Source organism: Rhagoletis zephyria, unplaced genomic scaffold (genome assembly GCF_001687245.7).
Source record: "Rhagoletis zephyria isolate East Lansing unplaced genomic scaffold, Rhagoletis_zephyria_1.1 Rzeph_scaffold_01161, whole genome shotgun sequence".
NCBI classification, from domain to species: Eukaryota; Metazoa; Arthropoda; class Insecta; order Diptera; family Tephritidae; genus Rhagoletis; species Rhagoletis zephyria.
In genome coordinates, this window is record NW_016158245.1 from 5575 (window position 1) to 148310 (window position 142736).

Consider the following 142736-nt stretch of genomic DNA (forward strand, 5'->3'; position numbering starts at 1 on the left):
CCTACCGTATACCAAGGAATTTTTTTCGCATTGGATTACCATTTGCTCCGGTATCTGTAGATTTCTCTTAATGGTTTTGAGTTGAGATCAAATAAAGCCAATGAAAATTGCTTTCTTCAGTTTTTTGCCCAGAAAACACAGTACTTCCATGGTGGAGGCATTGTAGTACAACCACCTGCGCTTTGATTGCACTCTTCAACAAATCAAAGAAACTAACACTGAAGCTTGATCTCCAACGGAGAATTACTTTTGCCGACAAGTGCTAAATACTTTAGTAGTTAGTAGGCAATTGTGAAGTCCAATTTCGCAGTAAAAAAAAAGTAGAAATCACACTCTTTAAGTCACTCATCATGCCCCTACCGGCAAAAATGTGGACAAGGGCGCCATTCGGAGACGGCCTTTGGAGAAAGATTTTGCAGAAGATTTACGCGTTTGCGGTGGTAAATAGCTCTTACGATGGTACGATGAGCTGTATGAGTAACGCTTGTATCTCTTTTCGGATAAAGAAAAAAAAAACACTGTATATTGCTGCGAAAAAATTCCGTTTTCCGATATCCCCATTTAAATATGAAAAAAGCAGTACAGTTTTTCAATAAAATAAAGAAACTCTTGGTACTATGTGTACCCTGCTACAAAATGATACGGTCTAAGAAAACCCATGCAAATCTAAATTTGCAAAATACCTTTGATTTTGACAAGCTTTAATTATGTTTCACCTGTATGTAATCAAATCTTGTAATAAATTTTTAATCAACTTCCCGATGAGCTGGAGACTTGAAACTTCAACCAAGCTCAGATGACAATGCAATATAAAGGATGAATTAATCCGCTAGGTGGCGCACGTGCTGAGATATTTGGAAAAACCGCATTCATTCAATTTAGACAGCAGATTGCACGGAGGTCGATATATTTCCAAACCTTACACCTATGGCCCGGTTTTGTTTCAAATTTAGAAAGTGTATTACTTTTTATTAACAGCTAATAAAAGCTTGTCTTGAAATAAAAAAATTTTTAAACTATTAAAAACCTTTTAGGCAGCCAAAATACATATCGAGCCATAACCCTAAATTTTCTTTTCAATTCAGAAATGAATTTAGATTCTCTGAGAATACTTCGGCATCGAAAAGAAAATTTGGCGGTTAGGGTTCGATATGTTTATAAATCTTATGATTTTGCTCCGGTACAGGGCAACTTTTTTTTTGAGAAAAGTAAACATTTCATTTGACAGAAATAACTTTAACCACTTCACTACAAAGAATTGGGTCGGTGAAACTGCCACAAATCCAAAAGAACACTTACCTCCGTGAAATATCCGTTTCGCCGCCGGTACCTTGGCAGTTTCCTGCTACAAATCCGACGTCACACTTATCTATGTAACTAGTACGTGGTATGTGTGTGTGTGTATGAGGATTATTGAGCGCAGAAAAATCCTTGTAATGCAGTCAGTTCACAACAAAACGGTGGAAATAACGATGCATAACGCTCGGAGGCGTATTCACTTACAAAAAAAAAAAAATTATTGGTTTTCCTTTTAATTATGAATTTTCACAATAACAAAGCGCGAATAAAAAATGTGTAAAGAGTACCGGTAAAAAAAAAAAAAACACTTCAAAAAAGTTGTTTAAAATCGCTTTTATGCACAAATGCACTGCTGTAGCTGCTGAGTTTTCTATTTAACATTTGACAAACGTTACAAGGCGCCAATAATACAAATATACATATATAGCCCGAACCACGGCATACGTGTGCCAAAGTTTACATATTCGTTTAGAATCGAATGAAAAAAAAAATGATGGCTCTTTTCTCCAATACAATTTTTATTGAAAAAGTGGACTCGTTATCGAGTGCGGTAACCTCAAAATAAACTTCCGAATCGGGGTTTAATCGATCACGGATGCCGTGATGCGCTCATTTGCTGGAAGAACGTCACATTTCAGAAAATCAAAAACGTGTGTAAAGTGACTTAATTCACTTAAATTTTTTAGGCAGTTTTTTTTTATTCAACATAAATAAATAACTAAACAAATTACTTACATAAATATAATCATAAAATTCAATACAGACTTGAAACTATCTTTGAATTTTGTTTGTCCTCTCACTTTGTTCTAAGACTGATTTTTTTCTTGCAGTGCTGCATGCCGGTTTTGAACCAAAACTTCGACACATTTCGTGCCGTAAATCAAAACATTGATCAAACCGAACCACGCCCAAGTATGGTTTGGGTTGGTTAAAATGAAAAATCACCCACTAAAGTTTTTCTAGAAAAATTTTTGCCATTTTTATTTTATGGAAATTTTGTCAGTTATCGATTTGCATTGGTGAATCACGTAACTTGGCCTTAACCCTTAACTACTCGCATGGCTATAATCAAACAATTGCTGGCATGAGGCTTTGATACTTATTAAGAAATAATATATTCAAATTAGAGCTAGAAAGCTATCGATGGCATTATCGATTGTTCCTTAAAAAAAAAGTTGTTATGTTTAATTTTTGGATTTCTCTAATCAAAACTATCGGTAGTGTCAACATTTTCGATAATATGGCCAAGACCATCGAAAGTTTCCAAGCTCTCATTCAAAAAGTTTTTCTAAAAGTACACACGAAGAAAACAACACAACTTAAATTAAAATTTTTAGAAACTCAAAAAAAAAACCTAAAAAAATACTTGCGTGTAATTAAGGATTTAGACACTTGTTTACTTTTCTTGGCATGAGGTAACAGTTGAACCCTTTAAACTAACCCGCGTTTCTCACAGGTATGTACAAGCTGTGCTGTTATGCCGTTCTTCCAGCAAACTAGCAATATGCGCGAATATTTTGTTGTTTTTTTACATTCACATAATAATTAAATGCTGGTCCCACTTTAAATGCTTGCCAGTAGGTGTTGCAGTATCACGGATATTTTTTTTATTTATGCGATACATAAATGTCCCACTTTGTGTTTTTTATTGTTTTTTTTTTTTTGTTTTGTTTTTAAATACGCGTTAACACTAATAAATCTAATAACACGCTCATTTTCTTGATCGCGTTTGCAGTGCCATTTATAAAACTACTACTACTACATATGTATATGTATAAGCGGGCAGATAAGAAAAGCTTATCGTTTGGCAAATATGCGATTGAAGTGGCGAAACACGCTTGGATGCTGGAATCGGAATGAATGAAAGCTGAAACTGAACTTCAACGCAAATAGACCTCGTTCGTTGAAGCAGTCAGAGAGCCCACAACTGCAGCAAACATCCAACGGAAGCATAACTGTATAGTACACCGGCTCGCCGAAGGGGATAGTAGTAGCAACCAACGCAGCAACAGCAACAACTGCAGCGGCAGCGAATATGTATGCACATTCATATGTATGTATGTATTGTACGTATGTATGTATAACAAGTACCAACAAGCCCACAAAGTAGTCAAGAGGAATCGCAGTGGGATTGGTGCGTGCCTGCAATGGCGGCCGGGCGAAGCTTGGATCCATTAAACGCACACCAGCACACTTTGTATTGCTCGCGTACTGGGGTGTACATACATATGTACACATGGAACATGAGGGTGGTGAGTGAAGTCGGTGCCGCTGCTACTGCTGCTGGATGAATGGAAAGGAAGCGTTCGTTTACAGCGAATCAACATAAAATAACGACTGGAAATGCGTTGAGAGCGTTGCTGATGGCGCTGACGCAGGCGTTGGCGTTGTTGATGGGCGTTATTGGTAGCCATGTATATACACACATAAATGTACATATGTACATATATATGTAAGTAAGCCTTTTAGGTAAGTCTGAAGTAAAAGGCCCAACACACGCATTGATTTATCGGCCAACCAGTTGGCCAACCTACTTAACGAAATTCCCTAAATTCCCAGTTGGCCGATTTCATTTAAGTGATAGTTTTTGAACTGTGCACAACACAACAGCACTGGTAAACTTTTAACCTATACTAGGAATGCTTCTCATTTTTATGTATTTGTTATTGCTACCGCCCCCATTTTTACAAATTATTCGCATTTTCACTAGCGAAACGAACCGAAAAACACGCATTTTAAGTTGCCAACTTCTCTACACACAGAGCAACAAGTTTACCAACCTGCCTCAAAAATCAAAAATTTTTGATTTTCTCCAACCTGACGAACAACTTGACGGGAGGTTTGCCAACTTGCATACACACGGCTTATTTACCACCAACTTCCAGCGGTTGGCCAACTGGTTGGCCGATAAATCGATCCGTGTGTAAGACCTTTAATAGGCCGGCCGATTTCTTAAAAAGGACTTTACTTACTATTCCAGTAAAAATTTAACAATACATAATTATAGTGGAATTCGACCTTCTGTATATTCGCTGTATCCTGCGTAAGTGTAACTGGACGAGCGTGTGGTTGTTGTTGCATGTGTTTTTGATGTACCGCTAGCAACAACAAATCACATTCATCATTTTTGCGGTTGTGTTTGGCCGAGACTCTCCTCCAATTTGCGGTGTGCGTCTTGATGACGTTACACAAATGGAGAGACTTACAATCAGAGTGTCCAGATTTGGCGATTTTGCGCCAATTTGGCGATTTTTTTTTTTTTTTTGATATTTGCGCGTAAAAATTTAGGAAAACGCCATTGGCAGTTTTTGGAGATTTTTCCCTTTAAATAAATTTTTTCCAATTATGAAAATATACAAGATTTAGTTTTCCACGATAATTTTACAGAAGAGGCTAAGGTAAACTTGAACAGAAATCATTCATTAACTCAATCATTCAGACACTATAAGTGATTTTGAAGAAATTGTGAAAATACTTAGCCGATCTTGCCTTATTATAGGTTCTTATTAAATTTTTACCGCCGAGCATTTAAAAGCGGATTGTGCGATTAATCAAGTATTATGAGTTATAACAAATTTAGTAATTGCGTAGTCCTATTGCAAAATGTGTTGAAAAAAATATTTTTATAAAGTATCTATGCGTATTTTTGAAGAAAATTGTTTGAACATCACTATTATATAAGTGATTTGTGATATTTATTATTAACTTCTGAAGGTATTATATTAATTTTTGGTTTTAAAAACTATATTATAACAAGATCTAATTTTTAAAATAAAAGATTTGTTAAATCGATTTCATGAATTTTATTAAAAAAAAAAATTGGCGGTTTTTTTCGAAAATTGCGCTTTTTTTTAACAATCTGGACACCCTCCTCTCAATTTTCCGCCGCCTTCGAACGGCAAATGGGTTTTATAAGAATATTTTTCGTGGCCGCTATTGATGTTACCGGGGCCAGGGATCGGACCCAGGTCCTAAGGTGTCGTAAAGCGCACCTGTAACCACTCAGCCCCAGCCACCGCCGGTAAAAATTTTGCTAGTCAAAATTAGGAATTTTTTTCCACTTTCTACCAAACACTTTAACTTTCAGGCAGTCTACAATAAACCTGTTAAGAAATAGACAACAAATGGCACTCGCATGGTTTCCTACCGGGCATTCAAGAATGAAGGAGCTCGGACAGTTGGAAAGAGTTTAAACCCTGTCTGTAGCCTAGGCGCAGTTTAAGGGAATGCACCTTTTGCTGATTTTAATTTAAAAAATAAAATAAAATTTTCATAAAAAACTGAGTGAAATTTTAAAACCTAAAATATACTGGGTAATTTAAGCTGGAAAGGTTCTATCTTGAAGCCGGCTTATACAAAAAAATATCAAAAAAATCGAATCTAAAAAATGGTTTCTTATAAAAAAACTTTCCAAAACGGGACTGGTTAAAAACTAGTTGCAAAGTACTGCACTGGACGACGATTTCTACTGGAATTATAAAATCTATTATATTTTAAGACATCCACCAAAATATTTCGCAAAAATATTAAGATTTAAGTGAGCTGGACCGATTTGAAAATACCTCCAAAAATGGAGTTTTTTATGAATAAAAATAGTTTCTTAAAGAACTTTTAGAAAAAAGTCCTCTCAGATGACAAAACAGATTAAGCTTAAAAAATCTGAATGAAAATATTTAAAAATATTTTCAACGGAATCGCAAGAATAAGATTTTTAATGCTGTTTTTTAACATTTTTCAAACGTTGGTTTACGAAAAACATGAATAACTAGGCCAAAGCTATTCATTGGTGTCCCAATTTTTTTTTTAAACACCAACACATCTTAATTCAACTTTGAATGACATTCGTTCATCCTACTTTTCTATTTCATCCTTTGAATTAGTTTATAAATGATAAATAAAAAGGGTGAGAAAATAGCTTTCCAACGACATCTCCTCTATCTAAATCGGAAGAGTTAAGGTTCAGTTATTTAAGTTTTTCTTTTACCAATCTTTAAAAAAGTCAAAAAACTGCATCAAAAATCTCATCATTACGATTCCGTTCAAACTTTTTTAAAAAAAAAAAATCGTTAAGTAACTATTTTTATTCATAAAAAACTCTATTTTTGGAGGTATTTTCAAATCGGTCCAGCTCACTTAAATCGTAATATTTTTCCGAAATATTTTGGTGGACGTCTTAAAATATAATAGATTTTATAATTCCAGTAGAAATCGTCGTCCAGTGCAGTACTTTGCAACTAGTTTTTAACCAGTCCCGTTTTGGAAAGTTTTTTTATAAGAAACCATTTTTTAGATTAGATTTTTTTGATATTTTTTTAGTTTTCTTCTTTTCAGTTACAGATTCCATTTTTGTTATATATTTTATTTAAAAAAAAATATATTGTAAGCTGCACGCAACAGTTTAAATTCCATTCGAAAATTCACAACTGCCTCCACCGCGATTTGAACTCGCGACCAACGATGCTTGAGTTGCAGTTCTTCACGCTGAGCTACTTTCGTATTGTATGAGTAGTGAGCATTTGCACATTTACACCAAAAGTTTCAACTGTCGCGCTCTGCATCCGTTTTGCAATAGTTCAGAGATAGTTCTGATATATGTAGGACGGAACTAGCGCCTTGTCGGACTGTCTCTAAATTTTAAAATTTAATTTATTTAATTATAATTATGAGTTTTCACTGTTTGAAAATAAAATGTTTGCGTTTAGACGGTTCCACAAATATTGCTGAAAACCTCGTATAAGCTTGAATGGCGATGAAGAGGTGTCTTTGTTCTTAATCAATTATAAATTTGTTTTTCTCCTAATTTTTAAGAATTTGGTCCTTGTGCGTCAAGTGCTAGAAAATGTGTACACTGCCGGAACAAAGTATTGGCACAGCAAATGTTTCACAATATATGCAACAATTTTCATTCTGATATTTTTCCGATAATTTCGTATATAAATATGGTTCATTCTACAACAAAAAACATAAAAATAGAATTCCTAAATTTTATGCGAAACTCGCGAAAATTCAGAAAATTTTCATTGAAATTTTCAACTTTTTAATCAGAGTTTTAAGAATTTTTTTGAGTATGTAGATTTGTAGCCCAATCAATTTTGTTATAATAAAGTGCAAGTTTAAGTAGCTAGGAGTTACCGTTGATTTTCGGCATTTTTTTTCACGAAGTCTCTTCCATACAAGAATGAACCATATTTTTATACAAAATTGGCGGAAAAATATTAGAATTCAAATTGTTGCATATATTGTGAAAAATTTGCTGTGCCAATACTTTGTTCCGGCAGTGTATGTATGTATGTATTTAAGTGATTTAATAGTTTTTTCGAGAATCAGTACAACAAGAATTTAAGAATAAAATATTTTATTAACAGAAAACAATTGCTTACATTTATTTGGGTTATTGGCACTGAGGAGTTGCTGATAAAATTTAAAAAAAAAATTTACTACATGTCTCGCAGATATGTCTTGAGGAGAGATCCCTAAAGCAGTTACTCTTCATAAAATACTTAATTTTCACTTGAGGTTTCAGTATTCCCAAATTCTCCAGCGATATTATAATAATTATTTATATTGAGAATGCAAATGCTGCTTTGTGACACATTTACCAAAAATCGTTGGTAACTTCCTGAAAAGAATACGAATGTTTTTGAAACTAATTTGTGCCAAGAATGTTCAAAGCTCTACTCACTTTGATCAAAAAATTTCGAAATTTCAATCCGTAAATTCTCTCAAGGATTTGCCTGTTTGCGAAGGCTGCTCATCAATGGTCTTTGCGAATCGGCGCAAGTGTGTATTTGTAACATAGCCACGGCTTTGCTACAGGAGGCGAAATGTAATCCAAATTGAGGCTGCTTTCCTATGTTGGCATTTTAGCGATAGCGAAAGTTAGAATCCGGCTGATGTTCGGCAAAGTTGGCTTTTTGATTTCGAAAAGAACTTCATCAGCAAGAAACGCTATGTTTTCAGATCTAAATATTTTAGCACCCTTTCCAAATTGTTTTCCCATAATTTTCATCTTTCTTAGATAAGTAATTGCAAAAAGTACATGTTTTTTCTTCTAAGAGTTTCATGGAACTTTCGCAAATGTCAGCAGTACCAAAATTTTTTTCAACATGGTTAACAACCGAAAAAGGCTTTTCTTTTTTCGAACATCCAATCAGCCGAAGTTCAAACAACTCGCCTTTTGAGATAACATGATAGCCCAGAAAAAACCCCTTTTTCTCGAAAACGGCTAAAAACCGCGGGTTAAGTAAAATAAAATCAACTCATTACATCTTCATCTATCCATTTCCTTTGCCATTTTGATTGCCGAAAGTTAACAAATTTGTAAGAGCTTACATAAAATCATAAATGGAAATAAATCAGAAAATTTTTGAGGTTATGCAAATACGTCAGTTTTTTTTTTTTGCAAACAATAACTTTTTTGAATTGGGTCATAGTTCTCACTTATAGTTTTGTTTTTTCATTTAAAATTTTTCTTTAATTATTCAAACTTTCAAAAAAAAATAAAAATGCACTTGAAACTTGCAAAATAAAGCGGTTGTGCAAACATCAATCAATATCAATAACGTTTTGAAAGTGTAAATTTGGTTTATTGCTGTCTAACGGTGTTTTTTATTTTACAGAAACTAAGTGAAGTTTCTATTATTTTTTAGTATTCCCTGCAGAATGGCAACAAAAAATAATGTACAACTGCATTTACGAAATTGGACTTTCGCAGAGCCAGATAAATCTTTGACCTAATGTGCATGGTCTGAAAAAAATTAATACTTTGATAACCACTTTTGTAATTAGTTATAGTGGTAAATTAGCACTCATACGATACTCAGCTGTCTTGTAGGGTAGCTATCTAAAATTTGCACTTTATTATACTAAAATTTAAAAAACTGCGTGCTAGAAAAAATTCTAAACAATTATTAATTTTTTTTTTTTTTTTTTTGAAAGGCCCTCGAATGTCTCTATGGTTCCACGGATCCGATTAACCCAATTTTCAATCACTCTGCCGCATAGATCCAGTTGAATAAGAACATACGCTACCACCATACTTGGTGATGCCCCTTTCATCCTCGGAAATGACATGCCTGAGGCTGAGGAAGCGGGTGACGTCAGTGGACGCGATCCATAGTTTCCGGTATCAGTATCGTGAGGTTACAGATAGATGCATTTATAAACTATAATTGATGGATGCGTTCAAAATGCGCAACAACGGATAAACACCGAATTGGAACTTAGTTGCGCAAGCCAGGAATTTCCATCAATTATAGTTTATAAATAAAAGAGACCGATGCTTTGATGTTTTTTTCTGAACACAGCCTTTGGTGGCGGATTTTGCCGAGTATGGAATGACAAGCAATAGATTCTGCTAATAGCTTTAAGCAGTCTCCGAGCGGCAAATAGTTTTTAAGATAAGCTTTGAGATTTGCCATTTTTATTAGTTTTGGGTGTTGCTCAGATCAGAGATTGATCAAATGGTAGTAGGAGGAGTCAAAAAGTTAAACCCTTAAGCATTAAAACAAATAAAACCAATGCATACTTTAGAGTTTTAATATTAACGATCGGATACAATTAATATTTTTCTCTTTCATGTTTGTTAAACAAATCATTCAATTAATTAATTCATCGAAAACCTTTTGGTATCGATATAGACATAGGGACATTGCAATAGCAGAAAAATCAAACTAACATTAAAATGCGTAATTCAGTGCATTCTCGTAAGGTCTTCGACAATTTTAATAACATCGTCAACGTCTGCTTCCTTCTTTTCGCCGTTTAATGTAATCTGTAAAAAAAATTGTACCAGTTAGATAAAAAGCTCAATATCTAAGTTCTATTATCAATTTACCTCCAAACCCATAACTGTTTCTTTCATTTTATCTCTGCTTAAATCGAGAAAACTTTCAATTAAATCGCCATCGATAAAGTTTTCACACGGCTCCGTCTTCTGTGTTGTTTGATAGCTTCTATAATAGGAGTGATCTATTTTCCCCACAGATTTAATGGTATTCGTTAGACGTTCTTCAAGGCTATGTAGGAAATCGTAGAATTCTTGCGGTATTTGTGTAACAATGCCTATAGCGCCATTCACTGTACCATACAGCACACAGCCCTGATTGGGCGTAGTGCGTTCACCTACATTTTGCATCACTAACGAACCATGGCGGAATACATTAACAACATCGCCTAAATGGAAACGTGCAACTTCAGGTAATAACTGACGCTCCTCGTCCGTGGTGGCGGCACTAATTAAAAAAAAAAACATATAAAGTGTGTTGTTGTAATGGCTTTGTCTCAGAGTTACCTATCTTTTTGGCAAACAAAAAGATTGCCATAAGTTTCCGAGCCCAAAAATGTGTCATCATCCAAGATTTCTACAGCGCGCATCCACTTCGGATCGCAGTCACGTGATATCTCCACGAAAATACCCTCCATTTGCTTATGCTGCAGCAAAGTCATTGAGCGCATCAGATCGCCAACCAAAATGAAGTCACCTGTATTGATTAGTTATAAAACATATTCAGTTATTTTCATTCGATTCGTACACCTAATCAATGCCCTACCTTTGGCTTTTAAATACAAAACGGAAATATTGTTCTGAATATTACATTCCATACGCAATTCTTTTTCATTGGTCCATTCATAAAGGCGTACAAAACTGTTTATACCCGCCAACACTTTGCCATTGAACTCAACCAGTGAGTGACATGAGCCATCAATTTTTGTTTCGGCCACCTGTGTCAATTTTCCTTCGTTGTAGTGGAAAATAATAATGCGACCCACTTTAGGTTCAGGCTCATCTGCATAAATGAGCGCAGTAGATACCACATAATACGTATTCGGGTCATCACCTAACCTAGCGGACATTAAGGAAATTATGCTCTCTGAAGGCATAAATTGATGCGCATGCAGCACTTCGAACGTATTCTGATCAATTATCAATAAATTGTTTATATCCAATTCTTGGCCAACTTCGGCATTTGTAGTTGCCGTATTACCACCACCCGGTTTGGGTACTATGTTTGAAGCGTAGGTGATATTCTGTGCCTGCGTTGAAGCACTTGGCCTTGTTGGCTTTGGCCCACCTCGTCCTTGCACATCGACTCGCAATGTTGCCACGCCAAAAGTCTGCGAACTCTCCTGATAAGCAATGCGACGTGGACCCTCACCAAGTGGTACAGTACGAATATGCAACTTTTGAATCTCATCGATAGTGCCCAAAATCACCGAGTTTTTGGTGGCCAAAGCCAAACTGTCCGGGTACGATTGTGCATTCAAGGAGCACATATGATTTACTTCTTTCAAATTCACATTTGAAAACACCAATTTGTGGTTTGAGGAATAAATAACAGTTGGACGATCGGAGCAGGCAAACACATTGGTAGTCGCAAATGATTTAAAAGTACGCAATGTGGTGGGTTGTGTTCCCAATGTAACTTTCTTTTTCTCGCTTAAGCGGCCGTCCGCTTTGCTTAAAATAAAATAGAACATGGAACCATCACCCAATGCACATAGCAAATAATGTATGCTTTCGAAGGTGGTCATCAAAATAGAGCGTGGTATAATTTCTGCATGTAAGAAAGGTTTAAATACACAAAGAAAAAAATTAAGTTACAAATTATTACCGCCTCCCAACTTTTCGGTGTACATAGTTCCCAGTTTCGGCAGTGATAGAACCACAGCAGATATATCTGTCCATAAGCCAACTGCGACGAGATTAGCTTTGCTGTTGCCCTCCTCTAGTGGCGTAATGTCCAAACAAGCGACCTCATATTCCAATGCCCTGTGAGACTTTTCAGCTAAGCAGCAATTTTCGATTTCAATGTAATAGACATTGCATGCCGAGGCAACAACAATCTGTGATGCGTTGCATGACACAACACCAATACGTTTATCATCTGGCGGCTGCCATTCACCTACCAAACTTTTAGTACTACTTTTTACTAGACGTACCGTGAGTGGTGTTACTTGTATAATCTAGTTATAAAATAAATAATTACAAACTATAGCCCACGAGTGGTTAGGCCCATTTAAGAGCACTTTATTTACCTGATCGTAGTCAACATTGGCACAATGAAAAGTTTGCTGATCACTAATAAAGCCTGGTATTTCTGTTTCTTCAACTTCCTCACCAGTCAGCGTCAAAATTCGTGTGTGACCCACAAAGGCCAGCACCAATGTGTTTTCAAAAATACTATCGTCTATACCTACTTTAAGTGACCACATACCCTTTATACCTGGTAAATCAATACAGGCGTGCTCCTGAATGCCAATGCCGATTCTAAAAAATTTTATGTTATTAAGATCGTATTTGAATTGTGTGCAAAAAGTTAAATATACCTAATAATTCGAAGTGATCCATCTTTAAAACTACCAGAGCATGTTATAATTTGTCCTTGGCCCTGCCGATCTAAATCTACCACACCTAAATCAAGAATAGGCGCTAGGCTGGTGAAATTCTCCATCGGAATAACGTAAGAGCCATTTTCGTTCGCAGTTGTGCTCAAGCGCACTAACTGAGAGTCTCCGTGCTTCGAGCCAATGAAAAGAAATCCGTTGTCCAAATATGTTATACACTCCGGTATGGATATTTCACCTTAAAAAGGAATAACTTAAAACCTATTATGTACAATTATTCAATGTAAATTACCTAGCAACTCCACTTTTATTTCTTTAACGGAAACTCCGCCTTTACCATTGTCTACAGTCTCCAAGAATAACATAAACAGCTGGCCATACATATTGCCCAGCAAATAGCGTTGGCCCTTGCTATCTACTCGTGCGTAGCAGTTAATAGTACTTTGCTAATAAACAAAATAAACCATAGAATACGTGTCTAACTGTTGAATAAATTTCGACACTCACTTTAAATGTAGAAGGTGCTACAGCATGGTAGCTATTTCCATCGTGGTAAACAATAGATTCCCGACCAATTACAATGGCACCACCTAACAGTAAGCAGTGAAGAATTTGATTAATGACACAATAATACCATTAGATATTAATTATATTGCCCGATATATACCGTACCCAATGGTGTTGGCACTGGTATCAGCATTGTTGCTTCAGTCTCCACATTATCCTGCTTCCAGGCAATCTTCATAAACTCTTTGTCACGTAAATTGATTTCGTGCGTCTTAACATGACGTCCATCAACATCTTTGTGTATAACGATGATAGTTGGATTTATGCAACCATATAAAAATTCTACATCATAAACATTCAGCTCGTCCATGCTAAAATAAAAATATGTTATTCTATTCTTGGTCATGTTGAAGACATGTGGTACTTACCGTAAATTAGTCGCCTTCAATTCGCTTGTCTCCTTATCCAAAGGAATGATGGTGAACAGTCCCATGTATAAGCACATTCCGATAACGGGTGCTTTTGGATCAATTACGGCTATTACACCACCTTCGGTAGGTATGCTTACCTGATCCGCCACGTTGCCATGCGCTTTTGTTATGACACTGATTTGGTCACCAATCATTCGACATTCCAAAATCATAACATTATATCGCAACGTAAGTATAAAGAGCAAATCTTTTTTACTGTCCTATAAAATGTAACACAATTGAGTATATTAAAAAACCATTATTTCCAGAGTTGCACCTAACCTGAGGACGGAAATGCCGCATGACTGATATCTGGCCATTTATATTTACTTCCTTCAACGGACGCAAGCCTTCTGGTGTTACCAAATCTATTTCCAACTGACTGTTGCGAGCGATGATCAAATTTAAATCGGTTGGCGATGTAAAGTTGCCTAGAAAATATATAGTGAAAAAGCATTGATGAATAACCTAGGAGGAAGATGTTGTGTTGTTGTTATTGAAAAACATGCCGGCTTCCCGTTCGGGTAAGCACGCCTTGTAGATTCTGGGCGGGAGAAATGTTCTCAGCAATTAGATTAACTACGCATGTGGCTTCTCCGATTAATGTTAAAATAAGATTTAGTAAGTTTTCAACAAATTAGTATAGCATGCCTAGGACGCGGCATTACCCCGAAATTAGCATATATATTTCGGGACCCGTAGGTTCACTTACCGGTCACGCAACTAACGACCGCTGTCGGCTTCTGCGCCGTAACCACGTAATGATGTGACATTTTTGACGCTATATTTTGCTGCCGCCTCCAATTTGTTTTAAATAAAATTTATAATTTTTTCTCTTAACAGAACAAACAGTATCCAGCTCCTCTTCGCCTCTTGCTTTTTTTCTGTTTTGCAATTACCGATTACAACTCTGGCACCTAGATATTCAGCGCTACTGTGTTGCCACATGTTCCGCTGACATCAAAAACAATTCTGCTTGGATCATCTTTTCTAGAATTTAATGGGAATTTTAAATAAAATATTTATTTATTTATTTATTAGATATCATTAAAAATACTGCAAAACACAAATAAGATTAATAATTTTAAAAGTTATGAGATCTGCAATTCACAATCGAAATCAGTGTTGCAATATTTTTCCTAAATTGTTGCTTTTCCAAAAATTTAGTTACAAAAATCAACTCTGCCTGAAAAGTGCTCTTATTTATACCAAATAAACCCTTATTTTATTATATATATATTAAAGCTTTTGTTTATTATAGTTTTAGTTGTTATGCCTATATATTTTCCAATACACTGACGATTTCATGGCTGTTAAAATAAATAATCCTTTTTTTACTCATGCACTTATTTTGAGAAAGGCCATACTAATAGCTACGAAGTTGTGCAACAGTGCAGGTGGATCCATTCCAGTTTGATACTACGTGTTTGACAATTTCTCATATAATTTCTCGGTGTCTCGTCATTGAGGAGGATTTATTGTAAATTATAGATAATAAATAGATTTGCATATTATTTTCGAAAGTACTAATCGTTGGACAAGCATTTTGCAATAAAAATATTGTAGTTTTTGTTTGCTGAGGAGAGTAGTAACGTTGAGGCTCATCTTCCGTGTGGTGTGGTGCTCGAGAATTTGTGGTAGAAATATGGCTAAACTGACGGACGTGTACCGAGCAGAGGATGTAATCGACGTGGGATACAGGCAAATACCGGTGGTTGCAGGCTCCGGCGATGATTCTTCATTAATGGTGAGTTATTGCAGACGTTCTGCGGCTTTGACAAAATGATGTACTCTAAGCAGAAATAAAATGATGTATACGTAAAGTTAGGTTGGTTTATAGAAATACATATACGGACTGCTACTAATCTGAGTAGGGAAGGTGTGCAACAGCGAATGTTGGTTACTACAACATCTAAAACGAAATTGTATCGTGTTGTTTTATTTGGAGAAAGTGTTTCCATAGTACAAGCACGGACATAGTGAGCAGCTGATTGTGAACCATTGAACCTGTTGATACACCCAAGGGGTGAGGGGTGATAATGCGAGGTATTTTTTTTACTTCTGGAATGGAGAACATTCCTTTGATACGCCACAAATATTTGTGTGATCTTTAATTGTTCAATCGGTTGTACATAACTTTATGTTGCAGACGGGCTGCCAAAACAGGTTCAAAATGAAATATGTACATGGGTATTTATGCACATATATACATATGTATATGTATAGTTGCACTAGCTGCTAACACTAACCCACATGGTAGGGGCTCGAAATATTTTCTATGTACTTGTTTACTCAATGATGGTAATAGTTATCTCTCAAACCCCACTTCATCCCGATAGCGTCAAACTGAAAGATATGTACCTACATTAATAGTTTTCTCTTTTATTGTTATTACAACCATGAGTAACTTCATTTGTTGCATGTTAAACATATTGTACTTTCATTTGCTACTATTAATTTGTTTTTACGAGTTTATTAATATGATCTTGCAATAGTTAGCGATAAGTTTATTATAATAATATTGCAAAGATGCACAAACTTCGTAAAGCTGATTGTTCTATCACTGCTGGAAAGATCGAAATTCGGGTTACGGTAGGATTGCAAAGCAACTGGGAAGAGGAGTGGGCAATCTCGAAGTCTTACGAAGCCCTCTCACCGTGCATGGATTGCTTTGCAGAATACCCGTGTTCCGCAAGAATTTTTGCCAGATTCGTAAAATACTCCTTATATAGTTTAGAAATAAAAGTTATCGTTTGGAATCGCTTAAGAACACGCGGATATAGGAAAAAATCAGAATGAAGAGTCTAGTGTAGTCTCGTCTAAGAAAAACAGTTATTTGTAAATGGCAGAGTTATATGTATGTATATTAGATCGAGGTACAGAGTCAATTAGAAGTGAAGGAGTCAGTTGCTATTGTAACTTCCCAAAAATTTTCGGTGAATGCTTCCTAGTGACATAGAATAGCGACTAGGACTGGTACTATGGACATTTAACGGCCAACGAAAGCGATGTCTTAGCCAAAACACGTTGTCGCTTAGGCATTGTAGAAAAAGTAAAAAACAAATTCTTCATAAACCGTGTTAATGTTTCCACTACTAAGCATCGGAAAGGCTTTTAATCTCATCTCGAAGAAATGGTGGCGAAAATGAAGCAAATACCTTAGCTACCTTGGTTTTTATGCGGCTTTTATCAATATATTCGATATATATGAACATTTTTTTATTTAACTTAAATAGGTGCCGTGGCTTTAAAATAAAAAAAGGATTGTATAGGACCAACAAAGGCATGTTATTCGCTGTAATTTCAGTTTTTAATACTAATAGGATTTATGTATTACCTCCTTAATGTCAAAATAGTTGTCTATCTAATTCTAGGGCTCTTTGCTCGTTGTCTTTAATATCAACTGAAGAAAATCTATCAATCATTAAATTGATTGAATCGTAGTTTCAAAACATCCAATTCCTAACATTTACCACTCAATTTAGGTCAGGTCAATAGGGATTTTTTTTAGCTTTTTAAAAAAACGCATTCGCAATTTTTGATTCCTCGAATCTGGGGGAGATCAGAATCTTCCATGATATGAATGCAAAAACGCAAATTTTTATTGCGGATTTCGGCAAATTATCCCTCCGTTAACAGCATATGTTGATATAACGATTTGAAGAACTACATGATAAGTCAGAATCACGAAAAAATCCGAACTTTGACTGATCATATCTCCGAAGAAAAAAAAAAATCTCGAATGCGTGTTAGCTTATTTCGTGTAAAGAATCCATTAAAAACTTGAAGCGTATCGGAGACTTAAAAATTAATGCCTCATATAGGAAGTGTATAAATTATAATATTATCAACTTTTGCTATATCCAGAAGGATTCTACCTTCTTGCTGTGCCTATTCAACTGGCTAAATTTTTAAAGTAAATTTTTCGTTTTCTGTTTTTATAAAAAGCCGCATAAAAACGGAATGTAGACAAGGTACATTCTTCATTCTCATTACTGATCCATTATTCAAAATTATGTGTTTATTTAAGTGAACTGTGGTGTATATCGAATTGGAAAAGTACATAATTTTATGTTGATAAACAGACACCAAGTTAAATAATTTTCCTTCTTCTTTTTATTTCTATCCTCATCAGATGTTAATGGACTTAAGTAGCAAAGGGCTTTGTATAGATAGTCCACAAATACGTGGAAGAGAGCTTGAAATATTTACACGCAAGTACAAACTCTTATCACCGGAGGAACTGAGACAATCGCTTGAAATAGACAGTGTCACTTTCGTCTCCCTACTTAATCAGTGTGTGCCATGTGTGGGCTGTCGTCGCCGGGTTGAACGTTTATTCTATCAACTAACGCTGTCAGGCCATCCAACTCTAGATCCATTGGTATTAAAGGACACTTGTGTTCTTACTATTCGCGAAGAACGTGTGTGGGCTCCTCAAGCTTTGGGCACGTTACTCTATCGCCATCATGAGGTACTCAGTAATCTACTGGATAATAAACTGCGAAACAAAACCCGATGTGTGTTACATTCGTTGGATGCATTTCGCACGAGACCATTTTCGGAAGTTTGGCGGGAAGTATGGTTCTCAATGAAGTATAATTGTCGCGACGAATTGGCTACGATCGAAACTAAAGAACTGCACGAAGTACTCGAGAACTATTTGAAAAAACATAAGTTTTGCCAGGGTTGTCGAAATAAGGTACATATGTGTTTCGAATTGATAAAAGAATAATTACTAAAAAGTTCAATAATTGACCAGATCGAAAAGGCATACCAAATACTCGTAAACGAAACGACTTGCAAAGAAGGATTCGATGCGGCTTTATATGCTAGCATTAAAAGGCCGCAAACCGAAAAGCATATTCAAATTCTTACGAAAAAGGTTGACTTCCTCGACGCTCTGATAAGGCGCGCCGAGCCAGAAGTTAACGGCAGGTAAATTTATTTTTATTATTAGTAAATATACATATGTACTTAGGAGTAAAATGACAAAACTAGTTTGTAAATTACTTAACGTTTTACTGTTTTGTTTGTGCAGTTATTCAAAGCAGCGCGAGCGTCACGCTAAAACTCTTGAAATCGCGCAGGAGGAAGTACTAACCTGCGTCGGTATGATAATGTATGAGCGACTGCGTCGTATTTATGTCAGTCTACGGGAAGAGGAGCGAGCATGTCAGGTGTTGGCGGCTGTCGGTGTGCATGCGCTGAGCCGAAGCTTTGATATGGCTGTTGAACGTAAACAAGGTATTAGCAACTTGGAATTACTCTATCAGGAGATAAGTCGCGCTGAAAAAGCAAAGGAACTAAGACGTGAACAAAAGAAACTGAAAAAGAAGTTAAAGAAGATGGAGAAAAAGGAAAAGTTGTGTCGAAAATATGGCATAGCCAATGATAGTGCCGATTCTGATACAGCAGAGGCAGATGAGGAGGAAGAGGACGAACAAGAGGAAGATGTCGGCCTGGAAATGGTAGACAAAGCGGTCGATTTATCAGAGGAGCTAAACGAAGAGTTAAATAAATTGGTGGTTATAATGGATGATAATCTACGTGCTGAAACGAACGAAGAATCGATGTCAACAGACAAACGCCATCTTTCAACTGTTGTGGAGTCTAAGTCTGCAGCCCAAAAGAAACGCAAGCAAAAGAAACAAAAAAAGCACAAACAGACTCAGCAAAATGCAAGTGGCAGCAAAAAGAAACCACTTTCACAGGAGCAACATCAACGGGTGCCTACAGTAGAAGAATCGCCGTCGGCAATGTGTAATGCCTATGACAGTTGTTGTGTCATTGATGGAGAGGCTGCAGCTGCCAAATGTGATGTTTGTTTAACACCACAGGATCATTGTCCATGCGAAAATGATGTTCGCGATTCTGGTTATGGTAGTGAGCTATTAACACCAGATAATTCACCCATCACTAGTGCAGCCACTACACCAGAAGGCTCAGAAGTATCGTGTTCTGATGGTTTCTGTAACCATGAAAATGGACAAGATGTTGGGCTAGACGATGAACATAACAACAGCATGTACGATATAGGCAGTGGCTATATGTGGCGAGACAGCCTACTAAACCAGAAGTATGGTGACACGAACTGGCTGAGCTTGCAGCAAATGTTGGTATGTACAAATTTAAAAGCACTTTTTTATTAAATTTAACAACAGTGGTAGATATTTTAAAAATGTGTGAAGAGTTAAAAACCATGCAAAGTTATTAGATATTGCCACATGCGGGAAGGCGTTGCTAATGAACAATTGGCCATGAACAATATTGGAACAACTTTGTTGTTTTTTTCTTTTTTCTTGTGAGCAAAATAGACAGCTTAATATAAAAGAAATTCAACATTACACTAAAAAGTCAACAAAATCAAAGTTAAAGTATAATTCGATTTTATTATAGACTATGTAGAGCTCTCGATTTTGTTCGCACATTTTCAAACAGCCCGGGTATATGAGCAGCGAGTACTCGCACACTTGTTCAATGCTCATTACTCGAAAATTTTAGAGCATGAGCTCGAGCAATTCGAGTTTTTTCGAGTAATTTGAGCAATGTTTTTTTTTATTATATTGACATTTTTGGTAGCAACCAAGGTACATTGAACAGGTAGTATCAGTAGAGCAGCTGATTTGATTTATTTTCAAATTATTTGGTCTCGAAAATGTCAAATATTTTTAATTTTTTCTCACAAAAATTCTGAATTGTTAAAATCCATTTGCATGTGAAACCTTTTTCCATACAAAACAAGCGATTGAATAGCAGCTTTTGGAAAGTTCGCCCAACTCGGCAGCACGACCGCTGATTACTGGGCCTTGCAAAGGATGGATCAATGCTTCGAGAAGCAAACAAATTTACTAGGAAAGAAAGTTGCATCAATTTTTATTTTTTCAATTTCAATTTTTTATTTTTTATAATTTTTTGTATTTCACATGGCACGCTTTGATTTAGAAGAAAAAATTCAGAACAGTTTTTGACACTTTCGATACCAGAAGCAACAACAAAATATACGCAAATGTTGTTTTTGCTCTACTGATACTACCTGTTTAATGTGCCTTGGTAGCAACTTTTAAAATTTTTCAAATTATTGATATATAATGCAAAGATTGTTACATTGGTATTTAATAATATAATTTCTTTAACATGAATTAGAAAGCAGCTGCTGACAAATACAATTTACAAATTTTCTTTTGTTTATGAAATTGTTCAAAAACTCGAAAATTTTGAACAAACATTTGAACAGTTGAGCAATGAACGAGTTTCGAGCGAGTATCGAGCTACTCGCATTGCTCGATACCCGGGCTTAGGTGTCAAAAAATCAATTTTCACTTTTTGGTTGATTCGGATGGAAGATGAGATGCTTTTTCACGTGGTGAAAAGCAGAAAATCCTAAAGCTGATGCCAGATAAAACTTTGTAGCTTTGCGTGACATTTATAACTTTGCCAGCAAAGCGCCAGACGCAAAAGGTATGCCACAATGAACGCCAAGAAAGCAATTTTGTACCGCTGTTTTACTCGGTAAAAGTTGCTGTGGATTTTATATATTTTGCTTTAAAATTATCAGCAATGTAATTAAGTTTTATGTTTCTGCATGAAAACCCGAATTTGGACGAAACAAAATATAAATATTAAACCGGCTGATTGTCAAAGCGCGCAAAAAGATGGGAGTTGGCCATCTTTTCGCTTCGCGCTGCAGCTTCAACGATTTATGTGGCATGCTTTGTGCATTTTCATACAATTCATCTTATCTGTCAAAGCGAATCTGTCACGTAAAGCGAAGCAAAAGTTTTATGTGGCATCAGCTTAACTTGCTTAGAAGTGTACTAAAAATGTAGAGAAAGAAGAGTAAAAACGAGTAAACGAAACGAGTTGCTTACTTTTAACCAAGGCACATAAATACAGGTAGAAGCCAAAATGACGTTGCTCTCATGAGAACCAAACCTTTAAACCATCGTACAGTTCCATAAGTAAAGTAACTCTTCTTCTTACCGTTTTTTCTGGCAGGCTGTAGGTGTGTTTTTGGCAGGCTGTAGGTGTGTTTTTGGTTATTGTATTGGTGTTTTTGGTTCAGTGTGTTAGTGTATTTTGAATAAATTGTAATAGAAATAAATGAAATTGTAATAGAAATGAAAGAAATTGTAAAAGATAAGAGCACATGCCAAAAAACAGGTGATCTCAGCTGTAGGCATATTTTGGCAATCAGCTGATAGTGTTTTTACTTATGAAACTGTACGATGCTTTAAACTTCAACTTGTTTTTTTTTTTGTTTCCTATATTTCGTTACGCTTTGAATGTCATATCGTGGTTTTTTTTTGAATGTTCGTTAATAACAAATTTTAATTTGCATTTGAATTTTTGTAGTGTTGTGCGGTTTATACTTAGTGTATGTGTTAAAAATGCAACACCTGAAGCGTTGTTTTTTATGTGGTGTTAAATATAAGGCAGATACCACTAATTTTTTAACGTGCCTCAATGTCCTTCGCGTAAGGAACGTTGCGAAAGCAGCTGTGGGCAGAGCTGCAGTGAAATGCCTTGCTGTGCGTTAAACATTTTAAAGAAGAAGATTCCACAAATACACCGGGAGGTACAGGAAAGGCACGTTTGAAGCCAAGTGCTGTTCCTATGACCCTTATGCCGAAAAGTCCCTCCAACAACACTGCAACTCATAAAACAAAAACAGAAAACAACATACACGTTTTATCAAATTTTAACTAAAGAAAATAAATAAATAAGAATAAACTTCAAATAAACTTAAAAACGTCAACCAGTGAAATGTATTTTTTTATTTTTCCTTACACACGCTCATTTTTATTTTTACTCTCCCGAAAACTTTGACTTTTGTAGATTTGACGTCAAATTGGCTTCTACCTGTTTTATTGTACTATGACTTTTAACAGCTTTTTCACAGAAAACTAGTTTTCGCACGTAAGCTCCCTTTTCGTAGACCAGGTCACATATATATGCGAGCACTAAAATAGTAGTGTGCACTTACGGTTAACATATTTTTAAAGTACTAGGGCGTGTGTGAATCGGTAACAAAGTTCTATGGGGAAAGCTGTTGAATAATATTTTTACTATGGTGAGACAGTTTTCCCAATCTGCTGTGTGAAGTGAAATATTTTTTGACAGCAGTAAATTTTTGATAACCGCAGATTTATTTGGAATAAAATATTACAAATTGAAGTGAAATGAATATTTTAAGAAAGCATCTACCATCGTTGATTGCAATTCATCTATTTAAGCTTTTATTTAACGAAAAATTACACACAGAAACAAACTTTGCGATTGTCAAAATTTTCTATGCATTTGTCAAAAATTTCACTAGCCTCATTTTATTCACCTCATAGTTGTCAAAAATTTACTCGACGCGAACTTTGTTACCGATTCACACACGCTCCTAGAAAACCAAAATAGTTGCATTCATTATATTGAAAAACTGAAGGACAATTTCATAACTAAATGTGTGGTCAAAAGTGTTTTATTTACATAAACACTAAAAAAATTAATTCATGTAAGATGTGTTTTCATGAAAACTACTGCGAGCAGCAAAATATTAGAAAATAACAAAAAGTTTTAAATTTGTATTAAAATGTTAATATTAATACTAAAATTTAGCACAATTACTGTTGTTTTTAATCACTGCTACATAACGATTTCTCTTGGGAGTCTACGAGGCGTTGACATCTTTCCTGAGGTATTGACTGCCATGCGCGGCCCATAGTTCGTGGCTATTTTTTGGTTTTAGATCCCATACGGGTTTCTTAAGGTTGGTCTAAAGGTTTTCTATAGGATTGAGGTCAGGAGATTGAGCTGGCCACTCTATGACTTCAATTCCGTTGTCCCGAGACCACAATTTTGCTAGCTTACTTGAATGCTTCGGGTCATTATCACAATTAGGAACGAACTGTGAACACCCCAAATATCATTTTGAATTTTGCTATTATCATTTTGGGCGCAGCTGTTTATGCATAGATAAGCACAATATATGCATGATTCAATAATTAAAGGTTAGGTAGTACATAGTATGTATGTATTTGTGTCTTTATTCACAATTAAAAAGTCATATTTTAATTTAGTTTTTTTGTTTTTTTTTTTTTACAGGATAATGTCGACGAGTACGATGATGATGAAGAAAACGGTTACATTCCACAAGAAGTGGTTCTGGAGTATCAATGCCAACGCGAAAAGGTGGAGCAGCAACGTCTAAAATTGCGCGAAACTTTAAGGCAGAATTTTGCGCGCTTGTGTAAGCAGCATAAAAGTGGCAAATTGCCTGGCAGCAACACTGTCAAATGCAGCTCATCAGGACCAGCTTGCATCTAAATGCTGCAAAAGTGATTACGCGCTGAGCATAAAGCAGTCTGATAACTGCATAGCAGTCCTTAATAATGCATAATGTGTTGCAAATCAAGAATGCTTAAGTACATTTTTGAATAATTATTATTGTTTCTGCAAATATATATTGCAATTATTTAAAACTATACAAATACATTACGTTTTTCTTTATTGTGTTTAGCAATTACGACACTCCTCGTGAAAAGGCTCTAATGTTCGCAAATCACGCCAGGTTGGCGGCAAGCCGTTCGAAACGAATTTGCCACATCGTTTACATGCCTCCAAGAAAAGCTTACTGTAGCTGTGTAGCCATGTCTGAAATTATTCATAAAAGGCATACATATATTTGTATGTTTTTTTAAGTAAATTGTATTTACCATATAGCTTTTAATTGCCAAATCAGGCAAGGTAGGCGAGAAGAAGTGCAACATCGCAATGTGTGTATGTTCTTGCACTTTACGGAATACTTCATATCGTGATTCCGTCCACAAATCGTCTGGGTCCAGCGTTTCATCGAATCCCTTGACTGTTACCCACTCAATCAGAACACCCTTGCAAACGATGGCTGCCTTAAGCACACGACTAATTGTAACCTAAAGGTGGCGCTAATCTTTTATTTCCACCTTGTTTGGTTACCAACAAATACTTACAATTACAACAACGTTAGAACCGAATGGACGGCAAACTTGATAGCTTGTCAGCGGTAAATTTATTTCACTCAATAGCTTATCTGTGTGACTAAATAAATAAAGAAGAAAACGTTCATAAACTCCTAAGCTGACCTTGCCTATAGTTCCACCGCGAATAAACTTACTCCGGATCGGTATTGTTACATGACGTAAATGGTATGCGCCCACGCTTCTGCGAACAGTATGTGTATGACCTCCGGAGATTGTTTTGGTTGAGGTTGTTAAAAGCCAAAAAACTGTGGTCATGAACCTTATCGATCCACTTGTAGCTATTCACGAGTTGAGAATACAACGCTTGTCGATCCGGGGCAGTCTCTTGTGCGAGATAAGTAGTTTGGCCTAAACAGTAAGGTGTTTGTGGTGCTTGCAAGCCGTTAATTAAACTCTCGACTTCCCTATTTTCATGTACAATGAATGAGACAAATTGTAGCATTAGTCCTATGCATATTTTACCTTAATTGAGCATTCATGTTGTTAAAATTCTCCTGGAATTTGAGGAGAAACTTGGTCCGGTTATCCTCAGCCAATTCGGCACTGGTGCCATCTGCCAAGTGCTCGAAGCATTGTCGAACGCTAGAACGCAGAGACCTCACGGCCCCCAGCGTCGAGTTAATCTTCTCCATCCTATCCAGTTTCAGGCTTGGTATATTCTGAATCTTGGCGAATTTATTTAATGTCGGTAAAGCAAAAACTTGTTTATTTACTATATATTAGACGGTGCGAAAATATTATAGGGTAAAAATGTTTCCAAGCAAAAGAATGCACTACAAAAAATCAAAGTGCAACACAGTAGAGGCTAGTAATTTGCCGAATAGTCGGTACCCAATACTTAAAATAGATTTCGGTACCCAATACTTCCCTTTCGGTACCCGATACCGATTCTTTACATTAAGCCTTTGCCATAGTTCTTTATTAATTTATATGATATCGGCTAAAACACTTGAACTTATAGCAATTCTGATGATATGTTAACGTATATTTCAAACGCACTCTGTTTATTCCGGCTGGGAAATGGAATTATCCGGAATGTGTAAAAATCGCAGCCTTCTTAATAGTATTAACTCAGCACATCACTAGCAGAATCAAAATGAAATCATCGAAACTCTCATTACATATATCGATAATTTGCGTAATTCCCGAAGCCATGTTGCTGACTGTCTTATGAACGCTTTACAGCGCCATATCTTAAATTTGAAAAAAAAAAATCGACTCATGCTTTAAGAAACTTGTTATATTTCGATTTAGATTCGATCGGCTTATCGACAGTGCCGATTAACGCTTAATGCTACAAAATCGATATTACTTTATAGTATCGGTAGTTTTCCGCCTCTATGGCACAGAGTTGCAAAAACGTTCATCATACAAAAAGTTATTTGATTGATTCACAACGGTGTCGTAAGTGTCGCATTGTTGTTTGTCGTAAACTTTAAAAGCTTAAATAAATGTTTAGAAAACCTGAAACCACAACCAACTATTTTCTAGCACTGCGAAAATTCATAATATGACTTTGATAGGACCTTGCGAACTCCCTTAATATATTTTTTATGCGTTTAAAGTTTACGACACACAACAAAACGACACTTACGACACCGTTGTGAATACCCCAATTCAAAACTTCAAAAAATGATGTATATTTAACCAAAACGTATATCGTCGATGTTTTTGCAAAACCGCCCATCGACCAGTTGCAAAACCGCCTAAATCGCCATTGTGACAAAAATGAGATTTGGTAACCCTGAACTCCAGGCATCGAGATATATGCATAAGAATCGTAAAATCGTTATTAAAACAACAGATTTGTAAAATAATAGCTAGAGAAAATACCGCCTATCAGGGCAATGCCTTCAAAAATTAGACCGTTTTTTCAGTCTCCTGTAAAATTTGAGTGCCGTAAGATAGGCGGTTTTGCAATTGGTCGATGGGCGGTTTTACAAAAACATCGACAACATGTATGTAATTGTGTATGTAGACAATTTTTTAAAGGAAAGCAATGCAAAATACAACCATGCATTTATCTAGTTCTACAACCGTGCTTTTAGTTATATTAAATTTGATCTAGAATTGTAACCAAATCGTTACTTTGCACTGTTGACACTGGTTTAAAAGAGGCATAAAAATAGAACAGGGAATTTGTCAAGATTATCTATCAGTTAGTAAATGCTAATGTTACATTTTGAAACTGGATGGAAATCTTTAAAAACTTCAAGCCAGTGGAGTTGAACAATTTAAAAGCAGCTGTGTTTTAAAGTGTAATTTAAAATTGTCGTTAACAATTACAAATCCATTTTTATTAACACATATGCAATGTGGTTTCCCTTTGGCTTTGACATGTGTTGTCATATTTATTGTATGTAATTTATGTATATTTTTTATTTGGTTAAAAATTAGAATAAACAAAAAATGTACGTTTTTTTTTGCCGAATTGACGATTTTTCGAGGGTAAAATGACGATTCTTCCGCAACACTGCTTCATATAAATTTACGTTCTTTGATATTGTCCCTTCTTATAAATTTACCTTCTTTGACAATATTAAATACTTGTAAAATAAAAAAAAGTTCCCCATAACAATTTTTTAATTAACTAGGGTAAAAAAATACAAACTATGGCAGCACGACGCAAGAGGCCGTCAAGTTCAGCTGTTCGATGATAGTTGCCAAGGTGTATTTAAATACGCCTTGATAGTTGCCGAAAGATCAACATACATAAATACATACATACGTCAGTTGTTGCGAAGTAAACTATTAGTTGATTTTATTTTTCCATTGGCAATAAATTTTATTTATTGGACGTTATTGAATAATCATAATGGGCAATAAGTCGTCACTGCTGCTGCGTCCAGAGGAGATCGCGCAAATTCAGGAAGAGACGGGTTGTAAGTAAATACGAATTGATCAATGAATGCAAAATAATCAAATTGTCGAATAAATTCTTTGTTCTTTGATATAATTCAATCATTAGCAGATTTAATCCCGGTCTTCTTTTAGTGGTTAAGTTGTTTATTTTCTGTTTGAAAATAATGGAAAAATGTTCAATATGTACATAGTGTGTAGTTGCACTTATCACGTGATGTAAACAGTAAGTGCATCATATCTTGCTTAGGTGTTGTATTTTAATTTTTGCAATTTTGGAGCACGAATTTGACGTCACAGAGTCCAATGTATGTACATATGTACATTCAATCGTTAATACTTCATTTTTTTCATATATACATATTTTCTTTAAATATTTACGAAGTTGTGGATCAGTTATATATGTTAAGTGCAAGCAATTATCATGGTTGTGCGATAAACGTTAATAACATAGTTAATTTTCCTGTCCGTCTTAGTATGTATGTATGTATGTCTATATTTTGCAGATTAGTTATCTGTTTAAATTTCGTAATTTCAACATCGCATCGCATGATTAGATAAATATAATTGAACCTTATTAAATTTTCATCAGAGTAATTAAACCAGAAACGTTCTAACTTTCAGTTACGTCAAATCAAATAGAACGTTTGTATTCCCGTTTCACTTCATTGGATCGAGGCGATTGTGGAACATTATCTCGTGAGGATTTTTTGCGCATACCCGAACTAGCCATCAATCCACTTTGTGAGCGCATTGTACATGCCTTCTTTGAAGATAGCACTGATGATCGCGTAAATTTCCGGCAATTCATGAATGTGTTGTCACATTTTCGACCAATTAATTCGAAAAAGGAAAATGGCTTGAATAGCCGTGAAGAGAAGTTAAAATGTGATCAAATGGTCAAGCATGACGTGCTTAATATTAACTTTCAAACGTCATTCACTTTCAGTTGCATTCAAAATGTATGACCTAGATGATGACGGTGTCATAAGTCGGGATGAGCTGTTGAGTATTCTCCATATGATGGTCGGAGCAAATATCAGTCAGGACCAGTTATTAAGCATAGCCGAACGCACAATCCTGGAAGCTGACTTGTGTTGCCAAGGAAAAATTTCTTTTGAGGACTTTTGTAAAGCTTTAGAACGAACTGATGTTGAACAAAAAATGTCGATTCGTTTTCTTAATTAAATTTGTCTACGTTCTGAGTAGAGCTATTATCAAAAAATAGCTCCTGATGTGCATTAAAATATTAAGAAAGTTATATTCGCTCTCTGCAGCAAATGCGTTTATTGGAATTCTGTTGTGCATGAACTAGTAACGTATGTACTTGCACATGTAGTATGTGTGAACGCAGTTATAGGAATAAAGTAATAAGAACTCTTAAAAAGCAAATACTTCTAAAAATGCTAATATTTCAAGATTTGCATTTTATTTGGTCTGGGAGATGTATCTGAGAGTAAACAAAAACCACATATCGCACACCATCTTCAAAAGAGTCACAACTCAAAATTTGACATTTTTGAAATTATGCAGTAAAAATGTACACAGAGCTTTTATATACCTTGCAGCAAAAGCTGGAGCAAATTGTTGTTATTATTTGTTTAAAAAACCTAAGGTAAAGTCGCCCTTGCCTATATGATTAGCATGTGCAACGAAATAGGGTTTCGCATTTTCTGACGAACGTATTATTTTGAGTTGTGACTCTTTTGAAGACGGTGTGCTATATGTACATATGTACGTTTATACATATCTGTGGCCATAAACAATAACCGCCTAAGTCGAAAACCCGATTTCGAGAAAAAACGTTTTAAAAACCAGAATAATATTTTTTATCTTCGTCTATAACTTTTTAAATAGCCTGGCTGGCGAGATGGGCATTTCACATACACATGGAATAGTAGTTGCAGAATACCATAGCATACTTATATAACTCAATTCTTTCCTAAGTCGACTTAGGCGGTTGTTGCTTATAACGACAGATATAAGCTATCTGGTAAATACTACTAATACCAACCTTCGATTTCTGCCACTACCATCGATGATAAGAGTATGATTTAATTTGAATGTTATAATATATTTAAACATATGTTTTTATAGATACAATCGTAATTATTTATGTCGACAAATGCTGCAGCATTACTTATGTATTCCTAAAAACCGATTGATCAGCGCCTTAAACTTTGAGTAATACAACGATAAACGCATCCAAAGAATTACGATTCAAGTTGTTGAGGAGACTGCAAGCTTTTTAAGATGCTCCATAAAAAGCTGTAGCGATACATCGTCAGTCAGCACTGGAGCACCACCATCCTATATAGAATTTGAAATGAAACAAGGTTTTATAAAATCATACAAAGAAGAACAATATAATTTTTTTTTTACAAATTGTTTTTGTTTTGCATGTTAAATTATGGGAACGATTTATTCACATGGAATTGGCAATAAGGCTGATTAACAAGTGAACAAAAGCAATAAAAGTGTGTTAAAGCATAGTGAAGAAAGCAATAAACTACAATACACCAAAGAAAAATCCCAAAGCAATTTTATTATTATTATATGTAGATTCTTCTTAGACCTTCGACGGCCAAGGAGTAGCAAAAACTGTATTATAACATAAAAATCATACCGTAGACTGGCCGATTGGTGACTACATTTTCGGCATTTTTGCAAACATTCAATCCATCGGCAATGACAATTTAACAACAGAGACGAACGAACACACGTAAAAGAAAAATAATTAAATTAAATTAAAATTAAATGGAAACTTTAACGAATAAACACAATACGCGCAAGCTTAAGCGCAAATCAAAAGGAACGCATCGCAAATTAACTGTTGTTTATCGAACTATTATGTTCATATGCATGCACATACTGTGCATAATTGTGTAACACTCACCTGCCCATAGGCGTACATGTTGTTATGCGTCTGCGAAGGATTTACTTTGGAAAGTAAGAAACGAGCTTGCGATCCTCCATGCTCGGTATCAATGTAACGCGGCATGGGAAAACGTGTCTGTAAAATCTCCTGAGCATCATCCACTGGTGCTTGCAGCAGCTGCTTGAAGTTCTCATATTCCGCCATGTCTTGATACTTGAGGGCTCGCCATTGTGCGATTGTTTCACCGTGATAAATAAGAATCTGGAAGAATGTGTCCATCAGCAGAATACGGTCGGGCTGTATGGACGATGTGTCAAGCAACACTGGTTCTGGAGGACCATTAAAGGAGTAACTGTATAGAATTGGCTGTATCATAATTAGCGACTGGGTGAGGTCCTCGCGCATAAGCATGTGCCGATAGAATGTGGTCTCGTCCGGCGAGTTGTTGAAGACTTGCAAGAATTGCGAACGGCGCAGATGGTACATAAACTGCGGGAAAAGGCTGAAGTTTTGCGCCAAGCGGAAACTGTTCGGATCATCCTTGCTATATTCACCAAATTTCTGGCACTGGTTTTGCAAAAAAAAGCTCTTAAATTAGACATTCTACAAAATATATCGTTACCTTAATATAGAATGGCCCTATCTAAAAATTTTGTTTCTTTACGGAGTAATGAAAAAACTCCTTACAAAATCAAGTTTTTTTTTGTTGCGAATTTTTTTTTTAATGCTGTTTTTATTTAAGAATGTAAATAATTTCATGTTGTAGTAGATATTTTTAAAATCCTGGAGATGCTTAGAGAGTTATCGGCAGACTTTTGTGCAATACTCAATTTGAGAGAAAAAAAAATGAGTTGAGGCCTTTCTATATTAAGGAAACGATATGGAAATTAAGCTATGTGTTTAGTGTGTACCAAACGAATAAGCTGTCGGTCCACCCAACGCAATATATCTGGCCCTTCATCTGTTTCAGCGCGGTAGACAACCATGCGGGCCATAATAACTGCTGCCGCTTCTTGGTCAAAACCTGCACTTATGTACGGTAAATTAGTTGTCGCGTCTGCCCAGCTAAATTTATGTAGAATTCGTATACACATTTATATTACAATATGTAAACAAAAGTAAATGTTTATTACTTTCTTGCCAATGTCGTTACACGTATACGACGTTGTCCATTTGCGTGCTGATACTGAGTTATGAACTGAATACATCCCCGTCCTCCCTGTGGCATAGGGGCTGCATGCTGGTTAACCACTTCGAAAAAGAATGCCGTCGTGGAACTTGGATTCAGTGTACACATCTTCCATTGCACCGTATTGCCCATGCCGATCTCCACATCCGACACCGACGAGCTCTTCACATTCAGCGACACACACGAGCCGATTCCGCCCGAGATTTTTAGCTCGCGCGAGCACTTCACTTCCAGTGTGCCATTGAATGCCATTTTCAAATCCCCGCGTGCATCTCGTGCAAACACTCGTTGGAATGTTTGTTTGAAAAGTGACGAGTTGAACGAATCTCCTAATACCATATGACCGCCAGTAGAATTGCAGCATTGTTTCATCTCCATAAGACCGCATTGATCTAGAGCACATGAGTAAATATCGATGCAGTGGCCATTGGTAGCAGCTCTTAGAGCCAAGGCATCATAGTGCTTAATTGCCTTTTTCATAAAACGGGCATTATCCTTTTGAATGTCATGATGCGAACGAATTGGATGTTTTAGTTCATCGTCGACCACTTGGCCGGGACCCTGGGAGCAAGGTCCACCGACAAAGGTCAGGATGCGACCACCTGTATTGGGATAAGTGCATTCAAGAAGACCCACGGCAATCGCCAATGCAGCCCCAGTGGAACGCAAGTATCGCTTGCCCTGCGGTACTGGCCAAGGGTCGCGCTGCAATTCGCTTAATAAGTCGCCCAGAGCAATGTCACATTTGCTAATGGGCTGGAGGAACCGATTGGCTGCAGGTACAGCAGGCGCTGCAGTATTCGCGGCACCTGGTACTCGTTGTTGACCCGGCATTGGCTGTCCCGGTTGGCCAGGTACACTTGCAGGTCCACCAGTTTGCCTACCTATACCCAACATATCTTGCACTTGCTTTGCAGTTAGATCCTTGGTGCCGCGAAAGACATAGCTCTTAGAGCATCCTTCAGCACCCAATTCGTGCACTTGAATCATTTTGCCGAAAGTGATAAGCCCAACTAAGGCATTGGGAGGCAATAAACTTAACGACATTTGTAAAGAATCTTTTAGGGCATCTAATTCTTCTTCATCCATGCAAGTATCTACGAGAAATATGAAAACCGGCGGCATGCATGGAGCACGTGCAATCGTATATTCGATTGTGCTAAATCCAGGAATTAATTCAGCGGGTTGATGCTGCTCTGATATCGCTGCATATTGTGGAGGAAACTTTTTTGGAAAATAAATCAGTTAAATCAATAGTTTTTACGGTTGAATTATGAGCTCACCGGATTACGTTGGAAACAAAAGTTGCACACCCACAGTTTTGCACGGTAATCTACTTGACAGAGGGGATTAAGTATTGCCCGACAGTTAGCGCGTGTACACAAAACCGGCTCGTATTGTATAGGTGGCAGATCCGGACGTTCTTTCAGTGGCTGGTATAGGCAAGCAAGTGGCACAACCAGGCGACCAGCGTCGATGCGACTTGAAGGCCAAACATTCCAAGTAAGACGCACACCGTCGCGATCCTCATTCTGCTGAATGAACTCTTCGTAGGTCGTCATCACAGTTGAGGACGACTTATCCAGAAATCCTTTGTTCCTTTACACAAAAATCAAATTAGATTTCCTCCGACAACCTTTTTAAGTCCACGTCACAATCATGTCAAATTTTTGACAAGTCGCGTCTGTCTACTGCCACTGTCAGTTTGGCTAGATAAATCCAGATAACCGTTGGCTTTGTTTCTTTTCTTTTTAGCAGATAATTATTAGCAAGAAGAAGAATGGGAAAATTGAGAGAATTACGCTCACAGAAAGCGAAATAACGAAGAAGTAAAGAAACGCAAAACTAGCAGAAACTGCAGATCGGTGTATTTGACTATTGAAAATATTTAGCGCGAATTTTTGATTATTCATTTTGACAGCTCCTAGTTTGTGCTAGTAAAAATTTTACTAGCAGAAATTAGCAGGAGAGCCAAAAAAAGCGTAATAACAAGAGTGTTGTCAGTATCTGGTAGTTTTTTGGGTTGAGAAACGCTTTCAGCAGTGATAATTTGTGATAATTATCTGTTAAGGAACAAAGCTGTTATCTATGAAACTTATTAGGGGTCTTCATCAAAAGTGATAAACTCTTAATAAACTTGATAAGTGATAGATTTATCATTTTGATAAATGAATTGTCAAACTTTGTATGGAAATCTTTTTAACCAAAGTTTATCAATTTATCAAACGACGGCTGAGATTTTCATTACGGAACTAATAGCTATATAATTTAAAGTACATGGAATTTTTTTTAGAAAACTCGGTGGTGATATTAGCTTTGTTCCACACGCTTTCCGGGCTGCTCCAGTAATTAGAGCGTAAAAACAAGTTACTCTCTTACAAGTGTCAAAAATGTATCAACACGTGCCAAAAGTGCCCAGAGCGTGAGGAACGCAAAAAAACACATTTCGTGAATTTTTCCGGAATTAACATATCGGCACTAAACAATGATTTTACTTGTATTTATCTTAAATAGCTAAACAAATAACCAAATATCTTCATTTTGTGAAAATTCGGTGATAACGGGTGATTTTTTAAGAGCTTGATACCTTTTTTTTTAAAAAAAACGCATAAAATTTGCAAAATCTCATCGGTTCTTTATTTGAAACGTTAGATTGGTCCATGACATTTACTTTTTGAAGATAATTTCATTTAAATGTTGACCGCGGCTGCGTCTTAGGTGGTCCATTCGGAAAGTCCAATTTTGGGCAACTTTTTCGAGCATTTCGGCCGGAATAGCCCGAATTTCTTCGGAAANTTGTGTTTATAAAATTTGCTTTCGGATTTAATCAACAACAACAGCTATTATTTCAAATTGCCCTTTTGTGCCGGGAAAAAAGTTTCACGTGCAAAATTACAGAGAGTTGGCAGCGTTGTTAGCCGAGTTATGCTCCCCAATAATTTGAAGTTCCCTCCAGATGCCGCCTCGAATTGTCCACATTTGACTTTTCCACCAGAAGAGGACGGGCTTGCTTGTTTACAAAAATCTCGAACGAGTTCTCAAGAACGATCACCAAAGAACGATTTAATTTACGATTTAAACGATTTAAAGAACGATTGTAATGTAAATATGTGCAAAAGCTGCTTGCTTTCTTTTTCGTTTAATTAATTAATTGGAAATGGGAATTACAGTTACAAGAAATGGGATATTATATGGGACCAAATGCCAGTGTTTATCACCCTATACTTCCTTTAGTGCATTCCAGTGAACTCCGGTAGTGCATTCCAGTGGAAGTTTTATGATCTATCCCTGTTCTGACATTCATTCTTGTTTTTGTATTTTTTTTTTTTTTTGACATTTGACGTTTTGTGTTTTCTAAGATGGCGACGAAAAAAACGCGTCTTTTGTGAATGTAATCACAACAAATTAAAATTAACGCGATTAAATGTGAAAAAAATTGCATGAAAAGTGTATAAAATAGTAATTAAACAAGTGCTAAACACTTTGTGTGTGAAATTGTGTGCAAAAATTAAGTGAAAATGGCCACAAATATGTATCGGGTTGGAGGTAAAAATTTTCCATTTTCTCTCCTGCGTTTTGTACCTTGTTCGTGTCTTTCGGCGCTGGCGCTTTTTACCGCCGCCGCCGCCGCAATTGCTGCTGCTGTTGCTGTCGTTACTGGCGCATTTGCTGGTACCGCTGCCACTGCCGCTGTTGCGCGGTGGTGCACTCCGTGCGCTTTTGGACTATGCTGATATCGCTGTCATCGTGGCAGTCGCTTTCGCTGTCACGTCGCAGTGTTCGTTTCGTCTGCGACGTCCAAAACTGCATTTTATGCATTTATGGCTTGCACTTGTATTCTGTGTATAAGATTAAATAAGAAATGTGCAAGGAGGTGGCATACTAAAATCTTTAATGCTATGCTATGTTGAATTATCAGCTGGTATACCGAATCCGCTTAAGCTTAATACTTAATGCAAGAAATTACACATGTACATCTACTATGAACTTTTCCATTTCTGTAGTATAAATTTGTCTATCAAATGTTTAAAGATCATCGATTAAGGTAAACTTGCATATCTAAAATAAGCTTTGGATAGCAGGTGAAAATTTGCGACTTGAATTAAACGCGTTATGGACGTTTTTTTTTTCTAAATTCCATTTAATGTTGCAATGGGCACTTTTAGTCAAATGATATTCAAATAATCAATGCGTTGTGTGGTCCAGTCACTGCCAATCTTATTGCCTTATGTATGTGCTGCAGCATAGATAAATAGAGAAAGTTCATGATATACATATGTATGAATGTATGTACATGCGTTCGTTCATGCATTCGTTCGTACATACATATGTACATACGATATGTGCATATGTACGTACATTTCTTTACATATGAGTGTAGTAATGTATTTAATTGTAACGACATAAGCAAAATTCCGAAATATAAAACATTAATTAGTGTTATATCCGTGTTTTCCTCTCAAACTAAACGCATTGTCTATTTGATAAGACCAACAAATTATTTTGTTATAAAACAGGTTTCCATTTCTAGGCTCAACAATGCATTTATGAAAAAGAGTAAAAGAATTGCTATCATTAGCTCAAAGTTTAATCCAAGTGGAACAAGTTTATACCGCTGGTTTAACTTTAGAAATTTATTTATTTTACCAAAAATTTCCTAAAGCTTTGGATTTTTATGCGACAGTCTTCCAAAACGATCAGGACCCAATTGGTGAGCTTGTTAGTTAACGGTGCGCGCTGCTCTTGCTGCCATTATGCCATGTGGCATATATACATACGCATAAGAGTATATTCTGTATGCATGCATGTGTGGTCGAGTACTTGTGATTATAACCACTGCGGGAAGACTAATTTATATTTTCCACTTGTTTGTTGCTTAGTCTGCTTATGAAGCTTGCGTTCTTTTCATTTTTATGTCTGATGTTTCTTCTTTTATAATTTTACATTGCACAAATGTATGTACATTTTTGTGTATATGTGGCTACCTTCTCTGGGCATCTTATAAAGAACGATTGGAGAAAATTTAGTGCACATGTGCATGCATAGTTATCCAAATAACGTTTGCTGCAATCGACCACATCAATAACTTGTTGTTGTGGTAGCAGCTTTCGCTCAGAACAGTTAATCCACACATCCAATAGAGAGCCTATGTAACGAAAGGTGAGGGCTTTAGATAGATGTGCTCCTCAGTATTGCAGTTCAATCGCATCTTCATCTTCAGAAATCCTCTCTTTTGCGAAGTAATGTACAATAAAATTCAAATTAAACATACAAAAACGCCAGTTACAATATGGTTTATTAAGATCATAATTGCAATTTATACGTGTCCCCACACGAGAGTAACATAAATATTTCTTCAACAGCAGCAGCAAGTGCATTCTGATTCAAAGGACACACATGTGGTCTTATGTTATTACCTAACATTTGTTCGATTTATGCCATCAATTATATTTATTTTTCTTTTATATTTCAGACTATGTCTATGTAGAGACAAATCCAAATAGTCCGTTTTTAATACGACGCATAGAAGAGCTAAATAAAAACCAATCCGGCAATGTGGAGGCGAAAGTTATGTGCTTTTATAGAAGGCGCGATTTGCCAAATCCACTGGTGCAACTGGCCGATAAACATCAACGTAAGTTAATCAATTCTGTTAAATGTACATTCCTAACCTAATTATTGTCACATACTAAGTAGAGTACAGCATTCATAGAGAACATTTTCCCTATCTTCCTTAAACACTACTTTTTACATTTTATATTTATTTTAAAGAATACTAAACAAATGTTTGCTATTAAATATTATGCTATGAGCCCACAACTTGAACTTTCAATAATAGCACATGCTAATCTCGTTCTGCGAGGGTTTTTATCACATTATCATTTGCTATTATATTTAAAGCTGTTTAATTTTTTTACCGTCAAGACAATATAAAAATTTCCTATAATACGAAACAATCCATGCAAAATTTGCACATTTTCAATACGGCTGATGAAAATACAAACATGCATTTAAATAGGGCTCCTTATTTATTTATTTATTACGTATTTGAGTAATCAAATGGTAGGACGATCGAGCTATTTTATATGTACATATATATATTAGACCTCGTCTAATAAGACAACAAAAAAAAACAAACGCGCAATGCGGCCCGCATAAGACTCAAATTTTAGTATTTGGTATAGTAATGATCCTCTATGAATCTCCCTTCTCTAGGAAAATTGTTGTTTTTGTTGTTGTAGCGGCTCCTAAGCCCCGTTCGGGGCGGTTCATCCATCAACGTTGTCGTCAATTTCAGCTAGGGGGAGGCCCAGGAAGTGCGCAACTTCGACAGGGTCTGTCCATAAGGGCAGGGGCGTTAGCTGGGTGGGATTCTCGGAGCATGTGAAGAGGTGCCGAGAGTCATGTGACGACTCTCCACATGCCGGACATTGGACATCTTCATTAATTCTGCTCAGGTATGAGTTTAGCCTGCTGCAATAGCCAGAGCGAAGTTGGGCTATTGTGTGCGGTTGTGTGCCTAGAACGGCATTCACAGGGCGGGAGTCTACATAACTTGAGACTGATTCCCTGTGAATGCCGTTCAGAAAAATTGTAAGAGGTCCTGCGTCAAGCATTTAGTTTTCCCAAAGGAATTACCGTAAGAATATGACTTCTTTCCTTTTGTGGTCAATATAAGTTTCTAGGATCAATGAAAACGCTCGAATAAAGCTACAGAGGCATTTTATAGTTGCGATCCCGTACTAGTCCGAACTAGTCAGAATCGGTCAGATTTTACTGGAAATCGATCCCGTACTTGGTTCTCTGACTATTTAGAGGGCAAAAAAGAGAGTAAATACGGTGTCAGAAGTTACCAGTTTTAGTCCGAGAATGTTTTGCTGGTAAATTCTGGTAAATTGTGTTTGGCAACCAAATTGTAAACAAAAGAAAAGTGCACTCTGCTAATTCATGTTGAAAAGTATTTAATTACTTGTTTAAGTGAATTCTAATGAATTTGAAAGTATTTTTGGTTATTTACATGTGTGAGCTGAGTGTGTCTACATACAAAATAAGCAAAAATTTACAACCAAAATTTGGAGGTTATGTTGAAGTTGACAGAAGTTACCATTTTTTACTAGAAAGCGATCCCGTACTTTTCAATGTTATTCTCTAGCTCTGACCGAATTTTCATTTTTTGACAGTTTTACTAGTCCGAGTCCGAGGAATACGGGATTGCACCTTATGCTTGCTTAGTGAAACATGCACAATGTCATCGAAGCTTGGGTACTTGTTGTTGTTGTCATAGCGGCTGCAAAGCCCCGCTCGGGTCGGTTCATTCGTCAACGTTGTCGTCCATCGAATAACGTTTGATGGATTTCGCCGACCTAAACAGGGGTAGATCGCCGAAACAACAGCCCTTGGTCGGGCACAACCTGAGTCATTCCGTACGTTAACGAAATGTCGAATCTAAGCAGAGTGATCCCGTTGAGAAACTACTATTGCTATTAACGTTATCCTCTATTAAGCACTGTAGGCTAATAATTTCTGAACGAGCGGTAATCAACTATAAATGAAGGATCCGAATTTTAGTACACTCTTAATATGATATCAGTCAGCCAAGCAGCATTAACAACTGGAAATCAGGTTAAAGGATGCCGAGACTGGTAGGGAAGTGCACCCAAGTATACTAAATAAAACAAGGGGTGCATTCCAAAACGTCAAAATACAAAGCATCAGTCTCTTTCATGTCTGAACCTCAGCATATTGTAAGCCAAATGTGCGCAACCACGGTTAAATGCTAGTTTTCAATTAGGTAGCGCAAGTTTGACTTTGTTGTTGTAACAGCATACATATTCAACAAAGAATTTTTTTTTGCAATCCTGATCCCGCCCATAATAATAATAATAGATTGGCGCTTACACATATGTTAGTGTTTGGCCGAGCTTCTCCTCCGATTTGTGGCGTGCGCCTTGATGTTTTCACACAAAGTGGAGGTACCTACAGTTTAACGCCGACTCCGAACGGCGATTGTATTTTTATGTTTTTCATGGCAGAAATACACTCGGAGGTTTGCAATTGCCTGCCGAAAGGCGACCGATGTTAAGAAAAAACCTTTTTTCGAAAACTTTTTGCGATGTTGCTTTGACCAGGGTTTGAACCCAGGCGCTGTGGAGTGGAAGCGCGCACTGCTTACCACTACATCACAGATCCCGCCCATCCCGACATTAAATTTTTCGGTCCTGAACCTGCTTATCGCGACGTCTTTTAAGATTCATCCGTGCATCTCGATATCTATGACTAAATAAAATTCACATGGCTTTAAAATTAATTTTAAACAATACATGTACTTCAATATCCATTTCTCGATTATTTTACGTTCGTCATACTGAAAAATCTGGCATCTTCTCGGTATTCTGTTAAGGATGATTTTCTGAAATTTTGGAAGATCTTCCCGAAAGCGCCCATCCCGTCGATTTTAAAATTAATACCGTGGGTGCCGGGGGTCCTGGAGAGACAGTCTCTGGCCAGATGTGCATAAATTTGGCTTGTTCCAGTAACGTGGTCTCTACTGTTGTGGGAAAGTAAATTTTGCATATTTTTGGTTCCAGTTCCAGGAACATTATTGCTTACATAATGCGAATGAAGACATTGGGAAAGCGGCCTTTATTGGAAAACTTTTCATACATATGTGTACGTACATATGTACATAGGTATGTATGTAGAGCAAGCTTACCATACCTTCTGTTAATGTTATTCCTTATCTTGTAAAGATTCTGACTTGTATTGATTTCATTTGGACAATTTAGTGCCTTAGCCAATATTAATCTGTCCCAATTTTCTTTTTAATTATAAATATCGGTCTAACCAATAAATAAGCTAGCCAGAGTTTGAGTTGTTAAAAAAATTTTACGCGTCGCCTTGCTCACAAATATTTGTTCCTGCTATGGTTTGCCATTTTCTTTTCATTAAAATCTAATATGAAAGCTAATGAGAACGTCGAAGGTATTGCTTCACAGGGTTGTCACACTTTGAATGCAGGTACAGCGCCGACCATACGTCAGCACATATGTATGTATGCATGTATGTATGTACATAAATGTGGGACCCAACAAATATACAAATACATGGAAACACACCGCAACGGGTCGAGTATTTCACATTCGGAAATGCAATGGTATTGCACATACATACATACATATGTACATATATTTATGTGTATGATTTGCAACCAGAAACTAGTGGCATTGTCTACGCTAGCCAGCGTATTACCCATAGTGTATAACCGGCAACAGTTTCAGCAACGGCAAAAACAACAGGCGTACAATAAGGCCAGCAACAGCGCACTGAATATCCGCATCTGCATCGATGCCTAATACAAGACAGGAGGTCTCAGCTAACCAGCCAACCAACCAGTCACTCAGTCAGCCAGCCAACCGACAACAGCAGAGCAACGAATAACAAACAAAAGCAACAACAATATTCAGCAATAACGTCAGCAAGTAGCAGCAATAACAGTTGCAGAGGCTAAGGCTGCGACCGAGGCTGCTGCTGAGGCTGAGAGGGCTCCACCACTTACATTTATTCAAACATGCTACCTTGCACAGTATACTACAAAATATTTACATACATAAAAACATAACTGTCGAGTGGCTGCGCTGCGTAACTCTGTCTAAACTACCCGTTTTAGGCTGCTTTGTATGGTAGGTAGGTGTACTTCGATACCGTTAGGGATGGTGTTGGATTCTAATAGGGACTGGATGAGAAGAGCCTACATTTGGTGGCCAAATGGTGGGTGCGAATAAGCCTGAAAATATTCGTTGGAGTAGCATCATATATGAATACTTACACACTTAAATAAATATGTATGTATATACAGTTGTACATATGTATTGCGTCAATGCTAGGTGTACACTATCGGTCGGTCGATATTCAAGGTGGGTGGATGTGTACTATGAACGAACGAAATTCAGGCTAATGGCTGCTGTAGAAACCCATCTACATGTACTATTTTCCAAAAGTACGGCTACATGAATATCTCCATAAGTATTTACAAACACACAATTGTATGCGTGTGTTTGCGTAGCAAAATTCTGATTGCAATACAACAAAATTTACTAAACATCGACTAAACTTCGTCCAGTCCAACAACCTCAGATCATATGAATTTTCGGGACAAAACATACATACATACATATGTATGTATGTATGTATGCACATACCTATAAAACAGCTTTTAAAAGTAAGCTAAGCAGTGTGGGCCGCACGCAACACACCCAACTAGTACTCCACTTTCGCACACCGCATGCCATTATTTCGCGGATTTGGACACGACTTGCTATAGACATTTGAAAAATGGGATAATAGTACGTTTTAACATTACACTAATGGGAAGTACAGTACACAGATAAGGCAGGCAGCATAAACTGAAAATGCATCAAAAAGGAAAATAAATTTTAATAAGTTTGCTAACCGCAAAATTGGTTACATTCCAACTATTTAACACTTTTTTTATTTGTCATCTTTAAAACTAATCAAAATTTACTACCACAAACTTTGTACAAACTTTCCGACACATATATGTATGTACATACATAAGTACGTGCAACACACATACATAAGTATATACCTACATACAAACCCACGCATCCTTAACCTATCGGCCGTAGTACCTGCATACGTATACATTTCTTTTCAATCGTTTGACTGCGCAAAAAAAGCGTCACACGAGGCCTGTTCGAGCAGCCGCATGCGGGGGTGGCAAATGCCACAAACGCGCACTGGTTGCCGCCTCAGTTGTACAGTGAACAGTGCTCGACTCTAAAGTTCGCGATGCCTTCGCGTTCATGGATTTTCATTTGTGCGTGTGCCAGTGTGTTTGCGCTTACTCCCAGTGCCATCGCCACCGTTTTCCATTTCCACTGCGCTAGCCAACAACTCCAGACATCTTTGCTGAGCGAAGCACCAAACCCCAACTCATTCTATAATCAGCTTTCCTATCCACCCCATTCAATTCAACGCCATTGCATCACATTGCGCTTCCTCTTTTTTCGGCTATCATTCGTAAATTTGTTTGTAGGTTCTGTTGGTGGTAATCCATTTCCGTTCCCCCTTTCCACCTTTTTGGTCGTTTTGTTTTTAAAGTAATGTACATACATATGTATGTATGTATGTATGTATGTATGTAGATTTGTACATTGTAATATACATTTGTAAGTAGCTACATACATATTTTGAAGGATGGATTTTTGTAGCAAATCTTTAGGAATTAAATTTTGCGTATTAGTAAAATAAAGATAATTAAAATAATAAATTACATAATATTAGAAAATTAAAGGGCGTGCTATTTGATATTATGCTTTCAGGTTCTTGGTCAGTTATGTCCAAATAATTTCGTTATGGCCATGCATACATATTTTTACATACATATGTATACATACATACATTAAATGTTTAATTTTTAAAGTACCAGACTATTTATAGCACCTTACACAAATGCAAACGTAGACGCCTGAATTCGCAAATAATACAGAAGTGCATATGTACATACAGTATTGGCCAATACAATGGGGCCCCCATTTCAAAGTGATGTTGTTTGCCACTCATGTTTATTCTTTCTTCTTTAGGAATTTTCAATCTAACAAAACTCATTCATATAAACCAAAGTTTACAACTTTTTAAAAAGACTACAAAATATGAAACTTTTTCTCAGAAGTGCTGGCATTTTTTTAAGTATACGGTTTCAGCCCATTCAATTTTAGTCTCATAATGGAGAAGTTTCAAGTGGCTAAAAATTACCGTTGAAAATTAAGATTTTTTTTCGCTGAGGTGTTGCGTGTTTCTTCCATATAAAAATAAATTATGTTTATTCGTTATATGGAAGCAAATACGACAAGAAAATTCTAAAAAATCAACGGTAATCTTAAGCGTTTTGAGACTATCTCAAAAAATTCTAGCACTTCTACGAAAAAAGTTCGAAATTTAGGAGAAAATTGGTTGCACTTTTTTGCGGTCTTTTAAAAAGTGTAAAACTTGGGTTTATATGATTATTGTTAGAGAATGAACTGTATTTTAATTGAAAATTCTTAAAAATAAAAAGTGAAACATACATAAGTGGCAAGCAATATCACTTTGAAATGGAATGGGGGTGCTATACATATGTACGTTGGTATGACCATACGCTCCAAATACATTACCTCATTACTTCATATAAAAAGTAGACTGTTTGTATATATGTATATGCACATGCAATGTTATGTACCTATGTATGAATGTACTTACATAACACTATGAATGTATATACCCTCTGCTTCACTTAAACAGGTGCACTTTTTATTTAACAGCCTTTCATTGTATTCTGTTAATCATATTTTGAAAATAGCTCGATTCTGAAGAAAAGTGGTTAATGAAATCACAAGAATAGGTACAGAAAGTGTAGCGTTGTTGTACTTATTAGAGATCCGGACGATAACATAAAATGGCGGCATGCGATATAGCGGAAACACGTTACTAAACGGTAAATTTGTTAATACGGCATCACGGAAAAAATGTCCAGGCTGGTAGACTGTCGCACGGTGTAATAAATTGTGGTGCCGAACTTAAGATATTTTAAAATATGAATGTCTTTGAAAGTTCATGAAGAAAGTATGCTTTCAACTGGCCAGTTAACATAACTACATATCTCGCTTGCGAGAAAAACAGTATACGCAAGCGAAATTTTCAAGCAGGGGAAGTCGGCCAGTTGCGTTGGTTACGAGGCATTTACGTATTTAGATGAATTGCCCAACTATAATTTCCAGCTCACGCTTGCGTGTGGTAGTGCCTTGGTTTGTTGGCAATTTTATTTTTCTATTTGGCACATGTGGCATTTTTTTATCCTCAATATGGCACCTCATAGCTATGCATAGTTGGCAGCCCTGATGAGCTCTGTTCATGTATTCTCCAATAAAAACATATCCAGTAACTTAAATTCCGAGAATCGCTTTGAATGTCCTGCAAGGAGTTACTACTTCTATGAAATTTAAATTAGAGCAATTAAATTAAATCTATGCAAAAATTTATTACTTGCTTGTGTAAAATGAAAGAAGTAGCATGTAAACAGCTGTTGTATTAACGCTACTTTCGCATCATGGTAATCGTTAGTTAATGATGGTAGAGCTGAGGAGGTTATTTAAATTATGATTAAACATTTAGCAGAGAGTATGTACTAGAGATGGGCACGGGACTACATTTGTAATCCCGATCCGGCCCACCCTGAAATTGGATTTTTATGTCCCGAACCCGCCTATCCCGACGTTTTTCAGAATTGTACCGCAGGTCCCGTTGGTCCCGATATCTATCTCTAAAGCAGGGTACAAACCGACAACAAATTGAAACGATCGGTTGAGATTTCAACGTGTGTGGCGTGGTTTGCAATCCGATCGAAGGTTGACAAAAATGTTCATATCTTTAAAATTAGTTTTAAATAATAATGAAAGATCTGGCATCTCCCGATTATTTTGTTTTGCTTTGCTGTTCGTTTTCGTCTCAATAAAACGTTAAGAGTGCAAATTTCAAACATCGTTTTTAAGGAAGATTTTGTGAATTTGCGGGGGTTGCGGTTGTATCGGGAATGTCGGGAAAGGATTTTGGTCCCGTTCCGCCCGCCATATTTTTACAGATCCCCCCGATACCGCCCATCCCGGTCAATTTTAAATCAGTATTGTGGGTCCCGCCGGTCCCGCTATCCCGCGCCCATCTCTAATATGTACCAACTAGGGCATTCAATACCGAAGCATTTTAACAATCCCGGGATTTCGATATGCAAATATTTGTTATCCCGGACTCCAGGATTTTTCGGGATTTTGACTTTATATAAATTTTTGCATTTTGCAGTAGGCTCGCCGTTCTCAGCAATACAACTTAGTAATAGCGTCCGTAATTTAATTTTAGAATATCCCAGTAGATAATTTTGGGAGTTAAAAGCTCTTCCGAAAGGCCTTCCTGAAAGTCAAGAGGCCTTCCACTCTACATTCCTTTGTCCTTTCTTTTTTGTATGGAGTGGCACAAATTGAAGGGCTTCTTTCGCTACCCATGGAAGGCCCTCCAAAGGGCTTTTATAGGACATACTTCAGAAGGGCTTTTGGGGGAGTTGTTTTAAAGTTGCTTCTTTAATTTATAAAAATCGTACACCTTTGAAGTATTTTTGCTTGCGGTTTATATCAAACATGTGTTATTGCAACTTAAAATGTTTGTTGAAATTCATTTGTTATACTAAATAATATAAATTTATGCATTCGCGTGAAATGTACATGGATAAGCCCAACTAGAAGGCATGTAAGAAAGCACTTTTTTCAGCCCTTCTTGGGTAGGCCTCTTAGAATGACTTTACTTAACAAGGCCTACCTAAATTATCTTCTGGGATTTGCATAGTGTTCTTAAATACATATTTATATTAATTGTAAAAAATACTCTTGCGCAAAATGTGAAGTTATTTAGGCAGGTTCTGAAATTCACTTCCGATTGTAAGTGACTGACAGGCATTTTCACCAGATTCATTTAAGTGAAAATTACTTTGATTTTCGAATTTTTGGTTTCACCAATTCATTATAATTTGTTTTTAATATTGATTTAAGTGACCTATGCCCTTCGCTTAAATAAAAATTAAATCAGAATAACCACACTCAGAGGTGTTACGCGTGAAATCACCTGATCATTGTGTATCTGCTGCTTACTTGTATACCAGCCCTGCTTTTACAACACAGCGTGCCAAAGCTTTCAAAAGCTCTCAGTACAAATGAAAGCTTTCGCTGGCCTAGTCTGTTTTACAACCACAGTTTACTCACTTAAATAAATAGCTTATTGATACTGAAAATAATTTAAGTGAGAATTAAACAAAAAATTAAATTAAAGTTAATTTCCACTTAAATGAGTTTGGTGAAACTGGCTGTAAGTCTGTTTTCATGTCAAATGTATGTATTGGACTCTAGAATTTGCCTGCTTATGTAATTAGTAAAAATCTCGGGACCCCAGAGCTGTAATCCCGGCATTTCGGGATAGGGATTCTGGATTCCGGGATTGAATGCCCTAGTACCAACTATCACATAGAAAACATATGTAGAACAGCAGTCGCTTTTTAAACATCAAAAAACGCTAAATAGGAATTGAAGGACACAGCATTTTACAGGCGAGCTATTTTGAGTAAAATTACAAATATGAATACTGGTAGCTGTTGCTCTGCATCGTATGAAGGAAATACTGCATTTTCTTATTTGATTTGCTTCTCTATCCGTTTACATTATACCAGTAGCATGTCAGTTCAGTAAGCCATTCCAGTTACTGGCATAACGTAAACAGGCACTGACATGAACTCATTCCAGTGAAAAGTGCATGCCAGTAACTGGAATGTCGTTCTAGTTTTCATCCCGGTGCTGGCATGAAAGTATAACTGACATAGTATAGATGGAAAATCCACTGGCATGTCAGTGCTTTCGGAACTTCATAGAGTGAACTGATTTACGAAAATAAGTACTAGCAGTTACTGGATTTTAGAATTACTCATAAAAAAGATTTAATGTATTATATAATAATAATAGATTGGCGCTTACACATATGCTAGTGTTTGGCCGAGCTTCTCCTCCGATTTGTGGCGTGCGCCTTGATGTTGTCACACAAAGCGGACTGACCTACAGTTTTACGCCGACTCCGAACGGCGATTGTATTTTTATGAGAAGCTGTTTTTCATGGCAGAAATACACTCGAAATACTTGCCATTGCCTACCGAGGGACGACCGCTGTTAAGAAAAAACCTTTTTTCTATATTTTTTTGCAATGTTGCTTTGACCAGGGTTTGAACCCAGGCATTGTGGAGTGGAAGCGCGCACTGCTTACCACTACACCACAGCGGCCGACGAAATATAAAATGGAAAAAGCATCTGAAGACCTGCAACTTCGCCTCTGGTGTGAGCAAGCTTTGGCCAACCGTGAGGTCGTTGTCCAATCCGACGAAGCGCGACGACAGAGTCGAGATAGACTTTGGTGACCACGCTTCGTCGGACCCGGAGAGATGCGGGAGCTATTTTAGCCGGCAGTTCATTCTGCATCCTCCGGTGGATAAAGCCAAACGTCGATTGACCAGAAGGCTGCACAAAATGCCAAAACCTAGTGCGCCTCTTGTTTTGCCCAGCGGTGAGGCAAGGGTAGCCATCGGGAAGGCGAAAGCCTCCAAAGCCATTGGACCCGACGGAATATGCATGTTGATGCTGAAAAATTTGGGTCCTGCGGGAGTAGCATACCTAACGGAGCTCCTCAACCTGTCTATGGCCACTCTCGTCATTCCAGACATCTGGAAAATGGGGAGAGTGGTCCCACTGCTCAAGCCGGGGAAACCAGCCAACAAAGGAGAGTATTATCGCCCGATAGACACTCGAGGCCCTGCTGCTCCCGTACTTCACGAACCACCTGACCCCAGCGAAGCATCAACATTGGTTCCGTAAAGTGCATAGTACAACAACAGCACTTAACGCCATAAACACTCAGATAACTCGTGGCATAAACCGAAACCGCCCCTGTGAGAGAACAATTCTAGTAGCGTTGGACCTGTCCAAGGCGTTCGACACTGTCATTCATTCAACGCTACTAGAAGATATTGAGGTCTCCTCACTCCCACAGGGACTCAAACGGTGGTCGGCGAATTACCCGAGTGGTCGACACTCGTCAGTAATCTTCAGAGACAAAACTAGCAAGCCACGTAAAATTAAACAGGGGGTACTACAGGGTGGTGTCCTGTCACCGCTACTGTTTAATTATTACATATCAAAGCTTCCTCAGCCACCAGAGGGTGTTAATATAGTCTCGTATGCTGACGATTGTTCGATCATGGCGTCTGGGAATGGAATTGATGACTTGTGCTCAAAAGTAAACGGTTACCTCTCCGAACTTTCTCGCTTCTTCACTGCAAGGAGCCTTGCCCTATCCCCTGCGAAATCCTCGGCAACCCTTTTCACCACCTGGACGAAGGAGGTCAGACTGCCCCTGGGTATTCACGTAACAATACCGACGGTGAATAACCCGAAAATCCTCGGAGTTACCTTCGACAGTCTGCTCTCCTTCTCGGCGCATACAACCGCAATTGCCAACAAAGTACAGAGCCGCAACAATTTCCTCAAGTCGCTGGCCGGCAGCACTTGGGGCAAAGATAAAGAAACGTTGTTGATAACATACAAGGCAATCGGCCGGCCGGTTCTAAACTACGCAGCGCCCGTATGGTCGCCGGGGACTAGCAGGACGCAGTGGATGAAGCTGCAGACCTGCCAAAACACGGCATTACGAACTGCGACAGGATGCCTCCTGATGACGCCTCAGCACCACCTCCATGACGAGGCCCAGATGCTCCCTGTAAAGGACCATAACATAATGCTCTGCAAGCAGTTCCTCGCTGGGAGCCACAGACGTGGCCATCCCAGCGGGCAACTGCTCGCGGAAGAGCCCTCGCCACGGCACGTCAGGAGGCATCTTTACGAACTGACAGACGAAGTCCAGAGGTATATCAAACAACCTCTGGGCCCGTCAACTTACCGACAGGCCCTGAACGGCATTCACGGGGAATCAGTCTCAAGTTATGTAGACTCCCGCCCTGTGAATGCCGTTCTTGGCACACAACCGCCGGAAGTGGACGGGACAGAACTTTGTCTGCCTCGGGAGACCTGCACTACAATAGCCCAACTTCGCTCTGGCTATTGCAGCAGGCTCAACAGCTACCTGAGCAGAATCAACGAGGATGTGCCCAACCAATGCCCGGCATGTGGAGAGTCGCCACATGACTCCCGGCACCTCTTTACATGCCCTGAGAACCCCACTCAGCTAACGCCCCTGTCCCCATGGACAGCCCATTTGGAAGTAGCACACTTCCTGGGCCTCCCCCTAGCTGAAATAGACGACAACGTTTATGAATGAACCGCCCCGAACGGGGCTTAGTAGCCGCTACAACAACAACAACAACGAAATATAAAATAAGCTTCAGCAATGTTTTATCAGCCGTTTATGTAAATATAAAATTCGTATCGATTTCAAATCGCTGCGAAACAACAACGGCTGATTTTTACTATATCATATTTTGACAACCTATTTTGACACAACTCTATCTTCTTTTTTCATACCTTTACCGATTATATTATGTGCCAAAAACGGACAGATAGCCTATTTAGCAGCACATGTACACAACTGAAGACCTATTCTGATCTAAATCAATTGATATACCGTTTTTCAGTTCCATTTGACAATGCGTTTTCACTTATTTGACGACAAATGCCCTTTAATTTGACATAGTGAAAACCAGCCTTACTACGTTTATCTTTAATTCATGGTCAGTGTGATATTCATTTCACAGGCTTCTACATAACTGGAATAATGTAAACAGTCGTCATTCTAGTCCAGCGCTGCACATTTTCGACTGATTTTATTCAAAAATGCCCGGAAAAGCAAATTTTTTACCCAATTGAATATTTTTTTTTTTTTTCTAAATACTTGGCCCGGATTTTAGAAAAGATGGTCTATCCCAGATTAAAAAAAAAAAAAAACATATTTTTATCTGGGTGAAAAATGTTTGTTGGTATAATTCTTTATTTTTGTTCTTTGTAAGCAGCCGCCAGATTTGACGAATTTAATAAAATAATTCTTTCGGTTTTTATGGAAGTAAATTTTTAAGATAAAAAAACGATGGATGTGCAGCGTTTCCTCTCTGAGAAAAATGATTTCATTTGCTCTTTACATTCCAGCAGCCATAGAAAATGTAAAACCAAAATGAGAAATAAATTTGAAATTCTAGGACTCTTCTATTTTTTAAAACTAAAGACCTCTTAAAAATATGCTTCAGATTGTACTAAATTTCAGATATAGAATCAATAGTGAAAAAATATTAATGAAACTAGATTCAAGTGATCTATTCTATTAATACTATTGTGGCTAAGTTGAGATTATTGAATCAGTCATTTATTTTTAAATGAAGTCAAAATAAAGTCAACTCTAAAGTTAGTTTCAGCTTTTTTGACAGATATCCCACACGATCTAGGGAGACCTTTTCAATATCTCAATTCTGTCGTCAATGGTGCATGGTGTCAAGTTAGCACTACATACCAAATTTTGTTCGAAAAAGGGTCAACTCAATTTTTCCATAAAACGAAAGCTACAAATTTTTTCTTTTCACAACAACATATTGGATATCCCAATTCTATCGACTAGGTGTATGTTGTAAAGTTAGCACTACATACCATATTTAAAAAAAAATGAGAGCTATACATTTTTTCTTTCCACATCAAATTTACAACAAAAACTTGTAGTTAATGTTAATGCCGTAGTTAACTTTTCCAATTTCGAAAAGTGTAGTGCTTACTTGACACACGTATTAAATAGTGTTGGGGTGGGCATACCACCTGCCTGCGTTTCTTCCGTTATAAAGCACGTTGCTGTGTCTCGGGCGGAGTGTGTGCTTTACGTAGAACTATACGCCGGAACTTTTCTCTCTCTAGGTGTGTAATAAATTGGAGGCTTAAGAAGCGCGCATACATCCGACGTTTCAGTGGCGCCAAACGTAAGGGCAACACTGTCCTTACGCTTCGGCTGATTGGAGACAGACTTAACTGTCATCCATAGTTTGCTAGCTTCGCTGGAGAGATTTAAGATCTTAAGTTCATTGATCCCTGGTGAGATCCCCAATACGAGCATCCCCTGGATTAGCTTGGCTGACGACGCCGTCATGTTCGTCTGTGAGTCCTATCGGCTGGTAGCGTAGTGAGCGGTGAGTGGTAGGTAGTAGTTGCCGCAACTCGACGTTTGTAGGAGAGAGCGTGACGAGGAAAGTAGAGGGGCACGGAGTTGCTCGTGCTCGGGCAACACGCTTTGTGCTCTCGTTCGCCTGTGTAAATTGAACCGCTGTTCATAGCTGACAACAACAATTGCATACACACAAATCGCCGTGTGTAAATGACACGAGCAACACCAAAAGGGAATGTGAAAAATCGCGTTGACAAAAGTTTCCGTGTATAAAAACAGTCGTATGAAGCGTTGATGATCCTGTGGATATTGCGCTCAGCTAAGCGGCTTGCAGGATGGTTGTGCAAGAGCGTTGAATTTGCGGTCGGTGTATTCCGTAAAACCGTCCCAGTTGGCCTTCCACTTGCTCATGAATGTACGGTTTTCGGATGTGATAAAATCTCTCGCCTGGTCTGTCGCGACTACAGTGCAGCACGTGGAGATGTGGGATATTGAGCCGGTATTGAACCGCTTTATAAAATATAAGGCCGACACCTCGGAAAACGTTAAACTCGTCCGGATTCTGAAGGCTCGAGCAGTTTGGTACCCTGGATCGCCTCGACTAAGATTTTATTGCGTCTCATAAACCAGACTATCTACGCGATCTTCGTTTGTAGCCCGTTGCAATTGAACTGCTATAACTTTATCGACTATGGCCTGGAGATAGTTACGCACGGCAAGACGGAGTAATTACTGGCGCGCTGCAAATGATGCTAGCTGTGCCTGCGGTGCTGGTCTTGGACTGGGCGGTCTTGCCGTAGTTGTTACCAATGGTGGTTGCGTTGTTCTTTGCGTCAGCGTTGGCTACAAGAAGACGCGAACATGCTTTTTAAGTGGCGGCAGTTATTGTAGTTGCTACAACGTACCGATGGTCCGTGGTTTTGCTCTGTGCCGGCACGGACCAGTAGCGTACGGAACAGACTGCTGTAGTGATGGGCCTTGGTCTTAGTTTGTAAACCGAGTCAATCCGGTAAGTGTAGAACCGAACAACATGGATTTTTTGCTTTATAAACTGTTTCGGCAGCAAATAGGTATAGATGTTCAATTATGTTGTTATTGAAAAGGAAAATTTAAAATTAAATTTTTAATTCCAAAATTTCCAGGACCGAGTGGGGCTTGCTAAAAATGAAATTCCCATTCTGTTATATAGAGTCCAAAACGATCGCCAATCACAATTGTACTTGCACATCTGCAATGAACTTCAACATGACTTTTTCTCCCGGTAAACACAGCTTTGTTTGCACATAAAATTTTATGGAGACATATGAAATTATTCTTAAATATTCAATACATAAAAAATTTGAATTGAAACCTTGAAAGCAAAAGATTTTGATTAGCAATATACATATGTATATTAACTCACTTAAAAATGCACAGGCTTTCATTGTAGCAAGCACTAGCAGATTAAAGAAATCGCACGAAGGGAGTCGCGCTGTCCGAAATCTCATTTAATATCATATGGCTCGAAGAGGTCTTTCCTAACTTTGACGGAGATAGTGGTGTTGCTAAACGTAATTTTGCACATCGGTATTAAGTTTCACAGGTATAATAAATTACGCGGCATAAAGGTTTTGCAATCGACAAATACTTACATGGTGTGGCATCGATTCGCTTCTCGCGGGTCTTTTCTAAGATTTGACATCTAGTGAATACCTTGGTCTATGATGAATTTATCAGGGTTAAAACTAAACGGGCTTATCCCGCGAAAGATGCCGGGCATTGTGTGTCCCATATTAATTTAGTTTAAATGCGATCACCGGATCATGAAGAAATTAACGATAATTTTAAATTTTTATATGAGAATTGCAGTCGGTTTTGTGTTTTGCTTTAAAATTACTTGTTATTTTTTATCACAAATAATGATTGTTTTATGATTTTTTTTTTTCGCTCAGAGATAATAATTACACTGTGCAGCAAAATTCTATGATCGGATCTAAACAAAATTAGTGTGGGGCCACCTGTGAGGTACCACCTTTAAGAAAAGAATTATAGAAAGCGGCTAACGTGGTCCAAAGTTATGCGGTAACATACATAAAAAAATATATATATTCCGACGTATAGATAACCTTATCGTTTTTTTTTTGAAGTCTTAAAAATGCAAAAACTACGATATTTCAGTAAATATTGCATCGAAATTGTTGAAAATTAGTGTGTATAGTAGAATTTTGGTGGAAAATACTATTATTATGAAATTTTTGAAAAATGGGCGTGACCCGCCCACTTATGATTAAATACTATATCTCCGCTTACAAATCCTTACCAAACTCGGTACGAGCCCTGCTTAGGGTCCAGCTAAGAAATCTGGTGAACATCTTTGAAATCGGGCGATAACCACGCCCACCTCCCGTATAACGGTAATTTACTGAAACACGGATATAAGAAAACTTCGATATTTCAATAACTGAGAACGCTCATTTTCTTCAAGTTAATACTTACAACAAGCTGTTAACAATAAATACTGTTATACATACACTTAGATAGTTTAGAGAAAGTTGAAACGACGATATTTGATACCTACACCGGTTATATAAAATTTGGTTTCGCCCGAACTTATACTTCCTTCAAATTAGAAAAAAAAAAGTGATTAGTTTCCGTTCCTGGTTTATATATCGCTAGCTTAAAGCATAAATTGACGGCAGCCGTTGACGCGGATCAACTGCAGTTAAGATTCGGATTAAGTCCGATTTAATTTTAGGCTTTTTCTTCGAGTGCGGTTTAGAAGTAAAAGAGACTGATGCTTTGTATTTTGACGTTTTGAAATGCACTCTGTGTGAGTATGTTTGTTGCTCTTTCAAGCTTAAACGACTGGACGTATTTGAATAAAACTTGGCACACATATCGAGCCCTAACCGCCAAAATAACGTAAGCGACATTTTTTTCAAAATTTTCTTTTTGATGCAGAAATGTGTCTAGATACTCTAGGAATATTTCTGCATCAAAAATAAAATTTTGAAAAAAATGTCGCTTACGTTATTTTGGCGGTTAGGGCCCGATATAGGTTATGGTGCGGCTTAACATATAGGATAAGAGAGCTCCCACCTTTTTCAAAAGTTGAAATCAACTAATTAATAAGTTAAATCAAGGCGTATTAAACAGCAGCTGGTTTGGTTGTTTTTTTTTCAAATTATTTGGTCTCTGTCAAAAATTGTTAATTTTTTTGGAAAAAATTCTTAAGGCCAGTATGCAGCTCTCAAGAAAAGCAAAAACTCCATATAAAATGACGCGCAAGTAATTATGTACCAAGAAATTTTCATTGTTTCAAATGTGAAAAAATCACAAGGCAACCCATACCCTATATATAAAAATCATACATCTTTCAAGTATTTGCTTAAAATGTTTATTGAAATTCATTTGTGATGCTAAATAATATAAATTTATGCATTCGGGTAAATTGTAAATGGATAAGCCCTTCTAGAAGGCATGCAAGGAAGCACTTTTTTCAGCCCACACAACACAAGCAGCACTGTTATTATTTTATCGCGCTGTTCAATCATGAATTTGGACGAATCTGGTTGCTTTCTTTTTGAGTTCCTGAAGTACGTTGTTTCTGCTATTATCGATCAAAACTTTTTCAACAACCAAATAAAAAAATATTCTTATAAAACAGCTTTTACAATTAATTTTTAGATATATTTACATATTTACTTGTGTCAAACAAACGCAAAAAATAAATAAGTGCTTTAACCACTATTTTTAAATCAAATTTCCGAAGCAATGAGAGTCAATGAGAAAAGCAGCACAAACCCCCCTAGTGAGATTAGCAAGTTCAAACTGCTTTAGTGAAGAGAATACAAAAAATAAGTGTGCCCTATATGTACTTTTCATCCACTACGCAATGAACCTCGCTCTTGACAAATTACCATGTTTTGCAGCAGTCGAAAAACTTTGATTTTTGGAATATGGCCCAGCTTTTTCGTCATTTCTCGTACTGTGGAGCGTTTCGAAAACGCGTATTAGGTGCGCTCCGCAGTTGGCTACCTGGGGTTATGTGGGTGCGCTCACTAGCGTTAGTAGAACAAAAAAATATTGAGTAAAAAATTCGTTTTTTGTATATTAGTGGAAGAAAATAAGCTTTTTTCGAACACATTTACTCTGAGTTGACGCTACAGCAATACGAGGTTAACGCAGAACCGGGACGATATGCATAAGTACATACATGTATGTACATTAGGGTGGCCCTTAAAAATGAAATTTTAAGTCTCACAACCTCAGTCGCTAATACAACGGTCAAAGATATCACATATAAATTTTAGTCCCGATTGGAGACGGTTAAGGCGTGTCGCACAGGGGTCAAAGTTCAGATTCCTCTATGGAGACTCAAAAAATTTAAATAAATTTTTTTTTTCATCCAATACCCAAAATCACTACTCCACCAGGCCCAGATATCACGTATAATTTTGGTCCCGATTGGAGTCGGTTAAGGCGTGTTGCACAGGGATCAAATTTCAGATTCCCCTATGGAGACTCAAAAAATATAAATCAATTTTTTTTTACGCCTTACCCTACTCAAATCGGGACCAAAATTTATATGTGACATCTTCGACGTTAGTAGTATCGATTTTGGGTATTAGATGAAAAAAATATTAATTTTAATTTTTTGAGTCTCCATAGAGGAATCTGAACTTTGACCCCTGTGCGACACGCCTAAACCGTCTCCGATCGGGACCAAAATTTCCGTGTGATATCTTTGACTATATTTGCATCGATGTGGGGGTTGACGTTTATGAAATCTGATGTAATAATGTACTTAATACATTTAAGGACCACCCTAATGTAAATATTCTATTTTCCAAAAAGCCAAAAAAGGTATGCCAAGTTTTTAGATGATGTTAAGTTGCCCAGAAAACATACATAGGTGTGCCCAGTTTTTAAATTACCTAACAGCTACATATATATTATGAGTATAAATTCCCAAAAACTTATATGTCCAGCTTTTAAATGACTGATACTGTTAGCTTGAAGAATGGTGCTGCTTGCATGTACAACTGTTGAATTTTTAATTGATTTATTTAATTGATTTATTTTTGGTTATGATAATGACTCGAGATATTATTCTCCACTAAATACTATTTTCTTTCTAATCTTTACGTATTTTTTTTCTATATTATAGGAAATAGTTTGGTTTTTAATTTTCTTGTGCTAGCAGTGCAATAGCAATTTTCTTACTTAAAAATTAACATAAACCTTATACATATTACAATTAAATTACCTTGCACATAAAATGCGTTTAAAAATGTTCACTAAATCCTCCTCCTTATCCTCATCGAATATAGTGGCAACCGCTGAAGATTCCCCACTGGCTACGAAGCTGAAGAAAACATGGCTTAGAACACCAGTAGGCGAAGAGCAGGCCGCACAAGCCGTACTAGATCCTTCGATAGGTACCAACTAATTCAATCACTCAACTTCATAGTAGTGTATCATACAATTTTTAGAAGAATTATTTAACTAAAGTTGAAAGTGCCATAATGCCGTATGTATGCTTTTATGTTGTTATGCAAAAAAATTGCCTAAAATTATACTTTCCACATTTCATAGCGCTTTACTTTGATTTTAGTTTATTTTGTATTAGTGGGTAATTTAGTTTCAAATTGGCACTTTCTTGTTGTTTCTTACTTTTCAGTTGTGAGTTAGATTTATGATAATCCGTATGCTTCGTTGTATTTTTCTACTGATCGAATTATATGTATATGTACATACATATATAGAAATAAATTCAATATGATGTACACACATTCATACATACATACATATGTATGTATGTATACCTATAACTTTCAATTAAACTGTTTTGCGTGTATATTTTGTCATTTGTAGCAGCGTTGGATGAGGTACTCAACAGTCCCGTACATCATTGTCCGGGCGGCGGTACAGCATCTGCAGAGAAGGGTGAACCACTTACGGCTAAACAACGCTACCAGATCAAACATCGTGAGCTGTTTTTGTCACGCCAAGTCGAGGCACTGCCTGCCACACAAATTCGTGGCAAATGCTCGGTTACGCTGCTAAACGAAACGGAGTCCCTGCAAAGCTATCTCAGTAAAGACGTGAGTCGTAAATTTCGCCTCGTACGCTTAACTACTTAGTCCTGCCTGTAGAAATTTATTTTCATTAAACATTCATAAATATTGTTATGAGCTCTCATTTTTTTTTATTCTTTCATATCTAGGATACATTCTTCTACTGCTTAGTCTTCGATCCTAATCAGAAGACGCTACTCGCCGATAAGGGTGAAATACGTGTAGGTAGTCGCTATCAGAGTGAAATTCCTGCCAAACTTAAAGATGTCTCCAGCGATGAACGCAAGTTAGAAGATCTCGAAACATTGGTGTGGACGTCACAGCATAACCTAAACGATCGCAAAATCGACCAATTTTTGGTGGTGTCGCGCTCGATAGGCACATTCGCCCGCGCACTGGACTGCAGCAGTTCGGTGAAGCAGCCGTCTTTGCATATGTCAGCCGCAGCAGCTAGCCGTGACATAACACTGGTACATTTTTTTTTTTTTCATTGCATTTTTACTGTTCTAGCGGTTAATTTTATTGTGTTAAAACTACTTATTTAATCTATCAGTTCCATGCCATGGATACGCTGCACAAGCACAATTACTCTATTGAAGAGGCGATGTGTTCGTTAGTTCCTTCCACTGGGCCAGTACTCTGCCGCGACGAAATCGAAGATTGGAGTGCCTCAGAGGCGAATCTATTCGAAGAGGCGTTGGACAAATATGGCAAAGATTTTAATGACATTCGACAGGACTTTGTAAGTATATTATGCTTTTTTTTTAAATACATTTAATGAAGATGAAATTATGGTAAATAAATTTGAAGATTACCTACGCTGGGTTAATGAAGTTCGGGGTTTCACCCGAACTAATTAAAACTGATTTACTTGTTTTCCACATGTTTTTCGTACGGATTAAAGATTTTTATAATTTCCAATAATTATTTTTTTTTATGAATCCAATATCTACTAAATTCTTTCTCAATCATAAAAAAACGAATTTATCAAATTTGGTTAAACTTTAGTTATTCTTTATACTTTAGATGTGCATTTTTTTCGTATTAGAATTCTCGCAATAAACGCTGACATTTTTTTTTATTTTAGCTTCCTTGGAAAACTCTAAAACAGATAATTGAATACTATTATATGTGGAAGACGACCGATCGTTATGTGCAACAGAAGCGCGTGAAGGCTGTTGAGGCGGAACTAAAGTTAAAACAAGTGTACGTGCCGCAATATAACCAGGTAAACAAAGGTGGAAGCGGCGGTATCTCAATAAAAGGAGGTGCCAGTATATATAATGGAACAACAAATGGTGGTGCTGATCTTTCTAACAATGGCAAACCATGTGAATCTTGCTCAACTGTTAAATCTTCACAGGTAAACAAGCAGTCATACAATATACAACTGTAAGCAAAAACCATATTTCCTTATTGTTATCTTTAGTGGTATCCATGGACGGCCAGTGGTCACGGCATATGTCGTCTCTGTCAAAATTGTTGGGACTATTGGAAGAAGTATGGTGGCTTAAGGAATGCGGCTAAGCTCGAAGTCGAAGCTGAACCTAAAAAGAAAGCCCCCGTTGTGGTCGATGTAATCGACACCGAAAAAGTGAGCGATTTATCTAATCGCCAAATGCACAAGTACGTACTTAAGTCAAGTCTTAGCTCAACACTTTATACTTACACGAATTTGTTTTTGTCACTTAGATGCCCGATGGTCAATTGCGGCAAAGAATTTAAATTAAAAACTCATCTAGCGCGCCACTTCGATCAAGCGCATGGTATCGCAATTAGCTCGGGTTCACCACGGCCCATCATGAAAACTCGCACCGCCTTCTATCTACACACAAATGCAATGACGCGTCTGGCACGCGTTCTCTGTCGAAATTGTATAAAATTCAAGAAGGCAGCACGTCAAACGTCGTTCGCGATCAACACGCTACTGGTGAAACAAGAATGTAAGTTTTCTTAAATCAACCGTACATACATACAGTTCCCGTAGTCTTAAAATTCATTTCTAATGATATATATACGTGTCTTGTTGTTTTTATAAAATTAAATCAGTTACAAATCGAATAAATGATAAAACCGCTGCTGATATAAAGAGAATTCTTCTGATAAAAAGGAAAAAGCGAGAACGTGGCAGCGTTACTAAAATCGCAAATCGCTTGGGCTCACCGGGCATTGGACCACACGAATGGTTAGTGTTGACACCAAAGGATAAAATACCAAAACCCGATGTGGTCTATTTCCCCAAGCCTCCAAAAGCACCAGATGGCAGTTTATTGTACGATCGTGTGCCCAATAAAGTTTTGGAGCCCGAGAAGGACTTAACCATTTTACCAGCGCCAGCGCCGATAGTAACAGCTCCCGTAGCTGCTGCAGTATTACCTACAGTGGTACCTGCAATTTCACCGTTGCCAGCTCCCAAGGTAACAGCAGTTAACACAACTCCATCGGCAACCAAACCAGCAGTAGAACGTTCAAGAGCGATTAAGGAATTGCCACCAGTTCCAACGCCTGCTACGGGCGGTGGAGCTGCAGCAGCGCGACGTACTGACTGTTGGCGCAAGCGTGGCCGTGACCGGAACGAGGAGGCAGCGGATGGTAATGAGTGTGAGTTGTGTAATCCAAATTACACAGCCACGAAGATGTATTTAATAATTTTTACGTATAACTAATCTATTTTTGCTTTCATTTTTGCTAGGAATGCTTTACCCTGCATATCCGCCAACTAAGCGTCCAAATAAGGATCCCATGCCATCCCATCGCCCAAGCAATGAACAATTTGCCGCAATGATGGCCGCTGCTGGTCATACCTTGACGAGACATCACGTAATTAATTAACTTTTATTGATGCTATAGACTATGCTTTAAACAAGTTTTTCTTTACAGCTAAACGGTAAACCGAAGTTAGCACAAATGGGGCGTATCGGCAACGGACGCAAGCAGGTCATTAGCTGGGTGGATGCACCAGATGACTATTATTTTAGAGCTTCAGATAGCAGCAAGTAAGTTAGAGTTCATTATCAGGAAGAAAAAATTTGCGAATCTCATCTAGTAAAAACTGTCAACGCTCAGCAGTTGGAATTTTTGATATACTGCTGCGAATTACATAACATTTCATAATCGCGTCTGAATTGAAAAATTTCATTTTTGGGTTGTGAGCGATATGAAAATACGGTGTATAAAATTCTAACTGTTTTTAACCGACCTCCGAAAAGGAGGAGGTTACCGCCGGAATATTTTTTTTATTTATTTTTTATGTATGTTACCTCATAACTCTGGACCACGTCAACCGATTTCGATAAGTCTTTTTGCATCGGAAAGGTAGTGTCTCAGAGGTGGTCCAATACTGATCTGGTTTAGATCCGATCATGGGATCAGGAAATATATATATATATATATATATTCTGGGTTTTGGTACATAGATCATTCAAAGGTTAATCAAGTCAACCCAATAGCTCAAAACTGATAAATTAGCACATTCATGCTTTTGGCATAAGGGTGATGATATGCAAGATGAATAGTCTAAAAATAGTATTTGCATAAACTTGTATATATGTATGTAGATAGAAATACAAATTTGAGAAAGAAGTAGTTTAGGATGAGCCTGCCTAAAACTATAACAATAATTCTAATTAATAACCACTCCGTCAAGTTGACATAGCGTCGAAACAGCCGCTCTTCATAGTGCAAGTTGTATAAGGAAAAGGATAAGCAACAAGAGTTTAAGGAATGTGCTTAGCTCAGCGCTTAGTGTTGCTGACTTTGCACATCAATGAAGCTTAAACATTGTAGCTTTTTCTATTTTACTGAAAAAGCAATCCTGATATAAAACTAAATAACTTTATTGAAATACAAATTTGACACTGACTACGTTCTTAAAAAGGAGAGATTATATATATAAAAATATCTGATACCGCATTGCCTAAAATTTTTGCCTAACTCCGGAAAAATCCATCAACTCTGCTGATTCACTTTTTACTTCGTGTATTTTTATACCCGAGCGCACGTGTATTATAATTTTGTTAAAATAACGGTTGTTTGTAACAGCTAAAACGAATCGATATAGATATAGACAATTGTATGCATAAATGATCAGAATGAAAAGAGAAGTCGATCGATGTCTGTCCGTCCGTCCGTGTACACGATAACTCAAGCAAAAATTGGGATATCTCAACGAAATTTTGTATATAGGTTGCCCTTTAGCCAAGGTAGGTTGGCATTGAAAATGGGCGAAATCAGACTGTAATCACGCCCACTTCCCAAATAACAGTATTTTCGAAAAATGCAAAAACTGCGATATTTCAGTAAATATTCAATCAAAAATGTTGAAAATTAGTATGTGAAGTGGAATTAGGGTAAAAACTAATATTACTATAAAATCTTTGGAAAATGGGCGTGACCGCGCCCACTTATGATAAAATACTGTATCTCTGGAGCCGCTTCACCAATCCCTACCAAACTCGGTCCGAGCCTTTCTTAGGGTCCAACTAAGAAATTTGTTGAAAATCTTTAAAATCGAGCAATAACCACCTCCCATATAAAGGTATTTTACAGAAATACGAAAACTGCGATAAATCAGTAGTTATTGAGCTAATTTACTGAAAATCGACGGTTGTAATACTCACTTAGAAGAAAATTTGATTATTATAAATTGTTGGACAATGGGTGTGGCTACGCCCACTTATGACCACAAATATGTTTCTCGGTAACCGATTCATCAAATTCAACTAAAATCGGTGCACCTTGTAATCTTGATACGGAAAAGCAATTTGTTGAAAATTATTCAAATCGGTCCAAAATTACACCCCCTTCCCGTATAATGGTAAATTTCAAAAATACGAAAACTCCGATATTTCAAAAACTAATTTACTCCAAGTTAATACTTATAACAGTCTCTTAACAATAAACGAGACTGTTAAGACTTTTAGGAATTAGGCGTGGCACCGCCCACTTTACGACTACAAAGGCCGATCTCAGTAACCGCTTTATCGATTTCTACCAAACTTGGTTCAATGATTTCATTAAGTCAGTATATTATAGGAAACGTTTGAAATCGGGAAAAACACCCCTTTACTTAGGTAAATACCGAAGTACTTAGTGAAAATATACCACATAGGATGTACATCAAATAAGTTAAAATATATATTTTCTGACAGTGAAGAATATTCAGAAAGCAGAGGCACAGTAGACCTAGGGTCGCAGTGCGCATGTTCTAACAAATCTAATCTAATCTAGGTAGATATATGTATGTACAACCAACATTGCCTTAAAAGTAAGATGTAGAGAAAATGCAGTATTTTTTGCTCATAATAATAAAAATCAGAGTTTTTAAAGTATTGCAGTTTATGTTACGATTCAATTCATTTTCAGAAAATGGCGCAAAACACTTTCCCCTGCCGACCTGCGACGTGTTGCACGTAAACCGTGGCGAGAGCTACCAATCAAGGCACAACAAATTGCACAGATGGCACATGCTGTGACTGCACCGTCAATGGTGATGAGCAGACAAATCGAATCGCAAGTTGTAATACTCGACTGACCGTCGTCAGTGGCAGCAACCACAACGAGCACAACGACAACAGCAGTTGCAAAAACGATCGCAGTGACATCTACAGAAACTGGCACAACCGTTACGTCTATGGGACGCAATGAAAAACCACTACAACAGCAACAACAGTCACGGCAAATACAAAAACAACAGCTACAAACTCAAAGCAAAACCACAACACCACAGCGTACCCCACCACCATTTCCATACACTATGGATGCATTGCTGAATTAAATGCTTGTGAATTAAGCTTCTAACCATAGATGGTGAATATACGAGTCTTATGTATTTTAATGTTGTGGTGAGGATGCTGAAAGGGCGCAAATCTTGCGTATTGGCAATGCATTCAGTTACGCTTGCGCAGTTACACTGGCGAGGGCAGTATGTGCGTGTGTGTCTGTAAATAGAGAAGAAAGCAATTCAAATGATTGAGTAAGGGTAGTACATACATAAATAGATTGATCGGTGGAAGAGTTGCCGAAAATGGCGGCAAGAAAATATGGACAACGATACAGCTACATATTTACAACTTTAATAGTGTGTAATTAAAATAATTAAAATATACATAGAAAAAAAATTAATACATACTTAAGATAAGTCATCTCAACACTTAGGCACATACGCATGGCATGTATGTATCGAATATATGTATGTTGATATGATATTTCGGAATTCACGGAATATGGCATAATCTCAGCTTAAATTTATATCCGTAACTACAGCCGCAGCCGTATGGTTATTTAAAAGAAAGTGTAAAATTGAACAAACATTTTTGCGTAAACCTTTTCTGATCGGTCATGGTAGCCTTAGTTCTGTACAGCTTTGTCAACGGCCATTCTACTGCTTATGTTTTAATATGCCTTGTCATACTATTCTCCGTAAAATAGCCTGCTCTTCAACATTTTGCCTTTAATTTTTATCTGATTTTAGTTTAAGTACTCTATTTTGCATGAAATGTATATTCCTATTTTGATTATTGCATCCTTTCTCCTTAGTTCGATAAGTACTTTACGCTTTGCTATAGAATTTTATTAATTTGTACAATTGCAATGTGAAACTAAAAGTGTCACGATATGCTAAATTTGTTTTTAAAATGTAAAAAACGTGAAAATGAAAAGAAAACGATAAACAATTTTCAAATCGTCAATTAAGAAAAGTGCAACCATTTAATTTCGTCTAGATTTACTAACTTTCATAAAATCGTAAAAAAATGTATGTATGTATGTCAATTGAGTTTCATGAACAATTTTTAACTTGCAAAGTCGTTTTGTGTTAATATCGTATTATTTTGATTCTTTGAAATGGTCGCAATATATTTTAAGAGAAATACAGTAATATATAACTAGAACAAAAATTGAATTTGAAGAATTGAAGTTATTAACTATTGATTTATATATACTAAAATGATTCATGTGCTGTTTGCTGCTAACTTATAACGAAGGGCGTAGCCAGCAGCTCATCGCCAAGGTTGAAAGAGGGGCAACGCATATAGACTCGAGGCTCCTCAATACACAGATAATGATTTGCTTACACAGCAGTAGAAATAAAAACAGATAAATTCTGCTCTTATATTTGTCCAAAGGAGCAAATAAGTATGGAGAGTATTTTATTTTTTGAGAACTTGCAAATTCTTTCTACTAAACTTTCACGCGCAGACAGAAAAGCATCTACGATATCAGCTGAATTGAATTCTTGAAAGTAGTCATGCTATTCGTGTATTTGTTTTTCCAAATTCACATATCGTATCGTATCGTTTAAAGTACAAAGCCGCGTATCAAGAAAATTTAAAACCTTGTATGTGAGGTGGCCTTAATTTTATAGAAGAAAGTAAAATTTGTCTTATTTCAAAACGGTTATTCCTACTCATATCTTCTTCTTATAACTAAGTGTCGATATATATTGGTATGAATGGATATGAAGTTCCGGTGAGCAAATATCCTTTTTGGCACAAATGTCAGTTACGAGGTTTTGCAAAGCCACAATACGCGGTTTTGTACTGTAACCGACGATATATATTTTTTATTATGAATAGCAACTATAGTTAAGTGCTACAAAGTTTAAGATAATCGAGTTTTGAGATAACAGCAACCAAGACTCGAGTGCAAATAAGCTGTGAAAACAGTTGAAAAAAGAAATAAATTTTCACAATCAAAATTTCAGCGGCAACCACAAAAAATGCAGTTGCCAATATAGCAGCTCAGTTGCCATCTGTAATTCCATTTCAGCTACTGGCAACGCAACTGAAGTTCGGTTGCCATCCGTAATCGACCCATAAATAATTAAATAATTAGCCTCGTTGCGTAAGCCGTAAATCAGTCTAAATTGTACGACTCGACTACATTGGCATTGCCTACTGTCGTGCGGAAATAAAAAAAAACGACGAAAATAGTTGAAAACTATCCAGTGCTGCCAAGTATTTCCGTCTCAATGTACTAGTCGAGTCGAAACTTTAGACAATGCCGTGCCACTTTCGATACGATTCGACACTCGAAAAACGACTTGCACTCGTTACGACACTCGCATGTGCACGATTAGATCAACTTGCTTCCCTATAAAAAATCTGCTCCATTTAGATCAGCAGCACCCTTTTAGTTTAGGAAATAAAGCACGTGTCGCAAATAAGACATATTTTACAAATTTCAACTAAAAAAAGAAAAGTACACTATCCTAGTTAGAACTATTTTATTTAAGGATTAAAAAACTCAAATTTAAACATTTTTTTGCTTATCTATTGCTCAGAAAATAACATATTTTATTTATTTTATATCATTGTGGTGTCAACTTCGAAAAAATTGCTGGAAAGCCAGATTTTTGCATGTACCCCGCTTTCGTGTTTCGAAACAACATTCCAAAAGTTATCACCGATCTAGGTGTCGCTAGAAATGTTAGTTTGGCCAAAAGTAACAACGAACTAGGGTTCCGCGAAAATTTTACAAAAAAGCGGTGTTTAAACACCGTTGTTTTTTTTTTTGGTATGGCTTAAGTTTTCGCGGAAATTTCATTCATGATGCAGTTTTGTGTGAAACTCCTTACTAAGGTATATTCAAAAAGGAAGTAAAATTTAATAAAATTTAAATATTTCTCTACACTATAGTCAGCTTCCAAGAGTTGTCATTGCTACTTTGTTGAATGTATTTTGGAGAAAGACCGTAATTTTCTTAACACATAAAATCTCAACAGCAGCCTTAATTCACAAAGGCCCTAACCAATATTTTTTTCGAAACTGCGTTTTTCACAGATTTTCACCCGTATTGCGAGTGTCGACTGGTAGTGGATAAACGACTATTATTCGATTATCGCTTTTCCATGGTATTGTGAACGTCGTTGTCTCGCTCAATAAGTCAGTGTGAATAAATTATAGGCGCACATCCTTTTACAAACAGTTAAAGAAGAATGAGCGACTAAAAACTATTCACAGTCGCTTATCCAACGATTAATCGACATTCACAATACCATGAAAAAGCGATAATCGAATAATAGTCGTTTATCTACTACTACATAGTCGCCACTCGCAATAGGGGTGTTTGGTAGGATATATAAAATACACATTTAAAACTTTTAAAAAGCCCTAACTGTATTTGTTATATCTTTTTTTATAATGTTTCTTGCTTCTGTAAAATTTTAAATTTGTTCAGTTAGGACATTCGTGAATTAAGGTAACGATATATACTTTTTTCGAAACCAGTCAAAACGCTCAAATGGCTATTTTGCGAATTATTGCGAAATTTTCTCAAAATATTGATGCTTTTCCGAAATATATACATACATATGTATAACAAGTGGTCTCTGGGAAAAGCGGAATTGAAAGGAAAAATCTGTAAACTGGAAATTAATTAATATGTACTAGGGAGAGATTAAAATTTATATCAGAACTTTTGTTGTATAAAAAATACTAGGCGTGCTTCAATTTTTCGTTGAAGTTCATATTAATGTGGCAACTCTGGGACGGGTCGCGTCCCTGATCATATCTTCCTGCGTGCTCGTGCATGTTTTCGAATGTGTGTGCTACACAAGTGCCGCGCCGGAAAAATTATGCCCGCTGTCATTTCTAGATGACACCCAACGTTGGAGTTTGGACAAATAAATTCGTTCTTAGCATAAACTCAAGTTGTATAAAAAACAGACCAATAGAAATAATAAAAAAAAACATCTCTTTGCGTGTTTTGGAAACTCAAAATGTGTTGTGTTGCTGAGGTGTGGACAGCGGGAAGTGCCCTCGGCCTATCTGGCTGCGCCCTTCTACATACATATATGTAGCAATTTTTTCTGAATTTGTATTGTTTATTTAGTGTCTTAGTTGCTTAACGTTTTTAAAACTATTTTTTTTTTTTAATGTAATTATTGATTTTGCTTTTTGCACCGAAAACTTTATTCTGAACTAACTTAGTAAATGTGATTTGCATATGTGTGTGTTATGAAATCGCACAACTGAATAAAGTTATATCACGTATCATAGTAATATGTACACCAGAAATCGGAAAAGTACCAAATTTACTTAACAACAACATTTTTACGAATCTTTAAGTCTTCATACAAACATACCCACAGATAGACAAACACAACGTACATATATGTACATATATTAATGTACATACACAGGTATGTATGTACATGCAAACGCACTTCAACTACTCGAAACGATTGACCGTAAATACGTACTTTAAGGCGATTTGACCAATTCAATCCACTGCTAAGTAAGAGGCGGTTAAATGCCTTAAGCCTCAAAATTGTTAATTAGACTTCTTGGATAAAAAAAAAAAAAAACAAATGTTAATAAATATAAATACAGTCTACTATATTCGCATGCAGAAATTAAATCTTAACACATCAGCATAAAATAAAAGCGCAGCATAAGGCATTGTATAGGAACAAATCAAAATAAATTTAAAGCAAATATATTTTTATTTATACTACGTTTAAACAAAATATAGGAGTTTTGCTAGGTGAGGCTTCAATGCGAAGTTTAAAGTTTGTCGTAAAGTTGTTTGCAAAAAGCTTAAGAATTAGTGTGGATAAAGATGTCGCAATGCAGATTCAGTTAGAATTTTATACAGCAAACAATAAAAACGATAATATAAAGAATTAACATTATGAATATGAAAAAGAAAACTAAAAATAATTAAAGTACATACATATATACATATTTATGTAGTCGTATTTGTAATTTGTAGTGTACGTATATATATATATATATATATGAATATATATATTTTACTATAAAGTTTTACTTTACAATTAATATAACAAAAGCAGATGAAGCGCAATGCAGCGCCAGTGGGAATGATGTCAAGTAAAACCGAAAAGTTAGTGTAGTTCGAAACTTAAAGTAATAAATATTTCTAAGTGTAAGCATTTTTTAATGAATTAATTAACGGTTTAATTATTATAATAATAATAATAAAAATAATAATATATTATCATTAAGCGTGTAAAATATTGATTGCATTGATTGACTGGAACACTACAAAAACAAACAAAAAAAGAAGCAAAATAGAAGAAAACCATAAACTATACTGAAGGAACAGTAAAAGGGTTAGGTGTGTTCTCGAATACATGTATGTATTTCCAAACAGGGTTTCAGTTTCAAAACCCATTTTCTTTCTTCAAAACTGACTTTTGCTTCTTTAGCAATGTTTTTTTTTTTTTTAAGCAAGAGTTGTGATAGTTTTATGTGCAATTCAAGGCAGTGAGTCTGTCTGTTGGATCTATTAAATTTAAAATGTAAATTCTTAACGAGTTAGTGCAATTCGAATTGTGCAACAACTAAAGGCAACTAAAATTTTGTTCATAAAAGGGTATGTTAACGTCGAGATAAGCTGAAAACTTTTCCACTTTTACAAGCAGAGTTAAAATGTCGGTCAAAAATGTTGCTTTTAAAATAAATAATTGGAATTCAAATTGGCACAACCAACAGCAAAAAAGCTATAGTCATTATAGTATGGACTCCTTTTGAACTACATACATATGTCGCTCTTCAAGCAAATATATGTACCTAAAAAAGAGAAAACACGCAATGATAGGAAGCCTAGCTTTGGTTTTTACACGCAGCATGATTGATTGTGTTCATACATCCATTCCTTCTTTTGTTTCAATATAGTTTATTTCAAAGTTTAAATTAATATTGAGTTAATGAGACACTTTTTAAACAGCAAAATTTAGTATCAATTCTTGTATACTTAAGTAGATATCACTTAAAATTGGGACTTCGTTTTCTTATCTGTAAAATAACCTTTTAAACGGAATAAAATAGTGTGTTAAAAACAAATTCTAGAGTGTGTTAAAAAAAATTTCTAGATTAGAAAAAAAAATTTCAAGATTAGAAAAAAATATTTCTAACAGCGGTCGCCGCCCTCCGGAAGGCAAGTGCAAACCTCCGAGTGCATTTCTGCTATGAAAAAGCTTTTCATGAAAAATCCATTTGGCGTTTGGAGTCGGGCGTAATCCTGTCGGTCCCTCCATTTGTGTTACAACATCAGACACACGCCACAAATTAGAGGAGAAGCTCGGCCAAACACTTAGCGAAAGTGTAATCCATTTCTATGTATTTTGTAAGGCCAAGACTTACTTAATTTTAAATAAAATCATCGGCTTCGGTAATCGGCCGATTGTTAGATCCCAACCGAACGTTCGGCTTCGGCCGAAAAATCTACCTTCGGTCGGACTCTACTTGGTATATTCTTTGTATTCGTCTTCCTACTCGCATCCGTGTTCGTAATCGTGTTCCTACCAGTGTTGCCGTTTTGATATAAATGTATTAGATTTGGTCTTAAATTCTGAGGAATTAATACTTATTTTTGGATACATTTTCACGTAACTCTTTCAGAAAAAATATATGTAAATTTCGCAAACCGGAACGATTTCGAAAAAAAACTATAGCTATATTCAGAATTAGCATGGTTTTCTTCCTTGTTTTAAATAATTATTTTTTGTTAATGTCAATCCTGTCTTCTAGGGCCAGTTTTTCAGTGCAAGTTTACACTTAGATCACGTAAACTTATTTTATATTAAACAGCTGGCTGACATTTGATTGGTTAATCTTAGTATAAACCAGCTATCTCGAGCATTTAAACCACAGTCATATTTAACCGTGCAATGGAAAACTGGCCCTAAACGTCATGTGCGACATATTTTTTTTTTTTGTTTACACCGAATTGGAGTATTTCTTCGAAGGTTTATCAAAAGCACATCACTTTTTTCGTAAAAGTTGCCGTTAACAAAATTTTCGCAAAAACACACACCTCTTGCAACATAGCGTTCCTCCAGGTACGATGGAGACTTTTGGTATGTTTTTTAAAAGCCCAATTCAATGGACTAACAGTCAACAGTATTATCCAAAAGCGTCTATTTTATACCAAAGATAGGATTGCAAAATAGGAAGTCCCATAGCAAAAGAAAGAATTAATTCCGTTTCTAAGTTCCAATTCTGTATACAAAAAATAAATGAAGTATTAAAAAGAATAAAATTATTCCAAATATCGCCTAAAGATATAAGAAAACGACTCATTCAGGTAATAAGAAAACGACTCGTCCAGGCGAGTTGCCTTCGACGGACATTTTAGAGCGACTGGTAATAAGAAATCAATACAACGGCGATATTACCGGCAATAAATTTGTTTCCGAGGGCGACACATTTTCTTATTGCCGGCAACAAAATTTGTTTGGATTCGTGTTCGTGTTCGTCTAAATCGATGGTATTCGAATTCATCCTTGGTTGCTCAACGAAGTCGTATTTGTCTTTGCCTTTGTATTGGTATTAGAATTCGAAAAAACGCATAAATACCGTATTTTTCAATCAATCTTGAAAAACTTGCGTCTCTACAGAAAAATATGCTTCCAATGGTGTCTTTGGTTTTAAGCGCACCAAACGAAAGCGGAACACCATGCGCGTATGTAAAGAGTACACCCTAAGGGTCTAAGAGTACTCCAAAAATTTACCGAAATTCTATAAAAGTGCGGTCCAGTTAACATTTCGATGTCTTAAGGCATGATCATATACTCTAGCTCTCATTACATTAGAGTAGCACAAAACTACTCCAAGGGATTACTCCTACCTCTTGGCAACACAGCCCAATGAACATCGAGTAGGGATTACGATCGTTAAAACACGAGCAATCGCTGGTGTAGAGACACGAGTTTGTCCGCTACTGCATTACAGAGGAGTGAGTTATCGTATTACACATTCTATTTTATTCTCAGGGTAAAAAATTGTTCGCTCTAGCCACGCTCTAACCACAGGAATAGTACAGTTTCCTCCAAAATTTTTTTTGAGACTCGTTTCCAAGAGAAATAATGTTGGGCAATAAAATTAAATATTGGCTTTTAGTGTATCTCTGAAAACTTTCAATTAGTGGAAGGTTGTTGTTGTTGTTGTTGTTGTTGTTATTGTAGCAGCAAACAAATTCCCCAAAGACTTTTTGGGGAGTGTTGCTGGAGTGACAGTCCTTNGAATTAAATATTGGCTTTTAGTGTATCTCTGAAAACTTTCAATTAGTGGAAGGTAGGCGGGGCCGGTTCTGTGCGCAGAAGTCCACGTAAGTGATAAAAGCTTTTGACTGCCATTCACCTGGGAATACCTGGCCCTTAATGGGGAATATGCCTCTGCCCGATTGGTTGATGTTATCGGGCAGACAAAGGCTGACATTATCGCAATCTGAGAAGTGCGACGGACGGGGCAAGGCAAGATTAGCGTGGAGCCTTGCGATGTCTACTACAGTTGCCACGTAAAGGAGCGCAAACTCGGTGTTGGATTTGTAGTAAAAGAGAGACTGGCATTTACCCCGGTGGACGAGCGTCTAACCACAATCCGCATCAAAGCAATATTCTTCGACATCTCGCTCATCTGCGTCCATGCCCGACGGAAGAGAGGGACGACGCGTCCAAGGATCTATTTTATGAGCGCTGCCTCCGACACGACACAATGCCAAAATGGGCAAGGAAGGGATCTTCGGAACCACCCACGGAAAATTCAGCCTCCACGACGAAACATACGACAACGGACTGAGGCTGATCGACTTCGCCGGGCCCGAAACACGGTATTATGTAGTACTAGGTTCCAGCATAAAAAATATCCATCAAGCTACATGGCTGTCTCGAGATCGAAAAAGGAGAAACCAAATCGACCATGTTGTGATAGACGTAAGGCATGCTTCCAGTGTTTTAGACGTACGGAGTGTACTCGGATTCTATCTTGTTGCAGCCAAGATATGCACCCGCCTCTGTGCAGCAAACAAAGTGCGCCCAACAATGCAAGGGAAGCTTACCGTCGAAATGCTGCAATCACAACGGACGGCCAATTTATTCGCCACTCGACTCTGACACCTGCTCTCTGAGAGAACTCTTCACCAAACCGACATACGCCAGCAGTGGAACCACATTTCCTGCCCATTAAGTACCACCGCCGAAGAAGTAGTCAGATTTCAGCGAGCCCGAAAGAACAACGGGTACGATAACGAGTGTCAAGAAGTTGCAGAGAAAAAAGATGGCGACTACAGCGCCACGCTGCGATCGGGCGACGTATTTGCCGCAATAAGAAGAGATAGGCCGAAATATGTGAGTGCAAAGAGCTTTAGATGCTGGCCGACAGCAAAAAACAACCGAAAGTTTTATTAGAAAGTTAGGCGACTTACGGAAAGTTTCAATACCAGGGCGAACTCTTGTAATCACAACCACTGAATGACAGCAGCACGAAAAGTACTGGAAAAGACGATCTCGAGCCCCCACTCGATGACGATGGAGTCGATGTCCCACCACCTGACTATGACGAGATACGAACACCTATTACGCGGCTGAAAAACAACAAAGCTGCTGGCGCTGACGGCATACATACATATATACAAGCTGAGCAATTCAAGTACGGTGCACATTTTTCATTTATAGTATGCCAAAAGTCGAATATTTATATGATTTCAGATGGTCATTACTTTTGGTCACACTATACAGTAAACCAGCCATTGACAATATGCTTATTTGAAAATTAATACATGAAATATTGTGCATGTGTAGGATTTTTTTTGTCATTAACCCATAGGCAACGGCTGGTGCAAAAGTACCCACAAATGTTTGTGGATATATTCGAAATGTAAATTTAAACAGCAAAATAATAAAACAAAAGTATTGTTAATTACTACATGGGAGGTATTGACAGATTTCGCCAAAATTTAATACTAATAAAATATCTAAATTTTCTTCGAGTTAGCGTGTTTACAAACAGACACGGCTGAACCAGTTCTTCGATAATCGATGGGACCATTTTCCACAAAGTCAGCCCTTATTCATTCAATTATTCACTCAAAGTTGTGTTCTGAACGCGGTATGACTTATGTAGGAACTACATCCGATCACAATCGCTAACGCTTCACTCCTGATTTTCTTGGAATTTTATTTTTCCCGTTATTTTATTTAGGCTGCGTTTCTTTATTATACATTCCAGATAATCCCATTTCACAGCCAGAATAAACAGAATACGTTTGAAATATACGTTAACATATCATCAGGAACGTTCTAAATAATGGCTGCGTTTCTTTATACATTCCGGATAATCCCATTTCATAGCCGGAATAAACAGAATACGTTTGAAATATACGTTAACATATCATCAGGAACGTTCTAAAGAATAAGTAAACAAAAACGTTTATTCCAAACGTTCAGAATGAATAAAGAAATTCAGCCAATAAGTAAACCAAAAAGTTTATTCCAAACCTTCAGAATTAATAAAGAAATGCAGCCTTAATGTCACTTGAAAATATTTTTCACTATAAGAAAATATTAAATTTGATTTCATTTGGGTTAACGAAAACGACAACTGTGAAAAAATATCAACCAATACATTCAAACAAATTGTCAAATAAGCATATTTACATTTTTTGTTTTGCCTATCTGGATTACTGTATACTGTGCTTTTGGTATTCTGGCTGACAAATATTCAGCTACTAATTAATGCACTATGGCTTGGCGACTATCATTTTCTGGCCAAAAGTCGAGAAGTAACCAAGACGATTTGAGACTCAGTAGGTTTGTTCGTCGAGCAAAAAATTTGTACGAATTTGTACGAATTATCACGATTTTTGCCCAAATCGCGTTCGTGCAGACCAAAAAATTATCCAACACTCAAAAATTGTGAGAGCAAAGTGACAGTTCTCTTGGAGAGAAGTTGCAAATTCTTGCTGGAAAAAATTTTGCCAGCAAGAATTTGCAAACACGAAAAACATGTGGTTGTGGCGCATGGTTGCATTTTTGTCTACAATAATTTGAATAAATTAGTTCGTTAAATTTAAAAATTTATAAACACGAGCGATTTTTTTATGAAAAAAGGAAGTAAATAATTGTTGATATAATTAATTTAGTTAATTCCAATGATTTGAACTTAATTCGGCTGAAAAAAATGGTATTCGCAATCGGAATGCAATTGCAACCAGAGTCGATTTAAGAAACCCGACAGCTAGTACGAAGAAGAAATTGAAATGTATGTTAAAGAAAGTCAGAACAGCAAGAAATATACATGTATATCCTGTTTTTGGCCATCCGAAAGAATTTTAAAAATTCTATAAAAATTTTTTATGTTTGAAATGCAACCGTGGACGCCAGCTGGCAGCGAAACTTGCAAATTCCTGCAAATTTGCGTTCGTGCAGAAATTTGCAAGTTTCTCAACATGAGAGAGAATTTGAGAGAATTTTTTCTTACTCTCTGATATTTTGAGTGTTGGATAATTCTTGCTGGATTTTCGACGAACAAACCTAGTGTTTGGGAGTTTTTGACATCGTACAGTTCCATAAGTAAAGTAACTCTTCTTCTTACCGTTTTTTCTGGCAGGCTGTAGGTGTGTTTTTGGCAGGCTGTAGGTGTGTTTTTGGTTATTGTATTGGTGTTTTTGGTTCAGTGTGTTAGTGTATTTTGAATAAATTGTAATAGAAATAAATGAAATTGTAATAGAAATGAAAGAAATTGTAAAAGATAAGAGCACATGCCAAAAAACAGGTGATCTCAGCTGTAGGCATATTTTGGCAATCAGCTGATAGTGTTTTTACTTATGAAACTGTACGATGGTTTTTGAAGCCGCTGATTTCGAATGAAATGTCAGATTTTGAAATTCAAAATGACGGATCCAATATGGCGACCAAATTTTATAATTTTATCCCTTTCACCAAAACTTACATATATAAATGAGGAGTTCGAGGTCGCTCGTTTCAAATCTGATATCAGATTTTTGAAATAGAAGAAGGTGGATCCAATGTGGCTTTATCGGATTCGGAGCAAAAAAAATGCAAGTTTAAAATAGCCAAAGATATTTTGCCGTTTCATTTATAAATACTGATAAGATAATAATTTAAATATAAGAATGATTAACGTCTGCCACTACTCTTTATATGGGACGTACGGGCACATTTGAGCGGGCAACGATAAAAAACTATATCGGTGGATGCATTGTTCTTGCAAAATTTCAATTTCAACATTTGGCACGCTAAAATTGCAAAAGGGCACAGCGGCGAGAAGCTGATAAAGTGCGTGCACCTTATGAATAATGTGATCAGATTAACGCCGGCCCGGCTCTAAGCATACGTTTTTGTGTGAAAGACTGAACGAAGTGTCGTGCGCATGAACAGAAACGCTTTAGCCCTGATAGTATTCAACGCGGGTTACGATGCTGGTAACAGAGGAATGGTAGGGCCTCTGCTTTTGAAAGACGAGGTGATTAAAGACTTGGCATTTCCAATTGGCGTCTGTTGGCACAGAAGAGAAACGACTCGTACAAAATGCATTAGGCGGCTACAGCGCCAATAAAGAAGAAGCGGGGTTTCGTCATGGGTCGAGTTCATCTTCTGACTACAAGCCTGCGACCGAGAAGCAGACGGTGTCGATGGGCGTGGTACAAAGTGCTTCTGGTGTCGTCGGGTGCGTGCGGAAGATGTTGGATGTTGTGTGCAGCCCATCCGCATGCTTGGAAGTAGCCGGGAGAGATAGCAAAGGCTGCTGAATTTAGGGTCCGTTGCCATAATCGGGCAATTATCGGCGTCGCTCATCAAGTTAACTCCAGCTGATGACGGAGGGAGTTTTGTCATGTACATATTAGACATTGTCGAGGAAAGTACGCCGCCTTGAGGGACCCTCTGTTTAATTCTACGAGCTTGGACTTGGTGTTTCGGAATTCGATGCATGATTGGCGTCCACACAGATAGATAGTTAGGTTCATTAAACAACCTCTGGACCTGTCAGCTTATAGACAGGCGCTGAGCGACATTCACAGGGAGTCGGTCTCAAGTTATGTAGACTCCCGCCCTCTGAATGCCGTTTTAGGCACACAACCGCCTAACGTGGAAGGGACAGAACTTTGTCTGCCTCGGGAGACCCGCACCACNCAGACAGGCGCTGAGCGACATTCACAGGGAGTCGGTCTCAAGTTATGTAGACTCCCGCCCTCTGAATGCCGTTTTAGGCACACAACCACCTAACGTGGAAGGGACAGAACTTTGTCTGCCTCGGGAGACCCGCACCACAATAGCCCAACTTCGCTCTGGCTATTGCAGCAGGCTAAACTCATACCTGAGCAGAATTAATGAGGATGCGCCCAACCAATGTCCGGCATGTGGAGAGTCGCCACATGACTCTCGGCACCTCTTCACATGCCCCGAGAATCCCACCCAGCTAACGCCCCTGCCCTTATGGACAGACCCCGTCGAAGTTGCGCACTTCCCGGGCCTCCCCTTAGCGGAGATAATTTAAGAAAACTGCCAGCTTGTCTAAAAACTGTAACTTACCGTTAAAACTGTGAATATGGCAACATTGATGAGCATTGAAGTCGGTTGTATTTTTTGCTTAAAAATTATTTGATTTCATTCAATTCATTTTAAAACAATATGCATAACTAGCCGCCGTCGTAATGCGTCAATAGTTATCGAAATCGAAAACGCTGATGTGATTTTTTTTTAATGATTGTATGATTTAACTTTTGTTACTCATACGCAAAGTTGCCAAATATCCTCCCTGTGTTCAGAAATGTATCAAGCCAAAGCATCAGAATATTTTTTTTTTTTAAATTGCAATTGAAGGAAATCGCCAATATGCATCGGTTAAATGCCGAATTGTAACTTAGTCACGCAAATAAGGCATTCCCATCAATTATAGTTTAAAAATAAGAGACTGATGCCTTCACTTGATGCATTTCTCAACAAAACCCCTTGCATGTTCTCTTACTAATATAAAACTTTGTACAAATGGAAATTGCTTCAAGAAAGTGTTAAATGTTTTCCTTTTATAAATTCTAATTATTATTATATACAGATTTTAGTTCCTAAGTACATTTGTATATACATATATACGTATTTAAAATAAATGTAAATTTTTGGTCAATATTTTTAACAATTTTCTAAGCATATTATGTACTTGTATATAAATGTACATTTGTAGATTGTTTTTAGTTACTCACAACCAGAGTTGTGAAAAATGCATTAAATTTTTTAATGCATAGCATTTTAATGTAAATGGGAAAAATTAATGCATTAGTTTTTGATATTTAATGTAAATGAAAATTTCAATGCATTAATTCCAAAGAAATAATGCTAACTGATTTTTTTTTTGTATTACCATTAAAATTTTTAAATGAACGCTATTGCAATAATTTATTGCATTAAAATTATAACAAGCATTAAAAACCCATTAACTAATTTTATTTTGAAGTAGAATTTTAAGGTCAAAAAAGATACGTGACGGACGTTAAGGCTGGTTTTCACTATGTCAAGTTCAATGGCATTTGTCGTTAAATAGGTAAAAACACATTGTCAAATGGAACTAAAAAATGGTTTATTGATTCATTTAGATCAGAGTAGGTCCTCAGTCGTGTACATGCGCTGCCAAATTGGCCATCTGTCCGTTTTATATGTAATAGGTATGCATCAACAATCAACATAAAAATCTACAAAAGCACTCTGAGTTGCATGCACATTGGCTTTGATTTTCATAAAACATCTAACAATGTTTAGAAGAATGTTTCTACAAATACCCATTATATAATGAAGCTGTAAAAACTATTAGTAATTATTCCCAGTCCTTCCAAAAGAGGTTATTTATATTTCACTAGAAAAAAATTTAATGGTTTGTAATAATGCAAACGAGCAAAGGTATTAAACATTTTAGTGCATTAAATTTTTTTCTTTAGCATAAGCTTGGATAATTTAATGAAAAAAAATCATTAGCATTACATTTTTCAGAATTAATGCATTGAAATTTTCACTTGCATTATATTTCAAAAATTAATGCATTAATTTTTTACATTAACATTATTGCTTTAAATACCTTTAATACATTAAAAAATTAATGCATTTTTCACAACTCTGCTCATAACTAAATATATGTATTACATAAAAGAAAAAATGCAACAATCTACCAACCCAGTTTAATCTCGATAATCAGCTATGCAAATTGAAGCGTTTGTGCCACCAAATCCAAACGAATTTTTCAATGCAATCCTTCGCGATTTCGTATCTTGATGCCACTTCTCTGATTTGTTCTGTACTATTGGCACACTAATGCTCTCNTAACCAGAGTTATGAAAAATGCATTAAATTTTTTAATGCATAGCATTTTAATGTAAATGGAAAAAAATAATGCATTAGTTTTTGATATTTAATGTAAATGAAAATTTCAATGCATTAATTCCAAAGAAATAATGCTAACTGATTTTTTTTTTGTATTACCATTAAAATTTTTAAATGAACGCTATTGCAATAATTTATTGCATTAAAATTATAACAAGCATTAAAAACCCATTAACTAATTTTATTTTGAAGTAGAATTTTAAGGTCAAAAAAGATAGTGACGGACGTTAAGGCTGGTTTTCACTATGTCAAGTTCAATGGCATTTGTCGTTAAATAGGTAAAAACACATTGTCAAATGGAACTAAAAAATGGTTTATTGATTCATTTAGATCAGAGTAGGTCCTCAGTCGTGTACATGCGCTGCCAAATTGGCCATCTGTCCGTTTTATATGTAATAGGTATGCATCAACAATCAACATAAAAATCTACAAAAGCACTCTGAGTTGCATGCACATTGGCTTTGATTTTCATAAAACATCTAACAATGTTTAGAAGAATGTTTCTACAAATACCCATTATATAATGAAGCTGTAAAAACTATTAGTAATTATTCCCAGTCCTTCCAAAAGAGGTTATTTATATTTCACTAGAAAAAAATTTAATGGTTTGTAATAATGCAAACGAGCAAAGGTATTAAACATTTTAGTGCATTAAATTTTTTTCTTTAGCATAAGCTTGGATAATTTAATGAAAAAAAATCATTAGCATTACATTTTTCAGAATTAATGCATTGAAATTTTCACTTGCATTATATTTCAAAAATTAATGCATTAATTTTTTACATTAACATTATNGTTTCTACAAATACCCATTATATAATGAAGCTGTAAAAACTATTAGTAATTATTCCAAGTCCTTCCAAAAGAGGTTATTTATATTTCACTAGAAAAAAATTTAATGGTTTGTAATAATGCAAACGAGCAAAGGTATTAAACATTTTAGTGCATTAAATTTTTTTCTTTAGCATNTAAAAAAAAATTTAATGGTTTTTAATAATGCAAACGAGCAAAGGTATTAAACATTTCAGTGCATTAAATTTTTTTTCATTAGCATTAGCTTGGATAATTTAATGAAAAAACAATCATTAGCATTACATTTTTCAGAATTAATGCATTGAAATTTTCACTTGCATTATATTTCAAATTTAATGCATTAATTTTTTACATTAACATTATTGCTTTAAATACCTTTAATACATTAAAAAATTAATGCATTTTTCACAACTCTGCTCATAACTAAATATATGTATTACATAAAAGAAAAAATGCAACAATCTACCAACCCAGTTTAATCTCGATAATCAGCTATGCAAATTGAAGCGTTTGTGCCACCAAATCCAAACGAATTTTTCAATGCAATCCTTCGCGATTTCGTATCTTGATGCCACTTCTCTGATTTGTTCTGTACTATTGGCACACTAATGCTCTCATCCAAGTGTTCAATATTAATAGATGGCGGAAGTTGGTTTTCTGCACATGCTTGAACAACGAAAACTGCTTCTAAATTGCCCGATGAGCCCAGCAAATGTCCGTGGGCACCTTTTGTGGACGACACTCGCACCTGCGATGCATGCTCGCCAAAAACTCGTTGTATAGCATGAGCTTCAATGCGATCACCTGTTGGTGTGGATGTCGCATGTGCGTTTACATAAGTAATGTCTGTTGGTTGCACACCTGCATCAATTATTGCACGTTGCATTGCTAATGTGGCACCAGTACCATCCTCACTGGGCGAAGTAATATGGTGGGCATCACCGGAGACCCCATAACCTAGTAATTCAGCCAGTATGGGTGCACCACGTTTGCGAGCATGTTCCAGCTCTTCAAGGACCAGTATAGCTGCACCTTCACCCATCACAAAACCATCTCGTTTTTTATCGAAAGGGCGCGAAGAGCTCAATGGTGTACCNATTGCACACCTGCATCAATTATTGCACGTTGCATTGCTAATGTGGCACCAGTACCATCCTCACTGGGCGAAGTAATATGGTGCGCATCACCGGAGACCCCATAACCTAGTAATTCAGCCAGTATGGGTGCACCACGTTTGCGAGCATGTTCCAGCTCTTCAAGGACCAGTATAGCTGCACCTTCACCCATCACAAAACCATCTCGTTTTTTATCGAAAGGGCGCGAAGAGCTCAATGGTGNCATGCAACAATCTGCCAACCCAGTTTAATCTCGATAATCAGCTATGCAAATTGAAGCGTTTGTGCCACCAAATCCAAACGAATTTTTCAATGCAATCCTTCGCGCTTTCGTATCTTGATGCCACTTCTCTGATTTGTTCTGTACTATTGGCACACTAATGCTCTCATCCAAGTGTTCAATATTAATAGATGGCGGAAGTTGGTTTTCTGCACATGCTTGAACAACGAAAACTGCTTCTAAATTGCCCGATGAGCCCAGCAAATGTCCGTGGGCACCTTTTGTGGACGACACTCGCACCTGCGATGCATGCTCGCCAAAAACTCGTTGTATAGCATGAGCTTCAATGCGATCACCTGTTGGTGTGGATGTCGCATGTGCGTTTACATAAGTAATGTCTGTTGATTGCACACCTGCATCAATTATTGCACGTTGCATTGCTAATGTGGCACCAGTACCATCCTCACTGGGCGAAGTAATATGGTGCGCATCACCGGAGACCCCATAACCTAGTAATTCAGCCAGTATGGGTGCACCACGTTTGCGAGCATGTTCCAGCTCTTCAAGGACCAGTATAGCTGCACCTTCACCCATCACAAAACCATCTCGTTTTTTATCGAAAGGGCGCGAAGAGCTCAATGGTGTACCGTTATGTGTTGTACTAAGCGCGCGCAATCTACAAAATCCTGCAATGGATAGTGGATCAATGCAGGATTCGCCGCTTCCGGCTAGCATTGCATCTGCGTCGCCATTTCGAATGAATCGCAATGCATCCCCAATGGCATGTGCTCCAGTCGCGCAAGCCGTTGACACAGAATGATTTGGACCACGTAAGCCATGTCGCATGCTTATATGGCCGCATGCCATATTAGGTAACAGACGGGGTACAAAGTAGGGACTTACACGGTTGTAACCGCGTTGCAACTGTTGCCAAGCGCCATACACTTCGGTTAGGTCGAACATGCCCATGCCCACGCATACACCAAATCGTTCTTGTTGTTCCGTTATGAATTCGCTCGTCCTTAATTTGGCATTGGATAGCGCCTCTTCTGCTGCAATCATTGCTAACTGTGTTGCCCCGCTCATTATTTTCAGATCACTTTTGCTAAAATGCTTTTCAATTGGTAGTTGGTCGCGATTAATCTGAGCTGCCACTTGGCATGGCAGTCCCTTGAATTTGTCACTTAAGCTTGAAATAGCTGATTCGCCAGCTAGGATGCGGGACCAGGATAAAGGTACATTATTCGCCAAAGGAGAAACTGCTCCAGTTCCAGTAACAACAACACGGCGCCTAGGTGTACCACTGTTGGCGCGGGAGAAATAACGAAGATCCTTACCCAATTGTGTATGGAATATCCTCCTAGCAACGTACGTCATCCTTCCTTTGGCTACACGCTTCTTGGCTTGTGATTCCTAATCCAGAAATCGATATCTCTCAATAGCCGGTAAAACCCAGGAACGGTGCTATCAAACTATCAAGTACTATCAAACAGCTGTTTGCTGGGCAGAGATTCCCAAACAAAAGGTGATAAGGTTAAAAATTAGCTTTGTTTGTTAACAGATAATTATCACAAATTTTTACTGGATTTTGCTGGAAAACGTTTCCTAACACAAAAAATTTGCAGAAGAGAGCCAAAAAGAGAGTATGAAAAGCGAGAGAGCTGCAAATTTCTGCTGGCGAAATTTCTGCCAACATAAATTTGCAGTCATATGTTTAAAAACCAGCTGTTCAAAACGCACAAGGAAATAGTTGGCAAATTTATTTTACTTCGTTTTAATAAAACAAAATGAGTGCACACAAACACATTGAAAGATTGCAGAATGTAAGTATTTGTGCATGCATTTGAAAATGTGTGTGTGTGTGTGTGTATAGAGGGATTGCAAGTTTCTGCTAGTTTTTGTTTCTTTACTTTTTCCTCTTTCGATCTCCTTGTGCGTAAAATTCTACTCTTCACCAATCTGCTATTAGGTTCGTTCGCGTAGCTGTTAATTGTTCATGTTTAACCAAAACTTACAAGTTTTTGCGTTCGCGTACGCAAAAAACTTGCAAAGTAGGGGAAATTGAGAGAGCAAAGTGACATTTCATTTTGAGGGGAAGCTGCTGGTTTCTGNTGTTGTTCCGTTGTGAATTCGCTCGTCCTTAATTTGGCATTGGATAGCGCCTCTTCTGCTGCAATCATTGCTAACTGTGTTGCCCCGCTCATTATTTTCAGATCACTTTTGCTAAAATGCTTTTCAATTGGTAGTTGGTCGCGATTAATCTGAGCTGCCACTTGGCATGGCAGTCCCTTGAATTTGTCACTTAAGCTTGAAATAGCTGATTCGCCAGCTAGGATGCGGGACCAGGATAAAGGTACATTATTCGCCAAAGGAGAAACTGCTCCAGTTCCAGTAACAACAACACGGCGCCTAGGTGTACCACTGTTGGCGCGGCAGAAATAACGAAGATCCTTACCCAATTGTGTATGGAATATCCTCCTAGCAACGTACGTCATCCTTCCTTTGGCTACACGCTTCTTGGCTTGTGATTCCTAATCCAGAAATCGATATCTCTCAATAGCCGGTAAAACCCAGGAACGGTGCTATCAAACTATCAAGTACTATCAAACAGCTGTTTGCTGGGCAGAGATTCCCAAACAAAAGGTGATAAGGTTAAAAATTAGCTTTGTTTGTTAACAGATAATTATCACGATTTTTTACTGGATTTTGCTGGAAAACGTTTCCTAAGGCTTTCTGCTCATTGGTCGTCCAATCATAGTTGAGTCATGGTTATCGTCATGAAGCAACGATTACATGACGATTACACTTCTGCANTCTTGTGAGTTAACAATTAATAGTGTTTTGGGAAATTACTTTTATGCGTTTACTTAAATTTTAATCAGGGTACCCGAAATCGGAGAAGACACCCACTTATCTGATGGTATATTGCAGCCAGATGGGCTGCCAGCATTTAATGATATTACAATTGAGAACTGTTTGGGCGCTATTGGGCAACAAGCAGGTTTGGTTGAGAAAACTGTGAAAACCATCGAAAACAAAATAATAGATCAAAATACGCCTGCACGTAGTTTAAAAAGCATATTCGAAGAACTGGATAAAGTGGCAGGACCTTTAGACACGACATGGGGCATTGCCAAAGCTCTTTACTTGGGCAATAGTACACTGATACCGACTAAATCATACATGAATATCCATGAGCGCGCTCGAATTGCACGAGCTTCTAAATATAATAGTAAAGTATTGCACGATGGACTCGTCCAACGATCGGAACAAGCCGAAGGTGACGAAGCGCGGTTGTTGCAGCGCTTCTTACTAGAGGGTAAATTAAATGGTCTTACTCAGACGCAGGATAAACGCGAGAGTCTCAAAGACATTCTCGTGCGGTTGGGTAGAGAACGTGCCAGCTTTAAAAACAAAGTAAACATGTCTGTGCACACTTTTGGCCATGCTATAAAGGACTTTAATCTTGTTCGCGACTTTCCTTTGACGCTTTTGGAAGCAATAGCAAAGGATTCCACTTCACCAACACAGGGTCCATGGAAGATTACTTTGCAACCTCAGATCGTCGAAGGATTCCTTAAATACTGCCCAGACCGGACGCAACGCTGGAATGTTTGGCAAGCCAATGTACGCAAAGCGTCTGGACAACAAGAGCGTAGTCTAGAGAATAGTACACATTTGGAGATTATCCGATCCTTCCGAAAGCGGCAAGCCAATTTGCTAGGTTTGTAATAAATTGTGTATAAAAAGGCTCTTTCTCTCTTTAAGTTCTTTCATTGCGATTTTTTTGAAACGTTTCTTTTTATTGAAGCCCANCATCCGATCCTTCCGAAAGCGGCAAGCCAATTTGCTAGGTTTGTAATAAATTGTGTATAAAAAGGCTCTTTCTCTCTTCAAGTTCTTTCATTGCGATTTTTTTGAAACGTTTCTTTTTATTGAAGCCCACGACTATTAAATCGGTAAAAGCCTTTTTAATCCACAAGGGGTTTAAAAATAAATTTTAAATAAATGAGTTGGGCCTTTCAATATTAAGGTAACGATATATAATAAATAATCGAGGGCTTAAATTCAATAACCTCTATCTGCAATTTTCACAAAAACTACTTGTGATATTAGAACCCATCTGATTCTTACCTGTCATCGCTGCTGTTAATTCTGACTGCAATTTAATAGTAAATTCTTCTGTCAAGCGTTATACAAGGTCAGCATNTAATATATCGAGGGCTTAAATTCAATAACCTCTATCTGCAATTTTCACAAAAACTACTTGTGATATTAGAACCCATCTGGTTCTTACCTGTCATCACTGATGTTAATTCTGACTGCAAATTAGTAGTAAATTCTTCTGTCAAGCGTTATACAAGGTCAGCATTAATATCACCGATGACAATGAAGTCTTAGAAGAATTTTTATATCAGAATCTCATTTTTGTGAAAAGTGAAGATTGATGGTATTGAATATAAGCGCTCGATACGTGCATATGTATATCCATAAATGTTCCTACTGCTCCTTTTGATTCATTTTGGAGTTCATAGATAATTTTTTTTTACAGGCTATCCCAACTACGCAGCCATGTCTATGCAGACAAAGATGGTTAAAAGCGTCGATAACCTGAAACAGATCTTTGCGAATTTGTTAAAATTTGCAGGACCAGCACAATCGACTGAAATTGAACAATTGCAAAACTTCGCCGTTGATAGTGGATTCCAACATAAATTAGATTTGTATGACGTCGCCTATTGGCAGAGGAAGCATTTGCTTGCAAATCATCAGTTAAATGAGGACAAGCTGCGCGAATATTTTCCTTTACCACATGTTTTTGCTGGACTTATAAAACTCAGCGAGAATATGCTAAATATTCGCATAGTAGAAAGACAAAATGTAGAGGTTTGGCAACCGGCTGTAAAATACTATGATGTTTTCGATAATGATGCAGGCGGCGATGTTGCACCAGTCGGTGGTTTCTACATTGATTGCTATTCGAAGGAGAATAAATTTGGTAAGAACAACGGATGGATGGTTAGTATACGCAATCGCAATCCCTCTGCGCAACTGACGCCATTGTGTGCGTTAATCTTCAACTTTACTGAACCATCCCAAGGCAAACCGTACCTACTGAGTTTCGATGACTTAAACATGGTTTTTAAAACCTTTGGTTCAGCTTTGCAACACTTACTTACCAAAGCGCCATACACTGACTTGGCAGGGCTTTCTAACATCGAATGGGATGCATCACAAGTGGCGGGTAATGTGATGAGTAACTTTCTTGATAACACTGCAATTTTACAACAACTCTCCAAGCATTATTCAAGCGATGAGGTTTTATCTGCCGATACATTGGGAAAAATTAAATTATTAAAGACAAGTTTGGCAGGTTACAACTTGTGCCGAGAACTATACTTGGCGGATCTAGACATTGAACTGCATCAATCTGATGCATTTTGGCTTGATGTGGTTAAAAAGCTGTGGCCTGTCTATCATTGTATGCCGTTGGACAAAAAGGACGCACATCCTTGTTCCATGACAGAGATTTTCTCCGGTGATTGGGCTGCAGCACAATTTAGTCATCTCTACTCGAAAGTGATAGCTGCAGACATTAGTGCTCAATTTGCAGAGAAAGGTGAAACTGAATTGTCAACGACGGGAAAGCGTTTTAAGGAAACATTCTTAGCGTTGGGTGGTTCCGTGCCCACAGCCGAGGTATTTCGTCGTTTTCGTGGACGAGATCCCTCAGTGGAAGCGCTGCTCAAGTCGCTAAATATATTTAATAAGACACAAACAACAGGCGAATTATAGAAGACACTAAATGCAGTTTGATAAATGTCATTCTTTCATTTTGTTTTGTACTTTTGTTGAATTGGCAATGCCAAAACCAAAAAATTTTTTTTATTTATAATTATTTACCTACATATATATGGACATACATACATACACGTGTATGTATGTATATCGACGCTAGTTTATACATACATATATAACGGAATGAATTATAAAATAGGCGAAAATTCATACCGCCACTATTGCTGTATGAAAACACCTGGGTATTTGCTTTGTCGTCACACAAACCATCTGCTGCACTTAACTACTTATTGTATATTATCATACAAATAACACCAACAAAGCGTAATAGTACGTAGGAATGAGTGAATACATTGTGATGTTGAAATAATAAAAAAAAAGAAATTTAACGGAATCACTGTTTTTTTTTTTTGTAATTTAAAGTTACTTCCTAATTCTTTATAAGAAGAATTAATTGGCCAGCAAAATCACTATGTTTCATTAAATAAAAAAATACGATGTGCCTTTTTAGGACAGTCGGGGGTCGACGGAATTGGAACTGCGCAGATATATGTAGTATATTTGACGAACGACTGTAACTTCAGCAGCATTTTCGAAAGCTGGCCAAGGACTGTCACTCCAGCAACACTCCCCAAAAGTCTTTGGGGAGTTTGTATGCTGTTACAACAACAAAGCTCTTTAATTTTCTTTCATAAGTTCACAACAAGATAGTCTAAATAAGAAGGTTTACATTTGTTTTAAAGGAAATTCAAGCAAGTTTAGTCGTTGCTGTTACAAAAGCAACTATTTATTATACAGTAAACTATTTTTTCTATCGAAATTCAAATAATTAACAACCTCCTGTTATCAAGAAAAAACTTTATAGTCATTAGCTAAGGGAGCGTAGCCGCAACAGTTCTCTATACCCCGAAGTTTTGATAAAAAAATTTCATTTATAGTTTTGTCGTCACATTTATGCAATAAAGTAATAACTGTAAACACATTCGCGCATTCTTATAATAGGTTTGTTCGTCGAGCAAAAAATTTGTACGAATTTGTACGAATTATCACGATTTTTGCCCAAATCGCGTTCGTGCAGACCAAAAAATTATCCAACACTCAAAAATTGTGAGAGCAAAGTGACAGTTCTCTTGGAGAGAAGTTGCAAATTCTTGCTGGAAAAAATTTTGCCAGCAAGAATTTGCAAACACGAAAAACATGTGGTTGTGGCGCATGGTTGCATTTTTGTCTACAATAATTTGAATAAATTAGTTCGTTAAATTTAAAAATTTATAAACACGAGCGATTTTTTTATGAAAAAAGGAAGTAAATAATTGTTGATATAATTAATTTAGTTAATTCCAATGATTTGAACTTAATTCGGCTGAAAAAAATGGTATTCGCAATCGGAATGCAATTGCAACCAGAGTCGATTTAAGAAACCCGACAGCTAGTACGATGAAGAAATTGAAATGTATGTTAAAGAAAGTCAGAACAACAAGAAATATACATGTATATCCTGTTTTTGGCCATCCGAAAGAATTTTAAAAATTCTATACAAATTTTTTATATTTGAAATGCAACCGTGCACGCCAGCTGGCAGGAAAACTTGCAAATTCCTGCAAATTTGCGTTCGTGCAGAAATTTGCAAGTTTCTCAACATGAGAGAGAATTTGAGAGAATTTTTTCTTACTCTCTGATATATTGAGTGTTGGATAATTCTTGCTGGATTTTCGACGAACAAACCTAATACAAAATTGATCCTACCCTGCTGGGAAGTTTTGTGCTAGGGAAAATACATGTATAAATTATCGGTTTGAATTAATAACACGTGCTAACAAAAAGTCATGGAATACACCCAAAACAAAACCTAGTGTAGGTTGTAGCCATGGTCGAGTACAACATAAAAATAGGTTCCGTATAGTTCCTGAACCCTCCATTTTTATTTTATTTAAAAACAACCGTTATGTTCGTACGTGATGCACTTGTATATCAACTGCTTCAACTGCTTGAATATTTTTGAAATCGGACAAAACCTACTCCGCCTAAAATATAGCTAGCTGGAGAGCGTGTTTTTTGTCAATGGCGGTGCCATGCCCATTGCCTAATAGAATATATAATATTTCATGAAAAATAAATTTTTTGCTTAAGAGCAATTGTATATATCAATTTTGAGTAAATATTGATGAACTTAGCCACACTGCTCAAAAAATCTGAACGTCCGGCACATATGCACAAATAAATTCAAGGCCGTATTTTTGCTTATCTTGCTTAACTCTGACAGTTTTTACGCAAATGCATTAGATGAGGTAGCAAATTATTTAAAAATAAATGTTCTTTTAGATAAATACTACTTGTTTGGCAACTTTCATAGAAATGTTTGAAATTGGCGATGGTCTAAGTTAAAAAAAAAAATATTAAGAAAAATAGGGGCTTATTTAAATTTAATATAGCATTTTCAGTTTAAATAAAACCATTTTAAAATTAAGTGAAACCTTTTTCAAACTAAATGAAACCGTTTTCAAATTAAATGAAACATTTTTCAGATTCAAAATAACTGTGGTTTTTAAAATCGGATCAAAATTAGTCAAGCTGTTAACATATAAAAGAGCACCAAGTACGAACATAACGGTTGTTTATAAATCAAATAAAAACTGGCGGCTCAGGAACTATACGGAACCTATTTTTATGTTATACTTGATCATAGCTACAACCTACACTAGTTTTGTTTCGGGTGTATTTCATGACATTTTTTTGGAGCACCNAAAAAAATAGGGGCTTATTAAAATTTAATATAGCATTTTCAGTTTAAATGAAACCATTTTCAAATTAAGTGAAACCTTTTTCAAACTAAATGAAACCGTTTTCAAATTAAATGAAACATTTTTCAGATTCAAAATAACTGTGGTTTTTAAAATCGGATCAAAATTAGTCAAGCTGTTAACATATAAAAGAGCACCAAGTACGAACATAACGGTTGTTTATAAATTAAATAAAAACTGGCGGCTCAGGAACTATACGGAACCTATTTTTATGTTATACTTGACCATAGCTACAACCTACACTAGTTTTGTTTCGGGTGTATTTCATGACATTTTTTTGGAGCACCGATAAAAAGTTTATCGTAAACCTTCGACCGTTGATACCACAAACTCTAGTTAAGGCTTTANCAAATAAAAACTGGCGGCTCAGGAACTATACGGAACCTATTTTTATGTTATACTTGATCATAGCTACAACCTACACTAGTTTTGTTTCGGGTGTATTTCATGACATTTTTTTGGAGCACCGATAAAAAGCTTATCGTAAACCTTCGACCGTTGATACCACAAACTCTAGTTAAGGCTTTAAATCTCCAATTACTTACTCCAGCTAAGTGGAGTTGTGCACTTTTATATGGCAAGGCCAACCTTTCTATCTAAATTGGTATAAGGCGTGTCCGGAAAAACTCATTACAGCTTTAAGTTCTAAAAAGCACTTGATTTTCCGTTAGGGTGCATCCATAATCACATGTGTACACGCTTACATGCAATAAGCACTTTCTATTATACATACATGTGTATGTATGTATGTATAAATATGTGCATCGGCTTTGAACTCTCTTATCGGGTTACTAACAGTAGCGTTTTGAAATTGTTCAAATGCTCACATAAAGGCGTTGGTCATAAAAAGAAAAACTAAAAACAATAATAGGATCGCGCTAGTTATGAATCACAATAAGTTTATGAGTGGCTCGATAAAAATGTATTTTTACCAATCGCCGTTCTTTGGCGATGTCAATCGCAGAACTTGGCAACATTAGTAATGAACAGCGGATGTCGTTCTATACCTCCATATACATTGCCGCCCACTTTAATAGCGCCCCCTTTTGATCCTCAGTATTGCCAGTTTTCCTCTTGTTTATATTGCTTTTTTGAAAATACATATAGCATATTCTATAACAAAACTCATGTAAATCCAATTTTAAAACAATACAAAATTCATAAAAATTGAACAAACTTTTTTAAATTGTTTGGTTGAAGGAGTTACACATTTTCTTCTATACAAAGTATGTTCGCCTATTCTTTTTATATGCACATCGTGCACCATGTTTGTTATACATATATTGAAGCCCATTTGAATACTCAAAAAATTCGATTTTTTTTTTTCAAATGTTGGAGAATCGGATATACTTGTTTCTGTATTTTTATAAAAAGCTAATAAATTTTAAATAAACAAAAGGAAGACTAAATATTGAGAAACAAAAGGGGGCGCTATTCAAATGCCCGGTACTGGATGTACTTACATATGCATAAGTAGAAAAAATACTTGCGAAAAATTTGTAAATACTTGTGTTTGTGTGTATGTTTATTTAACCATGAATTTCTATTTTTTCCTTTAAGTAATACTACAATATTATAATAGTAATAATAATGTTTTTTAACATGTAACATCTATATTTGTTAGCTTGCATTTTGCTTTTATTTATGTACATTAAAACAAGGTAAAAGGAGACAAATTTACAATACAAACAAAGCAATATAATACGAGTGGAAAGTAGCGTAGAGTAGTGTGTAAAGTTGCAATGTTTTTTTTTTACGAAAATTACATACATACTCATTATAATAATTGCTGCCCATTTATATAAGTGTACATACATATAATAATCATATGTACATATGTATGTATAATTGGACTCGGCATTTATGACGGCATATCGTTCACTATCGTCGATATATCGCAAAATACCAGCAGCTATTCGTAGATATTTGCTAAAACTAACAAAGAGCAAGATTATTGTTTATTGTACGGAATTCTTTTATTTTCCGCTTTTGCTTTGCATACACATATGTACTACCCCTGTTTTGCTTTAGATTTTTGTGTACTCTTTTGCCAATATGTATTTCTAAGCGCATTGCTAATAATAACTCATACAAAAATGCTTAAAGTCCTTTAAGAAATTTAATAGTATTTTTTGTTTAAAATTAATATTTTTAATAATTTACTTATACAGCACAATTCTTTTCATGTAAAAGGGCATCAACTTCAATTTCTTTATGATTATTTTCATGGTGTAATTTTGCATTCTCTGCTCTTTTTTTCTGCATGTAAAAGTATTCGTGTAAGTAATTTTTCATATTTCTTTATTTGGACTTTGTATTTACTTGAAAAACTTTTATTTTGTTTTCTTTACTTTTGTTTTAATAATTAATTTTAACTTTAACTTTCGCAATTAATCATCAGCTTTTCAAATATGCGGTAATGGTTTTTGCTGTTTTGCCTTTCTTAAAAATGTTAATTGCATTTAGAATATATCAGGACACATAGACCAGTCTTGGTCACGCTTGTGCTGCCAATAGCGTTCGTTGAAAACATGCACCAAATTATCGCTTCCCTCTTCCTTTTCGCGTCTAAACCAAATCGGTTCATATGGGGGATATGGTCGCCCCTCATTCGCTGCGGCTTCAGCTTCCGCTTCGCGTTCTCGCCGCTTTCTGCGTTGTTTCTCCTCTAGACGCAATTTCTCACGATTACTCTCGTCCCATCGACCTTCTTCCATCAAACGCTGATCGGGCCGTAGACGGGAGTCGGTTGGAGCAACGCCCTCTTCTGGTTCATTCAATTGGGCTGCCAATGTAGTAAAGTTATAGAACTTTTCATTATCTGGTGGCGACTCTCGGCGCGTCCACACTGTTTTGTAGCCATTGGTTTGGTAAACTGGACTATCAACGGTGCCAGTAGTGGAAAGAACGGGCGCAATTTCAATGGAAGAATCCCAAGTGCCACGCAGCACCCATTTAACTTCTTTATTTCGATTCATGATTACGCCCTTAACGCGGCGCTGTTGTTCGCGTGAGAAATACGAATAGGGAATATATTTTAGATGGCATACAAGGCCTGATGCTGCATTAATTCCCCTGATCTCCATATCGCCATGTTGATCGACCCACAATTTCCCAACGATAATATTATTCACAGTCGTTGTCACTTTACGCCATGTATATTTGTGACCAGTTGCGGGGAAATTCACGAATGCGCTACCAAGAGGAATAACCTGAAAATTGCAAAAAAGTGGAAAAAATCAGTTTACTTTGATGTACTTTTATTGATAATTAATTAAAGCTAATACAAAGGTCAAACAGGCGCGTGCATGTGTGTACTCACGTTACACTCACTAATGGCTTTGGTTTTACCCTACAGTGAATGGGGCCAAATCTAATTTATCTCGGAAATATATCATTTTAGGACTAGTTTTCACCGACAGCTTTTGAGCAATTTATTGATGTAGACAAGTGCGTATGCATACATATATACAACACACACAAACATGTTCCGAATGGGGAGAGATATCGATCAATGCAAGTGTGCACGTTCGTCTGTGCCCGCGATATCTATTAGATTAATATATCTCAGCGAGACTTAGCACCTCGTAGGTACTGAAAATGGGCGTAATCGGACTCGTTTAATAAGAAATGAAATTAACACACAAATTAATCTTTTTAAACGTTCAAGTTCATAGTGTAAAAAATTTAACTTATACCTATCTCATATCTGAACAATCAGTTGAACATTTATAAAAAGCGAGAGCGCTCCAAAATTTTATTTGGATATATTTAAAATTGAGGGGCACGGTACTTTGTGTAGACAGATGAAAACAACTTCGCTTCTCGTCCTGTTAATTTTGGTATATATTTTCATTATGAAAGATAATCAGCCTCATCATGAGTTTCATTTTCCCCGAATCTGTTCACTTTCAACTTTTTCTTTCCATGTATTTACTATGGGCGGAAGAAAATTTTTCGGGTGATTTTGTTTTTGGGCGAAACTCAATTTTCAAGCCTGACGAGATATGAAAATGGCGTAGCCATATTTCAAATCAGCGTGCAAAACTCCATTGACTGATTAGTTACAAACAAGTTCTTTTAATTCTACTCCGATGTAATGCGCGAGTGGGTCCGGAGAAAGGATCGCACGGGCCACTTGGCGGATAGTTTCCTTATGGCAACGTCCGTACGAAAACTTTTTATTTTAAAATTTTTTCGCAGAGCTCGTTTTTTTAACCAAACAAACCTCTGGGTGGGTCTTGCGTTGAAGCTTACAAACCAATTTTTTACATACAAATAAGGCGCACATTAATGTACATACGCACATACATATGTATTTGTGCAAGAGCATCGGCGTAGCCAGAATGAAATTTAGGGGGGCTCGACCCTATTAAGCTGGCATTTCAGGGTACTATTTTATATATATATATAAGGAAAATTTGAAAGTTAGGGGGGGCTCGAGCACCCCCCTGCCCCTACCTGGCTACGCCCATGTGCAAGAGTGTCATAATCCCAATTTATTAGTTAAGTATGCAGAAATTACCTTCTATGTTGCGTAAAAATTTCATAACTGTAAGTATCGATTACCACAGGTCATTAGGAGAAAACTTGTCATCATTTTGACTATTGGAGTGTAAACTTTAAATCCGTTTTTCTCGAGTTTTTGATTTGTTGGATTATGACACTATTCCAGCAAATTAGCGATTTGTACATAATTGTATTTAAGCCCTCACCACTTTTTTATTTATTTTTTTTTTCAAAAATTGTCCTGTTGACAGAAGTAAGAAAAACTCTAGGAGCCAAAATTATATTGTTGATTTTCCCAAACAGTCTGACCCCTTGGTCAGCGTATTTATTTGGAAAATTAGAAACGTTTCAAATAAAACCCGTTATGAAGTAGGCATACTTCGTATCCCACTAAAGGGTCACTAAGCGAGTATCAGTGGTCTTTCCTACATGGATGCTATCAATCGTTTGCAGGTATGCCTACGAGAACATGCGCGCGGCTAAGTCAACAAATAAACGAAGAAAATTGACGACCGAATTAAAAAAGGGCAAGCGTTTGAACAGTCGAAACAATCGGTCTATTGCGTGTTAGAACGACAACGATATTTAATTGAGGCTATTTTGCAAACTACGTATATAGTAAACTATGTATATAGTAAATATATTTATATTCGTATATGTATGTATATGCATGTGTATATAAATGTTTGCATACGGCTATGGTCAAATGAAGTTTTTACTTGATATGCAACTCAAAATTGTTTAGATATACTAAAGCATCTATAATGTTATATAACTCACCTGCAAATATTTGCCACGAAACTTGCTTGTCATGGTGAACTCCTGCCAGCAGGCCCACTCGCGGCCCTCGCAGTGAAACGCAGCCATTGGAGGATGATGTGATACTTGTTCAGCCACTACACGCCATCCAAGATCATCCATACGATCGCATTCGTAGGTTTCACCCAAAAGCGGATTGAAAGGTTTACCAGTGCGATTTGCTGTTGTTGCGTAGCTAGTTATGGTGAAGGCTGCCACGTACGCCAATTGTTCACATTCGTCAGTGCAACGTGCAGCTGCATCCAACAAATCTGCATACTCGTAATCTTCCGTAAGCCTTTGCAACATTGAGAGTGGTTCATTGAAATTAACTGGCATCGGTATTTTAGACAACTCCTTGCCGATGCAATTTTTCATTATTGACCACAAATTTAGCGGATAATTTGGTTTATCTGGCACGCGAGTACGTCGTTGTCTAGTAGTTTTCGAAAGTTGTAGGCTCTTTTGGGTTTTCGGATTTCCATATTTGTGATTTGAACTGCTTTGTTCGGAGGATGTGTTACTTTTTTTGCTAATTACAACCACTTGCTGAGGTTCGGATTCGTTTTGCTTTTGCTCTTCATTTTCCGATGAGCTACTATGATGTGCTTGCTCTTCGGAATTAGAGCGAGTCTTTTGGAGTTTCATAACAAAAGATCCGTCCTCGACATCGACGCCTTTGTGGTTGCCTGTATTCGAGGGCAATGTCATTACAAATTCGGAAGCTTCCTTCGGCAAGTTTTCTCCAAACACTCCGTTGTTCTCTTCCGCGTCGAAAAATTCGTTTTCGTCGTCAGATGTAACTGCATTCAGCGAGGCAGTACTTTCGTTTGCTATTGCCAATGATTTGTTTTGGTGCGCGGCTGTGTGTGCGGCTTGCTCAAGGCGAGTTTGTTGCTTGGCTAACATCTCTACCATTTCTTCCAAACGTTGTCGTTGCTCTCTCTCGTGCTCAACCATTTTTGACCATTTGTAGCCTTGCGACTCAGCGCTGCGCAGGTAATCATTACATGCATTAATCATTGCATTGCATGTAATACGGAAAAGTGTAGCGCGCTCATTAACTATCTTTGTGCGACTGGCAAGCGACTCTTCATCATTCGATTCTAACTCAGTGAGGGCTCTCTGTAATGCTACACCATGTTTAGTGATTAAATCGTAACAGGTGCGCAAGCTCTCCAAACGACCACTTAGGTCGGCAATTACTGTGTGGATTTCTTGACTGGGTACAACATGTGCCGTCTGAACTTCCTCCTCTTCTTCCGATTCCATAGTTCGAATGGCTTTCGCCTTGGCCAACTCCAGTGCTGTCACCCAAGACTGTCGTTCTACCTCATTGGCAGCTTTTATGTGAAAGGTTTGGGTACCTCCATTTGAGATAACAAATGTGCAGGAATCTACTGTGTGTATGAGAGCACCATGAAGCGATATTGTTCCGCGGCATGTGTGGTTCATTTCTGCTTGATTTCGATAGTAGCTCAAAACTCCACGAGATAGAACAAACCAACGCCGTTGGTAGCCTTTAATATAGTTGGTCCACTTCATGAGCCAACCCTTCATTTCGGGATCTTTACTGCCAGTCGAACTCCGTTCCGGAGTAGGTTTATTCAGAACCATATCCGACATTGCTGAGGGGGTAGTTTCCGTCTCCCTTGTCCTTTCCAAAGATCCGGCCGGACCTTGCAAAACTTTTTTTTTGGTTTGCACACCGCAAATTATTAATTGACAAATACCGTAGCCGCCACCACCGCCAGCACCCAAAACAAATCAATGTGTAAAGTTCGTCACACAATCAATTGTACATACAATAATATATATGAAAAAATATGAAAGATAGGAACAAGAAATTAGCACAGCATTTAACGCCACGTACTAATGNCAAATCAAGAAAAGTGGAAAGATAGGAACAAGAAATTAGCACAGCATTTAACGCCACGTACTAATGAACTTTTTCACTGTTTTACAGATGCACTTCAATTTACCCCGTTGTCGTCGATACTCTGATTATTCTTTTATTGCATTAGAACTTCACGATTCACGTTTATATGCTGCTAAAATGCACGAAATTTCAATTTTTCAATGCGAAAATTGAAAAATTTCACTAGGCATAGAAAATAAAACGAGAATTTGACACAAAGTGACGTCGATCTGGTGGGGTTCAGTGATGCCAATAAATACCATACACCTGTGTTGCCAACATTCTATTTAGGGGTAATATTTTAGCATAGAACAATACGATTTGATTTTTTTTTTAAGTTTACCGTTAAAAGAAATATTCTAGACAAGTAAAAGGGGAAACTATTATTTACCATCACGGTCCACAAACTTGCAAAAAATTAGTATATTGTCAAATAATTTTTATTTTATTTATTTATTTTTTNTTCACTAGGCATAGAAAAAAAAACGAGAATTTGACACAAAGTGACGTCGATCTGGTGGGGGTCAGTGATGCCAATAAATACCATACACCTGTGTTGCCAACATTCTATTTAGGGGTAATATTTTAGCATAGATTTGATTTTTTTTTTTAAGTTTACCGTTAAAAGAAATATTCTAGACAAGTAAAAGGGGAAACTATTATTTACCATCACGGTCCACAAACTTGCAAAAAATTAGTATATTGTCAAATAATTTTTATTTTATTTATTTATTTTTTTACAGTCTGTTAGACTTCATTACAAAAAAGCTTTAACATTCTTATAATTAGATTTGGACTTAAAATTTGNGGGGAAACTATTATTTACCATCACGGTCCACAAACTTGTAAAAAATTAGTATATTGTCAAATAATTTTTATTTTATTTATTTATTTTTTTACAGTCTGTTAGACTTCATTACAAAAAAGCTTTAACATTCTTATAATTAGATTTGGACTTAAAATTTGAAACAAAATATTAAATATAATATGCTCTACGGAAAATTTTAAAGAGCATTATTTCTTTATCACAGCAATTATTTTATGTCAATATAAAAGCATGCAATTTTCCGGAAGTTATGTAGACGGTTGAAAAGGTCGAGTCTCCAATCCGCGCTATAATTTTTGGGTTACTCCTTGATATCTCCTGGGTGGTCGAAAAGGCCGAGTTTCCGATCCACCCAGTCGCGCTTGCGTGACGGTTGGAAAGGNAAAAACCAAAATTTTAAATACAATATGCTCTACGGAAAATTTTAAAGAGCATTATTTCTTTATCACAGCAATTATTTTATGTCAATATAAAAGCATGCAATTTTCCGGAAGTTATGTAGACGGTTGGAAAGGTCGAGTCTCCAATCCGCGCTATAATTTTTGGGTTACTCCGCATCTTGATATCTCCTGGGTGGTCGAAAAGGCCGAGTTTCCGATCCACCCAGTCGCGCTTGCGTGACGGTTGGAAAGGCCTAGTTTCCAATCCGCTCATTTATTGTTTATTATCTAAGGGTTTTAATGTACTCTAGGTAGTCGGAAAAGCCGAGTTTCCGATCCACCTAGTCTCGATATCTTGGTGGTTGGAAAGGCCTAGTTTCCAATCCACGCTAATGTTGATATATCACTATCTTGTAGGCTGCGTTCTACAATAGTCATATAGCAGCCGCTTGAAGAGTGATAGTATCACATTTTTTTATAGCCTTTGGTAATTCATTGAAGCCTTTATAGAAAATATTTGTTTTGTCCACTTCCGTTCTATACTTCGGGAGTCTGAAGATGTTGTTCTCTCTCAACAAATATGTATGCGTCTCATTTATATATCGGAGATTATCGCTAAGATAATCCGACAGGTTGCCCTTCTTAATATTGTACTCAAACTTCATAGCGTGGTAAAAAAACTTGTTGCTTCTTCCATTGAGAAAGCACAAGCTTCAGCGCAGTGTCACAGGAATGTTTAGCTCTGATTTCAGATTGTTCTTTATGAGTATTTTATTGGATTCCACATAGTACTGTAGCTAGTTTTTCACAACGGTTTCTAGCATTTGCTCCAAGCTAGGGAGAGTATTAATGGGCCTTAGCTCCTCAGATTTAACCGTTTTTCCAACATTCTTAACGGGCACTATTGATGCAATTTTCCATTCTTCCGGTATTGATCCTGTTTGGAGACTCTTATTTATTAGTAGGGCATAGAAATATCCCATATAATCAGCAGAGTCCTTAATAACACCTTCAGGTAGAAGGTTGTTTTCCCCAATTTTCCGCTTAATTTTTTTGGCAATTTAAAGAATATCTTCCGTTGAGACCTCTTCAAATTTTAGCGTACTTGTGGAAGCTCGTTGCTCGAAAAAGTCATAGTTTACACACTCTATATTGGTATGTATTCCCAAAATGCTGTCCACGAAAAAATAATTTAAGTTTTCCGCAATTTCAAAGCTGTCTACGTAGTTGGTGTTATATGTTATCACTTTTCCAATATTTTCTGTGCCTCCGTGTTATTGATCAGGTAGTCGACTACCTCCTTTAAGTATTTCTACATGAGTCGGCTGTCACCCTTATTTATTTCCACCTTATTATGTAAATATGAGTTCTGCAACGTAGAAGGGCTTTGACTGGCCTTGACGACTTTTTTAAAACAAAAAATATTTAAGATAGTCGGAACTACGATACCGGAATGACACGAAGACAAACTATCTTCGGCCAAGGGCCATAAACTTAACAGAAATCCACCCGATTTTTCCATCATAGAAATCCCGGAAAGTCTGGTCCGAACTCTTCTGGCCCACACCGGCGTGGAACAAAATATCCAGAACATGGTCATGCAGTTAGTTAACCTTCAGCACCAGGATGAATACAATATTATATCAATATAATATGATGTTGAGTACAACATTCAGTTCAGTCCAAATTAGGAAGGACCTTCCGTGCTGTTTGAGGAAAATACGTGGTTTTCGACAAGGCGATTCACTCCCGTGCGGCTTATCAGCATTCTCCATCTTCCAGTTCTTTCATGTGGAGCAGAAACGTGGAAGGTGTCAAACAAATATGAGAAGGTTTTGGGCAAGGCACATTAAACAGGTAGTATCAGTAGAGCAAAAACAAAATTTGCGTGTATTTTGTTGTTGCTTCTGGTATCGAAAGTGTCAAAAACTGTTCTGAATTTTTTCTTCTAAATCAAAGCGTGCCATGTGAAATACAAAAAATTATAAAAAATAAAAAATTGAAATTGGAAAAAATAAAAATTGATGCAACTTTCTTTCCTAGTAAATTTGTTTGCTTCTCGAAGCATTGATCCATCCTTTGCAAGGCCCAGTAATCAGCGGTTGTGCTGCTGAGTTGGGCGAACGTTCCAAAAGCTGCTATTCAATCGCTTGTTTTGTATGGAAAAAGGTTTCACATGCAAATGGATTTTAACAATTCAGAATTTTTGTGAGAAAAAATTAAAAATATTTGACATTTTCGAGACCAAATAATTTGAAAATAAATCAAATCAGCTGCTCTACTGATACTACCTGTTCAATGTACCTTGGTTTTGGGGGCTTTCGACAAAACTATTCTAAAATTTATCTTGAAAAAATAAGAAAACTAAAATACGAATGCGCTGGCTTGGACATGGGTTCAGTTTCAAGTTCCATCAATGCAAAGAATCAGCTTCCTTATTTCTAAACTGTAACTTATGGAAATGTACAATATGGGTAACCGCGCTCAAATGACGAATTGGAACTTAGTTGCGCAACTGAGCATTGCCATCAACCCAGCCATGATATTTGCGTGGATGCCGATGCTTCAGTGAGAAGATCCTTCGAATCGGCAAGTGCAGAACTGGTTTTTTGGTTTCTTTCTAAAGCGATGCATGATTGCAGTGCCACCACCTTCATCCTGCATAACTCCGCGCATTATCGGTTATTTAACTTCGATCAAGTCAGGGGATAATAAAATGGGGATCATCAATATCCGGGGAACTGGTACCAGCCGATGTCGCTCCAACATGAATACCTACCTATTAGGGGGTGCGACCGGGGTAGTTATTGGAAATTTGAACGTCCTCCAGGAGTTTGGAACTTCATCCTGGATTGAGACCAACGGGGTATACTGCCCTCTGAGCAGATCGATTACTGGACGTTTTGCACGGCAGATGACGGTGCCCCTACTAGGTTCATTACTATTTGCCTTTGATCGCCAAACCTCATCAAAGCCAGCGAAGGTATGATAAATTGCAGATGTCTCGAGGCGCGGGTTAACTCTCCGCTTGCCAAACTCTCACTGCATTTTGCATTTAATCTGCTCAGGTATGAATTTAGCCCATTTCTGCAGCCTGAGCGAAGTTGGGCTCAGATGGTGCGAGTCTCCCGGAGCAGACGAAGCTCTGTCTAGTCCACGTCAGGTGGTGGTGTTCTCAAAACGACATTCACATGTCGAACGTCGGTGTAAGTTGAGACCGACTCCCTATCGTCGTTTATGGCATGTCGGTATACTGTCTGGTCAAGAGGTTGTTTTATGAACCTGTCAAATCGTAGAGATGCCTTCTGACGTGCCCAGGCGAGGGCTTTTCTGCAAGCAGGTGTCTGTTCAGGTGCCACACTATAAGGAATTGCTTACAGAGCATTGTGTTATGCTCCCCGAACGTGAGCATTTCAGCCTCGTGATAAATATGGTGTTGTGGCTACACCATAACGCACCCGGTGGCTGTACGGAGTGCCGTGTTTTGGCAGATTTGTGATTCCGCACTACTCATCCCCTGCAACCACTCGAGAGCTGCATAATTTAGATCCGGTCGGCGAATCGCCTTGTCTCTCCGAGAATTTTTGAGTTATTCACTGTCGGAATTGGTTCGCCACCGACGCGAATTACCAGCTGTAGTCTCACCTCCTACATCCAGATGGTAAAAAGGGTTGCCGAGGATTTTGTAGATTTTTTCTATCACTCAGATATTTAGTTGACCACCGTTTGAGTCCCTGTGGTAGAGAGGTAGCTTCCAACGCTACCAGGACAGTACTCCCATAGGGGTGGTTTCGGTTCAGCCCACGAGCTATTTAAGTTTTTATGGCGTTAAGTGTTGTGCTGTGTACTTTACGGAACCCATACTGATGTTTTGCTGGGGTCAGGATGGTTCCCCGCTACCGGGGAAAGGAATGTTATCGGACGATGAGTTTGATGAAATTGGACTACTCTCCCTTTATTCCAGATGTCCGAAATGATGATAGTGCAGGTTGAGGGCCTTGGTGAGATAATCTACTCGCGCAGCTCATATTTATTCAACACTAGCATGCATATTTCGTCGAGTCCTATGGTTTTGGAGATTTTCGCTCCCATGGCTACCTGAACCTCACCACTGGTGGAAGAAAGAGGCGCACTGGGTGTTGGCAGTTTGGGCAGCCTTCTAGTCACTAGACTTTGGCTTTGTCAACCGTAGATACACCGTGAACTCTCGGCAAAAGTAGATCGCGGATCACGCCGGATGACGAAGCGGGTTCACGGAAAGAGATTTTAGCTCTGTTGTCGCGCTTTTTCGGGTTGGACAGTGACCTCACGGTTGACCAAAGTTTACTCACACCAGATGCTCCGCTCTTCCGAATCTCGTCGTTAAGATCACTTATGCGGGGATTTCCAAGATCGGCCCGACATAGGTTGTCACGCTCATCAGCAAGGCAGTGATGCCTCTGCGGAACTTATGCTCAACTGCGTGAACGTCTGTTGGTGTGGGAAGGGCAGAGAAAGTGCTCTCAGTATCTTCCGCGAAGCCGTCCCAATCAGCTTTGCTAAAGTTGGTGTAGGTGCAGTGATCTGTGGGAGCAAAATAAGCAGGTTTATCGATGGAGATTACCATGAGAATGTCAACATCGCCTGACTGTATAGTAATTCCTGGCATTCTAGGATGGTATCTCTGCGGTCGATGTTTTCTTCTGATAAAACGATACCGCACGGTGGTGCGTGATGAACGCTAAGCGATCTCGATGGTGCACATTTTATCCGGGGCAATTCAACAGTGTAGTGGTAAGCAGTGCGCGCTTCCACTCCGCAGCACCAGGGTTCAAACCCTGGTCAAAGGAATATCGCAAAAATATAGAAAAAAAAGGTTTTTTCTTAGCAGCGGTCGTCCCTCGGCAGGCAATGGCAAACCTCCGAGTGTTTTTTTTGCCATGAAAAACAGCTTCTCATAAAAATACAATCGCCATTCGGAGTCGGCGTAAAACTGTAGGTCCCTCCGCTTTGTGTTCAAGGCGCACGCCACAAATCGGAGGAGAAGCTCGGCCAAACAATAGCGTATGTGTAAGCGCCAATCTATTATTATTATTATTCAACAGTGTTGGTAGCCGTGCAGCTTCGTCTCTGGGACCACAGCTATAAATATTCAATGATTTCATGGCGACCCATGCAGACGGTTATCTCCGCAATTTGCTTTGGAAGACTGACTGCAATGTGGAGTGTAAGAGACTTGTGGTGTTGCCTCGAGCCATTTGTTGTGTTTGGTGTGTACGATGCTGCCTTGTGGTGGTAGTGGGCGGCGTCGCATAAGGCAGTACAAGGGCCCACGTAGTTGCTCGTCCAATTTCGCGTGGTGCGCAGTCCTGAACATACCCTAGAGTGGCACCAGCCAAGGCAGGAATTGCTTTTGACGGATGTCACGTTACCGTATACCCGGTATTGCGGACCAGTTCTGAGCGTTCCCACGACAGTCGGGTCTACGTAACCGGAACGACCCAGATTTATATCTGGCCAAGGACTGTCACTCCAGCAACACTCCCCAAAATCTCTTTGGGGAATTTGTATGCTGTTACAACAACAACAACCAATTCTGAGACCTGAGCATGTTCGGAGGTCACTCCACCCGTTGCAGGGCTTGCACCTGACTGAGGTGGTGTTCGGATGTAATCGTCTTGCATACACAGCAGGTGTAGGTTTCTGGGCCAAGGTTTGACACGATGACAGCCATGAGCAGAAGAATTTGAAGCATATGTTAAACCATGTACGACCAACGTTTAAGAATTGTCGGCAACCTAAATCGGGTTAGATCGCCGATCAGGTAAAACCCGAGTCATTCTGGTACCTAGAACCGGCTGTCGTCGTGGGAAAGCCAGTGGTTGTTGTTGGGTTACTCAACCCCGCTCGCATCGGCTTGTCAACCAACGCTGTCGTCAGGCTCAGCTAAACGGAGGCCCACGAAGTGTGCAACGTCCACTGGGTCTGCCCATAGAGACCGGGCGTTAGCCGGGAGGGGTTTTAGGGGCATGCGAAGAGGTGCCGTGGGTCATGTGGCGACTCTCCGGATGCCGGCACTCATTGCAGTCTGCTGCAGTAGCCTGAGCGAAGTTGGACTATTGTGGTGAGAATTTCCCGAGGCAGATGGTTGCGTACCCAAAACGGCATTCACAGATCGGTAGGGAGTCGATGTAAGTCAAGACCGACTCCCTGTGAATGCCGTTAGGGCAGACACTGCCTGAGATATTACCCCAAATTTTCTGCATAATTTAAACTGTTAATTTAAATAATCTTAGATCTCAACTCACTATAAACTTTAACCCCATTTACTTATTTTTAAATGCTCCACAGGTTCTGTATGCAAGTCGCACATTTAAAAATATGTATTTCGTATTCAATATGAGCTTTAATAGGTATTTTAAAAACCATTTTTCATACAAACATAAAAATAGAAAAAATCTTACAATATTTACAAAATATTTGCTTTTTTTTTGTTGCTGGCTAATTAGTTAATATTATGATTTGTTGATTTTTTCTCGCCGATTTTCAATATGTTATATGCTTTATACTGTAGAGTTATAGTGTTGTGTTTAAATTTTTTAGATATATTTGCAATGGGTTTTTTCGTTCGTTTTCAAGGGACTATTGCTGTGCTGTGGATGTCTGCTTGGTGCGTGTGTTTTCGTGTAAGTTTAAGTGTAGATAATGTTGGTATTTATTATTGAGTTGCGTAGTTCTTGTCGAAAATGCTTATAAATAATATACAAATACAGTACGGCAATGGTAATGGTAAAAAGCGCTACGTAGTAGTACATACACACATATAAACTGCTCCTTACAACTTCTAATGCGATCATTAATTAAGTTTATAAATAATTAAGATTTAATTAAAATCAGCGTGTAATAATAATAAAGAGGAAATAGGCTTATGAAGGGTATAATGAAGATGTGTTGTAAGATGCTACTTGTGGGGTTTTCGGCGGTAGATGACGATGAGGAAATGTTAACAGTTTATAAAAAAAAAATGTGAACATCAATAGCAGCATTGCGACTCAAGCGATCATTTTAAAAAATGTAAATGTTATTACCGGTAATGGTGGTATGAGCTTAGCAAAAAAAAAAAAATACAATACTACCTTGCATAAAGGAGTGGATGCGATATTCACCCACACACACANTGTGAACATCAATAGCAGCATTGCGACTCAAGCGACCATTTTAAAAAATGTAAATGTTATTACCGGTAATGGTGGTATGAACTTAGCAAAAAAAAAAATACAATACTACCTTGCATAAAGGAGTGGATGCGATATTCACCCACACACACACACACGCACAGAAATAGAGTGGTTACAATTAATTAATTGGGCGTTAGTCAAACTCAAGGTTGAAGCAAATTAGTTTACCAATGTAGAAAAGGAAGTTACACATATGTACATACAAAAACTATGGCATAATTTAATTTTCCCTAACCTATGAGTAATAAAAAGCACTTGAACAGATGAGCATATTCAGCACTTGACCATATAATTTTTGTTTTCGAGCTGGCAGTGGATTATAATAGAAAAGGAAATAAATGTAAATTGTAAAGAAATGCAGGCAGCCAAATTAAAGCTTTTTGATAAATACTTTTAGTCGCAGTAGTTTTGAAATGCACAGAAACAACAGCGCGGGGATTAAAGCTGAAGTACATTGGTCATAGAAAAATGAGACCAAGTCTAGAATACCAACAGTTTAGTTATGAAAAAAAAAAAAAACNTACATTGGTCATAGAAAAATGAGACCAAGTCTAGAACACCAACAGTTTAGTTATGAAAAAAAAACTAAAAAAGGCTCGATAGGGCCTTTTACTTTAGTTTTCTTTAGCAGCTAAATAGCTTTTATTCTAGACTAATACCGAAATAAGTACCTATGAGTTTTTTTCGAGGCAAATAAGCTGTGTTAAGATTTCATGCATGAATTTCTCATTTCTATTTCCAACCATATTTTGAATGTGTTAAGAACGCTTGTGCGTGTGTATGAGTTGTTCGCTGTTCGGGCTGTAAGGGTGCAAAGCGGGTTTAGAACATTATACAAGTGTATGAATACTATACACCTAACACAGAATGGGGTAAAGGGACGGTGCGTTGCCGCTGATATAATCTACATAGTATTGTAAGCGGCTGCATTGAAGCTCTGTTTTGGTAACGTTAGCCTACTGAGTGGATGCGTGCGACCGTGTTGTTGCAAACGACGCTGTTGATGCTGCTGTTGTTGGTTTTGCGCATTGTCTGCCATTGACGTTTGGGCTGCGCTGCCATGCGATATCATTGTGGATTTAGCTGGAGCAGGGGGCGGCCTACTATCACTATATTCGTGAGATAACCGAACACTAGTGGCAGAGCTTCTGCCACCACCTATCAGCGTGCTTTTGTGCAACGCACGACCACCACTTTCATAGTACGAATGTCGCCTGGGTTTACAGTGGCTTGTAGCTAGAGCAACCGTTGCAACTGTTGTTGGTACTGAAGATGAAGAAGATGCCGAAGCGGATGGCGCCGTGGTATATGATGAAGATATGGGTATGGCGCCAACGACACTGTCATTTTTGGTTACAGACGATACCGATATTGGCGTTTGATATTTATACACCAGAACCTTCACGTTACGGTCAACATATGGCTCGCACATACTCGATGAAGACGAAGTGGATGACGACGAAGACGATGATGCAGATGAAGCCGTTGTCGATGAAACAGAGGCGGTAGTAGATATAGTCTGCATTGTATGGGTCGTAGCTGTAGTAGTAGTGGCTGCATGTGCAATTGTGTCAATTATTTCAGCAGGGATCTCATCGTGGCAACCAGAGGATGCTGCTAAACTTTGTGTTGCAGAGGTTGTGTCTGAAATAGGTGACGCCAAAGAAGCGCTTTGCAGATTGTNTTGTAGTAGTAGTGGCTGCATGTGCAATTGTGTCAATTATTTCAGCAGGGATCTCATCGTGGCAACCAGAGGATGCTGCTAAACTTTGTGTTGTAGAGGTTGTGTCTGAAATAGGTGACGCCAAAGAAGCGCTTTGCAGATTGTGTTGGTGGTGATGATGTGGATCTATATGTTGCGCAACTGGGGAAGAAGGCAGTGAATGATGACCTTTCTTCGCAGGCGTGGCGGCAGTTTGAATTTGCAAAACATTTCCACTACTGCCTGTTGCTGCATTTGCGCTACTGCCTGCTTTGGCCTCAAAATTCTTTTTGAGTATTTGCACAGTGCCGGAGATCCGTTGATCCGTGATGGTAGTAGCGCCGCCGACGCTACCACGCAACAGCACTGAACCATCCTCTTCTATAACGCAGCCACCAACTATATTTTCGGATGTCTCTGGTTCTGAAGGTACCATATTCTTGTTCTCAATGTCTGAAACTGTATATGATTCTGGAGCTGAGGAAGCGGAAAAAAATTCATTTTGCAATGGACGACTGCCATCGCTACGGCGCATAACCATATGACACGTCAATATGTCGTGGTCGGCGTAGTTGCCGTCTACTGTAGTGGCGGTTGCACCGGGAACAATTTCCACACTATTGCAGCGNTAATTCATTGTGCAATGGACGACTGCCATCGCTACGGCGCATAACCATATGACACGTCAATATGTCGTGGTCGGCGTTGTTGCCATCTACTGTAGTGGCGGTTGCACCGGGAACAATTTCCACACTATTGCAGCGGTAAGGAGAACAGCGGATGCGCGTTGAGCCAGCAGCTGAAGCACTTCGAAAGAGATTCGTTGCACCTTTGACGCTGCGCTTTGCGTTGCCAGTGACTGGCACTTCGTCGGCCACACGGTCGCTATTTTCCGGGCACGGTTTCTTCAATGTATTGCAGCTATTAACGCTACCGACCTGCTCCAACTTCTGTTTAGTGCGCTTTACCGTGCCCACATGCTGGTGCTGCTGGTAATGTGGCGACCCAGAAAGGCCCTGACAGATTGGTGTGACAGTCTTGTTGCTCTTATTGATGTTGAGTTCGTGTATTTGACCTTCGAGTATGGCTCCGCCGCCGTACTGGCACGAATTGCGGTTGGAGTCGTACGCAGCCCAGGAACTATTTCGTACTGGGGCAGCACAGCGCGTGTCTCCCGAACCCCATGAAGCATGTCGTGAGGGCAAATCCCGGTGCCGGTGTGTTCGTGTGACCACACGCTCCTCAAATGCGGTTGTCGTCGGACATCCCGCACTCGATGAGATCGAATCAATACTGCTATTTGAGCTCAATTTGCTGGTACCGCTACTGCTGGCACTTGTACCCACGCCCAGCACATTGAGACGATCTAAAACTATACCACCACTCCTGCTGGTACCACTCAAGTCGCTTGTGCCGCTAGCGGCAGTCCATGAATGAGTTTTGCGACTGTGACGTCTTGAGTTAGCGCATTGATGCTCTTCCTTAAGCTCAGCCGATGTCTCCATTTGTCCGATGCTAGTATCGCTGGCGAAACTTTCGTTGGAAACCCCTTCACCGCCACCACCGTCGACTGTCATTAAATTTTTCAAATTAGAAGTCTGAGTGATTAGTTTTGCGGATGATGTCCATACTGGACTATGTTCACTCTGTAATGTGCCATCGCCGGCATAACAAGGCAACGTATCCACACGCGTAGCCATTGAGCCAGTATCGTGCGATACCGAGCGACCAAACTGCAAGTTAAGCGACCGGCGATCATCAGCCGTCTTGCGTGTGCTGTGTGTTTCCAGATTCTGCACACGTGTTCGCACGGATGCTATCTGCTGTTTTTGCTTTCTTTGCTGTAGCTTTTGTTGTGCAGTAGAAGATGGTGGAGGCGGCGGTGGGGGTGGTGGCGGCTGTACGTTTTTCTGTATGTGTCGCACTTGGTTTTGAGTGACACTGTAGTTCTCACCATTGCTTCCGGGAAATCGCATATTCTTGGGCTCCTCTGCAACACTCTTTTCAGGAGTTAGGTTTTCCAGCGATTGGCTTTGCTGTTTTATTACGACTGTCATATGTGGCACGTGGGGCACCGCCTGCGGTGATGTGCTACTGGACCGACGCACCAAGCGACGTTGCTTGGCTTCATTCGTGCCGCCACCGTCATTGCCAATTGGGGTTTTAGACCGTCCGACGCCTTTAGTACTTATAATGCTTCTGTCGGCACTTTCCACTGCGCTATCCCCACAGCTCACATCTTCCTGTCCTCCGGTTGATTTTGATTTGGACTGGTTGAGCGCCTGTATGAGTGGCGTAGGCTCACTGCCTGGCAGCAGGCGCGCGTCCTTTGTGCTCTTCAAATTCGTTTCGCTTTTACTGCGCTGCAGTTTCTCCTTATTCTTCATTGCATCCAACATGCCACGGTAAGTCTCCAGCTGATTAAGGAAATTCTTATTAGGCTTTATGCAGTTTCGGCGTTCCTTAACGTGTTGAAGTGCATGTTTGAATTCCCAATTGTATGCCTTCATAGCATAGGCGATTACAACCGACGCTGATCGGCTGACACCCATTTTACAGTGAACGAGTACTTTGGAGCCCTCCGATTTGGCACGTGTTATGTAACGAAATGTGTTGTCCCAGTGCTTTAACAGATTCGTCTTTTCATCATCATAAACTCGCACATTGAAATAATCAAAGACGCCAGGAAAAAAATTATCGATCTCTCGTGTTACATTAAGAATATGGCGTATTCTAAAATAAAATTATAGTAAGTTACATATATGCATTAGGAGACATGAAAAATTTACCCATTCTTTTGCAGCTCTTCCAAATTACTGGCATTCCATTCCGAACCAAGATAAACGTGATCGAATATCTCTGTTGGGGCATCCATTTGACCTAGTATTGTTAACATTTCCTCATCGATAAACGATTTAAACTCGCCTAAATCCATATCCAGAAGTTCTTCAAGTCGACCACGTATGTATTTGGAAGTCACTTCATCTAAATCTACCGACATCATTATTTCCTTTAGCTTCATTTTGATTGTGCTTTCCGTTTCCTCCTTCGCAGTTGGTCTGTATTAAAATGAAAATTAACACTGAAATTATGTAAAGTTGCATAAGATTAATTTTCATTTATTTACTTGTTTCTTATGGCATCTGGCGATGGAGGGCGTCGGCTTTCTAGTGAATCCATTGCATTCCATTCATTTAGGCAAGATTGTTCTGACTCAATGTGACTATCATAGTAAGAAGTCCAATCGTGCGATGGACCACGTGGATAAAAATTATTCTCACGAGCCTTTTGCGATACTTTATGTAAAGTTTGTAATGCAGACCTAAAACCGATAATTGGTATTATTGTGGTTGATTTGCCATCGGAAATTCGAACTTACCACATGGCTTGCACGGAAACGGGTTTAAAAATGTGTGTTTTACCGTATACTGAAACGCTAAAGCCACTGTTGAGGTAAAGTAAATAGTCAATTAATAATAAGTGAAGTTCACAGTTGGGCTAATTTAATTTACCCATCGCCATCAAGATGTATTGTCGTATCGGCAAGTATTGGCAAAACCAGGCCAATTGTGGTGCGTTCATTGCAATCGATACCCAAAAGACAGGATTCTTCGACACCATCCTCACATGCCTTGCTATCGCCCGATGCGTTCATTTTATCAGAGTCGCTTTTGATGCTTTGGTGTTGAGATGCTTTCGCCGGCAAAGATACGCTCGACAGGCGCTTCTCATGTGCATCTGTTGATTCCTCACCACCGCTACTTGATTCAGTTTGTGACTGTTGTTGTGGTGTCGTTCGCTGTATGCTATCTGTTGATGATTGACGCATTGTAACAGTGGTTGCTGATGTTATTACATTGCTTGCTTTAGTCGAATTATGCCGCATTATTTTATTCTTTCGATCGGTGGTTGTGGGGCGGTAACAACAACGTGATACAATCACTAGATACCTTGTGCGATTCGGTCGTTGGGACTCCAATTTAACTGCCTAATGGTAAATGCATGTTCAATTTTTTACTTAAAATTTTAGCGTTTTTTTTTTTTAATTACCATCTTCAAGGTTTCCTCAGGATAAAGTAGATCAATCATTGATTGTAAATGTTGCTGTATATCAGAATTATTACTTTGTGTGCTATTCGTTGATTTTGCCGAATCTGTACTGGGCCGACGTTCGCTGGTTTTAGCTGGAATATCCTTGAAGGTAAGACCCATTGCAGTGGCTTTTCCTGCAAAAAAACATTCGCTGTGAAGAGAAAAAGTTTGAAATTAATAAAAAGGCCACAAAAAGACATAGGTCAAGTGTTACCTCTTCTCTGGCCGGTTGCCATCATCATCATCTGCCTCGCCCTCCTGTGGAAAATAATATTTTTTGTATTATTATTCATATTATGTACATGGTTGTTCAGATTTTAACTCGTATTATGCAAGTATAAAATATGTAAAAGTTTTTAAAGAAAAATGTATATAAACTTCTTTGGGCTCAGATTAAAAAAAGTTAACCTACTAGTGGCCAGTGGACGAATTAGTTTTAATTCCGTTCCAGCAGCCGGAATCCTACATTCTCCGTAGCTAATTTTGATCGCCAAAAACCTGCATGCAACAACATGCAACATGCGGTTAAAAGCTACTCATACTGCCACATTGCAAATGTTACTTTTCCATGATTTATACCTTAAGGCCCCCTGATGTTTATTTAGAGAATTTTGGCGACGAGTTTTTAGCATAATGCTACTTCACTGAAATGAGCTAGTCGCAGAGTCAACTCATTTGTTGAGTTACCTACCCAAACTATCACTACTGCGCCTAATATTACGTAGCAAACATTAGATTTTAAGTGCTATATTGATGGTTCGGTACGGTTCAAAATAAAAATCCACTTGAGCATTTTTCAATTTTTGATTAGCCCTGCTACTGTTTGATGTGAACTCTGTGAGTTGGTCAGCGAAGTTAAGAACCTATCGAAAATGAGATTTTCAAGCCTAAGGCAAGATTATGACACAAAATCTAAACCATATATTTCCTACGAAATTTTTTGCGCGGAATCCAGCACTACTCCAGCATGCAAGGTTTAATAATCTTTTTAATTTGTTAACCCACTTCCCAAAAACGAGAAGGTTATCAATTCGTCGGAATATTTTTATATAATTCTTGTTTCAAAGGAAAGGTTTTACCTCAAAGGTGGTCCCATACTTATAAGGTTTTAATTCCGATCATTGAAATAATCTTAAATTTTTATTGGAAAATTGAAGTCGGTTGTAGTTTTTGCTGAAAAATTACTTGTTTAATTTTGGTTATTCGTCGCTAAGATATAAAAATTTAAACTATCTCATTATCTATCTATCTTATCTATTATCTATAATATTACGTTCGCCGTTTTGTAAATAGTAATCATATTTTCATACAAATTTTCCCTGAGAGATATAAAGCAAACATTTTGTTTCAATTGTCTAAATAAATAAATTTTTCAATAAACGAATTATTGATGCAATTCGATTCTTATAANGCGCGCGGAATCCAGCACTACTCCAGCATGCAAGGTTTAATAATCTTTCTAATTTGTTAACCCACTTCCCAAATCGAGAAGGTTATCAATTCGTCGGAATATTTTTCTATAATTCTTGTTTCAAAGGAAAGGTTTTACCTCAAAGGTGGTCCCATACTTATAAGGTTTTAATTCCGATCATTGAAATAATCTTAAATTTTTATTGGAAAATTGAAGTCGGTTGTAGTTTTTGCTGAAAAATTACTTGTTTAATTTTGGTTATTCGTCGCTAAGATATAAAAATTTAAACTATCTCATTATCTATCTATCTTGTCTATTATCTATAATATTACGTTCGCCGTTTTGTAAATAGTAATCATATTTTCATACAAATTTTCCCTGAGAGATATAAAGCAAACATTTTGTTTCAATTGTCTAAATAAATAAATTTTTCAATAAACGAATTATTGATGCAATTCGATTCTTATAAAAGAGATCTATTGAACTGCATGAAATTTGCTGACTTATTCCATTTGGTAATTAACTGATTCAAATACATATGAGAAAGGTGATTTAGGCCATTTAAAATCAAAAAGTCAAGCAGTATGTTGAGTTCTATGAGAAATATTACCATTTGTGCCCACTGGAATAATTGGAACGCCCGGACAACTTTGACCTCTTTTTGACAACTATGCACCTACTGTCCACACAGAGGAAGATAAAATTGCTGGGGTGGCAAGGGCTATTTATCGTTCTAACAAAGAACCATAAATAATTTTTTAGAATCTTTAATAGATGAGCTGATTTTATGTGGATCGTCAGCCACAATGACATAAGTTTTAAGAACGTCTGAACGAAAACTTATAGACAACCGAAACAAGTTAGATCATTTTTATGGAAAACAATTGCATTTGAGTACTATGAATGACAATGATAGCTATTCAAGCTATTCATGACGAAAGGGGCTTTTTGATCTAAGGCTTTCTATTTAATTATATGAGGCCACAAGAGCAGAAGTGGCCTAACCCACATTTTTTTCTTGTACTTAACTTCTTAAAATATATTTAAATGTAATACATATTAAAGTAAAGGTCGATTATTACTTTGATGATACGTTATATATGTAGCTCTGAACCATAAAATTAAAGAATAAACGACTTTCATTTTAAAGTTTATCTCATTTGGGACGATTTTAAGTAGGAAAGCACACAAAAAAAATGTCGGGTTAGGTCACTTCTGCTCTCATGGCCTCATATATCTAGAGGGATTTAGTCTATAGGTAAACTGAAAATTTATTACCAAGAGCACCATGTACACTTTAAAAGAACTCCTCCAAAAGGCCTTTTGAATTAAGTCCTATAAAAGCCCTTCTGGAAGGCCTTTTATGGGAAGCGAAAGAAGAAGGCTTTCAAATTGCACCACTCCATACAAAAAAAAAGAAGGAATGTAGAGTGGAAGGCCTCTTGGTTGGGATAACAATCGGTGATTCCATAACAACCAAATAATAGCAGCCAAACAAGGGCGCTTATTTTAAATATAAAAAAAAAAATAACCCAATACATATGTACGCTAGATACCCTCCCTGCAAACCAAAGTTCCCGAAATCTTAACGAAATCTTTAGGAGTATCTGATTTCTGTAACGATTTTTTTCCGAATCTTCAAAGAAAATTATATGAAGTGGTTGACACGAACTCGTAAAGAAATTTCGGTACGAAAAATAAAGAAAATTCTGAAAAAAGTCTGCAAGAAATTCTTCACATAGCAGCATTATTTTCATTTCTTCACCGATTTTCTTCCGAAATTTCGTAAAAGAATGGAAGTGTGCGTAATTTATTTCATTTTAGAAAATTCGGAAAAAAATCGGATGGGATCTTTCCGAATTCGTTAAAATTTCTTTACGATTCAGAATACTCTGAAAAAATGGTTTGCAGGGCTAATACATAAATATGTATGTGTAAAAATTGGAATGCTCTAACACAAAATACATATGTGCATGCATTGCATTTCAATAACATAAAAAATAAATAGTTCATTCATGGAAATCATCAAAATATTTACGGCAATGATATTCACATGCATATGCTCATACATACATATGTACATGCAAATGCTGCAAATGCAATATGTACATGCATTTTCATGTTTAAGTACTATGCTAGTTATGATATGCAAAATACATACATACATATGTATATATGTACATATGTGTTTATGGACGTCTGCATCTTTTAGAACAAGGTCAAGAAAATTGTGTAGAAAATTTATATTTATGATACAAACCAACAGGCTGACTAATCAATATCCCATCTTCCGGAAGAGGTAACGTCAAAATCAGCTTAATTGATAAACTAAATATAAAAAACTAAAAATAAAAATTGGTTGGAAAAAGAGCTTTTCCTACACAACGCCCTACACTACACCTAGTCCATTCAATATCAAAAATCATTAAAAACATATACATACATACATACTTAGCTGTCGATCCACGGGATTATCTACTACACTATAGTATTGCTTTGTTTAAAACAAATTGAAACAAATGTAACGAAATAAAAGCAAAACAAAACAAAAATAAAGTACATACATATGTACATACTTATCATCACAAAGCAGAGCCACTAATGTTTGGATGGACGATCACGACGTTGAAATCGACGTAAGCGACTACAGCGGTGGCAGCAAATGAAAGAAGTGAATAATTTGGTATTTGCGCAACGCACTTTTCCTTTTTTGCACATTTCAATATGACTGCGGCGACGATGATACCTCAAAGGGGAATATGTGTAAGAAAAGAAACAACAGCAAACAACTAATACATAGTGATCACAGTTCATATTAAAAGAGAGCTATATATGAACAAGTATCTTCACCACCAGAAAGCACTAAGAAGTTTCTTTTTTATGATTCCATAGTTATTATGCTTCCATAGTTACTTCGTATTATTGTTTTCACAAATGCCATTACCATAGAAAATTTATTACTGAGGTAGAGTTCTCGTAACTTATAGTTGCACAAACTATTCAGCCCTCATGCTATTACGTCTCCGCCCCTTTATTCTGGCGCTAGTGAATCAAATTTTTACTTCCACTTCACATATTGCAATAAAATTACTTCACTAGAACGGGATATTTGTAGCTTTAAAAAATATGAGCCTACTAAATACACCAATTTCCACAAAAAGAATGGGAAATGAAAAATCTACTAATAGTCGCTCCCTTTTTGGGACACACAAACTCACCGAGCCACATTGTGGCGGCGAACCAGTAACACTCGGCGAACGCTGCACGGTCACCAAAGCCATGCTCATTTGGCGGAGTTTCCTATCTTTTTCGCCAACTAAACTTTTCATAAATTCATTTTTAGATATTTAAATTCACTATTTCCTTTTGCACAACGCAAGACAATTGCAATAATTACGGCTGACTCCAAATATACAAAAAACTTAGCTGTCACCTCATCTGTCACTAGAGGTGAGAGCTTTGCAGGTTGGCAGTACTTGTCCCTGACATCGATGAGTACAAAACTATCGTGTTAGGAGTATGACTTCGATAAACTGGTTTTAGAATTGGGTTTTTTTTTAGCAGAAAAAGAATAAAGCGAAGCGCACATTGGCGCGATTCTGTCGTTGCGAATCCGCAAGCCCAAAAATTACAACAATGCTACCCATACATTTTAATGCGCTAGCGCACACTTGCACGATTCCGTCGCTGCGAATTTTTCGAACATTCAATGTTCCTCTCTATTGACGCGTTCGAAACGCGGCTTGCAGCGTTTTGAAGGCGTCAAAGAAGAAGAAGAAAGGTGTCACAGCAATAAAGGCAAAGAAAAAAAAACGTGTAATGTACAAAAACTAATAAAAACGTTCGTAATAATAGTATTTTGTACGATTTGGGCACGCCGAGTGCGAAAATACACGAAATAAAGGGAAAATTGAGTGAATTGTACATCGGAAATCGACGCGAAAAAATCGCTCAAGTGTGCGCACGTTTGCGGATTCGAAGTTAACAGCCGAATTCGCAACGTATTCGCAACGATGGAATCGCGCTAATGTGCGCTTCGCTTAAATTGTGATATTGCCTGATGAACTTAAAGCGCCATGGAGACAATCACATAAATACCTCAAGCATTGCGTATCATTTATTGGATAATTTCATATGTTATTTGTTATAAATTAATAATATGTATTACATTTCATAAAGCTAGCAAAAATTGATAATGATCAATCAAACGTGAATCAATTTATTGTTCTTGTCCACGAACTTGCTCACCACGACGAAAAAGCACGTGAGCTTGTTGTTTGTCAAGCATTACGCGAGACGATCAAATAAGCAGTCATCAAATTCAAATATCAAACTTTTTTGATTTTCATCAAGCATAGCCGGCAATGAGCCGCTGTAGTGTTCGAGTAGCCGACAAAAGCCGACGACACCAATACACTTAAAGCATTGATAAAGATATTTGAACGTCTCCGTGGCACTTAATGGTTAAATATTTATGTTCTTGCTGTTGTTGCTTAAGACGAGTTTTTTTTTTTATTTAATTGCAATAATATAGCAACCCATATACATACATAGCAACCATCGTACAGTTTCATAGGGCTTTCGCACGAGGCGATTTTTCAGGCAACTTTTAGTTGAAAGCAAAAATCGCCTCGTCCGAACGGCCTTTCAACTAATCGCTTTCAACAAAGTTGGTAGCCAGCCAACTTTGAGCTCGTTCAACTTTTTTTCCATGCAACCCGGTGCTTGTTTACATTCGGAATTCATACTTTTTTTACTTTTTTTATCTTTCAGCTTCGCTAAAAGCACTTCTACCAACGCTTGGCTTACCATATTTACGTCAATTGATAAAATTTTGCGATTTATATTCATTTTCAATAATGTAAAAAGCAATTCGTGTTGAATCGAAAATCGCCTCGTCTGAATAGGGACTGCAACGTTTAACTTCTCATTCAACTTATGTTGCCTGTAAATCGCGACGTGCGAATGCCCTATTATGGAACTATACGATGATAGCAACCCTTCATAGCTCTTTCATCAAGGCATTTTGCACCAGAAGATGTCGCCTGAGATCTCTTCATTTATCTTTTGAGTAACTTTCGTAAATATTTGCAAGAGTGATGCAATTAATTTGCTTATTCGAGCATAATATATGCATTAATTAGATTTTATTAGATTGAAATTAAGTGTTGGTATTGTTGATTGATTGGAACTTTTAGTTTCTTTGAAGGCAACACACATTACTGTCATTAGTGTCATTCCACATATATTCTATTTGTTTATAGGTATCTCGAAGGTCAAATTGCCGTGCTCGTCAAATAAAAATTCATTTTTTTTTTCTTTTTAGCAAAATCATCATTATATAAATAATATTATCAGGATGTCAGTACTAATAGAAGACGAACAAATGAATAATAAACGTCTGTTGCCACGGATAGCGCTGATCGCATGCGGCTCTTTCAGTCCACCGACCCCAATGCATTTTCGGATGTTCGGTAATGAAGACGAATTGCGAAATTCAAAAGTTTTCAATGCAGTAAAATCATAATTCATACATATACATACATATATCATTTTTCACATTTCAGAAATCGCACGAGATTATTTTACAAGTCAAGGGTCCCACCATGTTGTTGGTGGTATCGTATCACCCACACATGATTCATATCAGAAAAAAGGACTCGTTGGAGGAACATATCGATTTGCTATGCTGAAATTAGCTTTACAATCATCCACTTGGATTAGGGTAAAACAAATAATTTTACCAATGATATGTCAACAGACTGCACATTTACATATGTATATGGAATATTACTTTTTAAAGGCTTCTGACTGGGAAATACAGCAACCGGAATGGTCTCGTACGCTTTCCGTTTTGCAGTATCATCAAAATTATATGAATAATTATGTCAACTCGCCGATAGAAAATGAAATAAATGGCACGATACCGGGTTGGTTGCCGCCGGGATTACGTGAGCGTCAGGATGCGGTGCAATTGAAACTGTTATGTGGAGCAGACTTGCTGGAATCGTTTGCAGTGCCCGGACTGTGGGCTGATAAGATGTATGTAGAAGATATTAAATCGTATAAACTACTTATTATACATGTTTGTTATCATATTGGCAAACCACATGTATACTTATATATAGATTGAAGATATTGTGGGTAATCACGGTCTGGTGGTGATAACACGATATGGCTCTAGCCCTGAAAAATTTATTTTCGAGTCAGATTTGTTGACTAAATATCAGGTGAGTTGTTTAAAAAATCGTGCATATGTATACGTATTTATACTTTTTCTTACTATTTGTTATCACTTCTCAAAGAAAAATATTACATTAATAACAAATTGGGTGCCGAACGAAGTAAGTTCAACCATGATACGCCGGCTTATTTCACGTGGACAGTCAGTTAAATATTTGCTTGATGATCGGGTTATCGATTATATTCAAATGCAAGGACTTTTCAACTGTAAAACGTAAGTGATTTTTATTTAAAGCAATAATTGCTTGCTTTTATGGCTTAAGTGATTACGGCAAATGCACATATTTTATGTACATGTATGCATACATATACAGTGGCAGTCAAAAGTGAAAGAACGGAGTTTCGTATTTAATATTTACAATGTTTTTCAAGCTATATTTTTTTAATATTTTTTATAAAAATGCGGTTAATGCTTTAGCAAAACCCATATAAATCACACTCTCAAACTTTACCCAGAATTTAGAAAAATTCCACAAATTTTTATCTAAATTTCAATCTTTTTAATCAGATTTTTTTTTTTGATTTCCGGGTGTGCAGTTAACTGGATTATAAACTTTTAGTAAAATTAGTGTGCGTTATGAACTTGTTGTTGAATTTTTTGTGGAAAAATATGCGCAAGGCCTTTTGCGAAAAAAACAAANTTCATATAAACATGAATTTTTTGTGGAAAAATATGCGCAAGGCCTTTTGCGAAAAAAACAAAAAAAGGCAACGCCAGTGTTCCTAAATTTCGCTTTTTATATGAAAAAACCAAAAAATACGTCAGCAAAAAAAAAAAAAATTATTAAAATTAATGCGATTTTTCAGCCGCACAAACCTTGCACTAATTTTACTAAAATTTTATAATCCTCTTAACTGCATACCCAAAAAAAAATGTAAAAAAAAGTGTAATTTATTTGGTTTTTGCTAAAGCATGAACCATATTTTTATAAAAATATCAAAAAAATTATAGCTTGAAAAACATTGTCAATATTAATACGAAACACCATTCATACACTTTTGACCGCCACTGTATACTATTATACAATATTACAAAATAGACGCACGGCAGCCGCCGTAGCCGAGTGCGCTTGTGCATGGCATATGTATTAGTTGACCGAACGAGCTAAGTTTAATTCAAGCGGACGTCGAATTTCAAAATAGTATAATTTTTTAAAAATAAATTTGTCTTCACCTTGTAAACCTAGGTGACATGTGATTACTTAGAGCAAGATTACCAAAAAGAGCAGTCTCGTGGTAGTAGAATCTTAAATCTCCGAGAAAATTACGAAATTCTAAATTTCGTTTTTGAGTTCTTTGTAAATTTTAGAAGTTTGTGAAGTCGGATAAGAGCTCTCTCTATTTCTATTGATTATGAATTCGAAGTAACTTAAAATCTGCAATCGAATGCTTGGCAGATCAAATTTTGACTTCACGGACAAACAAGTATATAAGAATCGTCTTTAGTTCTTTGAAAAAAATGGAGTAAAAACTTTATTTGGCTACACTATTTTATCAATTAGTTACGATAAATTATAATAATTTCAAGCTACCTAGTAGATCTTTCTGCATGAAGCTCTCAGATATGTACAGTGATTTTGGCATGTATTCCTCATACGGAAAAACAAGAAAAGTTTCGATAAAAAAACTTGTACTAAATATTTTGAAGTTATCTTAATTTTCATAAAAAATGCTTGTTAACGGTTTTGGTAGAAAAAATAATTTAAAATACATCATTCATATTTTGAGTCAGTTCAAAACGGAATAAAGCACTGATTACAAATCGTTTTATTTGATTACTTTTTTTTGCGCCAACTGAGCTCTAGGTGACCTAGCGCATCCGTAAATAGTGCTCACCCAAATATCACAACTCTGCCTTATAAAAACAAGATATGTAAACGAAATTGCATGCGGATAAAATCCGCAGAATCAACACCGCAACAAGTCAAAATTGAATGGAAACTAATAATGGAGTGTGAGTTGCTATTTCTTAAGGCAATACATATTCGACATTTTTCAACTAAGCTAATAGAATGTATTTACTATAATTGCATGGTAATAAAGCCATTGAATTACTTGCGCATACACGATCATTAATATGTATTTACGTATAAAATTATTGTGCGCATCCATATTTCTGCATGACATAACTAATGCTTAATTTTTATGGTATTTTACTTAGAAACTATAAAACATTGTTGGTATTGCGTTACTTAAAATGAATTATTTATTTTATAAACTTTTGCAATATTTGTTTCATACAAAGAAGTTCCAAACATTCCTAACATACTTTTTAATTCATATTTTTGCTTTGTTTGGATTTGTAGTAAGTATATAATTGGACTAACACGTTTGCAAACATTCCCACAAAAGTATAACAATTTATTTTTAAACCGCGTTAATACTAATCCAAGCTCATCCGTCAATAATTCGCCGTCTGATGAGGAAGATGACGATATCGCGGCGGAAAGAGCTGAAAATATGGATGAAAGCGATTATTCTATTAAAAATATTTTGACTAGTTTCAATTTAGATAACCGTAAGCCTTCAAGCATGAATGTCTTTTGTTGTGGAGAGAGTGAAGTCAACGCTCCAGCAAAGAAACTATTGCCCAGTCGCAATGGACCAGGACAAGTTGTACAAGTTGTAACGTCCGAGAGGGGTAAAAAATTTACAACGGATATACAACGTACGAGCAGTGGAATGGATGAGGTAAATTTCGTTTTTTTTTTTTTTAAATTTATAATGTATTTTATAAATGAACTACCCCCTTTTAAAAACAAAGCAAGGTGCAATTGAAATGCATTACTGTGGAAAAAAAAGTTACTCCTTCTTTGAGTGCAATGATAAACTTAACTCCATTCTTGATTGGTGCTGTAACCGCCTAGCCGGTTTTTGGCCAGCCCTGCCAGATCTACGGATTTTTCCGTACGGTACGGATTTGCAGGATTTGTAAAAATTTGCCTGTTTTACACATTTCTCATAGGTTTCCTATAGGTTCTGAACCCTTAAATTTTTTTAATAAAAAAAAACCTTATTTTGGTACTTGAGGGACTTATCTATTAACAGCATGTATGTTTTTGACCCGATTTTAAAAATCCAACATTAGAAGAGGATTTATCGGCCTTTAAAGTAATGTATAACAATCTATTGGTAGCCTTCGATTGTTGGGAGTATTTGTCGCGTAAAATTAAAAAACCCAAATTTTCTTTATTTTTTCAACTTTAACCATCGCTGCAAACATTATACTGTTACTGGGTAGGGTCGACAACCTACCCAGAAGGTTTTGTTACATGCACATAAACTAAGAACACACCGCTTGTTAAAAAGTTAAAAAGTAGTCAGAAAAATAATAAGGTTGTCTGTGAAGCAATCAATAAATAGGACTTGTGGAAATATGTGTGGTTTTATTTGATGTTATTAAACGTACGATTCCTCTATTCACCTAAGTACAAACGATTTGTTTTTTTTTTACTCGCCAAACAAATTTGAGCGTACGGAGGAAATTTAATTGGCGAAGTTCATTCGGTCTGCGCCAGACAGAGCGCTTTGGTGTGTTCGAGCTATTTACGCAATATTTACCGAAATATTGAAATACTGAAATCGCGCAATAAAAATTTCTATATTACATTTTATTTGCTATTGAATAGTAACGGACGATCACACATTCTTTGCTCGAACGAGCGATGTAGAGATAGTAGCCCAAATTTCGCGTAGAGCGTGGGGTTCTTTTTATAAAAAGTAATCAGCCTCATTGCGTAAGTTGTAAATTAGATAAAATTTTACCACTCAGCAACATTGGCATTGCCAACTGTCGCGCTGAAATAAGTAGACGACGAAAATTGTCGAAAACTATCCAATGCTGCCAATGCAATTGCACTCGACACGACAGTCGCAATGAAGCTGAATACTGAGGAGTTTATTACAAGAGCGGGTTTCACTGTAAAAATTAAATTTTAATGTTTTTATCATGCATACATATATCGTCACCTGAATTGTAAAAAGACGTAACAAACATCGTCGCTGAAATTCAAAAAGTCGTAAGTAATAAAAAATTAAAAATTTAGTTTTTGATTGATATGATGGCCTTCTTCGAATTACAACTCGTATATCATTTAATGCAAAAAAATAAAAAAATTTTAGTCACGACTTTTTCCATTTCACTTACGATGTTGTTACGTCTTTTTGTATTTCAGGTGACGATGTGTAAGTATTCGGCGCACGTATGCCAGAAACATGAATGTGTAAAAATTAAAATTTTAGGAAATCAAGTTTGAAAGTTTTTTCTTTTTCTTTCTTAATTCTCGCGAATAAAAACTAACCAATTACTTTTTCTTAAATTTATATGAATAAATGGAGAAAAAGGTTGGAAATGTTTCAGAAAAAGTAATTGCTTTGTTATTATTCATACGGTCCATTGTATAATTACTAACTACTCGTATTCTAAAATATTGTTCCCTTATATGTATGTTTGTTTTGCAGTCTGATGCTAAAAAGATAAAGACAGATGCTGTGAATGTCTAATAAAAGACGATAAAAAGTTCCTTAAAGAGAAAAGCTAAGAAGTAATATCACAAAACAAGGGCTGTAACAGGAATATTATGGACTTTGAAGCGGGATCAAAACTTCATACAAGATTATATATTAAACTAGTTTAGACATGCTTACGCTTATCTTAAATGATACTTCTGTTATTTGAAATGTTTTTTTAATTGTATGTTGCAATGGCAAAAATGTAATTCCTTTTCGTTACACATGTACGTATTTATATGAATATTATAATGGTATAGTTGTTGGTAAAAGATAATACACTAAGCTACACCTTGATGATGCATTATAAAATAAATTTTCTTTCTTTGAAATTTTTCGGTTAAGTATACATACATAAGATATAACAAATATTAAGTACCACTGTCCCCCATTTTACATGATAATTTTAACTGAACAAAAAGGAAATATATTACTGGCTTTTATTATACCCTATAAATTTTTTTCGAAATGCTCTTTTAACCGTTATTTTAAATTGAAATTTTTTTAGAATAATAGCTTTGCTTCACCCGCTTTCCGTGCTGTTTCGGTAATTAGAGCGTAAAAATAAGTTACTCTTTCACAGGTGTCAAAAGTGTATCAAGATGTGCCAAAAGTGCCCAGAGCGTGAGGAAGGCAAAAATCCACATTTCGTGCCCGGAATCAAGAAATCCGCTCTAAACAATAATTTTATGTGCATTATCTTATTTGGCGAATAAAATTAGCAAATTTTTGAGACTTCTGTGGTATTTTCCATTTCCTCAATAGCTGTTATGGCAATTTAACTTGTTGCACATTTGTGCCCGGAAAAAGTCTGGGTTGTTTCGTTCGTTTCTATTAGTTGTGTTCCAGATGCTTAAATTGTTGCAACAATGTGGGTGTCAAAGAAATTAAAATTCGAAGGATTCGTGCGTATCTGATGGCACTGACAAGAAATGAAAAAATGACTTTATGCATTATTTCAAAAATGAGCGGCTTTTTATTTGCTATTTAAAACCGTACTATTAAATACGGTGCCCTTTTTTGAAATTTTTATTAAAAAGAAAAGTTTTTTTTTCTGGAATACCGTAAGGACTCCCTAGGTTTAGTTTTTTTTTTTCCAAAATTTGTGTTCTTAAAGTTATCTACTATATATATATGGAAATAAAACACGTCAAACCAACATTGATGTGTTTTTGATATTTATTTCCGTGAACAGCTAACGCATGGTTATGCTCTGATTAAAATTCTTAGTATAAAATTTGTTGAGTTTAGTGGCTTGCGGGTGGCACATCATTTATTTTATAGGGAACATTCTGTTATATGTATTCTTTTTAGTGGATAAATTACCTTAACAAAAATACCAAACACGTTCACATTGCAAACAACAAACGTTTCGATTTATGACCGCTTAGGCGACACTGTGCGCCGGCGCGTCTGGAAACGCCGGCGCTATTTGTTTTTGTTTTATCTCCAATAAATCATTGAGAAGATAGATGTAATAAGGGCACTTCTGTAAAAACTGCTTTCTGAGATATTAGCGTTAAAGTTTTTGGTGTGTGATAACTTACTTGTTGTTGTAGTAATATGTAAAAAAGGAATCTTGTTGTGGTATTGAAAAATAAATTTTTTTTATATATTCTGGAGTAGTAGTTCCTTCAAGCGATGTATTTCAATGTGTATTCATTATGAAAATTTTGTACAAAATTTCTTAGGCGGTGAAAGTAACCGCGCGCCGATATTTTCGTAGCTCGGCGGCGTATACCTCTAATGCATATTTATTTCCAGTCGTAATAATTAATTTTTTAATTTGCAAAATTTCGTGATAAATTTATAATTTGCTACACAATGCTAAAAATTAAAAACACGTAAAAATTGATTATGAATGTATTTTACTGTTATGCTATGTTATGTTTTATGTCATCATCGGAATCAAAAATACAAACAAAAATCCGAAAATCTAAAATTTAAGATCTTTTGAATCTTTTGTTACGCTCCGGTATTTAGCACAAAGCTTATTCTCAATGGGTACTTCGTTTCACCAATCTAATCGGAGGAAAGTGTATGTATGTATGTATGTAAACAAATGTTGTCTAATTGCTTTTTAACAATTACTCGCAAAACGCATTTCTTTCAAATTATACCCAGCGCATTTAGTACATATGTACGTATATGTATACGTATACTTATGAGCATACTTTTTACCTCTTGAACCTCTGTATTATTCCCGCGTTGATGTCAAATCGATTTTCTGCTCCTCTTAAAAATGGTCGACTTGGCGATTTGAGTTTATTCCACAGAAAACAGACAATAAATCACTGAATGCCAGTATTTTTGCACATATCTGTTATATGTATGTATGTATGTATGTTTTTGCAAAAGAAAAAAAACGAAATAATTCAAAAAGAAAAGTGTTTCAATTGGATAACCCACTGCCATAGTTTTCTTAAGATCGTTCAATGTTGCTTTTGAAAAGAAATTCTTGATAGTTTTTGAAGGTCGCTTTAAATGTAGAACAGTTAAAATTTTCTTCAGGTATAAAATGTTGCTAAAAATAAAATTTTGCAATACAATGCTTGCTTTCTTGTATGATGTACAAAATTCTTAATTGTCACCGGGTAAAAGTGCAATGACATTGCAAACTTTGTATAGGAATAATAAGGTACATAGAGTGGGTGTACATACATACGAACATTTGGTGTATGCACATATGTATGCATTTGCATACTCACAGAGTGGAATGGAGTTGGCTTATCAAGGGCTTCCCTATTCCTTCCCGTATATTCAAAGATTTCGACTTACATATGTACACACATACATATATATATCGTCGTTTAAAGTACAAAACCGCGTATCAACAAAATGCAAAACCGCGTATGTGAGGTTGCATAAATTATTTTCTAGAGACTAAAAACACTCATATTTCAAAATGGTTCTCGTTTTATAAAGCAAATTCATTTAGCCAAGAGCTTGTGTGAGCAAATGCAATTTTTGGCAGCAAATGTCAGTTACGCGATTTTGCAGAATGACGATACGTGGTTTTGTACTTCAAACGATGATATGGAGCAATTTATTCGCAGCGCATAAACATATATAAATGCAAAGGGGGCCCATAAAAAATCGTTGGTTTAAAAAAATTTTAAAACAAACAATTGAGAAATGCATCTAGGTGCTCTAGGAACATTTTTGCATCGAAAAGAAAAATTTGAAAAAAATATTTGGCGGTTAGGGCACGTTATATTTGTTTTTTTTTTTTTTAACAAAAAAGTACGGGTATTTTTTATACCATTTAGGAAAATCCTAGGGGCTGAGAGTTTAACATTTATCTTTTTTTTTTTGGACCACCTTAATGTACATACATTCAAAATAAAATAAATTTAAATGCAATCAAACTAAATTAAATAAAAAATTTATTAATGAAATACAAAATTTTGTAATAGATATTTCAAATTTTGTTCTGAAAATTTTCCGAGACTTGCAGGTTTCACATTAAATCATAAATTAGACCCAATTGGAAAAATAACGGATATATGACCGATAACACCGTCCGACGGTCAATTTTACACACATAAAATCAATATACTCTCGAAACTTGGAGCCAAAAATAGTAAAGCTACGTTTTTAGGTTTTCTCTCTATGATTTAAAAGAAAAAATTTTCCAGAGTTAAAAAGTTTAAATTCTTTGGTGCATAAGAACGAATTTCGCCCTTCGAATTTTATTAGTTTAAAAAATCTAATTAATAAAACTTCATTTTCAATAATTATTCGTCCTTTATATAATTTATACCCATGGTTTCTTCGGAAAATTTGCTTAGAATGGCACGCAGAATTCTCATATGCTATACGCACATAGTAAAAAATAAAATTGACCCGCCCTAATGTATGTATATAAAAGTAATTTTTAAGCAAATAACACCACCGACTTCAAGTCTTATATAAAAATTTTCAAGTACCGTTAATTTCTTCATGATCCAAAGATTGGATATATACCAAATTACTTAGTATGGAACCATGCTTGAAGTACCACCTACCCGTTACAAAAAGAATTATCGAAAAAAAGAGAAGAGACATTTTAGCAAGTTTTGTCCATTTTTATTTCTTTACAAAAAAATTTTATTATCTTATGAAAATATAGATAACTATCTAAAAAACATATAAATAAAAATTTCATACTTCGTAGAATATTTATAAAAATTTGTCAAGTTTTAACAAATATTTCTGAAAATTTGAAATCTTTCAGTCGAACTTTCGCAAAAAATAAATAGTAAGTCCTAGCTACTTTGAAGTTGCACCTTGTTGTACTAAAATTGAATGGGCTACAAACTGCATACTCAGAATATTTTAAAGACATCGAGTTGAAAAGCTAAAAATTTTGATGCAACTGTCGAATTTTGTACAAATTTTGAAATTTTGACTTACATGGTTTTTACGTTTTCATAAAAACATAATAAACATTAAATATATGAAAGGGAAACAACCAAAGAGTGTCAAAATGTCGCTTATCTATTTATATTTTCGGCACTGTCCATGAAAAAAACATTCCGGCGAATTGATAGCCTCCTCTCTTTTTGAAGTCGGTTAAAAAGAAAACCATTTTAGCAAGATGAAGTTAGAATTCCAACGGTCTCACATTTTGTAAAACTTTCTGATTACTAAAAACAATGTTATTGAACTTTGTAGTAAAGTAAATATGTATGTGTGTACAGGGTGGTCTATATAGTGGTGTATTTAAAAAAAAAAAAAAAACTGAGAGTTTATATACCTGCACTAAATGTTAAGATAAGTTATTGTAAACCAGACACAAGAAGATTTTTAAGGGGCCTGAAATATCACAATTATAGCTTATTATTTATTATCTTTTTACAATGTAATTGCTCCTTCGTTATAGGCTTTTCGAGTTTTCTCTTGATTGTTCGCATAACAGTGATACTTCACGACGCGCCACAAAAGAGCGTCTAACGGTATCAAATCGTAGCTACGTGGTGGCCAAATGGCATCGCCGAAACAGCTGATAACACGATTACCGAATTTGACATAGCGCGCTATCCTGTTTCAACCAAAGATCATCCAGTCCAAATACTCAATTGCCGGTCACAAAAAATCGTTTATCACGCCACCGTAGCGCTCACCGTAGACCGAAATGGTGTTTCCAGCGGAATTTTCAATAAAGTGATTTTTAGGATGTTTTGGTTTCTCGACGATCTCGTGCGGGGTTTCCGATCGCCAGATACAGCAGTGTTAACGTAGCCGCCGGGATGAAAATGCGTTTCGTGAAGAAAGAGACGTTGTTCAAACGTAAACGATTCATTTCATTTCGCGGGGATATGCTATTGACTTTTTCTCAAGATTTCCTGCGGGAAAGAGCTGTTATTGTCAAAATAACATATACTTTAAAAGGGGGCGAAAAACACTATATGGACCACCCGTTTTACTTCACATAAGTTCTATGCCACGTAGTATGTTTGCATTTACGTTGAATCTACGTATTTATGTATGTACATTTGAACAAACAAACCCTTGTGGGCAGCTGATTAAGCTAGGTGACATTTTGACCAGTTTTGGCTATTTTTCTTTTGTCTATTTATTGTTTATAATTTTTTTATAAAATCACATTTCAAACTTCGTACCAGATTTATAAAAAATTTAAAGTTCTTATTAAAAATTTGTAGAAAAAATTTTAGGTATGCAGTTTTATAACCCATTAAACTTTAGTAGGACGCTGATTTTGAATAATTCTTTTTAGCTGACGGTGTTGAGCATTTGCTCCCATAAAGGTATGTAAAATATGCTCGACAGTTACTATTATATCGCCATTACGGAAATATATATATACTCAGACAGGCAGGCGGCCCTTATGGCGCTTGACTCTGTCACTATAAATTCGGAAACAGTTGCCAACTGCCGCAAATCACTTAACGTGATGGCAGAGCAGTTCGCTTTGCACCTGGTATGGGTACCGGGGCACAGTGACATACCAGGAAATGAGAAGGCAGACGAGCTTGCAAGGGCGGGTACTTGCTCTCCACTTTCACCAGCCTGGAAGAGGGTGGGTATGCCACTCGCTTCCTGCAAGCTCTTACTAAGGGAGAACTTCCTTGAAGAAGCGGCCTCCAGATGGGAGCGCACTGAAAACTGTAATACAACGAAGCTTACATGGCCAAAATGGGATGTACGGAGATCGAGAGAAATTCTCACTCTCAATAAAGGCGATATGTCACTGGCAATTGGTCTGCTCACAGGACATATTCTGATAGGAAGGCACGCAGAACGCCTCGGGGTTAGTCACAATGACTACTGCAGGAGCTGCCACGACGAAGAAGAGCCTGCATCAATAAGGCACTTACTCTGCGATTGCCCAGCACTGGGCAGGAAAAGACAGAAATTCCTAGGTATAGGTCTTCTAGACGATCTAAGCGCGACTGCTAAGTTTGGAATACGGCAGTTGCTAAGGTTTGCAGACTCCACAAACTTGTTTAAGGAGTAGGGGTTTTTTTGGATCCATGTGGTATCACAATGGGCCCTGATCGGGCCTAAGTGTGCTGGCGCCCTCTGGGCTTAGCAGCCACTTCAACCTAACCTAACCTACTATTATATGGAGGAAAATGCCAAACACCTTCAGCAAAAAAAAAAAAAAAACTATTGAGAATCAACGCGATTTCTTAGCATTTTAGAATTGAATGGGCTATAAAACTGCATACCTAAAATTTTTCTAAAATTTTTTAATACAAAGTTTTTGGTTGTAAATGTTAAATGTTTGTTAAAATGTTTGTGAATTTTTTTAATTTTGGTAAAAAATGTATATGGTGCTAGACTTTTATAAAAAAGTTGTAAACATTAAATAAATAAAAGAGAAAAAACCAAAACTGGTCGAAATGTCGCTTAACTTAATCAGCTGACCACAAGTGTATGTATGTAAACTGTTCCTACATATATTTGCCACAGGCCTACATTGCTGCTGTTGGAGGATCAAATTACTGGCAACTACTTTGAGCGCAAACTATTGCATTTGGTATTTCTCGTTGGTGTACATACATATGTACATATATGTATAAAATACATAGGTATTTCTTCTCTCACACATATGTATGTATGTATCTAACGGTTATGTCTTGGTTGCAACTTGTGGACTTGTAACGCTTTTCTAATACAAAAAGGGCCTCAGTTGCCCGCGCCACGCTCAACCGTCCAGTTGTATTGTTAATTAAATGGCTCCACAATTGTGCCAATTCATAATGGAAAATGTGTTAGCAAATAAACTCATCTTAAACAGGCATTAGCTCAATACCTAAATACTATATGTACATACATACAACAAAGCAAGTAAACGATATTTTTTGTTTTACAAATCGACACGCAGCATGTTCTTTAAGCGACGTCATAAACCTGCATTGCGTCCTTCGAAGGCATATTACCACTCCAGCGACCTACCATCATTGCCTCCATCTACGCAGTCACACAATGACCAATTACCGTTTTTGTCGCGCGCGCGTTTCAGTGCTTTGCCACATCTGCAAATTATCGGCGAAGAGAAGCAGAACTTAACACTGCTCATTGCCGTCTTATACATCATTGATTTATTTGGTGTTCTCCCGTTCATAACACTGCCATCGCTACTGGTGCAACTGGGTGTCCTCGGTATACCTTTGGTTCTGTCCATAATTGTGCTACAAATCTACACTTCGTTTTTACTTAGCCAATGCTGGATTATGGCTGAGTCCTTCGATCCGTCCATAACGCAGAAAAGTAGGTGAGTAGAGAATTTAAGACTTGTGCAATGACGGTGCTATGGGTCAAATTGATAATACAGTCTTAAAGAAGTAGGTATCGATGGTTCCCAGCAATAAGGACACAAATGCAAAGAACCCACGATATAATTTCTTAAGGTATTCCTATAGGGGTACATCTAGCGAAGCAGAGCAAAGTTGAAGAGGTTAATCTAGCGGTAAACGAGGACAAGCCGAATTACCTACTGGCAAAATATAAAAAAAATATTGGGGTCACACTTCACTGTTGACAGTTATAACTTTGAAATAAAGAAGCACTTTGCCTACCTAGGATCCAGCACAAATCCTATACAGCCTGGAGATCAAGTGCAATATAACTGATTTATGTTAAAAAAAAAAAACAAATAACTGATTTATTTTGGAACCAATTTCTGTCATCCTTGTCAAGCTTGGTTTCCAGACAAACCTGTTTCGGCGTTGTGCCATCTTCAGTGTAATTTTTCGTAACTCTTGCCAATAATAGCTGCTAATTTTTACTCGGTAGGCAATTGAAAAGCAGAGCCCTCTTTCGACGAACAAAAACTATGCGAACAAAAACTATACAAGTCTCTCATCATGCCCATTCCTGTATATGGCGCAGACACGTAGAAGATATCGAACAAAGTTGAGAAAGCTTTGGGTGTACTGCTCTACGAAAAATCTACAGCGCTGTTCACGTGGGTAACGATTACCGAAGAACTGTACGAATTACCTGTCTGCGCCAGCGATGAACAAGTGGCGAAAGTCCACAAAGGAGATAGGCAATTGGCGAACGTTTATAGTGCTAGATAGGAAGAAGAAGAAAAGAAAACAGTTGGATAATCAGAATTTTAAATTGATTCCATATCCAACGTCCGCTTTCGCTTGGTAGTTGGTAGTCCGTTAGATTTCTTGTCTGGGCCCGAATCGCGGCATTCGTGATCGAGTGATTACTCGTTTTTAATCGAATGAAAGGCAGATATTTTCTCCACCATACAATTTTAGCGGGCGAAGCACACTCGCTATCGAATGCCGTGGTCTCAAAATTGAATTTCGATTCGAGTTACGTTCGATATCGAATGCCGCGATTTGGGCCCAGGCCAGATATCTAATGAACCCCCAACTACTAGACTAAACCGGACGCTGGATATAGAATCAATTCTAAGTTCAGATTATCCAATTGTTTTCTTTTCTTCTTCCTATTTGCCACTACAAACGTTTTTCGGTTTGGGCCGACACCAAAAAAACTTCGCCAATTGCCTATCAACTTTCAAAACTTTCGCCACATGTGTGTAACACCCAAACGATGGAATAAATGCACTTTTCTAATAGCCGTCCCTCCGGCAGGCACACAGTGTACATATTTTTAGCATAAATACTTTCATAAAAATTTAAAAGTACTTGGGAAATCTAGGAGCAGGCAAAATATACGAATTTTCTGGAGTTGAAGGCGAGATAGCCGGACTTTTGAGGACAATTTTGAGAGAGTAATTTGTGTATTTCACTAGGCCGAAATAGCCCGAAATTTCTTTCGGGGCGAGTTTGCGAAAGCTCTCGAATTGCCAGAAGAAAAAAATTAAAATCATGCTACCTTCAACTCAAAAATATATATTCATTAACTATTTTTCTTAAAGTTAAAGTTAAAGTTTATCGTCGCTGAACTTTTAAATTTTTAAATTCATAGAAATTGTTATTTACTTCAATGTTAAAATGTGTTCACACTACAGCACAAATTGCTTAATTTCGAACAAATTACTTCATTCAATTCAAAGGTTTTGTTTGATTTCTACTTTATTTCGTAAGAGCTGGCGATTCTATGACGAATGAGCTCGGAGCCATAAAGATGGTTTCACATAAAAAAAAAAAAACGGTAAGACTATTCATCCGATATGTTCTTTTCTTTCTCAGATATCCCTATGCAGCTATTGCCGATTTGGCATATGGGCGTTGCCTCAGCATCTTCGTACGTATTTTACTAGACATCAGTATATTTGCCACAGCTATACCAAGTTTGGTATTAGCTGCGCAAAATCTCGAGTTGGTTGGCGAACGTATAACCGATAATGAATTTTCATTTTCTTTCTGCTACTGGGTCATTATATTAGGAATATTTTGCTGTCCGCTTATGTGGCTGCGCAGTCCCAAATATATGCGGTAAGAAGAAGCTATGCATTTAAAAATGGTAATACACATACAGTGGATCCAAAGAATAATCGGACAACATATAAATGAAAGGAGATGACTTTTTCAAACAAGTGAGCGCAGATCAGTCCTTTGGTAAATTAATTTTTTGATTTTAATGACAAAAATTTATAATGAAATCTATTTTGAGTACACAAAAGTTATTCTAATATAAAACGACAGCTGGTTTTGACAGCCCAACAAATAATAAGACAACGCACAATTTAACATTTTTATTTTATGTTTTCCCTTGTACCAATGGGAAAAAGAAAGAAAAAGTGTCACTTCAGTCGCATGCTCTACTTTTTTTTAATAGAACGTTGTTTTCTGCCATTGGCTTTTTCGTTGTAAAAACCAATAGGAAACCAAACAAAAAAAAAACGAGTCTACGGAAGTTAAGTTTGTCCGATTATACTTTTTAGTCGTGGTATGTATGTATACATAAATAGTATATCGTCGCCTTAGAGTGTAAACGTGCTAACTAACCTCCAACTAAAGTTTATAGCGCAGAGAAAAAACTGTTAATATTACTTATTGGTTGCTTGCAAATAAAACGTAACATATGTAATAATTATTTCAATTAACTGATGAACTAAGTTACATTTAATTTCTTAAACACGTGGCAACCCTCTTAAATATAGCTTAGAAATAGAGCATACAATCTCACACTGTACCACTAAAATGTTTTAACTTCAAAAAATAAAACTACAGGCCCAGCTCTTTAATTGTTCATCTAAATTTTGATAGATATGAGTTTTCGAATAGGTGAAAACCCTAATGCAACTAAATCTTTCTTAAAACTCTTTCCCTTGACACCCTTATTTTAATATTTCATATACTTTGTATATAAGTTAAATAAATTCGACATTGTAAACAGGTGGCAAGCCTCTTCAAAAGTATTTTCAAACTAAAATCTTTGTAAATATCATTGATTGTGATACATATTTCAATTAACTCATGAACCAAGTTGAATTAAATTTCTTTAAACACGTGGCAATCATTATTAAGTAATTTGAATTTAACCTTTAAAACGTTGGCAACCCTCTTCAAATACTTCAAAAATATTATACATGTTCAAAGTAAAGATTTCTTAAAACTCTCGTTTTTTAAACCCATTTGTAACATTTCACATATCCTGGTTACAATTTAATTTAATTTGACTTTTAAAACTGGTGGCAACCCTTTTCAAAATATTTTCAAACTACTATGTTTCTTCTTAAACCTCCCTCGTCTGGCACCAAAATGGTGTTACTTACATATTTCAATTACTTAATTCGCTTAGTTCAAATTGAATTTGATTTTTTAAACAGGTGGCAACCCTGTGCGACACGCCTTCACCGACTTCAATCGGAACCAAAATTTGTATATAAATTAATTTAAATTTTTTGAGTCTACGTAGAGGAATCTGAACTTTGCCCCCCTATGCGACAAGCCTAAACCGTCTCCAATCGGGACCAAAATTTATATGTTATATCTTCGACTATGTTAGCATGGACGTAGGTGTTGAGGACCACCCTAGTAGTTTTTTGCCTGCGCTGTAAAATTTCGTTGAAGGTAGTTAGCAGGTTTACACTCTAATGCGACGATATGTACATATGTATATATAGTTGAATGTTGACAAATATTTTTCAATAGAGACACAACTCAAAATTTGGCATTTTTGAAATTATGCGCTAAATATGTCCGCAGAGCTTTTATTTACCTTTCAGCCAAAGCTGAAGCATATGAATACCATGTGTAATTTTGAGTTGTGCCCCTTTTTCAAGACGGTGCACATATGTATGTACATACATGCATTGTAATTTATATCTTTCTTTTACATATTATCGCAGGGGTTTGGCGATTTTCTCACTTATCGTACTCATTGTGATTGTAATTCTTTTGTGGTTTTGCCTCTTTGCCTCAGCTCCGTTGGGCAAACCCTTCGAAGGTGTCAGCCTGGGTAAGTTCACACATAAATGAGAACGTTCATTGACTTTTAACTTATGCAGCTAACTACTACTTATGTACATACATACTTGTGATATATTTTATGTAATTCTGTAGAATTACCATCGTTATTGGCCCTTCTGAATGGCTACAGCATTTTGGCTTTCCAGTTCGACATTCATCCAATGTTACTCACCTTGCAAATCGATATGCAGCAAAAGTCTCAAGTTTACTGGGCCGCATTTAGCGGCATTACCGGTGAGTTTGCTATGATATAAGAACTCATAAATAAATTTATACACTTCAATACTTGATAACATTTTGCTATATATGTACATAGTTATATATGTAGTATGTATTTGGATGCTCCTTAAAATGCCAATAGCTAAATTTTGTATGGGACATCCCTTTATTTGATCCTACGTAAAAAATAAAAACATCCACGGAAATTTAAAAATTTTAAATTAATTTTTAGGCGTCATAACCACGATATGAAAGAATTAAAATCTGCTAAATTTAACATAAATATTATGGGAAATTATTCATACAAATTCATAGTCATTGCATGTGGATTCATCGTGTAATAAATATTAAGCTCCAAAGAATATCCTTTGTTTAAGTTTTTCCGGAAAAAGGGTAGCATTTTTCAAATTTTTCACTAAGTTCCAAATAACACAGGTTTAAAATAACTAACCTGAAAACTACGAAGAAACTCATCTATAGCTATGAGGAGAGCTCAAAATGCATTTTGAAACCTAATAGCGATGGTTTCTCCCTTTAAAACATAACTTGCAATTTTCATGCAAATTTACTTTTTCATTTTCCTTAGTGTTACCGCGTATTACTGGCGTTAACTTCGAGTTTCCAAAAGTCTTTCGGATTTACCTAGTTTTAGTTAGTTTTTAACTAATACTCAGGAACCAAGAACAGAAAGTATGATCGAAACAAACACTCGTTCTGGTAGTTTTGTTCCCAAGAACGCTTCAAAACCAAAACCGAAATGAGAACAAAACTGTCGAGATCGTTCTTAACGGGAACGTTCCCAAAAAGAAAAAAAAGCAAACAAAAGTCTCCGGAACGTTTTCGCAAAGAATAAAACGAGGAAAAAGTCTGAGAAACTTTCTGTCGAAGAACGATTTTGGAACTAAAGTCTCAGGAACTTACTGACGGCGAACGAAACGCGAACAAATCTTCTATGAATTATTCGAAAAGAAAGGAAGCGAGAACAAAATTTTCTCATAGCGTTCCATTAGTTCGAAATGTTTGAACTGAAACATAATTATGCAAATAAAGGCAACGAAAGATTTAGGACATACACTTTTCTAGCACAGAAATTTAAAAATTGTTCCATAAATGGACATTTGACTGTAATGGTTAATAATCTGCAAGTTGAAATGATCCAGCTTCCTCTAGCTTAGAACTAACAATCGTGCTTCTCACTGAAACGATTTTTCATCCCAGCACACATATGCTCCTCTCATTCTTAACGTAAAGTTCTCCAACTTTTGTTTTCTAGCAGAACGTTTCCAAAACTTTTGTTCTTATTTGATCCTCTTTGGAAATGTTCTTGATATTTTCGTTCGTATTTAGTTGTTATTGGAAACGTTCCCGAAAGTTTCGTTCTCATTCCGTTCTACGTGAGAACATTCCCGAGAGTTTTATTGGCATTTTGTTCTTAGTAGAAACGTTCCCGGACCCTTTGTTCCCATTCAAACTGCTCTCAATAATATGTATTTTTGGCTCTTCATGAAAATTGTTAAAAATTCTTAAATATGCATGTCATCAATAAAAATAAATTTGGAAGCGGGAAAATAAAGTTAATTTTCGCAGGCCTGTGTTATTTTAAAAATTTTCGTGAATGTACATATTTTGTAAATAGAACGAAATAAACGGATGACCCATACAAAATTTAGATGCCGACATTTTAAGTAGCACCCTAGCATGCATATACACACACACACACACACTTTCATCGAACCCCCTTTTTCAATTACAGTAACATGTGCCATTGCGATTTTCGGTTCCCTTATTGCTATCTACAAGTTTGGCGCAATGATTGCGGATAATCTGCTCGAANATGTGCCATTGCGATTTTCGGTTCCATTATTGCTATCTACAAGTTTGGCGCAATGATTGCGGATAATCTGCTCGAATCTCTACCGAAAAGTTTACCTTTATATTTTCTACTTATACTTATCGCGGTACAGTTGTGCTTCTCCATCATAGTGGGTAGTTCAGCGATGTTTTTGCAGATTGAAAATTATCTACATATCAGAGAAGGTAGAGGAAGGAGTGAAAACATTTATACATACATACATACATATTTACATACATGTTTCTGGCCGACCAAAACATTTACTAACTTAATTTCTCTTCTCTGGCAGCCTTCTCGTGGAAGCGCATCGCCTTGCGCTCTTCCGTTGTGGGCCTCGAAGTGCTCATAGCAGAGTTTGTGCCCAATTTCGGTGTACTCATGGACATTGTTGGCGGCACAATTGTCGCGCCGTTAGTATTCATTCTACCGCCACTACTGTATAGGCGTATTCGCCGAATGGAAAGAGTTCATCAACGTTTTGCCACGGAGTCTTCCTATGGCAGTATACCGCTCGATTTGAATTTCGAATCCGTACATACCGATATGGAACAGTTATTGATGTTGGAACAACAACAACAGCGCGGCGTATCGCTGTCTTGGCGTTTGCGTTTGCGCAAATCCTGGCTACATACTTTGAAATGTTGGTATGGTTTGAAATGCGATTTCACCGCGTCTTTGTCGGTTATGGTTTTTGGTGTTTTGGCTACGGTAATTTCGACTTATTTGAATATATTTAGCTTAGCCGATTTGTTTAGGTACGAGGCTACGTGCTTCTTCAATATGACAAAAGATGTTGTAACTAATCAAAAGTATTAAAGATTTATAGTTAAAATGATGGTGGACTTTTTCGCTGAGTAAGTTTATATAGCCGGAAAAGCTCTATAATTTAAATAATAGTTTATAGTTATTTTAAGGTTCTGTTTTCAAGATGTCATGCTTTCACTCAGTGACATATAATTGTGCTTGTTGTGAATACCCTTTATATTTGAGTGACCAGAACGAAGCACAGGAGGCCAAAAAGCTATTAAACCACATATTGCTCCAGAAGAAATTGGTAAAAAAAAACTAGACTTCATATACGAGGGCCGTCATATCTGGTAATCTAGGAAAGGGGGAATCAATTTGTTAACAAAGTGAACTTATTGGTTTAATACATCGGCAGAGAATTGGTGTAATAGCACAGCACCCTGTGGTGGCGTCCGTAAGAACCCCAAGTGTGGAATTATTTAACTTAAACATTTCTTCAGTTCACTTTTTGTTGAGCTTTGGTCATTTGTCACGGTTGAGGTTTACTTATTAATTTTTCTATGCATGTAGATAATAAATCGGTAATTGTGGGGAGTTATCTACCTCGTAGATTTGCATTTCCGAGCCGCGTATAACTTATTATACCGATAAATGACCATATTTGGCCCATCGGTAAAGACGGCTAAACAGTCCTATCTCCTAAAACGAGATCTTTTAATGTGGGTTAATTTTTTCAGACTGTTCAAAGAAGTTCTTATCACGACTACTAAAGAAAGATTGCACAGTTATTACCGGATTGCTTACGGGCAGGGGCGGATCCAGCAGGGGGGGTTTGGGGGTAAAACTACGTGTCAGTCAGTGGCGGACCCACGGGGGGTGTTTTAATACATAGATGCCATATTATACACACATAAGCGCCATATTAAAACACACCCCGTGCGTCCGCCACTGACTGACACGTAGTTTAACACCCAAAACCAAAGGCGTAGACGCGTAGCTACTGAGCTGCAACCAAACAAATAAATGGGTTAATTTCTATATCGAGAGTTAAGCTTCCTTAATAAGTGTGTAAGAGCGCAGGGCAGCATTGGATGTGTTGCACATTGGCATAGACGTAATCTGTAGTGGGCTTCGGGGCACACCGGTTCCACGGACACTGAGGAGGCCGACAGGCTTGCCAAAGCGCTTTGTCGCAAACTACGCTGCTCATGGAATAAGTGCCGGTTCTCTTCAAGCAATTAAACAGGGTCTCGACCTGTACATGATACGAAAGGAGCAGAAGGTATGTACGAACACACAAAGTTGCCAAGCGCCTTGGATTCTGTGGAGAGCATACGATATAATGATCACGATGTTTCTTCTATCTCTCAAGAGGCAGGACGCTAGGCTACTGGTTGATGCTCAAACAGGATACTGTCTGTTGGTATCGCATGCCTTTAAACTGGCTCTGAGCAATGATCGAATCCGTAAAGGATGCCGAACGAAGAGACAGTGGAACATGTCCCACGCTAATGTTTCAACAGGTTTGAGCAGCGTCGCATAGAGCTACAACCGAAATTCGGAGGACTGAATTCTCGCTTAATCTCTCGTTTCGGTGGTTTGCGCTGGCCGGATATTTTACCCGATTCAACCGTTGCATACCTATTTTTATGGGGTTCGGGTAAGTCAACAAGTCTCAAACTCCTTATCAGGAATAAACGATGACCTGAAGTGGAATTTGGACAATCGCTACTCTAAATTTTCATCGCCAAAATTTTCTTAATGAAAATAAGTGGGGCTTAAAAGTATAAGGCATGGAAAATGAAAGCAAAGCAACTACTTGTTGCATGTTGTTAGGCACGCCTGTTATTCTTTTGGAGATTTTCAGCGATAAAAAATAGCGATAGTGAATTTTGGAGTTCGCTTGCTAATCTTTAAGGACTCACTTGACCATGCCAATAACCAATTACGTACTAGGAAATACATTATTATCTCTACAGCTTTCACCTCAATAGCTATCGTTCAATACAAAAAGGGATTATTATGGGGAAAATATATACATAAGTAGATGCAGCCGCCGCACAGTGGTGCAAACGCAAAATTTACTATTCAAAAAGTTTTGCAGGTTACAATCCTTGGCGTATTTTAGTTTTTTTTTGTTGAAAGATAACTCATTTCTTAAGATGCTACAATTTTAAGTTTTTTGTTTTTACAGTTAACGGTTTTGATTAAAAAAATAAAAGTTGATTATAAAAATTTCTTGTATCTAGAGAGCTCGTTAACCGATTAATATTTCCTATAGTTTGTTAATAATTCATAAAAATTACTCGTTTACGAGATATTTTTAGTAAATTATTATTTTTTTTTTGCAAAAATGGTAAAATTTTTCGATTTACATTGTAAAAACCATAGAGAAAAAATTAATAAAAATATTATTTACAAAAAATATAGGACATCCAACAATTAACGCCTTGGAGTCAAGCAAATAATTTTTCTGCTGCAAAGTGTATTTCTTCAACCTTGTTAAAAAAACTATGAAGCAAAACAAAAAATTTTAAAAGTAAATTGTTAAACCTTTTAAGAATTTAATCATCTCTCAAATAAAAAAAAAATAAAAATCCGTTAAGCATTGCAGGCTGTAGACCCTTTTTGAATAATAAAATTCGCCTTTTCACCCGGCTTATCGATCCCTGATTCGAGCAATATTTCAAAATGGAAAGAGATTTTTCTAACAGCAGTCGCTCCTCGACAGACTATTTATGACAAATATTCGAGTGTATTTCTGTTACTAAAAATAGTGTTAGCCGGTCGTTTTTGGAATACTACAAATAGGAAAAGAAGCCCAGTCCAGGAAAATATTTTTAGTAGTTTAAAATAATTTATGTATATTTTTTTTTTCATAGACTAAATACATTTATGCCATTAATTTGTTTAGTTGCGCACACAAATACAACATACTGACATTTCAGTGATCACTTATTGAATTTAAAAGCAGGAACTATGGCTTTAGTAAATTATTTCCTTAGAAATATATATATGTATGTATGTGTTTAAAGGTAGAAACCATTTTTCAATTAAAAGATCCATCAGCTTAAGCTTCCATGTCTTTCGTAATTTCGTATTTTTTTTTTGCACACTTAATTAATTGGTCTATGAAATATAGTTTTTTGGTAGAATTAATGATTCAATGTTCAGTCACTTTTTTTGGCTAACGCAAGTCCGTAGAGTAGACGCAGAAAATGTGTGTCACGCCTCTATACGTACATACATATGTACATACGTTAAGTGTAAAAAATATGATGAGCACTTCCGTGCAACCCCTCCCCAAATATTGTGTGCGTCGTACACACACACAATCATAAAACCAAATGGAAACAAGTGAGTTTAGTGTTTAACAGTTTTATAAATGAAAAACAAAAATTTATAACGAACCAACACAACACAGTGTTCCAAACCTTTTCAAAATAGTTAAGAGGCCTAATTTTTCAACCGATTTGATTTTTATAATTTTTTTTTTAATAAAAGCCAATAACATTTAGGAGATACCTGCAGAGCCCGTTCTTCGAAATTTAATTTGTTTATATTACATTTTTTAGTGCAAAATGCATACAAAGTAGCAATCACAATCGATTTTATTGTTCCTGATAATAAACGAAAACAATTGCAAAAGTAAAAGTTTAAATTTTCACCAAAATTAATTATTTTCAGAATTTTAGAAAAATAAGGCATGTACCTACTTATCTACTTCGTGGCACATGGAAATTTCTTCTTCTACTTATCAAAAGCAGCTTTTGAATCGACAAAATTTTAATCACACAAAAAAAAAAAAATCAATGCGAATCCTTAGCCACTGAAAACATGCACTTTATTACACTAAAATACTATACTACTTCTGAAAAAAAAAAAAAAATTGTCAAATTGTTTGAAAAATTAAGGCTCTGGACTATTTTGAAAAATAAATTATAGTTTTGGACCACTGTGCAGCGGTGCCTAACCAGCTCATCAAGCAACATAGACCGCCGCATAATAACAATACCAAACGTAAAATGTCGATGAATGGCCTTCAACGTCCTTCACAGCTGTTGATGTGTTGATGATGCGCAGTTGTTGTTGTACCTACAGCCACTGTGATTGTTTGTTTTCTTTGCTACCTATTGCGAATTGTTGCTTAGAGTTGTTTACTGTTGCAGCTGCTGCTTAAAAAAAAAAAAAAAAAAAACAGCAACAACGAAATTGCGCCAGGTGGCAGAAACTGTTGGTGCCACCATTGTTTTTGTAGTTTTTCGTTTTGTTTTCTGATGTTGCGCTTTTTATTGGTTTTGCAAAATTTTTTCTTTTGTTGATAATTGTCTCGCTGATTGTTACAACATTATCACGATCACGTTCTGTTCAAGACAAATTATTTAACTTTTTCCATGCCATTTTCGCCATTGTATACTTGTTTGTAATACTTACAATTAAAGTTGAATCTATGCGCACAAATCAAAGTATTTAGATAATATTTAAATAAAAATAACGTCATCGACAATATTGGCATACAAAAGCCATACACAGTTGTTGATGCATGTATGTATGTATGTACATTATTCATCACTACCCCATACATCGTTATATTTGTACATACATACATACATACATACAAAGATATATCTGTATATAATACCTGTCAATAGTGAATAATGAAATATGACCAACTCTCTTCTAACGGTTGACTGTATAATGAGCTAGTTGATTCATAAATTTTGCTGCTGCTACAAGTAGCAGATAGCATGCTTATGTATGGGCTGGCAGGAGCTGCGCCTGAGCACATGCCCAGCACCCAATTAGTGCTATAGCACAATTTTGATACGCTTTCTCAGGGATCCTTGACTTTTTTTCCTGCTTTCATGATTCGTCGGTTACATCAAACCATTTGGATTTTTCGATGAATCTATTTAGGCTAGTAGTGGTGCATTTGGAGATCTCCCTAAGATTTTGGATGGAAAAACTCCCGAGTGTGTCATGCTGGGCACTCGCCAAAATAGTGTAGGACCATTTCTTTACTTCAGATGCTGTTCCCTTTTGATGAGTCCGAGTGGACAGTTTATCGCCCCTGTTTCGGATTTATCGAAAGATGCTCCGCCCTTAGCCAACTCATCAGCCCTCTCACTTCCTATAGCCGGAAACCCAGACGAGAGAGCCGCCGAGCTTAACGCACATTTGAAATCTCTGACTGTTTTAGATTTTGTTTTTTACCGGTGAAGCCTATTCCAGACGTGTTGCT

The 142736-nt window shown here is 37.0% G+C and overlaps 12 protein-coding genes, 1 long non-coding RNA gene and 1 pseudogene across 24 annotated transcripts; 6 read left to right on the top strand and 8 right to left on the bottom strand.

Annotated features, from left to right (window-relative positions):
- Positions 1–9814: 9814 nt before the first annotated feature.
- pic (DNA damage-binding protein pic) lies at positions 9815–14395 on the bottom strand. Its single transcript, XM_017616158.1, has 13 exons — positions 14335–14395; positions 13905–14053; positions 13581–13843; positions 13318–13523; positions 13153–13235; positions 12938–13091; positions 12628–12883; positions 12337–12568; positions 11913–12264; positions 10851–11855; positions 10592–10781; positions 10136–10532; positions 9815–10072 (listed from the first exon to the last, which is right to left on the bottom strand). Exons 1-13 carry the CDS (start codon positions 14393–14395, stop codon positions 9992–9994), a joined length of 3429 nt encoding a protein of 1142 aa, XP_017471647.1. The 3' UTR covers positions 9815–9991.
- Positions 14396–14997: 602 nt separating this feature from the next.
- LOC108362986 (gametogenetin-binding protein 2-like) lies at positions 14998–24037 on the top strand. The gene is made up of 5 exons (XM_017616159.1): positions 14998–15369; positions 17758–18324; positions 18385–18560; positions 18664–19741; positions 23718–24037. The coding sequence occupies exons 1-5, from the start codon at positions 15268–15270 to the stop codon at positions 23937–23939; spliced, it is 2145 nt and encodes a 714-aa protein (XP_017471648.1). The 5' UTR covers positions 14998–15267; the 3' UTR covers positions 23940–24037.
- A 4-nt stretch (positions 24038–24041) lies between these two features.
- On the bottom strand, positions 24042–25467 carry MED27 (mediator complex subunit 27). The gene is made up of 5 exons (XM_017616160.1): positions 25094–25467; positions 24766–25035; positions 24602–24689; positions 24329–24544; positions 24042–24266 (listed from the first exon to the last, which is right to left on the bottom strand). The coding sequence occupies exons 1-5, from the start codon at positions 25261–25263 to the stop codon at positions 24129–24131; spliced, it is 882 nt and encodes a 293-aa protein (XP_017471649.1). The 5' UTR covers positions 25264–25467; the 3' UTR covers positions 24042–24128.
- Positions 25468–27300: 1833 nt separating this feature from the next.
- elm (calcineurin like EF-hand protein 1 elm) lies at positions 27301–36363 on the top strand. Of its 2 annotated transcripts, XR_001847546.1 has the most exons (4): positions 27301–27513; positions 28115–28378; positions 28440–28789; positions 36343–36363. XR_001847546.1 is itself a non-coding variant. In XM_017616168.1 (3 exons), exons 1-3 carry the CDS (start codon positions 27447–27449, stop codon positions 28676–28678), a joined length of 570 nt encoding a protein of 189 aa, XP_017471657.1. In that variant the 5' UTR covers positions 27301–27446; the 3' UTR covers positions 28679–28908. The 2 variants fall into 2 exon arrangements, 1 of the variants encoding a protein (XP_017471657.1); XM_017616168.1 differs by lacking the exon at positions 36343–36363 and having other exon boundaries at positions 28440–28908.
- On the bottom strand, positions 29548–33119 carry Sec23 (transport protein Sec23). Of its 2 annotated transcripts, XM_017616166.1 has the most exons (6): positions 32841–33119; positions 31502–32781; positions 31280–31433; positions 30387–30935; positions 30117–30137; positions 29548–29800 (listed from the first exon to the last, which is right to left on the bottom strand). In XM_017616166.1, exons 1-6 carry the CDS (start codon positions 33117–33119, stop codon positions 29711–29713), a joined length of 2373 nt encoding a protein of 790 aa, XP_017471655.1. In that variant the 3' UTR covers positions 29548–29710. The 2 variants fall into 2 exon arrangements, with proteins under 2 accessions (XP_017471655.1, XP_017471656.1); XM_017616167.1 differs by lacking the exon at positions 30117–30137.
- On the bottom strand, positions 33425–37543 carry LOC108362991 (uncharacterized). Its single transcript, XR_001847547.1, has 3 exons — positions 37533–37543; positions 34856–34862; positions 33425–33506 (listed from the first exon to the last, which is right to left on the bottom strand). It is a non-coding gene; the product is annotated as an uncharacterized LOC108362991 (long non-coding RNA).
- Positions 34908–64457, top strand: MTA1-like (metastasis associated 1-like). Of its 4 annotated transcripts, none has more exons than XM_017616161.1 (13): positions 34908–35103; positions 37031–37192; positions 56595–56702; positions 57139–57368; positions 57491–57811; positions 57895–58083; positions 58429–58704; positions 58771–58967; positions 59034–59284; positions 59391–59933; positions 60034–60161; positions 60222–60337; positions 62706–64457. In XM_017616161.1, exons 1-13 carry the CDS (start codon positions 35076–35078, stop codon positions 62872–62874), a joined length of 2718 nt encoding a protein of 905 aa, XP_017471650.1. In that variant the 5' UTR covers positions 34908–35075; the 3' UTR covers positions 62875–64457. The 4 variants fall into 4 exon arrangements, with proteins under 4 accessions (XP_017471650.1, XP_017471651.1, XP_017471652.1 ...); XM_017616162.1 differs by having other exon boundaries at positions 57142–57368; XM_017616163.1 differs by lacking the exon at positions 56595–56702.
- Positions 64458–78210: 13753 nt separating this feature from the next.
- LOC108362992 (3-oxoacyl-[acyl-carrier-protein] synthase, mitochondrial-like) lies at positions 78211–82169 on the bottom strand. The gene is made up of 2 exons (XM_017616169.1): positions 80646–82169; positions 78211–78268 (listed from the first exon to the last, which is right to left on the bottom strand). The coding sequence occupies exon 1, from the start codon at positions 81994–81996 to the stop codon at positions 80647–80649; it is 1350 nt and encodes a 449-aa protein (XP_017471658.1). The 5' UTR covers positions 81997–82169; the 3' UTR covers positions 78211–78268; position 80646.
- Positions 79329–80571, bottom strand: LOC108362996 (3-oxoacyl-[acyl-carrier-protein] synthase, mitochondrial pseudogene; annotated as a pseudogene).
- Positions 82170–83384: 1215 nt separating the features above from the next.
- Positions 83385–87013, top strand: LOC108362997 (probable cytosolic oligopeptidase A). The gene is made up of 3 exons (XM_017616181.1): positions 83385–83437; positions 83493–84343; positions 85172–87013. The coding sequence occupies exons 1-3, from the start codon at positions 83385–83387 to the stop codon at positions 86413–86415; spliced, it is 2148 nt and encodes a 715-aa protein (XP_017471670.1). The 3' UTR covers positions 86416–87013.
- Positions 87014–91319: 4306 nt separating this feature from the next.
- Osbp (oxysterol binding protein) lies at positions 91320–96849 on the bottom strand. Of its 4 annotated transcripts, none has more exons than XM_017616174.1 (3): positions 96509–96849; positions 94509–96214; positions 91320–92431 (listed from the first exon to the last, which is right to left on the bottom strand). In XM_017616174.1, exons 2-3 carry the CDS (start codon positions 96150–96152, stop codon positions 91682–91684), a joined length of 2394 nt encoding a protein of 797 aa, XP_017471663.1. In that variant the 5' UTR covers positions 96153–96214; positions 96509–96849; the 3' UTR covers positions 91320–91681. The 4 variants fall into 4 exon arrangements, with proteins under 4 accessions (XP_017471663.1, XP_017471662.1, XP_017471659.1 ...); XM_017616173.1 differs by having other exon boundaries at positions 96467–96849; XM_017616170.1 differs by having other exon boundaries at positions 94509–96346; positions 96407–96849.
- Positions 96850–105394: 8545 nt separating this feature from the next.
- On the bottom strand, positions 105395–115519 carry ssh (Protein phosphatase Slingshot). Of its 4 annotated transcripts, none has more exons than XM_017616177.1 (10): positions 115291–115519; positions 110876–110919; positions 110620–110812; positions 110082–110557; positions 109949–110014; positions 109697–109891; positions 109359–109628; positions 107285–109302; positions 106552–107148; positions 105395–106406 (listed from the first exon to the last, which is right to left on the bottom strand). In XM_017616177.1, the coding sequence occupies exons 1-10, from the start codon at positions 115399–115401 to the stop codon at positions 105772–105774; spliced, it is 4605 nt and encodes a 1534-aa protein (XP_017471666.1). In that variant the 5' UTR covers positions 115402–115519; the 3' UTR covers positions 105395–105771. The 4 variants fall into 4 exon arrangements, with proteins under 4 accessions (XP_017471666.1, XP_017471664.1, XP_017471665.1 ...); XM_017616175.1 differs by having other exon boundaries at positions 105395–106550; positions 106696–107062; positions 107199–109302; positions 115291–115401; XM_017616176.1 differs by having other exon boundaries at positions 106552–107062; positions 107199–109302; positions 115291–115401.
- A 1596-nt stretch (positions 115520–117115) lies between these two features.
- Nmnat (nicotinamide mononucleotide adenylyltransferase) lies at positions 117116–123136 on the top strand. The gene is made up of 8 exons (XM_017616179.1): positions 117116–117336; positions 117399–117546; positions 117640–117797; positions 117876–118118; positions 118201–118302; positions 118378–118529; positions 120817–121006; positions 122777–123136. The coding sequence occupies exons 2-8, from the start codon at positions 117432–117434 to the stop codon at positions 122816–122818; spliced, it is 1002 nt and encodes a 333-aa protein (XP_017471668.1). The 5' UTR covers positions 117116–117336; positions 117399–117431; the 3' UTR covers positions 122819–123136.
- A 6841-nt stretch (positions 123137–129977) lies between these two features.
- Positions 129978–137563, top strand: mah (solute carrier family member mahogany). The gene is made up of 7 exons (XM_017616182.1): positions 129978–130547; positions 132451–132696; positions 134556–134665; positions 134770–134910; positions 136649–136695; positions 136773–136932; positions 137037–137563. The coding sequence occupies exons 1-7, from the start codon at positions 130159–130161 to the stop codon at positions 137561–137563; spliced, it is 1620 nt and encodes a 539-aa protein (XP_017471671.1). The 5' UTR covers positions 129978–130158.
- Positions 137564–142736: the final 5173 nt, after the last annotated feature.

Coding starts and splice junctions, on each gene's coding strand:
- elm (XM_017616168.1), top strand. CDS start 27,447: ATGGGCAATAAGTCGTCACTGCTGCTGCGTCCAGAGGAGATCGCGCAA. Junction 27,514..28,114: donor AATTCAGGAAGAGACGGGTT/GTAAGTAAATAC, acceptor TCTAACTTTCAG/TTACGTCAAATCAAATAGAA. Junction 28,379..28,439: donor CCGTGAAGAGAAGTTAAAAT/GTGATCAAATGG, acceptor ATTCACTTTCAG/TTGCATTCAAAATGTATGAC.
- Sec23 (XM_017616166.1), bottom strand. CDS start 33,119: ATGACGACCTACGAAGAGTTCATTCAGCAGAATGAGGATCGCGACGGT. Junction 32,782..32,840: donor TTTGTTTCCAACGTAATCCG/GTGAGCTCATAA, acceptor TTTCCAAAAAAG/TTTCCTCCACAATATGCAGC. Junction 31,434..31,501: donor GTAACGACATTGGCAAGAAA/GTAATAAACATT, acceptor ACATAAATTTAG/CTGGGCAGACGCGACAACTA.
- LOC108362992 (XM_017616169.1), bottom strand. CDS start 81,996: ATGACGTACGTTGCTAGGAGGATATTCCATACACAATTGGGTAAGGAT.
- Nmnat (XM_017616179.1), top strand. CDS start 117,432: ATGTCAGTACTAATAGAAGACGAACAAATGAATAATAAACGTCTGTTG. Junction 117,547..117,639: donor AATGCATTTTCGGATGTTCG/GTAATGAAGACG, acceptor TTCACATTTCAG/AAATCGCACGAGATTATTTT. Junction 121,007..122,776: donor CGAGCAGTGGAATGGATGAG/GTAAATTTCGTT, acceptor TTTGTTTTGCAG/TCTGATGCTAAAAAGATAAA.
- mah (XM_017616182.1), top strand. CDS start 130,159: ATGTTCTTTAAGCGACGTCATAAACCTGCATTGCGTCCTTCGAAGGCA. Junction 134,911..136,648: donor CGCATTTAGCGGCATTACCG/GTGAGTTTGCTA, acceptor TTTCAATTACAG/TAACATGTGCCATTGCGATT. Junction 136,933..137,036: donor TTATCTACATATCAGAGAAG/GTAGAGGAAGGA, acceptor CTTCTCTGGCAG/CCTTCTCGTGGAAGCGCATC.
- pic (XM_017616158.1), bottom strand. CDS start 14,395: ATGTCACATCATTACGTGGTTACGGCGCAGAAGCCGACAGCGGTCGTT. Junction 13,236..13,317: donor ACCAGTGCCAACACCATTGG/GTACGGTATATA, acceptor GCTTACTGTTAG/GTGGTGCCATTGTAATTGGT. Junction 11,856..11,912: donor CACCGAAAAGTTGGGAGGCG/GTAATAATTTGT, acceptor TCTTACATGCAG/AAATTATACCACGCTCTATT.
- Osbp (XM_017616174.1), bottom strand. CDS start 96,152: ATGTCGGATATGGTTCTGAATAAACCTACTCCGGAACGGAGTTCGACT. Junction 92,432..94,508: donor TTCGTGGCAAATATTTGCAG/GTGAGTTATATA, acceptor TGCAATTTTCAG/GTTATTCCTCTTGGTAGCGC.
- ssh (XM_017616177.1), bottom strand. CDS start 115,401: ATGAAAAGTTTAGTTGGCGAAAAAGATAGGAAACTCCGCCAAATGAGC. Junction 110,558..110,619: donor CTGAGGAAACCTTGAAGATG/GTAATTAAAAAA, acceptor ATTTACCATTAG/GCAGTTAAATTGGAGTCCCA. Junction 109,892..109,948: donor GTTTCCGTGCAAGCCATGTG/GTAAGTTCGAAT, acceptor TATCGGTTTTAG/GTCTGCATTACAAACTTTAC.
- MED27 (XM_017616160.1), bottom strand. CDS start 25,263: ATGGAGAAGATTAACTCGACGCTGGGGGCCGTGAGGTCTCTGCGTTCT. Junction 24,545..24,601: donor GTTCTAACGTTGTTGTAATT/GTAAGTATTTGT, acceptor CGCCACCTTTAG/GTTACAATTAGTCGTGTGCT. Junction 24,267..24,328: donor TGGCAATTAAAAGCTATATG/GTAAATACAATT, acceptor GAATAATTTCAG/ACATGGCTACACAGCTACAG.
- MTA1-like (XM_017616161.1), top strand. CDS start 35,076: ATGGCCACAAATATGTATCGGGTTGGAG. Junction 57,812..57,894: donor CTAGCCGTGACATAACACTG/GTACATTTTTTT, acceptor TTAATCTATCAG/TTCCATGCCATGGATACGCT. Junction 60,338..62,705: donor AGAGCTTCAGATAGCAGCAA/GTAAGTTAGAGT, acceptor ATTCATTTTCAG/AAAATGGCGCAAAACACTTT.
- LOC108362986 (XM_017616159.1), top strand. CDS start 15,268: ATGGCTAAACTGACGGACGTGTACCGAGCAGAGGATGTAATCGACGTG. Junction 15,370..17,757: donor GCGATGATTCTTCATTAATG/GTGAGTTATTGC, acceptor TATCCTCATCAG/ATGTTAATGGACTTAAGTAG. Junction 19,742..23,717: donor TGAGCTTGCAGCAAATGTTG/GTATGTACAAAT, acceptor TTTTTTTTACAG/GATAATGTCGACGAGTACGA.